The sequence below is a fragment of the Malus domestica genome, chromosome 07 (assembly GCF_042453785.1).
Source record: "Malus domestica chromosome 07, GDT2T_hap1".
Taxonomy (NCBI): domain Eukaryota; kingdom Viridiplantae; phylum Streptophyta; class Magnoliopsida; order Rosales; family Rosaceae; genus Malus; species Malus domestica.
The window spans coordinates 5,301,538-5,439,368 of NC_091667.1; the positions used below are offsets into that span (position 1 = coordinate 5,301,538).

The 137,831-nt window shown below is 38.3% G+C and overlaps 10 protein-coding genes, 3 long non-coding RNA genes and 2 pseudogenes across 15 annotated transcripts; 7 read left to right on the forward strand and 8 right to left on the reverse strand.

The window, feature by feature from the left end:
• Window positions 1–2,101: 2,101 nt before the first annotated feature.
• On the reverse strand, window positions 2,102–2,626 carry LOC139197642 (uncharacterized). Its single transcript, XM_070825577.1, has one exon. It carries the CDS (start codon window positions 2,624–2,626, stop codon window positions 2,102–2,104), a length of 525 nt encoding a protein of 174 aa, XP_070681678.1.
• Window positions 2,627–2,827: 201 nt separating this feature from the next.
• LOC139197569 (uncharacterized) lies at window positions 2,828–4,132 on the reverse strand. Its single transcript, XR_011583053.1, has 2 exons — window positions 3,816–4,132; window positions 2,828–3,438 (listed from the first exon to the last, which is right to left on the reverse strand). It is a non-coding gene; the product is annotated as an uncharacterized lncRNA (long non-coding RNA).
• An 887-nt stretch (window positions 4,133–5,019) lies between these two features.
• LOC114825763 (uncharacterized) lies at window positions 5,020–5,924 on the reverse strand. The gene is made up of 3 exons (XR_003774562.2): window positions 5,726–5,924; window positions 5,431–5,518; window positions 5,020–5,342 (listed from the first exon to the last, which is right to left on the reverse strand). It is a non-coding gene; the product is annotated as an uncharacterized lncRNA (long non-coding RNA).
• A 6,095-nt stretch (window positions 5,925–12,019) lies between these two features.
• Window positions 12,020–14,735, forward strand: LOC114825965 (cyclic dof factor 1-like). 2 transcript variants are annotated; one of them, XM_029105318.2, is made up of 2 exons: window positions 12,020–12,225; window positions 13,015–14,735. In XM_029105318.2, the coding sequence occupies exons 1-2, from the start codon at window positions 12,115–12,117 to the stop codon at window positions 14,329–14,331; spliced, it is 1,428 nt and encodes a 475-aa protein (XP_028961151.1). In that variant the 5' UTR covers window positions 12,020–12,114; the 3' UTR covers window positions 14,332–14,735. The 2 variants fall into 2 exon arrangements, with proteins under 2 accessions (XP_028961151.1, XP_070680627.1); XM_070824526.1 differs by lacking the exon at window positions 12,020–12,225 and adding an exon at window positions 12,676–12,783 and having other exon boundaries at window positions 12,939–14,735.
• A 424-nt stretch (window positions 14,736–15,159) lies between these two features.
• Window positions 15,160–19,709, reverse strand: LOC103439679 (probable inactive leucine-rich repeat receptor-like protein kinase At3g03770). The gene is made up of 7 exons (XM_008378256.4): window positions 17,741–19,709; window positions 17,546–17,676; window positions 17,068–17,314; window positions 16,423–16,628; window positions 16,285–16,334; window positions 15,805–15,916; window positions 15,160–15,645 (listed from the first exon to the last, which is right to left on the reverse strand). The coding sequence occupies exons 1-7, from the start codon at window positions 19,110–19,112 to the stop codon at window positions 15,394–15,396; spliced, it is 2,370 nt and encodes a 789-aa protein (XP_008376478.3). The 5' UTR covers window positions 19,113–19,709; the 3' UTR covers window positions 15,160–15,393.
• A 12,425-nt stretch (window positions 19,710–32,134) lies between these two features.
• On the reverse strand, window positions 32,135–34,297 carry LOC103426313 (pentatricopeptide repeat-containing protein At1g11710, mitochondrial-like; annotated as a pseudogene).
• A 2,556-nt stretch (window positions 34,298–36,853) lies between these two features.
• LOC139197643 (4-coumarate--CoA ligase-like 5) lies at window positions 36,854–37,297 on the reverse strand. The gene has a single exon (XM_070825578.1). It carries the CDS (start codon window positions 37,295–37,297, stop codon window positions 36,854–36,856), a length of 444 nt encoding a protein of 147 aa, XP_070681679.1.
• A 4,395-nt stretch (window positions 37,298–41,692) lies between these two features.
• On the forward strand, window positions 41,693–48,239 carry LOC103439676 (histone-lysine N-methyltransferase, H3 lysine-9 specific SUVH5-like). 2 transcript variants are annotated; one of them, XM_029105319.2, is made up of 4 exons: window positions 41,693–41,831; window positions 44,243–44,334; window positions 45,795–45,993; window positions 46,508–48,239. In XM_029105319.2, the coding sequence occupies exons 3-4, from the start codon at window positions 45,991–45,993 to the stop codon at window positions 48,113–48,115; spliced, it is 1,611 nt and encodes a 536-aa protein (XP_028961152.1). In that variant the 5' UTR covers window positions 41,693–41,831; window positions 44,243–44,334; window positions 45,795–45,990; the 3' UTR covers window positions 48,116–48,239. The 2 variants fall into 2 exon arrangements, with proteins under 2 accessions (XP_028961152.1, XP_028961153.1); XM_029105320.2 differs by lacking the exon at window positions 44,243–44,334 and having other exon boundaries at window positions 41,698–41,831.
• Window positions 48,240–54,842: 6,603 nt separating this feature from the next.
• LOC103439677 (histone-lysine N-methyltransferase, H3 lysine-9 specific SUVH5-like) lies at window positions 54,843–57,739 on the reverse strand. The gene is made up of 2 exons (XM_008378254.4): window positions 57,590–57,739; window positions 54,843–56,890 (listed from the first exon to the last, which is right to left on the reverse strand). Exon 2 carries the CDS (start codon window positions 56,847–56,849, stop codon window positions 55,011–55,013), a length of 1,839 nt encoding a protein of 612 aa, XP_008376476.2. The 5' UTR covers window positions 56,850–56,890; window positions 57,590–57,739; the 3' UTR covers window positions 54,843–55,010.
• Window positions 57,740–62,362: 4,623 nt separating this feature from the next.
• Window positions 62,363–63,349, forward strand: LOC114825812 (transcription factor bHLH128-like; annotated as a pseudogene).
• Window positions 63,350–75,870: 12,521 nt separating this feature from the next.
• Window positions 75,871–83,785, forward strand: LOC103426924 (serine/threonine-protein kinase VPS15-like). Its single transcript, XM_029105322.2, has 11 exons — window positions 75,871–76,421; window positions 76,694–76,816; window positions 76,917–76,962; window positions 77,052–77,212; window positions 77,728–77,807; window positions 78,031–78,136; window positions 78,340–78,516; window positions 78,613–81,789; window positions 82,546–82,790; window positions 82,871–82,970; window positions 83,345–83,785. Exons 1-11 carry the CDS (start codon window positions 76,149–76,151, stop codon window positions 83,519–83,521), a joined length of 4,665 nt encoding a protein of 1,554 aa, XP_028961155.1. The 5' UTR covers window positions 75,871–76,148; the 3' UTR covers window positions 83,522–83,785.
• A 1,318-nt stretch (window positions 83,786–85,103) lies between these two features.
• On the forward strand, window positions 85,104–91,109 carry LOC103428567 (uncharacterized protein At2g38710-like). Its single transcript, XM_029105323.2, has 5 exons — window positions 85,104–85,579; window positions 87,022–87,141; window positions 88,309–88,423; window positions 89,365–89,458; window positions 90,674–91,109. The coding sequence occupies exons 1-5, from the start codon at window positions 85,476–85,478 to the stop codon at window positions 90,877–90,879; spliced, it is 639 nt and encodes a 212-aa protein (XP_028961156.1). The 5' UTR covers window positions 85,104–85,475; the 3' UTR covers window positions 90,880–91,109.
• A 460-nt stretch (window positions 91,110–91,569) lies between these two features.
• Window positions 91,570–94,919, forward strand: LOC103410273 (vesicle-associated membrane protein 727). The gene is made up of 6 exons (XM_029105324.2): window positions 91,570–91,820; window positions 92,225–92,470; window positions 92,569–92,767; window positions 92,852–92,972; window positions 94,398–94,460; window positions 94,572–94,919. Exons 2-6 carry the CDS (start codon window positions 92,281–92,283, stop codon window positions 94,713–94,715), a joined length of 717 nt encoding a protein of 238 aa, XP_028961157.1. The 5' UTR covers window positions 91,570–91,820; window positions 92,225–92,280; the 3' UTR covers window positions 94,716–94,919.
• A 3,463-nt stretch (window positions 94,920–98,382) lies between these two features.
• On the forward strand, window positions 98,383–98,980 carry LOC103410040 (uncharacterized). The gene is made up of 2 exons (XR_525274.3): window positions 98,383–98,521; window positions 98,633–98,980. It is a non-coding gene; the product is annotated as an uncharacterized lncRNA (long non-coding RNA).
• Window positions 98,981–119,694: 20,714 nt separating this feature from the next.
• LOC108173676 (uncharacterized mitochondrial protein AtMg00300-like) lies at window positions 119,695–120,123 on the reverse strand. The gene has a single exon (XM_017333200.2). It carries the CDS (start codon window positions 120,121–120,123, stop codon window positions 119,695–119,697), a length of 429 nt encoding a protein of 142 aa, XP_017188689.2.
• Between the last annotated feature and the right edge of the window lie 17,708 nt (window positions 120,124–137,831).

The following is a 137,831-nucleotide window of genomic DNA, read 5'->3' on the forward strand; positions in this document are numbered from 1 at the left end:
CCATCTGCCATGACTTGTCATTTTCAGCCTCTTCAAAGGTCTCTGGTTCAATAACACAGAAATTGCATGCTGCATAGATTTCTTCTAGGCTTCTCATTCTAATTAGTGTTGATCCTGAGCTTGAGTTTGAACTCGAGCTTTGTTGCCCTCTCTGTTGAGATGTTGAACTTGCACTTGAGTTTTGTGTACTCCGAGGGGTTTGAACTGGTGAGATATAAGGAATCTGCAAGCTTTCTTCTTCAGATTCATAAATTTCACCAATTTCAGTTTGTGCAGTTCTTTGCTCAGGGACATCAACTTGCAGTGATACTTTGTCTTGTTCTTTTGCATTTGTCTCCCAATTCCACAATGATTCCTCATCAAAAATTACATCTCTTGAGAGATTGATCTTCTTGGTTCTCAAATTATACAGCCTATAACCTTTTTCATTTGTGCCATACCCAACAAAAATGCACTTATTGCTGGATTCTTGTAACTTGTGTCTGAGTTGTGATGGCACCAGTGCATAACACACATAGCCAAAAACCTTTAAGTGCTTGACTCCAGGCTTTCTTCCACTGAACACTTCGAATGGAGTTTGTTTCTCCAAAGCTTTGGTAGGACATCTGTTCAAGAGATACACAGCAGTATTCACAGCTTCTCCCCAAAATGAATAAGGTATTTTCTTCTCATGTAGCATGGATTTTGCCATCTCCAATATAGTCCTGTTCTTTCTCTCTGCAGTGCCATTTTGTTGAGGAGTGTAAGCTACTGTGAGTTGCCTTTCTAAACCCAAATCTTCACAGAAAGCTTTGAATTCCAGTGAGGTATACTCACCTCCCTTATCACTCCTTATCTTCTTGATTTGATGCCCACTTTGTAACTCCACCATTGCTTTAAACTTCCTGAATATATTGAAGACTTCTGATTTGAACCTCATAAAATATACCCAACACGTTCTTGAGTAGTCATCTATGAAAGTCAAGAAGTACTTATTCCCACTGATGGATGCATTTTTCATTGGACCACACACATCAGTGTGAATTAGTTCTAGTGGTTTCTCAGCCCTCCAAGCCTTTCCAGTTTCAAACTTGTCCCTGTGTTGTTTCCCAAATGCACAGCCTTCACAAACCTCCTTCATTTCATCCATTTGAGGCAAACCTTGCACCATATCATGTTTTTGCAGATTTTTTAGACTTTGCACATTCAAGTGCCCAAACCTTTTGTGCCATAGTCTCTCTGACTCAATTTTGCCTGCCTTCCTTGCCACTTCTTCCAAGCATTTAAGCAACAATGGAAAGCTTCTATTTTTCATTTGAACTTTCACAACCAGATTCAATAGAGTTCTATCATCATATACTTCAGCAATGGTATCTCCAAACAACAAGAAATAGCCATGTTCCATCATCTGTCCAACACTTAAAAGGTTTTCCTCCAGACCAGGTACCAACATGACTTTTTCAATGTGTCTTCTTCCCTTCTTGGTTTCTATTATGAGAGTACCTCTGCCAGTTGCTTTCACAATATCGCCATTTCCCATCTTAACCTTTCCAGTGAATGTAGTATCAATATTAGTCAATAGAGACTCATGAGCAGTCATATGATTACTGCACCCACTGTCTATATACCACACTTCACTGTCTTTTACAACATTGGCACTAAAAGCACAAAAGACATTGTTTTCTTCTTGTTCTTGTTTTGCAATGTTCACTTGCTGAGTGGTGTTTAATCTACAATCCTTCTGCAAATGGCCAAATCTATTGCATTTGTGACATTTTGGCTTTCCTTTAAACCAACATTCACCAAAATGGGCTTTATCACAGTATCTGCACAATGGTTTGGTTTTTCCACCCCCATTGTTGCTTCCACTGTTGTATTTGTTCTCTCCACTTGGTCTTCCTTCCCACTTCTTATTTTTCCCTTTCCAATCTCTCATTGGTCTGTTTTGATGCTGATTAGAGTGATTTGATGACCCTATGTTTAGTGACTGGAAGGCTTTCTCAGTTGCACCATCAGAATGCCTTTCGAGCCTTTGATCAAAAGCTCTCAAGGAAGCCATTACATCTTGAACACTGAGTGTATCAGTATCCTTAGTTTCTTCTATCACACTCACAATAGAGTCTTAAGGCTTAGTCAAACTAATTAGAAGCTTTTGCACTATTCTTTCATTAGGCAGTTCTTCTCCATAAGTTTTCATTTGAGTCACAACATCAAACAGCCTAGAAAAATAGTCTTTAAGTGGCTCATCTTCTTTCATGCATGTATATTCAAAATCACGTCTAAGAGACTGGAGTTTTACTTTCCGTACCTTCACATCTCCTATGTATTCTTGTTGCAGAGTATCCCAGGCAGCTTTGGCAGTTTCTTCATTTGCTATCCTTGGGAATATGACATCGGAGATAGCACCTTGAATGATTCCTAACGCTTTAGCATCATTCATCCTGTTCTCCTTCAATGTAGATATCTGCTTCTCTGTGAGATCCTCTTCTAGAGCATCTACCTCCATTTCTGGTAACTCATATCCATTTTGAACCATTTCCCAGAGATCATACGACTTGAAGATGGTTGTCATCCGGATCCTCCAATAGTCGTAGTTTTCTCCATCAAAGACTGGAGCTTTAAGTTCTCCTCCACCAGCTCCTTTCATCTTTAACTTATATTGACAGTTAGGGTTTCAGCTTTTACCTGAACAACCCTCGAAATAGGTTCCACAATGCCCAGATTTCAGTGATCAAGAACAAAGCTCTGATACCATGTTAGTGTTTTGGAAGGTTTATATTTTGTAGAAATGTTCTTGACAGGGTTTTTGGTTATGGAAAAACACAGAAATGTAAGAAGGGATTTCGGCTATTGCAGTCTGCCCACTTAGCAGCTCATAGCAAATATATATATATGTTGTCAGTAGGGTTGTGGTATACAAGGTCAAATCTTATCTCCATTAGAGCTAGTTGACAAAAACCACAACCACCAGATAGTACTAAGCTAATCTAAGCCCTTCACTGGAGCTTTTAATCTAAGCCTTACACTTGTAAAAAAACATTACTTAAAAAACAACTAGCCGTTACAAAAACTAGCCGTTAGCATGTAGCTGCTTCATTTCTTCGATCAAACTGGAAGTGTTTAGCATCCAACACATTTGATGATGGCTATCTTCTCACTGTTAGGGCTGGAGACACTAATGTTGAGAAGGTTCATTAGAACCTGTACGTCACATCCGCCTCTTGATCTAGCCCGTAAATCCTTGGAGAAGGCTACCGAAGACAAGGCTTAACCTGCACCCAAAATCCCAGCGAGATTTGGGCGAGAGATTTCCATCCGAGTCGAAGCTTGCAGCTATTCGAAAGGAAGCACAAATACGAGGCTTCCATTTCATTTCTCGGCCTTAAATCGAGGATGCCGATAAGACAATGCCTCGATTTATAAGTTCTATGCTCCCTCCGGTCCAGAATCGGCATGAACCTGGTTAATCAAAAGAAACAAAAAAGCATCAGCACTGGATTATCTCAAATGACTGACCTGAACAAAGAAAACTAAATCCATAAATTAACAACAGCCCTAATCATAACCAACTGATTAGCCTCTCTCGATCTCTCATATAATAATATTAATCTCTAAAACCCACCACCTAATATATAAAAACTTAAAAAAAGATGGAATCTCAAATAACCCACCAACAAAAAATACATACGCACCGATTCGATCCAGAATAAAAACCAATCTTCAGTTATATATTTGTAAAGATTCTAACCATGATCCAATGATTCAGATTCAGATACCAGAACACTAACTAAACCAACGGAAATGCATGAATCAAACCCTAAATTTAGGAAAATTACCTCTGGCGAATAACTCTGGTAAATCATAGATTCGATCGATTGTTGACATGACAGCCATCACCGGGCTCTCGTCATCATCAGGATCATCATCGTCGAAGTCGCCATCTCCCCTTTGGGCTTCGGCAGCCATGTCAGACAACTCTCCACCAAACACGCCGTAACTGCAGCTATCTATGTCGTGTTTGTTTGTTTTTCCACACATGACAAAGACAGCAGCGTCTTCTGAATTTATAGGGATAGTAGATGATTCCAGAAGGACGTTAGGGTTATAGGTGGTAGGGATTTTGATCTTATCAAGTCTCACTAGTGTGTGCGTTTCTCTCTTCTCTCTTCTTTTTATTTTTTTATTTTTTGTAATTAGTTACGTTTTTTTTTTGTTATTTTAATTCAATAGCGCTCCGATACATAAAAATACTAAGTTGCTGTTTTTTTTCCCTTCTCTATGGTACAAAAATCAATGACTTTACTAGGGATGATTTGGGTAATTCAGTAATTTACACTTGTTTCTGCTATTCTCTCTCATAAAGAGAATTCCGAAAAGTTCAATGAAACTAACTTCAAGAGAGAGAACGATAGAGATAAGGTAACTTTTGCTCACTTGCTAGCCAACTCCATTTTGAGATTATTGCTAGAGAACCACTCGGTTGCCTTCTTATTGGCTTAGCTTGTAGGTTATTTGGATATTGATTAGAGGATTGATGGATTAGTTGTTTTTCATAAACAAAACCGTAACTTACCATGCACGTACTTCCTTTATTAACTTGTTAAAATATGTGTTACGTATGCACGTACATTCTTTATTAACTTGTTAAAAAGACGCACTGATCTTCTTTGTTAACTTATGAAAAGAACGTATATATCAATTCAAGCAATCTCACCATTAATTTTCTTTTATGAACTTAGTTCAAGAATGTGCGTATTCATGCAAGTAGTCGCACCTTTTTTTTTCTTCATTTGTATCATTTAAATTGTGTATAATGTAAGTAGTGGATTCACTTTGGTCGATATGACATTTGTGATGATAGTGCTTATAGATGCATAAAATTGTTGGAGTGAATGCACCAGTCATATTAAAACATTTTAACAACAGCAAAAAACCAATTTAAAAATAAATATGACATTTATACTAAGGGGAGGATGACTTTCTGAACTAAGAACTAGTGGTTGAAGAAGAATGTCCCAATCACCAGGTTGAATGAGGGAATTGAAGACCATAAATAAACATACACTAGTCATGAATTCTTATAGTTTAGACTTCCTTTTACAAAATGTATGGAGAATCAACAAACGCTACAAATCTAAATTAGCTATGACTGATCCCTTTACAAAATGTGAGGTACGATCATATTAGTATCATATATTTTCTACATCTTGCTTTACAAAAAATATAATAACATCTAATCTACATATGTATTTCAAATCCACATGACGATCTTCCTTCGTATTCAATCATCAATCTCACTGGTGCAGAAACGCCACCACACCAGGTTGGGTATGCATGCTACCGAAGGTGATCAGTTTATGCTCCTGTATATATATAGCAAAAGAAATTCCAAGTCATGCAACAAAAATTTGAAAACGAAAAAAAGTTAAGACATTAACAATCACATAGTACATTTCTTGGTCTCAGGATGACATATCCGACTGAGATGATGATGCCTCGGTTTATATCTTCTGCGTACCCCTTCAGAATCGGCATAAACCTGGTTCAACAAAAGAGGATAAATATACATTAATTTGATCCATAACAAAATATCAGTTTTCAGTTATATTTTTGTAAAAATGTTAATTAGTTACAGATATGATCCGATGATTCAGATCCAGCGACCAAAACATCAGAAGCAACAATAAATTAATGGAAATGAATGAAACCCTAAAACGATTAAGGGATGTTAGGTTAGGAAAATCACCTCTGGCAAATAGCCCTGGTAAATCATGGATGCGATCGATTTGAGAACCATCATCAGGCTCTCTAAACCATCAGGATCATCATCTTCATTGTCACCTTGGGCTTTGGCAGCCATGGCTGATCTCCAACCCATCAGAGATATTCTCTACCCAAAGATGCCGTGTGTTGTAAGAGCTATATGGTATAACTCGTGTTTGTTTGTCCACACACTGCTTCTTCACTCAATTTATAGGGGCTGTAGATGATTCCAGAAGGACACTAGGGTTGGTAGGAATTTTGATCTTATCTTACTCCAGATATTGCTCCACTCTTTATCCGACGAGTGTGAGCGTCTTCTTTCTATTTTTCTTTTTATTTATTGTTGATTACATTATTTTTTTATGATTTCAAAACCTAAAAATACGAAGGTACAACAAAAGGAAAACTAATGAAAATGGTTTGAAAACTTTGAGTTTTAACGATAAGGACAAAATAAAGGGTAAAGTGAATAGTATCAGGATTGACTTTTTAGTGTAAAAATGTAGTTTTTCGTTAGAGTGAACAGTACCTGGAGCTTTTCGTTAAAGTTCCCTAAAACAAAACAATGTGTTTTAAAAGAAAAAAATGTGTATTTGGGTTGTTGTGTTAAATTGAAAAGAAAAAAACGACAACAAAGGGAAAAAAAAACAGGATATCCAGATCATTAATGTAAATGAAAATCTACGCATTCTTAGACATATTTACGAATCTACGTTCTTTTAGTAAATTAAAAGAAAAAGAAAAAGTTAACGGTGAGATTACGTGCATAGATATATAGATTCTTTTAGTAACCGAAAAAAAGAAACAGTTAACGGTAGTATTACGTTGACATAAATGTGTGTTCTAGCAAATTAATGAATGAACTACGTGCATGGTTAGTTATGTTTTTCTTTATTAAAACCCCATTAAAAGTCAAAACTTTTTTTTCAAATAAAAATATCAGAGATGTACATAATAACAATCATTTGGATATTGATCGATTAGAGGATTGATGGATTAGTTGTTTTTCATAAACAATTGAAAAAAAAAGGGCAACAAAGAGAAAAGAGAGTATACATATCTAGCTAGATCATTTTGCTAAATGTAAATGAAAATCTACACATTCTTGTGGAGATATTTACAGTCATCATATTATTTACTCGTCAAAATTCAAATTAGCTTGGATTGTGAAGTGTGCTTTGTTCCTATGTGCATATCTATGATGGCTAAATCTTCGTAAAAAACGATTTTTCAGGTAACTTGTGATTGGATTATTGATGAGAATAAATATGACATTTCGGATAGTCCTTATTTTTTTCTTTACGACATAAAAAAAAGAGGTTAAGCATGCGACTACGTGCATGGATATCTACATACTTGTAATAAAGAAAGAAAGAAACAAAATGTCAATGATGAAATTATGTGCATGAATATCTATGTTCTTTTAGTAACCGAAAAAAGAAACATTAACGGTGGTATTACGTGCACGAATACGTGTGTCCTTTTAGCAAGTTAATGAATGGATCATGTGCATGGTTAGTTATTGTGAAATCCCGTTTCTGGATTTCACTATTATAATCTACGTATTCGTATTATTGAGAATTTATATCATTTTTCGAGAATTTATACTAATTTATTTGAATTTAGATTTTTATTAAACTAGTTACGAAGTTTGAAGTTTGGAAATTAATTATTTAAAAATCGTAGACCCTTCAGGGTCACAATTTATATTTTTGGATAGAACTCGACTCTACAAGCGCGTATGCGAAAACCGTTTGTGAATCGGAGTTAATAAAGAAAGAAAGAAAAAGTTAATGATGAAATTATGTGCATGCATATGTATGTTATTTTAGTAACCGAAAAAGGAAACATTAACGGTGGTATTATGTGCACGAATACGTGTGTTCTTTAAGCAAGTTAATGAATGGATCACGTGCATGGTTAGTTATTGTGAAATCCCGTTTCTATATTTCACTAGTATAATCTACGTATTTGTATTATTGAGAATTTATATCATTTTTAAGAATTTATACTAATTTATTTGAATTTATATTTTTATTAAACTAATTACGAAGTTTGAAGTTTGGAAATTAATTATTTAAAAATTGTAGACATTTCGGGGTCACAATTTATATTTTTGGATAGAACTCGACTCTACAAGCGCGTATGCGAAAACCGTTTGCGAATCAGAGTTGAAACGAAGAAATTAGAAACATTTTTAGTTGTTAAAAAAAAAAAACAAAAAACAAAAAGAAAGACTGGAAGCTACCAAATGGCAGCGAGAGAGATGAAGGAAAGGAGAGGCAGGAGAGAAATGAAAACGAGGGAAAGGGAGCTACCCAATCAGAAATTAGAATAGGGAGAGAAAGGAGAGAGAGGAAGGGAAACACACAATCGAACCCCCCATTTTTGGTGTCCTATTCACCCATGACCTGACCAGCTCTCTGTGACTTTTTTGACGGGTTTTCCACCTATTTTCCAGCTTTCCTCAACCTCTCATCACCACTAAACCTCATCACAATATCACATCATCCCATTCTAGCCAAAATCGACAAGAATTGGTTACTATTTCACGAAGTTTGAACTGTGGGTGCCGCAAAAACCCTTGCCCAAGATCCACCAATTCTGAAATGATATCCTTCAATTATTAGCACCAAAACACTCTTCTAGAGTCCAGGAACAAAGCCCAAACATTTTTAGGGCGGTGGTGTTGTGGATTGGTCGAATTGAAGAACACCCAAAATCTAGGGGTTTGGCGGTTTGTGGGCAAATTCAGGAGTTTCCCAGACAAATTGGACTTGTCCACATGTATGAAAATTCATCCCCTCACTGATATCTACTTTCCTATAAAATTTAGTAATTTTTTAAAAATAGTTGAATTTTTTTAATAAGTCAGGGTGGCCAACCGCCACCCGCGACGGCGCGTGGCCAATGGGCTGACAATATCTTTCTAAATTCAATTAGATGCCCTAATTTCATATGTGATGTCTGTATGATGTGATTTGATTATTTGAAACTCGTTTCATCATGGTACATCACTTGATCATTATATGAATCGACGATCCAACCATTGGATCATAACCAAACATTATTGCGTTATAGAACGTAATATTTGAGGATATTAGGAATTGACAGATCAGGAATCTGACGTATGGATCTTCCCGAATTGGATTTGAAAGTTTATAAAACAAATTGTTGACTGCCACCTCATCCAAGTAATTGGTGGAGATTCGACTGTCGGATCGTGATGAAATTTTAGTATGTTGTTCTAGAAGCATAATTGGACCTTAGAAAGTTACGGATCTGAAATCCAATGTGCGGATCTTCCAGATTGAATTATATAGAATTATGGACATTACCATTGACTGAGAGTTGGCTTTTGGTCAACATGTCTCGAAACGTTCTAAATACTATATTTAGTTCTACGGGATACTAAATGAAGTCTAGTGGGCCTACATTGGTTAGTGAGTTATCCCAGATATTATATACATCGGTTTCTGTGTATGGAACGTCATATTGTGATATATATGTGTTTATTTATCTTCTTAATAATAATGTGAATGATAAGTATGGTAAATGTTATGACAAGGTGATCCTAGAATCCTATTAGATGTATTACGTAGAACTTTTATGCTTGTATGACAAGATAGATAGTGGTCATGAGAAGTTGATAGTGCAAGTGCTTACGTTGTAAATCATAGGGATTGAGGTAGGGGTAGATTGTGTGTTGAACTGATTGCACCAGGTAGCAGTGGTACTTGGATAATCCTGCTTGGTATATCTGCGATAAGGGACCACACATTAGACTATGCATATGGTTCTACTTGGTATATCCGCAGGGGTGTGATATCCACACACCCCATTTTACTTCTCTCACACCCTTTTAATTTTCGGTCGTCGGATCAGATGAATTAAAGAACATCAAATGACAAAAATTAACAAGGGGTATGGGAGAAGTAAAAAGAGGTGTGTGGATAGCACACCCCTATCCGCAATGAGGGACCATACACATTTTAGGGGTGATCATGCTTGATATATCCTCAATAGGTGATCACTACCTAAAGCTATAGGATACAATCCTGCTTGGTATACCCGCAATGGGGGATTGTTAGGAGTGATCATGCTTGGTATATCCGTGATGGGTGATCACTGCAAGCACGGTTATATCATGCGGTATATCTGCAATGGGGGACCCTATACATACTAGGGGTGATGATGATTAGTTGTACTTGGTACATTTCGATATGCAACTTTGATTTCTTATATTAATATTATTGTGAATATGACTTGGTGTTATAAATGTGATTTTTATAGATTTAGCCATTGACCTATGTTTATTAAACATGATTTGGCTTGTGTACTAATGATGATTGTGATATGTGATTTGACGTGCATATTTGAAATGTGGTTGATTTGCATAATTGGTATGATGTGATGAAATGTGAAGGCTAGTAGTGGACCGTTAACCCAATGCCATGGGGTTTGTTGCTTCAAGACTTGTTTCACATATCGTATCATTCCATTTATCGTTTCGTTGAGTTGTTCTAATTGTGTACCTTGTGCTTTGTTCCATTCCTTGTTTCATGTCTTGTTCTTCGAGCATTGTTATATTCCTTGGATTTCAGTTTGGTTTCGTTGAGTGATTTGGAACTAGGCTTCCGCTGGGGTTCCGTTAAGTGGTTTGGTTCCTTGCTCCATCTGGATTTCGTTGAGAGGTCCAGAATCCCCATGATCCGCGATTTCGTTGAGTGGTTCAGAATCGTATCTAGCTTGGATTTCATTGAGTAGGTTTGGTTTGATATGCATCGTACTACGTGATTTCGTTGAGAGGTTCGGAATTGTATCCACTCGGATTCCGTTGAGAGATCCAGAATCCTTTCTACTCTATGATTCCGTTGAGTGGTCTGGAACCTGATGTTGATGGATTTTGTTGAGTGGTCTGAAATCGCATCATTTGACTTGTTGGTTCCTTGGATTTGACTTCAGCTTCGAAGATGTAGGCTTTGGCTGAACTGTGTCGCTTTAGCCCTACATTTCGGTGTATTATTTGTGCTATCGATTGATGTGATTATTGGATGATGTTGGTTATAGTTGTTATTATTCTAATTAGACTCGTTGACCAAGATGACTAGAGGATATTATTATGCTTCATCGAATATTTCTCGAGATGTTGCATGCATGTTGGGTGGTATTATGTTGAGACATAGTGATTTATGTGATAATTGTTCGAGTGTAGTGAATGGTGAACTACGAACGGCTTGATCCCTATTAAAGGTACGTAGGCAGTCTAACGAAGAGGTTAGATGCAGCCATAAAGTATACGAATACATTATTATGTAGTGGGATCTTGAGTTGTGCTTTGCCCCATATCCCGGAGGCGGGGTATGTTAGCAATACATTTTTTTTGTGACGTCATGTGTCGATCCTGAACGTATGTCGGGATTAGGACGTGACAGTTATGATGAGTAAAATGTCTAAAGTAAAAGGAATATGTGTGTCCTTAAAAGAATGTTGCCTCCAATTGGATAGTCCTTGTAATAGAATCCATAAATTTGAAGTTTTTATGATTTTATGAGATAATTTGATTAGGTGCACATTTTTTGTTTAATTAAAATCATTAAAATTTAAAACATTAAAAGTTTAAAATCTTCAATCGAGATTGTGGCCTCGTTTTTTCATTCAAGATACATATTTTTTGTTTATGTTAGCCTTTTTTTAATTAATTAAAAACATTAAAATTAAAAGCATTAAAAGCTTCAATCAAAATTTTGGGTCTTGTTCAACTCAAGGTTGTTCCTATATAGTTCCTATATGTGAGGACATACATTATGTATCTGGTAAACCTCTATAGTTTAGGGACTAACTTTCCAATCTATTGGAGATTCATTTTGTCTCTATATTTGTTAATTTTATACTTATTTTATACAATAATTGTCCATATGTAGGAACTCTACTGAAAATACCATGAGGCATGAAGAGCACGTTGGCCCGGTAGAGGTGTCTACTCTACCGGGTGTGATTAAGAGTGTGACGTCCTCTCTTGCATTTAATGCTTACCTACTAGAGTGTTAAGGACTGGCAAAACTTTAGGGTAATTCAACTAAAGCTACTTTATATTTTAGATAACAGTAAACTAACTAACGAAAAAATCAAAAAAAAATTTAGTTTTAATGAAAAAGATGTAATAAAGATGTAATAATTAGTACGTGAAAGGTAAAAAGGTAAAAGTATGATTTTTTTTTCTTTAAAAATAAACAGTAAGTATTTCATTAAAATTAAAAAAAAATAATAATACTAAGAAAATGGTTGTGGCAGTGGGTTTGGTTCAGTGGTGTTTAATATGGAGAGTTTTTGTGCGAGTCTAAGACTAAGACTGTAAGGTGAAGCAAGGCAATGTCCGAAGTGGGAGATCCAGCCATTAAGCTCTTCGGGAGGATTATTCCGCTCCCACAACTTCAGATTCACGATTTGTCCGCCGATAAAGAGTGTTTGGTGGCAGATACGGTACCAATCCAATCCACTCTCTAAGTCTCTCTGCTCTTTTCCTTTCTAATTTCTTCCTTTTTGCTGCTCCATGGAACTCTTTCAATTTTGTAGAAATTCACATTGAACTACTTGCTTCGTTTATCTTTTGAATTTGAGTAAGCTGTGTTCTTCCACTTGATATTTGTAATTGAAGTGTTAAATCAATGTTTCGAAATCTTACTGGATTTAGTTTACAACCAGATGGGGCAGTTTAATCTTATGCAGCTTCTCACTTATATGTATAATGTATAACAACTGAAAGGAGATTGGATGAGTTCCGAAGTTCGAATCCCCATCCCCGCTGAGAAAAATGAATTATAAAGCTCAACAGAAGAGCTTGAAGCCACATTTTGTTATTGTTTGTCATTCTTCGTTGGCTATTTTGAAAATCGTAATTTGACAATGTGTGAATTATAGTTGTGGCTTCACCTTCATTTTCTTCCTAATGGCAGTTCATTTGTTTTTAGCTTTTATTTCGAGTGATAAAAATTGAACTTATGGCTCACCTTTGATGCCAAATTCCCTGTTCTACATGCTGTGATAAGGAAAACTAATGAAAAGGGCTTGAAAACTTTGAGTTTTAATGATAAGGACAAAATAAAGGGTAAAGTGAATAGTACCAGGATTGACTTTTTAGTGTAAAAATGTGGTTTTTCGTTAAAGTGAACAGTACCGAGTGCTTTTCGTTAAAGTTCCCTTAATTATAAGCTACTGCTGCTGCAACTTGAGTGTCGTAACTCGTAAGCAATCAAAACTTTGAATTTTCAGGGTGAGTGTAGAGAAATGGAGGACCCTTCTGTAGAAAAATCCTGCACGCAAGATACATCTTCGGAACTAGATAATAGCAGAGAAAACAATCGCCAAGGCCTAATCCATGAGAATGAGGGTGAAGTTAATTGTGATCAAGGAGAAGACCAATGCGTGGATAGTGATACGAAAGGCATAGAAAAGTCTCTCAGAAAGCCAGACAAGGTTCTTCCTTGCCCTCGCTGCAAAAGCTTAGAAACAAAGTTTTGCTATTTCAATAATTACAGTGTTTACCAACCGAGACACTTTTGCAAGAGCTGCCAAAGATATTGGACTGCTGGGGGAACCATAAGAAATGTTCCTCTAGGTACTAGGCGGCGCAAGAATAAGCATTCATCTTCGCAGTATCATCAGGTAGTGGGACAACCGAATGCAGTACCAGTCACCCAGGGAGGCACCCTTAACGTTGTTGGCCAACAGCATCTTTCACCTTGTGGACTTCCAGCCTCTCCAAAGCCTGTCAATGAGATGAAGGAAGGCTTAAGTTCTGTCTCAGATGCGCTTTTAGTTGAATCTACAGAGACTGCCTCGAACCAGAAACACCAGATGAGAAATTCTGAGACTGGCTCTGCAGCTGACGGCGATGGTGGTTCCTTATCAGCCACTGCTTCACAGCACATTGCGTGTCTGACAAAAGAAATGAAGCAGGGTGGTCTGCCAGGATATGACAATGATTCTAGTCATATGTATACTATGCAATATTGCCCTGTTCCTCAATGGGCCAAGACTCCAAGTTGGGGCATAATGATGTTTGGATCTGATAGCAGTAATCCTAATCCTTCTCATGTAGGTCCTCTGCCTATGGTTACAGTTCCTAGTTTTTGTACTCCCACTTTCGCTTTCCCATTTGTGCCTTCCTTGTACTGGGGTTACATGCCAAGCTGGGACTCCAGAAAATGGAATTCTCAGCTGGTTGGATCTGCTGGCAGCTTGTCACTTTTGTCTTCCTCTGGCAACAGCGGATGTTCGGGCAATAGCTCGGCAACCTTGGGAAAATATGCAAGAGATGCAAATGTACATGAAGATGTAATAACAAAACAGTGCCTTTGGGTACCCAAGACTTTGAGAATTGATGACCCAGAAGAGGCTGCAAAGAGTTCTATATGGTCTACCTTGCGTATCAAACAGGATAAGAATGAACTTGTAGTTAGAGGTGGTATTTTTAAAGCTTTCCGAAAGAAATCAGATACTAAAACCCAAACATTAGATGCTGATCGAGTTTTACAGGCAAATCCAGCAGCCCTCTCTCGCTCTCAATCCTTCCAGGAGACCACGTAAAGTATCTCTTCAGTTCAACATGCAGAGCTTATGCATGAGGTTTGTCTACTAAAATCCTAATCTTTGTTGTTCGGTAAATTAGATTATGGAGGGAATGCGTATTCATCCAAGTTTATTTTGTTTTGACAAGACCGTGTAAAGGCTCTCATTCAGCTCGACATACACAGTTTAGAATGATATTCCAGTCTTTGTTATTCAGTGTAGTAGGGAGGGAGGGAATGTGTATCATGAGTAGATTATATAAGCTTAGTTTGTTTGAGGAGGAATAAGGCAGAAGCTAGTGGAGAGAATTTCCGGCATTTTTGTATAACATTTGATGCTGAGATAGGTGCCAAATTAGTTTGAGTTACACAAACCTTAAATTCTTAACATTTGATTCATAAAACTTTGTATTTGCATCTCAATTTGATCCGTGACCTCGCTGACAAATGAAACAAAATGATTCCACGGTGGGAGGACTCAGGAGTGAGCCTTGGTCCTCACTCCTCACCTGGTAGAAACAGTTGAGATCAGCATACCAACTCTTAATTTGTTTATTTTTCTTTGTTAAGAAATTTTGTATGTTGATTTCTCTCACACTTTAGGTATTTTTCCGAGCACCATTAGCATGTATTCATATTGCAACTCGACATCAATGCTTCCCCTTGGTGCTGCTCCATCACACCAGTAACGGTAAGATTATGCAGAAAATTCAGGACATGACAATACAACCTTCCTACTACCGGAGTTGGAGTCTTGAAAAAGGGATATATGTATATATATAAACGTTTGATTTATTCAATCCGTTAGCCAATAGATAAAGAATGGTGTGTGAGAAGCTAAAGGGGATGTATGAAAATCACTTTCCTAAAAAAAATCTCGACGGTATGAGGGGGAGTTTTATAAAATGTTACACCAAAACTGAAGGGCATAATAACATAATACTAGAAATAAAATAAAAAAATTAAGGCCTTATAGAGCTTATACATTTTCCATTTGGTATGGTACGTTACATAATACACAGAGTGTTCCCTAACTGATGGAAATATAGGAGGAGGAAGATGAAAGTCAGACTAGTTGGAGTCAGGGTGATGAAACGGGCGAGCCTTGACTACTACTCGGACAGTCTTCTCTTGCTGATTCCTGAACCTGCGCTGCAAACTGCAGATTCCAAAGAATGTCTTCAACTGAAGGCCTATCAGCTGCATCATTCGTAAGACATCTCACGCATATCTCCATCATTATCTTCAGCGATTCGTCCGAGCATTCCTTGTGCACTGCTGCATCCACAATGCTCCTCCGAGCTGTGTCATCAATCGTCAAACTTACTCGTACCTGTGTAAGAAACAACCAAAAACAAATTGCCGGTTTAGCTGGAGAAAGCAATTTTTGTTGGTTCAAGAACGATGTTTCACTTGTGTCGGAGATGAAATTAACTGGAAAAAGTTTGAGAGTGAAAGGAAAGAACAATTTGATTTAAAAGAAAACACTCACAAGGTCTTTCAAAACACCAACTTCATTTCGGAACATGATAGGTCTCCCCAGAATCATTTCTAGCAAGATTACTCCAATGTCATAAACGTCGTTCTTACACTCATGGTTAACCCTGCAAATGACAGTAATTAACAAAATCATCCGTGTGTGTGATTGTGCGAAAGGGTAACCGGGTCAGGCAATGCTGATGAAATACCCAAAATAAAAAAGCTTCTAACTGAAACAATTCATTAGAAAAGGCGGCCATATTAATGCATTTCAGTGAAGCTAGAGGGAGATTCAACGGCGAGGAACTTCGTTTAGAATGGTGTCATCGTTAATAATGATGATCAGCAACCGAACCAGACAGGCACTTATATGATGATTAACAGGAAGGCCAAGCTCGTATGCGTTTAAAGTTGAAAGGACATTCATTTGGAACAGAGAGAGTGCAGCTAATATCGATTTCTGTACAACTTTGGTATGTAGACATGCTATTACCTAGTATGAATGCTTCCTTTTGGTGCAGGAGAAGAAACTGCAGTCCCCACCTGACGGATTAAAAAGCAAAAGTTAACTCGGAGGACAATGTCGAGGGGGATTTTAACTCACCAAAGCTGTAATTTTTGTAGGCCTTACCGTTCCCCTGTTGTTTTCGGCTAAAAGAGGTAGGTTGTAATTGCTTATTTTCACGTGAAGATCGTGATCCAATAAGACATTTGTTATCTTGAGATTATTTGATTTTACACCAGGAACAATCCCTGTATGCAGAAACTGAACGCCCTTTGCAACTCCGATTGCAGCTACTATTCTCTGCGCCCAAGTAAATTTTCGTGCTGGAGGTCCTGCCAAACAAGTGTTACATGTGAGTATCCAATTTCTCCAAATGCAAAGATGTTACGAAGAGAAGTAATCAAAGAAGACGAGGAAATAAGTGAAGCATAATGGAAGACTCTCCATTGCCACATATATGCGTGCAATGCTGAGCAACTTAATAGGTTTCACCTAGAAACCTTCTGCTAAAAGATATGAAAGATAATGATAACATGTTGTTCGGCATTTCATGCATTTGATATTACAGTGTACTTTAATCTTTCTTTTTCTTGGTTTCACAAGAATTATGTAGCGTACGGGATATCATCTGATTCTGAAAGCACTTTCTACGAATAGAAGAACGATTCAGAGTAAGCGCATGTTCTTTATACCTTCATTGAAAGTGCTATTAACTGAAAATGCAACCATTAATCCTGGTTAGCAGGATAAGTACATGAAAAGTAACTTTACCAGAGATGAAGCCTCTTAGCGTTCCATTTGGAAAAAACTCGAATACAAGAAATATTCTACTGACGCCCGAATCATCAGGATTGTACTCCAAGCAATGTCCAAGAGCGCTAACCAAATGGCTATGTCTCAGTTTCGAAACCAGCTCAAGGAGGTGTGTATAGACCTGTGTAGCCTGCCTCTTTCTAATTTTCAAGCCTCTGATAGCAACAAGTGTTCCGTCGGGGAGCTTCCCTCTATACATCTGGCGCTATTGTTACGGAAAAACACAAATTTTAGGCTGAGAAATTTGCATTTAACTAGATCATACAGACTAAGAAATATTCATATCATTATCGCCAGGACAATTAACTACAAGAAAGAGATTGTACAATTCGAAGGCTTTTGTATTAGTGCAGTTCAATCGTAGACTTCCAATGAACTATTGCAAATTGCAAATTGAGAGAACATCGTATCGATGTCACGAAATCATGTTGAATACCTGTCCATGTGCACCTTCGCCAAGTAACGTTGAATCATCGAAGTCGTTGGTAGCTTCCTTGAGCTCCTCCAAAGCAAACGTTCGATAAGCAGGAAGGCTAGCTCCCAGCTTCATTGTTTCTGATATATATTCTGCAAATAATGGATTCTCAATTTCTCATACCGACAACTAAAAGGACAGAAATTTCGAACTTACTTGCATCCGAGAGTAGCTTGGCTGTGTTGACTGGTGAAGCTGAATCTCTAATCAACCTTGTTGGGGGACTTTTGACCGGCTGTTTGCTGTACAATAACCTCTTAACAGCCATGAAAGCCAGAACAACAACTGCAGCAGCACCCACAATTCCTCCCACGGCACTTGATGCAACGACTTGTTTGTTATCATGACGCCTCTTGATTTTTCCGTCACCAGAAGGTGGTAAGTCCACAGCCAGAGCTTCATTGTGGCACAAGTTAGAAGGCTGCTGCTGATCTACATTCGTCAAACAATTCCCGGAATACAGAACAACAGCCCTGTTGTTCTTCGAACCCCGGTTTTTGAGGCAAGTGGGCAAGTCCCCTGCCAAAAGATTTGATGACAAATTCACAAAAGCAAGCTCAACATTGCAAGACATGTTCTTGGAGAGCACGCCGGTGAATTTATTTCCGGCGACGTCAAGATAATTGATGGATGGCAGCGACAGCCACGACGGCGAAAAAGGCCCCACGAATTCATTGAGTGAAATGTCAAGCTTCTGGAGCTGAAAACCGCCTTGGAATCCGGTTTGGATTCCGACGCGAAACGTGTTGTTTCGGAGCACGAGGGTTACCAGCTTGTTCTTGGAAGGCAAGCTTGGAAAATGAGGCCCAAAATAGTTGGCTTCCAAATCAAGAAGTTGCATGTTTGTGAGGGCTGTGAGGTCGGGAACTTCGCCGGACAGGAAGTTGTGGGAGAGAGAGAGGACTCTGAGGGATTGCAGAGAGGCCAGAGAACTCGGGAGAGGGCCGTTGAGGAGATTGTGGTTCAAACTGAGAACGGCCAACGACGGAAGCGAACCCAGCGACGGCGGGAGTTGGCCTGTGAAGTTGTTGCGGTCGAGGATGAGAGTCTGGAGGTTGACGAGAGACGAAATATGGGAAGGTATGGCGCCGCTGAGGTAGTTGGAGTTGAGGTTGAGAATCTCGAGGGAAGATAAACGGGCGATGGAGGGAGGGAGTGGCCCCCAGAGTCGGAGTGAAACGAGAGAGAGGACTTTGAGGGTTGGGAAGGCGGCGGCGAGAGCGGAGAACAGAGAGTGGGTTGAGAAGTCCAGCGGCAGCGGAGGGAAGGCGGCTCCATCTCCGCCGCCAGAAATGTGGAGCTGGGTGACGTTGCCTTGGTGGCAAGAAATAGTGAGGGAAGGAGTTGGTTCAATGCTGCACAGAGAGTGTCTGTCAGTGGAATTGATTCGGGTTAGAGGTGGTGGGTGGTTGAGCAGCTGCTGGATTTTCAGAAGGCTCTCGGACTCTGACTGAGTAGCAGCTGAGTGGTGGACGGAGAGGAGGGAAAATGTCAACAGAAGAAGAAGAAGAAGATGTGAGTTCGCCATTGTTACAGTTTACAACAACTGAGCAGTTGAGTGAGATCTTCCTTCTTCAACTCAGGCTCTGACCGGATTTGCTAGCAAATAAGATCACATGTTAAGTTGCATCGAACTAACTTGGTCTTTTCTTACTATTCAGATTATAATATAATCTTAACTACTTTGTGAGCCAGCTATTCAAACTTGAGTACAGAAACGAGAACGTTTGCATGTACTTGAAACCTCCACTTGAACCAATTTAGCTAAATCTTGTTTGCTAAGCAATTAATCAAAGCCCTGCATGGAATCTTCATCATATTGGCCAGGGGTAGATCAATAATGATAATTCGTCATTTAGTATTACGGTCTAATGATATTTTTCTTTATTTATAAGTGAGAGATTTTAAATTTGATTCTCGTCAAAAGTGAATCTGAACCACATAATATCGTTTGTTTAAAAATAATAAATAATAATTTTGAAAAACTTGTTCACAGTATCAATTCTTTTCAATAATATTGTATTGAGTGATATGAAAATAATTAGTTAAAATTTGAACATTTGTAAAATTTAAATCTAACAACTAAAAACCTATTAAAATTACAAAAAGTAATCGTAAAATTTGTAATGGTGCAAGGAAGTTGTGAAACTCTTTTTAAACATCACCAATTTCATTAAAAGAAACTAAAAGTAGTGGACTAGGACTTCAATAATATTTAGCACTCAATGTTTTAATCATTAAATTTAATTTTTATAAATTTTTAATCTTAATTATTTATTTTTCGTATTCTCGATACCAATAATAAAAGTTGTGACCCACGAGGCAAGGGTCAAAGCAAAGGACAAGGATTGTCTGCCCCCACTTTCGGTGTTCTTTCTGTGCCCTCTTGTTTGTATGGTAATTGTTAAGTCATGTTAACATTTTATATTACTATTCATTTTTATCTTATTATATATATATATAAATAATATAAAATGTTGACGTGGCTTAAGCGTGATCACACAAAACAGAAGGACACTGAAAGTAGAGGGTAGACAACCCTTGTCCCAAAGCAAAAGAGATTATACTATAAATCCTCTGTGTAAGCGTGTACCGAAGACAAGTGCAAATAATAAATTAGATCAGATAAGTATCAGATCTGCATTTGTTTTTTTCACATCACAAGCTGACACATCATTCCATTACCAAAAGGACACTTTGGACTGTTGTGGTTGAGTTTTTTGTCTTCTAATCATTACAAGTTTACTACAAGTCGTATGTAAAATTGAGTATATGCAAAAAAAATGAATCCGAATTATCCAGATTCTCTTTATAAAGATTCTAAAAATTCGTGAATTGTATTTATTTATTGTGCAGTTATAAATTATTTTAAATATTTTTATTTAAAATTAAATACAAACAATACCTGATAAAAACTGACCGCACAATATATAATGAATGAATATGATTTACGGATTTTCAGTATCTTCACCAAAGGAATCCGAAGAGGATCTTGTTTGTGAAAAAATTGCTAAAATTAAACAACTTGAGATGTAGCATTACAGCAAGACCCTTTTTCCTTCATCATTAATTTTCAATTTTCTTACATATTAAACAAAACAAAAGCTAGAGAGAAAAATTAGGTTTCGCTTAATTGTCCAATTTTTATCTTTAATAGTTTAGGAGTACTGAGTAGTTCAAAAAACCATTGACGAAAATTGTATTTACAAAATCAAATGATGAAAATTGAACCTAACGATGAAAATTGTTTAAAATTCGGATTACTTGGTGGACTGAACTACCAAGGACATCCACATATTTGTCATCTCTAATAGTTCCTCAAATTTAAAAAAAATAAATAAATAACAGACCAAGTATTTTCGAAGTAACTTGTTAAGCAATGAATGAGAGAGAGATGTTCACTTTTTTTTATATTATTAATTTCACATAGGATGCACTTTTTGAAGTATTATTTGTTGCGACTCGGCTTCTCTGTCTTTCCAGTTCTCATACATTTTTATCCTTTCTTATTTTGTACTGTCATGATTAAACCATGTTAATATTTTATATTTATTTTTTTTATAAGGATAATAAGATAAAAAGTAATAGTAATATAAAATATTGACATGACTTAAGCATGACTGTACAAATAGAAGGAGATGAGAATGTATGAGAGCTGGGAGGGCAAAGAAGCCAGGTCCTATTTGTTGTGGGGTGAACACCGTTTGAGGATCGGGCAGAAAGTGACACATGTGCATTGCAGTGGGCTCTCAACTTCTGACTTCTATGTCTCTGTCGTTCACGGAATTCTCATTCTGCTCTCCTAAATACACCATTTATCAACTCTAAAACAGCACAAATGAAAGAAAAAAGATAGATGGAGAAAAAGATAAGCAAAATGAGAAAAGATGTTATAATTTTATCTCGGAGAATAAACCTTTTATTTTTATATACTACATAAAAACCACACATGTCATTTAGTACTACAATTTAGTAATATTTTTTTTTACTTGTAAGTAAGAAATCTTAGGTTCGATTATCGCCAAAGGTAAATTTGAACTACATTATTACTAGCATAATGTGAGGCTTAACCCCCCCTCCACTCTTCCACCCCCTTAGTCTTAGTGTAGATATCTGTAAATTTAAAATTGGCATAGCAATTTTTGTTTGAACTTAAGCCTCACAATGGGCTAGCGATAATGTAATTCAAATTCATTTTTGATGAGAATTGAACTTATGACATCTTACTTACAAGTGAAAAGAAATCTCATATTTGAATGTTAGAAGTAACTAATTTAGTCTCCCTAACATTACTCTTAACTATAATTAAACAGAAAAAGCAATACATAGTCCAAGACCTCCAACCTAAGAGTGATATGATGCCAAATGGCATCATGTTGATTGGACACATGTCAGTTGATTGCACCAGATTAGTTGAGTTGTTGGGTTTGTTTGCTTAATTAGTTGTATTAGTTACCATAAATAAGGGTTGAAAGATGAATGGGTTGCGTTGTAATGGTTGTTAATCAGTCATAGACTATTTACTGTACACTGAGTGAAAGTTGAAGCGTGAGTTCCTATCAAATAAGCTCATACCTAAAACCGTCTAGTTACAAGCAAAGAAAAATATTACTGAATTATTACTAAGTGGCTTTTTAAAAAATAAATTTTACAAGAAAAATCATTGTCAATAACGAGTTTGGAGTCTCCTATGTCAAAAACCCGTCTTTACAAACTTTAGGGGATCACATGGAGCAAGTGCTTTAAGGGAAATCATATTCTCACCAATATTAGGAGTCTCAACAACAATGGGGAGCCAGAGAATTTTGAATCATAACAACAGATCCACCAAAATTAATCTTCGAGTAAATTTTCAGCAAGAGGTTTCATGCTATAATAATAATAATAATAATAACAACGCAAGGGTTATAAGAAAAGGAATAAGTGATTTTCACGCTCACAGTTTCTCCGTTTATGCAATTTTTTCCAATTAGTTTGTTGATTGAATGAAATAATGAGAGATTCAACAGACCAAAACAAACAAAATGAGAGCACGTAAGGAAAATGGAAATGCGAAAACTACTGAAAAAATTTAGTACCTAATGTCGATATATAGTTCAAATCAGTCATTTTCTAGATAGCAAATCGACGTTAAAAGTGGTTATTCTCGTGGCCAAATGCAAACAAACAAACTTTTTTGTTTGTTATCCAGACAACCTCACATCTTACAGTCACGGGTGATCCTACCAATATTCAGTGCACGATTTATTTATAATTACAGTGGGTGTAGCTAAATCTAAAGAATGATTGATGCCAAAAATTATGAAGCTTATTCTGTCCCTAGTGATTGAATCAATACATACACCCACTTACACTTTTAACACATGCTTTGTCTTCAAAGGCAAAAAAGAAATTTGGAAATAGGCTAAATTGGATTAATAGTCTCGTGGTAATAGGATAATCGGAAAATAGCTCCCGTGATGAAAAAAATTCGGATTTAAACCCTTGTGAAGAAGTCTGTTAGGATTCAAGCCCAAAAAATATGAATTTTTTCATCACGGACTTCACCACAAGGGCTATCTTTTGATTACCCCTATCACTACGGGAACCATTAATCCACTTTAGCCGTGGAAATATTCCAAGACAAAACCCCAAAAGAATGTTTTATTTCTGTAACACAAGAAAAGAATAAAAGCAGAGGTGTTTGAACATATAGTACAGAGCAGCCATCTCTTTCCAGACAAGTTTTGTAGGTTTCCCTTGCTTAACTCAACCACCTGCATAAACAAAATCTCATTCACTAGAGGTTTAAACCAAGACTCACAACAATCAGTGTAAAACGTCCAAGTTTATGTACTGTATCTTTTGCCTCCAGTAATCTGTATATCTAGCACTCCATCACCTTCAGCCCTCTAAATACATGCCTACAGTAAGTCCATTAAAAAGCCAAATGTGACGTGTTCGTGAAAGTACATAAATGAATACCAAATGTTTATTTTATTATACCATATGTAACGTCCTCTAATTTATTAAACCAAATGTTTATTTTACTTTTGTAAAATTCAAAATAAATAGAATGAAAAAGCTCAAATTTAATCTTGTGACTCGAACCTCTTCAAGAGAAAACGAGACGTTAAAAACACATTATGGCAGGAGAAAAGGGGGGTGAGGGGAACAAGGGACCCCAGATGCAAGACTACGTGCTCTTGACTGCTTGAGCTACAACGTTCATCATTAATATTCGTTAGTAATGATTGATCATTGTATTGAAACTAGAATAATACTTGAAGCAGCAAGAGATTTCCAATGTCGCAATCATTTTAATGAATAAAGGAGGAGGGGGAGGGCGTCAGGTAGTCGACAGCCGGCACTCCATGATCACGTCGAATCCTTATGAAAATGAATCCAGAACAAAATCGCGCTAAAGCTAGGGCGTCACCCGTAAGTGGCGCGCTGTGTGGCCCGAGCACAGTGATAAGTGAGCAAGGGTCGCTGTATCTCCATCGGCACCCGGATGCAGTGTTAAATGAGCAAGGGGGCCATAGAAACTTCTTTTCGAACGACTCCACTCAAAGTTGTTTGGGAGCATATGCTCCTATCAACTTTACCCGGGACACACAAAAGAAGTACTTTGATCCTATTAGACGGGGGAGGGTGAAGAAGCTAGGACAGAAGGGTAGAGTTCAAGAGAGCAAAATGCGTTTAGGAACGTGGAATATAGGAACCTTAACGGGAAAATCTATGGAAGTAGTGGAAGTTATGGTGAGGAGAAGGATAAATATTATGTGCCTACAAGAAACTAAGTGGGTTGGTAGTAAGGCAAAGGATCTAGAAAACTCAGGGTTTAAACTTTGGTATTCGGGCACAAATAGAACGAGAAACGGTGTTGGCATCATCGTGGACAAGACCTTGGTACAAGATGTTGTAGATGTCAAGAGGGTAGGAGATAGAATCATGGCAATCAAGATTGTAATAGGACAAGAACTTATCAATGTGATTAGTGCGTACGCACCTCAAGTAGGGTTGGATACGAGTCCGAAGGAGAAATTTTGGGAAGATCTTGGAGACTTGGTGCAAGGAATTGCTCAGACGGAGAAGTTATTTATAGGAGGAGATTTAAATGGACACGTGGGCAGGGAGACAGGCAACTATGGAGGTTTTCATGGTGGCCATGGTTTTGGGGAGAGAAACGAGGATGGGGAAGCTATCTTGGATTTTGCAATGGCATATGATCTCTTCTTAGCCAACACTTTCTTTAAGAAGAGAGAAGAACATGTGATCACCTACAAGAGCGGGTCGTCAAAAACACAAATAGATTTTCTTCTAATGAGGAAAGGGGATCGTATAACTTGTAAGGATTGCAAAGTTATACCAGGAGAGAGCGTGGCTAATCAACATCGCTTGTTGGTGATGGATGTACATATCAAAAGAGTAAGACAAAAGAACAAGACTTGGAAGTGCCCAAGGACTAGATGGTGGAATCTAAAAGAAGAAAAACAAGCCATTTTCAAAGAGAAGGTAATCACCCAATGTGTGTGGGATAGAGAGGGGGAAGCTAGCCAAATGTGGGATTCCATGGCTAGTTGTATCCGAAAAGTAGCAAAACAGGTATTAGGAGAGTCCAAGGGCTTTGCCCCACACCAAAAGGAATCTTGGTGGTGGAATGAGGAGGTACAAACAAAGGTGAAGGCTAAGAAGGAATGTTGTAAAGCCTTATACAAGGAGAGGACCGATGAAAATGGTGAAAGGTATAGAAAAGCGAAGCAAGAGGCGAAGAAAGCTGTCAGAGAAGCTAAGTTAGCGGCTTACGACGATATGTATAAACGACTAGATACCAAAGAAGGAGAGTTTGATATCTATAAACTATCTAGAGCAAGGGAAAAGAAGACAAGGGACCTAAACCAAGTGAGGTGCATCAAGGATGAGGATGGAAAGGTTCTTGCTACAGAGAACGCGGTTAAAGACAGATGGAGAGGTTATTTTTATAATCTTTTCAATGAAGGACATGAAATGAGTGCTTCTTTAGGGGAGTTGAGTAACTCAGAAGAGTGTAGAAACTACTCTTTTTATCGTCGAATCCGGAAGGAATAAGTGATTGTAGCTTTGAAGAAGATGAAGCATAAAAAAGCAATAGGCCCAGACGATATACCAATCGAAGTGTGGAAACTTTTGGGAGAGACAGGTATAACATGGCTCACTGACCTTTTCAATAGGATTTTGAAAACGAAGAAGATGCCAAATGAGTGGCGAACGAGCACTTTGGTGCCTATCTACAAGAATAAGGGCGACGTACAAAATTGCATGAACTATAGGGGTATTAAGCTAATGAGTCATACAATGAAGCTCTGGGAGAGAGTCATTGAGCATAGATTGAGGCAAGAGACACGGGTTTCGGACAACCAATTCGGGTTCATGCCAGGGCGCTCAACCATGGAGGCAATCTATCTCTTACGAAGATTGATGGAAAGATATAGAGATGGGAAAAAGGATTTACACATGGTCTTTATAGATTTGGAAAAAGCGTATGATAGGGTCCCAAGAGACATTCTTAGGAGGATTTTAGAGAAGAAAGGAGTACGAGTAGCATATATCCAAGCTATAAAGGATATGTATGAAGGAGCAAAGACTGCCGTAAGAACTCATGAAGGACAAACCGAAAGCTTTCCCATAACTGTAGGATTACATCAAGGCTCATCCTTAAGTCCTTACCTTTTTGCGTTGGTAATGGATGAGTTAACAGGACATATTCAAGATGATATTCCTTGGTGTATACTTTTCGCAGACGATATAGTGTTGATAGATGAAACTCAGGAAGGGGTAAATGCAAAGCTTAACCTTTGGAGAGAAGTGTTGGAATCTAAAGGTCTTCGCCTAAGCCGATCAAAGACAGAATATATGGAGTGTAAGTTCAGTGCAAATGGAGGCCAAAACGAGTTAGGGGTGAGGATTGGAGATCAAGAAATACCAAAGAGCGACCGTTTTCGTTACCTAGGATCTATCTTGCAAAAGAACGGAGAATTAGATGGAGATCTCAACCATAGAATACAAGCTGGATGGATGAAGTGGAAGAGTGCATCCGGCGTGTTGTGTGACCGTCGTATGCCACTGAAGCTCAAGGGAAAATTTTATAGGACGGCAATAAGGCCAGCGATGCTGTATGGCACAGAATGTTGGGCGGTGAAACATCAACACGTACACAAAATGGGTGTAGCGGAGATGAGGATGCTTCGTTGGATGTGTGGGCACACGAGAAAGGATAAGATTAGGAATGAGGATATCCGGGGTAAAGTAGGAGTAGCCGAAATTGAAGGAAAGATGAGAGAAAATCGGTTACGGTGGTTTGGACATGTGCAAAGAAGGCCTACTGACGCTCCGATTAGAAGATGCGACTATGGGACAGAGGTTCAGGGCCGAAGGGGTAGAGGAAGACCTAGGAAAACTTTGGAAGAGACTCTAAGAAAAGACTTAGAGTACTTGGATCTAACGAAGGACATGACACATGATCGAGCACAATGGCGTTCTAAGATTCATATAGCCGATCCCACTCAGTGACTTGGACTTTCCAAGTCTCCAACCGAGAAGTTTTCCTCACTCGGGAAATTAAGGGAACACTACCCCAACCTACATGCTCCACTCAGAAAGCTTCAACATACAAGCTTCAACAAAAGAAAATTCAAAGAACTTAGCGAAGAAGGCTTTGGTGTATTTAACACAATACGTTGAAATGAAGGAAAGCTTATTTATTGATATCCCCGATAAGCTACAAATATGTACATATACATGAGTCAAAATAAACATACAAGAGGGAGCCTTCACAAAGGTTGCTTAGGAGAAGTCTCAGCAGTCGGTAGAGCCCCAGAAAGAGAAGGCACCGGAGGGGGATCATTTGGAGCCTCAGTACTGGACAGAACCCTAGAAGGAGGAGGCATCAGAGGTTGATCATTTGGAGCTTCATTACGTGGTACAGCCCCAGAAGACGAAGGCAATAAATGCCTTTGGAACAAACCCACAAATCTCTGATGATCAAGTAAAACCTGACCATCAGTTTCCTTCATCTGGTCAAGCTTCATCTTCATGTTTGTAGCATAGTCATGTGCGAGCCGGTGCAACTGTTTATTCTCATGCTTGAGCCCTCTAATCTCCTGTTTGAGACTCATCACTTCAGCCGCCAATGATTCAACTTGGCGGGTTCGAGCAAATAGGCGTTGGGCCATATTAGACACAGAACCTGCACACTGAACACTGAGAGCCAGCGAATCCTTAACAGCTAACTCATCAGACCGTTTGGAAAGTAGTCTGTTATCTTTGGGAGTGAGAAGGTTCCTGGCCACCACAGCAGCGGTCATATCATTCTTCATCACGGAATCTCCAACGGTAAGAGGACCAGTAGGGGAGACGAAGGATGGGCGCCATATGTTGTCTGGAGAAGGTGGGGCTGCCTCTTCAACAAGGTTCAAGTCAAAACGACGGTCGGAGGGGCCAAACATTTTCAAAGGTGTTGAAGAGAGAAGAGGTCGGACAAATCAAGATCTTAGAAGTGCAAGAATGAAGCTTCTACTGGTGGAGATTCAAGTGTGCTTTGGAACTTAATGCCAGCCCCTATAAAAATCTGCACTCGACGGAGCTTCAGAAATCGAAGAGGCGCCTGCTCAGAAATCGAAGAGGCGTTTGCTTTCTCAAAAGCTGGGCTGCTTAGAGATCACGAGGGTTGATCTCAGAAATCGAAGAGGCGTTTGCTTTCTCAAAAGTTGGGCTGCTCAAAGACCACGAAGGCCGATCTCAGAAATCGAAGAGGCGCTCGCTTTCTCAAAAGCTGGGCTCCCCAGAGACCACGAGGGCCGATCTCAGAAATCGAAGAGGCACCTACTTTTCCAGCCTTGTCAGCACCTGTCACACGCACACTCAGCTTTGCGGAAATTATGGGCATTCTGTCAAAGACTTCTAGGGAGGTAGAAAACACATGAATCTTACTGTTCAATCACCCACTTCCCACACGCAACAATAGCTCATGGGTACCACAGATAACTTTGCCAAAGTTCTCTGCCAAAGTTGAGCACGTGAAGCTTGCAGCTCCCACTACATCGCTCTGACCAAGAAGGGTAAAAGAATAGCAAAGAAACAGCACTAACAAAGTTTAGACCCATAAATTTTGAAGGTCTAGCTACCATATTATTACCCACAAGGGTAAAGGAACAGTACCACTGCTGGATAATTGGAAAGTCCCTAAGTGTCAACCTCTATGCTTCGTGGCAAGGTAGACTAGCAAACATGCCCAACCTTTACTCACATTCGAGAAAACACTCCCAATAAGATTGCTTGCTCCAAAATCGAAGAGGCACCGTCCTCCGAATCTCGAGAGCCAGACTCCCAACATGACTACTTTCTTAAAAATCGATGAGAGGGTAAAGGAACAGTACCATTGCTGGATAATTGGAAAGTCCCTGTGTGTCAACCTCTGTGCTTCGTGGCAAGGTAGACTAGCAAACATGCCCAACCTTTACTCACATTCGAGAAAACACTCCCAACAAGATTGCTTGCTCCAAAATCGAAGAGGCACCGCCCTCCGAATCTCGAGAGCTAGACTCCTAACATGATTACTTTCTCAAAAATCGAAGAGAGACTGCTCCCCGAATCTCGAGAGCCAGACCCCCAGCATGATTGCTTTCTCAAAAACCGATGAGGCATCGTTCTCCGAATCAATCGAAGAGGCGCTCGCTTTCTCAAAAGCTGGGCTGCTCAGAGACCACGAGGGCCGATCCCAGAAACCGAAGAGGCACCTACTTTTCTAGCCTTGTCAGCACCTGTCACACGCACACTCAGCTTTGCAGAAATTATGGGCATTCTGTCGAAGACTTCTGGGGAAGTAGAAAACACATGAATCTTACTGTTCAATCACCCACTTCCCACACGCAACAATAGCTCATGGGTACCACAGATAACTTTGCCAAAGTTCTCTGCCAAAGTTGAGCACGTGAAGCTTGCAGCTCCCACTACATCGCTCTGACCAAGAAAGGTAAAAGAATAGCAAAGAAACAGCACTAACAAAGGTTAGACACATAAATTTTGAAGGTCTAGCTACCATATTATTACCCACAAGGGTAAAGGAACAGTACCACTGCTGGATAATTGGAAAGTCCCTGTGTGTCAACCTCTGTGCTTCGTGGCAAGGTAGACTAGCAAACATGCCCAACCTTTACTCACATTCGAGAAAACACTCCCAACAAGATTGCTTGCTCCAAAATCGAAGAGGCACCGTCTTCCGAATCTCGAGAGCCAGACTCCCAACATGACTACTTTCTTAAAAATCGAAGAGAGGGTAAAGGAACAGTACCATTGCTGGATAATTGGAAAGTCCCTGTGTGTCAACCTTTGTGCTTCGTGGCAAGGTAGACTAGCAAACATGCCCAACCTTTACTCACATTCGAGACAACACTCCCAACAAGATTGCTTGCTCCAAAATCGAAGAGGCACCGCCCTCCGAATCTCGAGAGCCAGACTCCCAACATGATTACTTCCTCAAAAATCGAAGAGACACTGCTCTCCGAATCTCGAGAGTCAGACCCTCAGCATGATTGCTTTCTCAAAAATCGAAGAGGCATCGTTCTCCGAATCTCGAGAGCCAGATACCACAGACCACTTTTTCAAAGTGCTCTGACAGAGTTAAAACATGTGAAACTGGCAGCTCCCACTACCGTGCTATGACCAAGCAGGGTAAAGGAATAGCATTACTACTTGTTGTTAGGGAGGCTCCTATATATGCCGACCTCCATCCCCAATGGACAGGCAGACCTGCAAAAATGCTCAACCCTTCATCATATCTGAGAGGGCACTCCCAACGAAGCCTTTCGAAATATTCAGCTTTCTTTCCTCCCGATAATACCTCTGCAAACAAGCTATACTAGAGCAAGAATATCTCATATCATCAGGGTTAAAAGCAAGAGTATCCCATATCATGCTTTTTCCCTGTCTTTTCTTTTGGCCTTGTTTTTACCTGCAAGACAAGGAGAAAGAGAGCAATCAGTCAGCACTTGGAATCAAGCTCCCAGCCAGGAACTGACTGCCTGGAACCCCTTACCTGATTACTTACCTGGCATTGCTCTCGAGTACTCATCTTCAACATCTTATGTTTCCAGGGAAGATTCCGCATCTGCTTGAGGAACAGATAGGGCAAGTGCGAAGGATACAAGGAAGCATGTGGAGACAAGCGTAACAGCACACGTGCCGATACATCCATTACTCTGTCAAAAGCAAAAGTATCCCATATCAGCAGGGTAGAACGTACTCTAGATTTGATGGACTTGTTTTGACCCTCAAATTCTTCAGTCGGCCTTATACTCTGGAGGAAACCAGAAAACCCTCCAGCTCAGTTCAAGAATAAGCCTGTGGAAAGTTACTTCTTCAAAAGCAAAAGTATCTCATATCATCTCTTCTCAGTTTTCTTCTCTTTATCCTTCATGCTGCTGCAAGATGGGGAGAAGGTGAACAATCAGTCGGAGCTCTGATTGCTTACCTTGTCTGTCACCTCTTTCAGCAGACTCCCTAGCTCGGCGACTTGGGGGACTCCTACTACATGGTTTGTATCGCGCTTGACCAAGCCTGAAACTACAAGTAAGGTTCAAGTGAAATTGATACATTACCTTGTGCATCTCCACCAGTTAAAGATACCACCCCTGGATGGAGGAAGAGTACTTCCAGAGAAGATGCCACATCTACCTATGAGACAGATAAGGCAAGTCAAGACGACACCACACTCCGATACTTAGAAGTTTCGTGATTACGAGATCATTCTTCCACAATATTTCCTAATGTCATTTGTACTAAATCATTCACTTGTACTCACTAAAGGAGAGCTTGAACCTATGTACTTGTGTAAACCCTTCACAATTAATGAGAACTCTTCTATTCCGTGGACGTAGCCAATCTGGGTGAACCACGTACATCTTGTGTTTGCTTTCCTATCTCTATCCATTTATATACTTATCCACACTAATGACCGGAGCAATCTAGCGAAGATCACAAAAAGCGACCGTTTTCGCTACCTAGGATCTATCTTGCAAGAGAACGGAGAATTAGATGGAGATTTCAACCATAAAATACGAGCTGGATGGAAAGAGTGCATCCGGGGTGTTGTGTGACCGTCGTAGGCCACTGAAGCTCAAGGGAAAATTTTATAGGACGGCAATAAGGCCAGCGATGTTGTATGGCACAGAATGTTGGGTGGTGAAACATCAACACGTACACAAAATGGGTGTAGCGGAGATGAGGAGGCTTCGTGGGATGTGTGGGCACACGAGAAAGGATAAGATTGGGAATGAGGATATCCGAGGTAAAGTAGGAGTAGCCGAAATTGTAGGAAAGATGAGAGAAAATCGGCTCCGGTGATTTGGACATGTGCAAAGAAGGCCGACTGACGCTCCGGTTCGAAGATTGTGACTATGGGACAGAGGTTCAGGGCCGAAGGGGTAGAGGAAGACCTAGGAAAACTTTGGAAGAGACTCTAAGAAAAGACTTAGAGTACTTGGATCTAACGGAGGACATGACACAAAATCGAGCGAAATGGGGTTCTAGGATTCATATAGCCGACCCCACTTAGTGGGAAAAGGCTTTGTTGTTGTTGTTGTTGTTGTATACATTGAAACTAGCATAATATACACCTTGATGTACTGTTGAAACTCAACCCAACGTGCTAATCTATGAATTTTCTTCTAGAAGATATGGAAAGACAATATCTTTGTACGTTTGCCTATCAGGAATTACTCCCTTAGTCACCATGTAGTCATGCAATGCAACGACTTCTTCCGGGCTGCAATTCTTGTTCAAATTGGTAATGAGAGTGGTGTATGTTACAAAATCCGGAACCATGCCCCTTGAAATCATTACCTTCATTAGTCCTTGTGCTTGTTGAATACACCCAAACTTGCACAAAAAGTTGATCAATATATTGTAGGTGACGATATTGAATGAAATTCCACTCTCTTCCATTTCTCGAACCAAAACAAACGCCTGATCAATCATCCCGCTGATGAAATACCCGTTTATCATTGTGTTATAGGTTACAATGTCAAGAACATCCATCCTCTGTAACGAATCCATCAAAAGTTTTGCAATATCCACGATGCCTTTTTGCATAACCCATTTATAACAGAATTGTATATCACCAAATTAGGTTTTTTCTTCCCCTCTATCAGTTTTTCATAAATCTGAACAGCACTTCCTATGCTCCCTTCTTTGCAGTGCCCATCAATCAAAGTGCCATAGGTGACAGTGTCAGGAAGTAAACCACGAACAAACATGCTGCCCATCAATTGCTTGGCCGCTCTCAAATTGTTGCTTTTGCACATATAATCGATCAGGATATTGTGGGAGAAAACATCCTCGACAAGGTTCTTCTCAAGGATGTGGTTATGAAATCTAACCGCTTCCGTCACAAGCCCACTTCTAGAGAGCCCCTTGATGAGGATTGAGTAGGTGAACTGATCAGGACATATATGCCTATCAATCATGTCAGACAATAAGGAAAGAGCTTCCTCAGTATCTCCTTCTATGTAAAGCCGATGGATAATAGAATTGTAAACAACAGGATCAGGGGTCAAACCCCTTTCCACCATTTCATCGCACCATAAGTCCTCAAATTGGCCTCAACACCTGCCTCGGTCATTTCACCACGAATTTCTTCTGCAACCGATAAACCACCGATTTTGCAAAACCCGTTAATGATACAGTTGTAAGTAACTGAATTGGGCGTAACACAGTCCTCCGACATTGCTTCTGTTAACTTGCACTCCTTACAAAGAGCATACATAACCAAATTGAAAGTATTAACATTTTCAACATAACCATATGAAAGCATTTCCATATACATCTTCCAAAACCTATCAATCTCATTCAACTTAATCACATGGTTAAGAAAGTTATTCCAAGCGTGAATCGAAACCCAACAACCATCCAATCTCAGCTTCTTGATCACCTCATAAGCACCATCCGTGGCCCCGAACTGAGTACAAGCCCTAACAAGTGCATCAAACACCGCAGGGCTTGAACAACCACAACCTTCATCATAGCTAGTAACCAACCCTTCCAAAACAACCAATGGGTGCAAACCCTCTTCCCCCATTAGACTCTCCATAAGAGACAGGGCATCATCGTACCTCCTAGAATCGATCAAAACATGAATTAAAGTCCAAGAAGATTCCAAAAATTGAGGACAACAACTCTGGTTCCTCCGAGCCCAGTTGTAAAACTCTAAAGCCAACTGCGGCGAGTTCCGAAACTCGCGAACAACACGGCCGACTAATGAACTGGTTAGAGTGGGGGATATCTGGTCTAAGAACTTCCATCTCCTCTGTCGAAGATTAACACAAATTGCTTTGAAGACAATGTTGTCGGAGTTTGGGGGTGAGAATTGCTTACTCGCGTGAAGACCGCGGCAAATAAGACGGGTTGTTTTGTGGGGAGAGAAGAAGCTTGGAACCCAGTTCATCAAATAGCACCGCAGTTTGTGGAACAAATCTTCGAACCCCAAATCCAATGCATCGTTACGCTTCACTGAGATACTGCGACGAATAGCGAGGGGCCGCAAAGCTTCTACTACTACGGGGAAAAACACCTTAGATGTTACTCACTCTTGGGCTTTCCGCAGTAGTCCAAATAAGAGTGCAACTTGGGTCGGTTCAAGACGAACCAAAGGAGTTTGGTGCGGTACGAACGGGTTGAACTGACCCGCTATCCAAATCTCAATGTTCAAAGTGAGAGTATAGAGGGGAATGCATATTGGGATGCAAATTTTGTAGGCAGTTAAATTGGCGGAACTCCCACCTACAAAATAAAAAACACCACCCATGAAAAAAAGAAGGGTGTCCGTCAAAAGATCTCTACAATCTAAGTAAGAATAATTTATAAGAAATACTCAAAAGTCATAGTCTCAACCTTCTTCGTCAATTGAAGTTAGCCGAAGAACATGGTCGTGAAAAGGGATAGGGGGCAACTGTTACAGTTTTCCGAGTGAAAACTCATCAACTTTAAATTTGGAATTTGAAGCTCCAATTTTTTCAAGGGAGTTTTAATGAAAGGAGCTTGGATTAAGTTTAATTTAACCAAAAACCACCATATACTATTATTTAACCAAAAGGGCTTTATATTTTATGATAAGGACAAAACTATTATATATCAGGCCCTACAAACCTTGAATACACATGGGCTGAATTAAATGCCCAAACGAAATAGTTTTTTTTTCCAGCAACCCCTAACGGAACCACACTCCTTCAGCCACTTCCGTTAGAAATATACTTTCATTTTTTCACAAGTATGCCACTTCCTCATTAAAAAAAATGAAAACTAATGAAAAGAGTTTCAAAACTTTGAGTTTTAACCAAAAGTCACCTAATAACTTTTATTTAATGATAAGGACAAGAGATAAAAAACAAAAAATACAAAAACTTGTTCAACCCAAAGCGCGTGTGCACGTGAGCAGTGCGAAAGCAAGCATCTTCCAATTCAACAGAAAACCAACAGTGCAAAAGCGGCACACAAATTACTTTTTAAATATTTCATCGGGAAGGAAAAGGTTGAGAGAGAGATTGTGAAGGTAGAGAGAAGAGAATACCAACCAAATCTATTCAAACTGACATCAGCAAACCCCAAAAAAATTTAGAGAGAGAAATTTGAGATAAAAAAATATATTGCTAACATCAATACATGACTACCACTTAGCCTTACACGTGGGGTAGCATGTCATCATCATCCTATGTTCAAATTAATTCTTTATTAATTTTAACCCTAATCAGCTAAAACCTAAAAATAAAAAATATTAGATTATGATCCTCAATGAAAGCACATTAGCTTTTATGATCTTTCATTTATGTTTTTGTTGTTAATTTTGTATTGAATAAATTAAAGGAAAGTCAAATAAATTGTTCGAAGAAATGTTAAAGAACAAATAGGAATGTGAAAATCATTGTTCTAACTCTGTAAGAATATAAATATTATTGTCATTGATTCATATGATAATGAGAAGAGAGCTTCAAATTTTGAACCTTTTAGTGTTCAGTTTATAAAATAGTTGGTGTTCAGTTTAAAAACAGTGATAGTGCTAGTGTTCGATTTTAAGAAATAGTTAGTATTTAGTTTACGAAATAGTTAGTTTTTGGTTTAAGAAATAGTCAGTGTTTAGTTTACGAAATAGTGACAGTACTAGTATTTGGTTTAAAAAATAATCAGTGCTTAGTTTACAAAATAATGATAGTACTATTACTTGGTTTAATAAATAGTCTATTTAGTTTACGAAATAGTGATAGTACTAGTGTTAAGTTTAAGAAATAATCACTGTTTAGTTTACAAGATGTTCGGTTTAAGAAATAGTCAGTGTTTAGTTTACGAAATAGTAATAGGACTAGTGTTCAGTTTAAGAAATAATTAGTGTTCAGTTTACGAAATAGTCAGTGTTCATTTTAAGAAGTAGTGATAGTATTAGTGTTACATTTAAGAAATAGTTAGTGTTTAGTTTAAGAAATATTATTTAGTTTAAGAAATAGTCAATGGTCAGTTTAAGAAATAGTGTTCGGTTTAAGAAGTAGTCAATGTTCGGTTTAAAAAATAGTGTTCAAATTTAAGAAGTAGTCAATGTCCTGTTTAAGAAATAGTGACAGTATAAGTGTTCATAAAACTGAATAATAAATTTTTTCTTTATTTTTGATCTTGTAATATTATTACTTAGTTTATTCTTAAAAACTTGAAAGAATAGTCAAATAAACAAGTAATAAAATAAAAATAAAAATAAAAATAAAAAATAAATTATTTATGGAGTGAGGTGAAAGGAGAGAGAAGAGTGGGGAGAGGTGAAAAAAAAGTTGATGTGGATGGGTGAGATGAAACAAGAGAGAAAATTTGATGGGAATATGGGAAAGAGGGAGAGAGAGAAAGAGGTTGAACGGTTGAGTGAGAAAATGTGTGTATGTGTGTAATGTGACGCATGGTCCCGTGCGTCACTATTTGTTGGGTTTTTTTTTTGTTATTATGTAAAAATTTTGTCATTTTTATTAAAATTTGAATCATTTTTATTAAATTTTAAGCTATTTTTATTAAATAAAATTAGTAAATGATTTTTGGTTAATTAAAAGTTTTGAGAAGTCATTTTCATTAAAGCTTCTTAAAAAAAACCCAATAATTTTATAAGACCACAAATCCCATCTTGAATTTTGTTCGTTCTTGCTTCGTTAATTTTAAATCGGAGGGAAAAATGTTAGGACCTATTTGGTTGCTCAGAAATTTTCACTGAGATTCTGTTATTTTGACCTACAATATTGTGACGTATGCGACGGTGGGTCTGCATATGCTGATTTGGTGGGAAATTTCGGGATTGGAGCTGGCAGGTTGGAAGGGGAGACGATAACACCGACGGAGAGGAGAGAGAGGTGGAGGATGGGGAGGTGGAGGGAATTGGGGGAGAGAACGAAGGCGCACTGTCCGTGGAAGAGGCCAAGCTGGGATTGAAGCGAGGCGGCAAGGAAAAATGAACTTGGGGTAGAGAATATGGTGGCCGGTGGATGCGTTGAGGAGGGCAGGAGTGGAAGGCAGGGGAGGGGAGTGGTGGAGGCGGGAGAGGAGGTAGTCGGTGAGGGAAAGAGGCGTGGTTTGGGGAGGGGGTTGGGATCTGGGTCTCAGGCTGTGGAAAGTCTTGGTCTTTGAACAAAACCCATTCTTTGGATCAATGTTGCAGCCCTTTTGTTGAGTCACCATTATTGTTTCAGTTAAAGGTTGAGGTTTCAAGATTTGAATTGGGTATGGAGGTATTAAAATAGATATTTTGGAAAATAACTGTTATAGATAATATGTGGATGAACCACTTGAATAATTCGTTATTATATATCCTAAGAAAAATCACATGAATTATATTCATATGAAGAAAAATGGATAGGTTACTATTCTTGTCTCATATTTCACTATTTATTTGAGGAAAGTTTGTAAAGTGAATAGTGTTGAATAAATAGCGGTTTTTGTTCCCTTCCAGAAATAGTATGGGTTATTTTGGTTTAGTTTTCAAAAATAGTGTGTAATTTTATTATAGTTCTATAAATAGTATGAGTTATTTTGATTCAGTTTCAGAAATAGTGTGGGTTATTTTAGTTTAATTTTGAGAAATAGTGTGTAATTTTGTTATAGTTCCAGAAATAGTGTGAATTATATTTGTTCAGTTTTAGAAGTATGAGTTATTTTGCTATAATTCCAAAATAGTGTGAGTTATTTTGGTTCAGTTTCATAAATAGTTTTGCGATAGTACTAGAAATAATGTGCGTTATTTTGGTTCAATTTCAGAAACAGTGTTGGTTATTTTGCTGTATTTTCAGAAATATTGTTTATTTTGTTTCATTACAGAAATAGTGTGTGTTATTTTGGTTTAGTTTCAGAAATAGTATGAGTTATTTTGTTGTAGTTCCATGAATAGTGTGAGTTATTTTACTGTAGTTTCAGAAATAGTGTGGGTTATTTTGGTTCTGCTTCAAATATAGTGTGGGTTCTTTTGCTGTAGTTTTACACATAGTCAGTCAGTTTAATAAATAGTGTAGTACCCGTGTCAATTTCATAAATAGTCAGTTAGTTTAATAAATATAGTGTAGTGCCTATGTCAATTTCATAAATAATGTAGTACATGTGATAGTTTCATAAATAGTCGGTCTGCTTAATAAATAGTGTATAGTACATGTGTCAGTTTTATGAATAGTTAGTCAGTTTAATAAATAGTGTAGTACCCTTGTCAATTTCATAAATGGCCAGTCAATTTAATAAATAATGCAGTATCCGTGTTAGTTTCATAAATAGTGAGTTTAATAAATAGTGTAGTACATGTGTTAGTTTCATAAATAGTCAGTCAGATTTATATATAGTGTATACATGTGTCAGTTTCATAAATAGTCAATCAATTTAATAAATTGTTTAGTACCCATGTCAGTTTCATAAATAGTGAGTTTAATAAGTAGTGTAGTACCCGTGTTAGTTTTATAAATAGTTAGTTTAAGAAACAGTCATTGTTCAATTTAACAAATAGTGATAGTTTTAATAAATAAAAACTTGTGATGGAAATAAAAATCACCAAATCCCTAGCAATTGCAGAGATTTGTACACAAAAAAATGCAGATACAGGTTATTAATCACAAATGCTGAGAAATGAATATATACGCAAATCGTCTCTAAACACTTTACGGGTACATGTATCATTAGATTCACTCATTCATACAATCTATTACCACATTCAACTCTCATACTTACAATAATTAAACTTTTAGATTCACAATTTTTTTAAAGTTGTATGGAAATAGAACAACGGAATTCCACCTACAAATCTCAAAGTTCAACGTGATAGTAAAGATGAAATGGGAATGCACATTGTGGATGCAAATTTTGTAGGCAGTTAAATTGACGAAATTCCACTTACAAAATAAAAAACACCGTTAACTTATTAATGGACACTCATAAAAGAAGAAGGGTGTTCGTCAAAGGATTTCTGCAATCTAAGTAAGAATAGTTTATAAAAGATACTCAAAAGTCATCGTCTCAACCTCCGTCGTTAATTGAAGTTAGCCGAAGAACATAGTCGTGAAAAAGGATAGGTGGGTAACTGTTATAGTTTTCCGAGTGAAAACTCGTCAACTTTAAATTTGGAATTTGAAGCTCCAATTTTTTCAAAGCCTCCTTAACTGAAATCTTGTAGAAGATTTTCCTTTTTATTTCCCTACTTAATTTTCTTATTAAACCCCTTAAATACCGTTGCTTTAAAAAAATAATGAAAGAAAACAATCAAGTATCAAAGAGTAAAATACAACTAGCAGAAAATAAAATTTACAAAGAAAAATATAAAATAGTCAAGTGACCCTTTACTACAGTGGTGGAAAGGTGTTGAGCCCTTGCATGACGCCGTTGGTTCAAACCCATTCGGTGATTAATCTAACAATTAATATAACAAAATCTGTCGTTTGACCAAATATATATATATAATAGTCGGTAAAGTTTTTTGATGACAATCTTCAAATGATTTTCAGTGTAGGTTGTTCATATCTTTATCATTCGACGATTGGTGCTGGATAACCATTTGCTATGAGGCTTTGAAAAAATAGTAAAACTATTTCGTGTTTCATTTAGTATGTTGTCCATAACTTTTTACATAGTTAATTTGGTCTTATGCAATATCTTTTAATTGATAAAAAGAGTTTTATTAATAGATAGTTTTTGAAAAATATTATCTACATTAATGGGGGTAGGCTTAGTAATGTAGATTTTACTACCTGTAAAACAAGGGTTAAACCATAGAAAATTCTTGCAAGAAAACAAGTTTTTGTAGTATAGAATAACTCAAGCAAGGTCGATCTCCTTAAGGACTGGTATAAGCAATTTACGAGTTTTTGTGTATTTAACTTAGTTAACTCTGAGAACTAGACTAATTGGACAAAAGTAAATACTACTGTATGTAACTAAAAAAAAATATCTAAAATGGGAACTTGCTTATAGAAATAGTGATCCAACTAAACAAAACAAGTAAACGTAGAAACTCAAGATAAAATAAATGATTGAAGAAAAGTAGATTGACAAGGCACTAGAATTCAACATTTACCAGCAACACTCCTACATAGGTCTTCTAATTGCTTAAGTAATCGAAAACACACATGCATTGAAGGTTGGGTTTTTACTTGTGTATGTTTTACTTGTGACATTCAAGCTAAAACGCATACCACTACATGCAATTTATCCATGACATTTGGATCAAATATAAACATGAGTGATTCATTAATCTTGGTGAAAATCCTTTTGTTAAACCATGTAATCCCTGAGAGTATGATATTTACCTTAGGAGAAATTACAATCCTCAATCACAAGAAGCATAGCCAATTTGAACGTGACATTCGTTCAAAATTGCATCCGATGATTTTTCTAAGCATCCTAATGGTGATCAAGCATCAAGGCATATAGATAGTTTAATTCAGTGATTGAAAATATCAAAACAAGCATGTAACAACACTTAAGCAATTGAAGAGAAATCTACGTAATCATATTGCGGCTCATGGCTTCACTCTAGAAAAAAAATAGTTATACATAATTATTTGAATACATAAGAAATTATCCATGAAGAATCAAATAAAGAGACAACCCTTTATTACAAGGAAGTTATCTCCTGAGCTCTCCAATCCCCTTGAAGCTGCGGCATCCATTCTGTTTTCTGCTATGTTGCTCTTTGCAATTCCCTGCTTTTCTGCTGCTCCATTCACTCTTTGCTCCCCCTGTCTCTCCGTTTCTCTTCTCCCCTCTCTGTTCCGTGTGTTGCCTTAAAAAAAGGCAATGATTTTTTTTCAAAGCACCAAGGCCACCAGTGGAAACCCCATCATTGTTGTCCCCCTTCTTTACCTTATTTTATTAGCCAATGGAGTGGGCAACCGTGCTCTCCACTTGCTCCTCTGTTTTCTTTGCTATTTTCTGCAAATTAAGTGGAATCCCTTCCTGGCAAAGCCACATGGACCGCATCTTTTATTTTCATTTAGTTTCTAGCAGCCCCACATAGCAGAAAAATAAGTCCTTTTGGCACCACAAAGTTGAGAAACTAATTTAAGATGAGACACGATGTATGCATTCAATGATTTCCATCTAGCAAGTTGGCCATTAATCAACAATGAGATGTCCTTAGAAGGGAATCACTGAAAAATTCCATCATTGCATACTTATTCACTATATTCGATCATGTTACTCCTACAAACACAATAGGTCAAAAGTATCATAAATACTTAAAGCTTCCAACTAAATTAGACAAGAAAAGAAATATAAAAGGGTGAAATATATAGTTTAAATATTGGTTTATCACTTAGCGTCACAATGTGTTAGCAATACTGTAATTTATATTTGCTTTTGACGAGAATTAAGCCTAAAACTTCTTAGGTACAAGTGAAAAAAATATCAGTACACCGTAATACTAAATGACTATTAATAAATAGTTTAGATAATACGACAATTTAAAAGAAAAAAACTGAAGGCACGTCCCTTCCCACGAACCGCACTTTTGGTTTCCCACTAAGTCCAATCGGTTGGCCCCTCTCAAAACTGTCAACAGGATTGATACAAAAGCAATTTTGTCTCCCCAAAGTTTGAAATTTTGGGTTCCATGCAGTAAATCGCAGTCACTCACAAGCATTACATATACACTCATTCACTGACAAATTGAAGAAATCTGAAGACGACGAACCAGTCAGTGGTCGCTTAAACTTCATCACTTCTGGGTTCCTACAAAAATTAGGTTGGTTTCTTCATTCCCAATATTGTTTAAACAAATTTGACTAATGGTTGTGTTTCTTTGTGGTATATACTTTAAGAGTGTGATATATATGCTTTAGTTTCCCTACACCACCAAATGACAAATATCGTTTCGGTCACAAGACTTTAAAGTTCGCACGTAAATGAAATCTCCCTCTTCTTCGTGTAAATTATTTAGTATAGTCTATCACTTGTACTAGGCAAAAAAAGTGAAGGGTGCCCAACAACTCATACACTGATTCCACAATAGGGTATATTTCAATGTGGGATTTTGGGTCCAAAATAGTCATAAAATAGGTAAGCTTTTCGTAGTGCAGTTGGGAATGTATGACAAAAAGGTAGGTTGCTTGGTGTTTATATAAATTTCCAGCCTTAGGAATAAGTAAGAAAGTTGTATGAACTACGATGGTATTGCTAAGAAGTTTTTGCTTCTAATCAAAAGCCAATATGCATCAAGCGGGGTAATTAGTTTGATTTGGTTCTTTTTTATGCGTTAGTTGATTAAAAACTTAAATTTCTCTTGATTATTAAAGGCCCATTTGAAAATGCTTCTTTAAAAAGCACTTCTACTCATAAGTATTTTTAATTTTGGTTTCGTTTTTAGTTTCAGTTCAAATTTTTAGCTTCCGATAGGTATTCGGCTTCTTTTTTTTCTGTTTTTGGTTTTCTGAGCCCATCCCTAGGTGTTTGTGTTAAAATTTTAAGGTATTTGATTGAATTTGTTTTAGGTTAGAATGTTTTTATTTAAAATGGCTCTTTTGGTAATAAAGGATTATTAATTAATAAAAGAGAACTTTAACGAAAAGCACCCGGTGCTGTTCACTTTAACGAAAAACCACATTTTTACACTAAAAAGTCAATCATGATACTATTCACTTTACCCTTTATTTTGTCCTTATCATTAAAACTCAAAGTTTTCAAGCCCTTTTCATTAGTTTTCCATTAATAAAATGAATCTTGTTGTGCTTTATTTGGGCATTTAAAAATTAGATTGGGCCTAGACCTTATTTCAATTGAATTAAAAAGCCCATGTTTCATCTTAGAATAAGAAAACCCTAGTCGGTGTATTAGGGCATGTTTATCACGTTGATAATTCTAAAATGTTTTATCATCTTTATCTCATCATAAATCATCTTAATCTTTAGAAATTTTAAAATTTTGAATTTTGAGTAAAAGTTTGAGTGTGCGTTAAAGTCCTCTAGTCGTGCTCGTGTGTATATAAATACACTTGTGCGGAAAGCAAAACTGGAGAGGGCTGCCGCAATGCCCTACTCGTTTAGGTGTGCGATATGAATATCATATTTGTTTGTGCCGCAAGTCACACCAACACATAGACTATGTCTCGAGCTTTAAACTGTAATCAGTTAATTGAGGTGATAGTGTGGTGCAAAGTTCATGTCTAGGAAATTGATGGTTGCGTCTGGTGTTGTGCCACATGTACACAACAGAGAATAAAAGATCGAGTAGCAAAATGTGAGGAAACAAAATTGCCTTCTTGCTGTGTGTCTAGTAAGATTGGGTTTTGTAAGTCTCCTTTCTATTATTTCCTCTTGGTTAGTGTTTGTCATGGCTTGGAATTCAAGGATTTATTTTTTTCTTTTTCCAGGTGTGAGTTTTGTCTCGTTTAAATCCTACATCTAGTGTGCATATTTATCATTTATGTTTTTCATTTTAATTGCATATGTGTAGATGATGTTTTGGTATGTGATGTGTATGTAGGAACTTACTTGAGACTTGAAATTGGCATAAAACCTTTAACTCTCCCCTTAATATAGTAAGATTCTAGAACTTCTGAAACATTACCAAAAGCGTCTTCTAAAAGTACTTTCAAATATTTCCTAAATCCCATGAGAAAAGCAAAGAAATTACTTTGAAATTAAGAAAACCAATATAGAAAAGAAGACTAAATATTGCACGCATTCAATATTCTGAAATCTATGAAATCTGTTATATTTGAATTCTTCATTTGTTGGTCCATGAGTTATGCAATTCTGTTTCTTCTTTTTATGTAGGATGTGTGGTAGATTACTTGGAGCACAAGTCGAGCGACCTTCTTATTTGATTAGATAAATATCCTCATTAAATTAAATCAAACTGGAAAGAAATTCATTAAATATCCACAATAAAACTGGCTTTAGCCAATTCAGTCCCAAAAAAAAGAAGAGAAAAAGTTGAAATTTTAGTACAAACAGTTGACCAAAATTCAGAACTAAAGGGTAACCTAGGTTGAAAAGGAAAGTCGTGAGTCATAAATTAATGGTGTGCTGCAAAGTTTCCTGCTAAGATTTTGGGCAATGATATTCGAGTTTCAAGCATGTATATATATATAAGCGGCCATACATATCTTGCGAGAATACATATATTTATATATGTACACTGGCTTTGTTTTTGCAGTGAGAAGAAAAACCTAACAACATTGAAGAGAATTAATACACAGTTATTGGTGAACTGCTAGCCTTCTACTGTGTATATAGATATACCACCTGGTATTTCTTCGATCATATATATCCTTTTTATTGTACTTTACATATTTCTCTTTGTGAATATACTAGTTATTGGGAGTAGTTGTTTTGTAAAAATTCTATAGGGCTAAATTTTGACAATTTCAATCTAATCGGTCACACAGTGGAGTAATGGGCTTTTAAATCCAGGTCAAAAAACATAGGTTGTTTTTTAGAGTCGTCAATTTATTTAATTACATGTTTTAAAACCAATTTTGTCCTTTTAGATAAAAATATTATAAAAATAAAAAACATGTAATACGATAGACGATGAACAAAAACATATTGTGTAAGTAAATAAACAATTAGACATGTGGTACAACGGATAAATTGTAATTAATCTGTAATACAGGTAAAAAATATATAAAAAAACATAGAATTAAATTAATAAAAAAATATATAATATATGTAAATAAGCAATTAATTTGAGATAAATTATCAACAAACGTTTAATATAGATAGATAAAATATAATTAATCTGTATTATAGGTAAATATACAAAAATAAACCCTAATCCTACAACTAAGAAGACTGAAAAGTTGTCAATTAAGGAACAAAAGAGGTGCAACCTCAACTAGCTTACCTTTCATGAAAGGAAGGAAAAGTTCGTTGAGATGTTGACTGCCTTCAACGACGCTGCTACCGGGAAGATGATGATGATTAGTGAAAGTAAAGAAGTCCTAAGAACATCTCCAAAGAAAATATCAAAACTACAATGTAGACATACAACAGTAAAAAATTGTAGCAAGCTCTCTTCAACCGAGCCTTCAATTTCTTACGTGGTGCTGAGTCATTTGAAGGCAAAGCCTTTTGCTGTCAAATTTGATAGTAGATGTCAAATTTATTAAATGACATTATTATTAACATATCGGGTGGAGCCAAATGTTGTACAAAATGTCAAATTCCCACACAAGCCACCAAAAATCATTTTGATGCTTAAAATTTGACGTCTTCTTTGGAAATGCTCTAATGGATCACAAATTTCATTAAATAAATAAGCCAATATTTAAGGGAATACATTGGTTATCTTATTAGTTAATTTAGGGATAGATTTGGCATAAATGTATTAATAAGCTGACATAGAATCCTAATCACCAAATTTATTTTAACAAGTGGACTAGTCTTAATAGTCGTTCACAAAATTGGACTTATATTAAGTTTTCCCATGGTTGAAATCCCCATTGTCCCGTGGTCAACACTAGTTTTTTGCCAAAGAGTTTATGCGTGTGTGTGTGTATATATATTCTTATTTATATAAAAAGTGAACTTGAGTATGATTGCCATTAATTTAGTTTAAAGTTCGAACCATACTAAGGGGATATAGACTTGATTACAAATGAAACACATTGCTCAAGCCATCTGGACTATACGCGTATGTCTACATATATGATTGAAAGAAACTTGAGTTGTTTATCTCCTTATAATATTATTGTTGTTGACACAAGGCATTGTGCACTGGGTTCACGATCTACCTGGTGATAGACCAATCCCCTCCTCATGTAGCTCTGGCACCATATAAGACGATAGCGAACTTTTGGCTTTTGGGTCAAACAGTGCGTCAAAGCAGAGCCAGTGACCTTAAGAAATGCATTCATTGGAGCTTGAACTCAAGTTGCCTAGCCTTCTCTTTTCTGCAAAAGAATGGTGAGAAAAAGAGTTTAGGTTTTTTTCATCACAAAAGTTAACCCTTCCTCACTTGGTGCCTCAATTCTAACATCAATCAATGCCATCTCTGAACTTGACTATTGCACATCAATTTGGTCCTTCATTTTGGATTCGGTTAATTATTATGTTAGTGTGTTGATGTAGTGAACATATGGAACTCACAAGTACAAACAGAATTACCAAATTGATGTGCTATACTAAAGTTCAGAGATGACATTGATCAATGTTGGAATTGTGGGACCAAATAAATATTACTCAATGATCATTCTTGTATTTTGTTTTAATAACCATTGGTTGAGTGATAGTGTAGTTGTTTATATTAATATCTCATTGCTAATTTTGTTTTGTTTTTTTTTTTTTTTTTTAAATTGAACTTTACACCATCATTTATCGAAGTAATATTTCTGGATCAGTCATTAGTTGTCGTAGTAGTTGGCTAATATGTATATGGCCTGTTCTAACTACTTTGTATTAATTTCAAAATTGCATGCAGGTGTTCCTGCAATTCCCTATCATTTGGTGCAAGAATAAAAACTCAACTATGGCTATAGTGAAAATACTTGAGAAGAAAGCAGCCAACCGTTTTCCCCCCAAGAAGCCGAGAGCTGATGCCGATAGAGATGGAACAAGTCGTACCAACGTGGAGGAGGCCTTGCAGGCATATCGAGACACACTGACTCAGATCTTGAAAGAACGCGATGTTAAATGGGAGAAGAAAACTTGCTGGAACAGGCCTGACATTGAAGCAGCGATGCGTCTTCGAAGGCAAGGGAAAAGATTTTTTATGATGAAGAAACGAATCGGACGAATTCCAGGGATTAGAGTTGGTGACGAGTTTCAGAACAGGGCTGCACTAACTGTCGTTGGCCTTCATTGCCAGTTCCGCAAGGGTATTGATTATATCAAGAACAGCAATGGGAAAATCTATGCCACAAGCATCGTTAACTCTGCCCGATATGACAACGACAGTGTAGAATCTCCGGATACCTTGATCTACTCAGGCGAAGGTGGAAATCCTGGCGTTACAGATTCAGAAAAACGACTCGAGGATCAAAAACTTGAACGTGGAAATCTTGCGCTAAGGAATAGTATGGAAGCAAAAAGTCATGTTAGGGTAGTTCGTTGCTTTAAATGCTTATCGGCCAGCAGCACTGCTTATTTTTACGATGGTCTCTACAATGTAACAGGTTGTTGGCAAAAAAGAGCGAAATTTGGCAAACTTGTTTATGTGTTTTTGCTGAGAAGAGAGCCGGGCCAACCAAAATTTGCCATCCCGCGTAGGAAAGTCTCGAGCAAGTCGATGAAGAGGCCTGCTACTCCTATCCTCTGTAAAAACGACATCTCTCAAGGGAAAGAGAAGACGCCTATTCGCGCAGTCAATAAAGTAGACAGTGATGAGAGTCCTCCATCTTTCAATTACATATCCGATACCATTTATCCAGATTTCGTCAAGAGCACCGAGACCAGACAGACAGGGTGCGATTGCAAAGATGGATGCTCTGAATCTAAGCCGTGTCCTTGCATAATGAAGAACAAAGGGGTTTTGCCATATAACGACAAGGGACGTAGGACGAATAGGAGCTCCTCCATTGTCTATGAGTGTGGTGCAGGGTGTAAGTGCTCTTCTTCATGCAAAAATAGAGTCAGCCAACGGGGAGTATGTTCCACGTTTAAACTTGAAGTGTTCAAGACTAGATCAAAAGCATGGGGTGTTAGGTCGCTCGCGTGGATTCCAAGAGATAGTTTTGTTTGTGAGTACGTCGGAGAAGTAGTAGTACTTGAGTATAACAACAATGGTTTTCAAGACGCTTCTGAGCAGCGGCAGGAGCAGAAGCAGCAGCCTTTCTGTTTTCCTCTTATGTTGTTATCATCATCGGGAGGGGAAAAGAGTAGCAGGTTGGCCGTTGATGCCGCGAAACGTGGAAATGTGGGGAGATTTGTGAATCACAGTCCGTCGCCTAATCTGTATGTCCAACGCGTCCTCTTTGATCATGGAGACCCGAGAATGCCACACATGATGTTGTTTGCTAAGAAGGACATACGACCTTGTCAAGAGCTAACCCTTGATTTTAACTGCAATGTTGTAGCGAACCAAGCTTGAAATGTAAGATGATGAAATGTCATCGTGGTCAGATCATTTATTTTTTTATTTTTTTTATTTATTTTTTTGTCAATAACGTTGAGATACTATTGAGACCCTTATTTTCAAAAGAATAGGTTAATTATTTGTATTGTTTATTTAATTATATTGTGTTGATGCACAAAACCGAAGATCTTGGAACAACGTAAATCCAACCGTGAATCTGCAAAAAATGTAAAGAACACAAGATGTATTGTGGTTCACCCCAATGTTTAGGCTACGTCCACACTGATTATTGTATTTCTCTGAGAAGATTGTGAGGGAGAGAGTTTTGCTCTGAATATGAGAGGGGATCTCAGGCCTAAGAAATTGGTCTCTCCTAATGAGGAGAGTGAGGAGTCCTTTTATAGAATAAGGGCTCCTCACTTATTACATATTTGCCCCTTCATTTATTACATAATTACATTTGAGTCATCCGAGTATTTATACGAGATCTAAATACAAAGACCCTAAGTATGGTACAAACATATTGTTTCACATTATATTATATCACTAAAAAAAACATTTCCAGACGAAAATATTTCGTCGGGTAAAATTGGTTGGCAAAAATTGTTGCTTAAATGTTTGCTCGACAAATTTTAAGTTTTTGTGGGGGACAAAATTACCAATGACAGTCTCATTGAGCCAAGTATGTTGACCAACTTGGCCGGATGCACTGGTGGAGGCATATGAGGACTAGAGTAGTCCTAGGCCTACCCTGACTTGAAAAAACAAGATTAGTATTACACCTATTTCTATTGCTTTGCAACTCTTCTCAACACTTATCTAATTATTTATCTATCTTTTCATCCAAATCCCATCCTAGAATTAAGAATAATATTTCAAATGGTCATTTATTACAAATCAATAAAACTTTTAAATTAAAACCCATCATTCACTTTTAACTAATAAAATTGTCTTTCACTCATGCACTAACAGAGCTATTCCCCATATTCTTCTTGAATTTCATATATTTAGTCATTCCAAATCCCAAATTTATTGAATAAAGAACAAATAAGGTTTGTAAAACTCTATTATTCTCTATAAAATATTTGTTTCTATTCTATCCTTCCTTACTTGAGTTTTAGGGTTTGCAAAATTTTTAGTAATTTTCTCCATTGATTTTACTAATTCTTTCAGTAGTATAGATGACATCATGCAATGGTTTTAAATATGAAATTCGTCAAGAATAATTATGATTACTATAATGCATATGTTAATTTTGACTACTTAATTATTTGGATATTTTTATGATGTTTTTGCATTCGTAATTTTATAACCACTATTTGTTTTTTTTTCTTTTTTTTTATACTTGTGTGAGGTCCCTCCTCACAAGAAATCTTGGCTCCGCCACTGGCCGGATGAATATAACGTGCAACAAGCTGGCCTCGTTTTGCATGTGCTATCGTGTTGTTCCGCGCCCACCAAGCAGGGCGTTAGGCTTTTGGGTGAATTGCATGTGAACGCGTAGAAGTATACTATTGAGTGAATATCAGTTGTTCGCGTCAGGAATTTCCGTCGGGGATGTCTCCTGGCCGACGAGCACACAGCTCCCCTGGAGGTTGGCGCCGGTTTGAGGACTGCTATCGGGCTTCTGCTTCGCTGTCGGGCGTTGTCGGGCAAGTCTCGTCGGGCAAGACTCTTCGGACAAGGCTGAAAGAGAAGGACAGCGTTAACTTTGAGATGTGCCTTTGTGGGGCCTTAGGTGTAGGCCTTGAGGCTTCCTATCAAGGTTATCATTTAGGTGCTCAGGCGTGCCACTGCCATCTTTAGCATGGCAGATGTAAAATGGATATTGCTTTAGTTGCATGTATGTATGTATCCAAGAAACCGTGTTAGTTATAACAGGTGCCTTTGTGGGGCCTTAGGTGTAGGCCATGAGGCTTCCCATCAGTAACTAAACCGGTGCTTGAACACATCATATTTGTTCTCGTGATTGCCGGAGTTTTCTAACTATTATACTTCTGATTACCCGAGTCCAAGGAGTAGAATGAACCCAAATAGGTGCCTTTGTGGGGCCTTAGATGTAGGCCTTGAGGCTTCCTATCAGAGTTCATTCCTATACTTAGACTCTTTAGATCGCTGAACGGAATGAATCCAAATGGATGCCTTTGTGGGGCCTTAGGTGTAGGCCTTGAGGCTTTCCATTAGAATCCATTCCATGCTCAAGCTTTCTATAGTAATCATGATATAATAGAAGGAAAACTAGAGGGTAGGTTGATTACTTGCGCCCCAAGTAACTTCGGACTTCTCGTTTATCAAGGACTGTCGTGGATAGGTTAAGTCCACATAAGATTCTTTTTTATGCCTTGAGGCCAAGGACTTTTAACTGATCAGATTTACATGCCCGAGGGCTTAGAACTTGGATCTGGTTTGAACACTGACGATATATTTAAATCGGATTCAAGTACTGAGAAAACCTTTTAATAGTCATATTGCTAGAAATAACTTGCATATAACTGGAAGTATACAACATATTGAAAAGACAAAAACAAAGCAAAGAAGGTCGGGCAAGGTTAAACCTTATCGAGTAAGGTTGCTCGTCTTGCAGGTTCCTATCTTTGTAGTTTTGTCAAAGGTCTGAAAGCTTAGAGGGAGAGAGAGAGATTACAAAAAGATGAATCGATACTACTGCAAGGTTGAACAAGGTAGCAGAGCTATTATAAAGGGTTGAAGAAAGAGTTATCCCGCGGGGGATGAAGGCTTGTCCCGAAAGGGATGAAGGCTGACTACAGCTTTGTTTTGAAGGCAAATCTGGTTTTGAGCAGAGTTTTTGCTTTTGTTGGTTTGTTTGAGTGTCTCTATTCCTGGTTTCTCCTTCTTCTTATATAGACAACTTGGCTTGGCTTCCTGTAGCAGCGGCCTTGCCCGAATGCGGTTTGAGGGTGATGACTCATCGGCTTTTTTACATGGACTGCCATCATAAAGTACTTTATGGGCTGTGTAGCTGATCAGTCTATACCACTTGGCCTTTGGGTAGGTAAGCAAGTGGTCTTCATGAGCTGCACCAAGTCAGAAAAGGCCCTTTCTGCCTTCTGGGCTTCGATTGGGCTTCGACTATCTTCCCTTTGGGCCTCCTTTCGGGCCAGCTCATTTCTTGAGCCCAAAGTTAACTTTTAATCCAAACAGCAATGTCAGTTATACTTTGCCCATAGCGGTGAATAGTAACATTTGGCACGGTTCGTGCCTTGCCTTTCTCATGCCTTTTCCAAGCTTTGGCATGACATGTTTAATTGAGCCTTGCCTTTGTCATGTCGTGCTTGTTCTCGTCTAACCTTCATAAAAATGTACAACTGCATGTAAAGGCACATTGAAGGGAAGGCACGAACAAGTGTTTGATTCCATGTATGCCCAAAGCATAACATTCCTTACAAAAGCACAATATTTTTTTGAACCACAAACAAGCATGTGACACCATGATATGCCTGGGTTTAGCGGAAAAAAGCAAAAAAATAGATAAATAAATTGAAGTGTAACTCTCACTTTACTGATGATGTGGTTCATTGACTGGATGATGGTTGTGCACCCGTATGGTCCCAACCTTTCTCTATTCCAATTTATTTTTTTTATTTTTTGTTTTTTTTTCCTTTGAGTTTTTTCTTCTTACTTTTTTTGAATTTAAGTAACCACTATTACATTTAAATTATCTTTAAATGTAGCTTTTAAATCGTTAATTTTAAGTGTTTAAATATGAATTATAATAATTTTGCATAGAAAATATATTTTGAAGAACATGAATATGATAGTTTGTTGTTATGATAAGAGAAATAAAAGCAAAACAAACAAAAAAACAAAAAAATTGAAATGGTAGGATCGGTATGAAGCTAGCGACTTGTAGAGGATTTTCGCTACTTTGCTAGCGACGTTACCTGCGTACAGTCGCTAGCAAACTTCGATGTAACTTTTTTATTTATTTATTTATTTTTTGATACAAAGGGTAACTTTTTTATTTATTTTCTGCTTTATTCTTGTTTCATTGAATTTTTTTTTCTGTCTACGTTACTTTGTTTAGATTCATACACCTCTAGATTTAAAATTTTACTTTATTTAGATTCATATACCTCTAGAGGGGTGTCATTCTGTATGTTGTGGCTTCCTTCGCTCCCCATGTTGGAAAGGGATGTCTTTTCAAAAGAGAGTGTACGAATGGTGGAAACCAGCTTAACAAAGCTGAAGAGAGTGGGAATAAGTGTCGTTCCCACAGACGGTGCCAAATGTTGATGCACAAAATCAGTGAAGACTTTGATACAACAGAAAGTGTCAAGTTTGTGACCTTCGCTAGATTGCTCCGGTCACTAGTGTGAATAAGAATGTAAATGGATAGAGACAGGGAAGCAAACACAAGATGTACGTGGTTCACCCAGATTGGCTACGTCCACGAAGTAGACGAGTTCTCATTAATTGTGAAGGGTTTACACAAGTACATAGGTTCAAGCTCTCCTTTTGTGAGTACTAGTGAATGATTTAGTACAAATGACATTAGGAAATATTCTAGTGAATGATTTAGTACAAATGACATTAGGAAATATTGTGGGATAATGATCTTCTTTTATAGAAGAGAGTTTTTAGCTTTGTTCTGACATTGACATGTGTCGTGTTGTGATTGGCTTCCAATGTTGACTCGTGTCGCGTTATGATTGGCTTCTGATGTCCACACGTGTCGCGCTGTGATTGGCCTCCTGGTTGGAGGGAAACTCTTCTGGATCCTTGACGGTATAACGTTGACCGGTTCTCGGTAGTTTCGGGATTGGTCAAGTATGGTACAAACAAACTTTAATGAAAAGCACCCGGTACTGTTCACTTTAACGAAAAACCACATTTATGCACTAAAAAGTCAATCCTGATACTATTCACTTTACCCTTTATTTTGTCCTTATCTTTAAAACTCAAAATTTTCATACCATTTTCATTAGTTTTTCTATTAGTCATAAAACAGAAGTATCATAGAGGACTTCGGTTTATAGATTGTTGAATTATGGGAGACAGACGCCTACCGAACTACAAGCACAAAAGTAGAGACGAAATTCTATCTTTAGGATATTGCATTTATGCAAGTCTCAACCTTCAAATTTGTTAGTATTTCTTATTTTGTTTGTTGTTTACATTGATTTTATACACACTTACTGCTATAGGATATTTAGTTTGTGGTTTTTATGATTATTATTATTAGAATTCTTATTAGAATTTATATTGTTATTTTTATATTTTCTAATATTGCTCTAACAAATTCCACGATTGAAAGATTTATATACAAGATTATGCAAACTAAGCATGATGATATGACTTAGGACTAGGATCATCTCTGGATTCTTCTCTGTGGATCTCGAAATCAATTCATCATAACCGTTCACCACAAATCCTGCAATCAGACCCTGCGTAAAGCGGGAGCATTGTGCACTGGGTACGACCTTTTTATTAGTTTGCACGCACAAGTTACAATCCCGTTTCTCTCTCTTTCATCCCTCTGGTGGCCTTCCCCGTTCACCACACACCTGAAATACCTCTAATATCGCCTCCAGCATGAACTTCGCCGGATCGACATATGGGATTCCTTAATAGGAGAGAAAACTTAGGACATTTTTTCCTAAAATATTAAAAAGGAATGGAAAGAGTGTTCGAGAGATGTTGAAAGAAATGGGTGGAAGAAACAGAAGAGAGTTTTTCCCTTCTTTGTACGGCTATCATTTGACAATGTTGGCTGTAAAAACCTCATTCCTCATCCTCTCAAATCATTCATTCAGAGAAGGTGAATCATTCAAAGAGAATCCAAACAAAGCCCCACTTAGAGATAAAAGTGAGAGAGTTTGAGAGAAAACAAAGCCTCACTTGTACTTGAGGGAGAAATTCTCTCGAGAGAAAACCAAGAGTGTATCCACATTTTTGTGAGACTGTTTTATATTCTTATTATTTTAAGAGAACTTTAAAGAAACACTCGCGACTGTTTACTTTAATGAAAAACTACATTTTTACTCTAAAAAGTCAATCATGATACTATTCACTTACAACACCTTTTTATTATTTTTGTTAAAACTCAAAGTTTTTAAGTCATTTGCATTAGTTTTCCTTTATTTTAATAGTGGAAGATATTGTACTTTTTGTTAGCCCATTTTAGTGGAAGATATTGTACCTAACGAAAACTGGCCGCACGAGAACAGATAGGATGTGAGGATTCCTAGATCATCACAAAGATGATCCGGAGAAGATCCTCATCCCATTTTAATAACGCGAGTGGGAAAAGTTAAATCCTGGGACCACCAAGATTTTATCTTGGGAATCCGGATCCTTGCCGGATTCTCTTTGTGAGAATCCTGGAAATCATTGTAATCATATCTGTTCATCATAAATCGTGCAGTTAGAAATTATTTTAAATATTTTTATTTAAAATTAAATACAAATAGTATCTGACAAAAATACAATATACGATGAACGGACACAATTTACGAATCTTCAAGATCCTTACCAAAAGGATTCGGAGAGGATGCTGTTGGTTATCTTGGCTCCTATTAATTGTCATCTTTCCCGACACAAAAACAACTCAATCCAAATTTGACATGAAAGCCAATAGAAACTTTAAAAATGCACCACTTAAAAAAAAAGCATATAAATTTCAAGAATCTACCATATGAGTGAACACAACGCCCTTCCTACCTAGTAAAATAATCAATAAGAACAGTAAGCAAGCATTCAATTCAACCAAGACAAAAGGTAATTTCATCGAAGTCTTGTAATAATATTTACTTTCACTAATCACCAAGACATCCCACACTAACCATTAGGACATCCCACCACAACAACAAAATCTCATCTTGAAAACCCATCTTCCATTACATACTTTCCCCACTAGAACTACAATCACAAGCTAGCTCTTGTACCCATCTTAGATTACAAACTTTCGCCCACTAGAATTATAATCACAAGTTAACTCTTGTTTTGGTGCTATGTTCTTCTTGGAGAATAACACCATGTGTGGCATTCTCAAGTCGTCGTGATCATAGAGGATAGCTTGGCAAAATAGATTAGGACAGCTACTATGATTGACAAATCTTCCAACGTTCCCATGTTCCGCGGAACGAATAGCTAAGTCGTCATTATCTTGAACTATTTCTCCTGCATACTCGCATATAAAACTTCCCTCTTGAATAAATGAGTGTGATCTAACACCCCATCCTTTTGATTTAGTCCTGAAGACTTCAAGTCTAAAACGAATGCCATGTTGACTCACTCTGTTTTTGCAAGAAGAAGGGCACTTACACAAAGGACCACATTCATACACAAGGGCATTCTTGTTCGTTCGATGTCCATTGTTATCATACGGCAAAACTCCTCCGTTCTTCATTACACAAGAACATGGTTCAGATGCGGAGCATCCATCAAGGCAATGACAACCCCTTAGTGTGACCGCCTTGAAGAAATTTGGATAAATGATATTGCATGTGTAATTGAAAAATGGAGTACTCTCATCATCTATTTCATTGACCATACGAACAGGCATCCTCTCTTTCCCTTCAGAGATATCATTTTTATAAACACCACCCTTTGAAACTATTGGCCTCTTCGACTTGTCCAAAATTTTTCCCAATGTGAGTCGTGGTTGCCCCGAATACCTTCTCAATGAGAACTTAAAGACCATTTTACCAAATTTTTCTCTATCTTGCCAAAATTCAACCACTTTGTAGAGACCATCATAAACATACGTCGTGGAAGATCTGCTATTAGTACCCACCTCTAAACGTTTATGAATTACCCTTACAGGAGTTCCTTCTTCAATGCTATTCTTTAGTGCAAGGTTTCCACGCTCAAGTTTTTGATCCTTTGGTTCTTCACCCTTGATCATCGAATTTCCACCTTCACCTGAATATATCAAGATATCAGAAGACTCTACATGGTTACCATAACGCCCTGAATCCACAATGCTTGTGGCCACACTTTTCCCATCCTTCGTCATGTAATCAATACCATTTTGATAAGGATGATGAAGGCCAACAATAACTAGTTGAGCCCTGTATTGAAACTCATCACCAACTTCAACTCCTGGAATGGGTCCTAATTGTTTCCTTGTGTTAACACACTTTCCTTGCTCTTTATGACGCATTACGACTTCCATATGAATCTTACAACCAACATTTTTGTCGGACTTTTTAGCATATTCTTGCGAAAGCTCAGTAAATAGCTCTTGATATGCACCCAAAGCCTCCTTCACCTTGCAACGCCAGGCTACATGTACGTCATCCACGCCATGATTAATAACATCCTTCTTGAGCTTAGCATCCTTGGCCAATAAAGACGAGCACCTATCATTTGCATGTTTATTGCAATCACCACCTATTGCTGATTTGCACTCAGGAATAACATTAGCATCTGGACAATTGATTCTCAAAGAAGAAGACACCACCCTTCCACAACCTTGGGGAAAATCCCGCTCAACAGGAATACTTCTCAACATATTCCGAGGTGAGAGGCAATTGTCCATTGGTATGTTCATAACACTAGAGGACTTAGAAAATAGCCCATACACCTTATCATTCTTCTCCGTATGGCCAACAATATTTGATGATTGGTCTATGATGCCACGATCTTCAGACTTGCTTGGTAGCACCCGAGCATCAAATAACCCACATCCTATCGGGAATTCTCGAACAGCATCAACTCTTGGCCTCTTTATGGTGTAAGGAAAGCGATCGACTTTCCTTTCCCCGGTTGTTTCCAGTGTAGACATACTGAGTACCAACCTCTGTACCAAAAGATTTCCAAGAAAACCTATACACAACGTATAAAGTAGGAGCCGACCATATATTAACCAGATACAACAGCCATGGTAATTTATCTCATGTGCAAGAGATAGAGAATAATACTTAATCAACACAATATGCATAATGTTTACTTCATATTCTAAATTAGATAAAAATAATAAATATAGACAAAGAATGCTGATTAATCTAAACACAACAATACTAAATTGGTACTGGCACAAGCGTTATTTAGTTAAAAAAAAAAATTACAGAAAATATGAAAAATATTTGATAATATCAAGAACCAAAAGAAAAAAAAGAAAAAAAAAATCTCAAGAACCAAAATACCCCTGTAAAAAAAAGACCCAAATTAACCATCGGTTGGATTTCTTAAAATTCAAACCGAATTAAAGAAAAAAATAACACTGATTTTGGTTGAAAAAAATCAAACAGATTTGTATAAAATGGGGAATAAAGTAAGTGTTTGAATGCGAGTAAACGGTTTATTATACAAATTAAAAAAAAAAATCTGAGATAAACTTTGAAGAATGCAATTAATCACAAACGTTTCTTTTATTAGCAATCATCACAAACGCCGGCAGAAAAATGAAAACTAAAGGACACATTTCTCACCGCAACATATAAATTGAGAGAAAAAAAGAAGAAATTAATGGAACAAATATAAGTTGGAAAGAGCACAAAGCAAGAAATTATGAAGAGAAAATACCTGGAAGGCAGTGGAAGAGCAGAAGAAGTAGGATTGCAGTGGCACCACCCACCCTCTCTCGCTCGCCGATTCCTATTCGGTTTAGTGTGCTCTGATAAGCCCAGAAATCTCAACACTCAGACAGAGGGAGATAGAAAGGCATCCTACTGTACCGTACCGTATCGAATCATCATTTATTAATTTTACTTGCCCTCCCACACCAGTCGCCGGGTTCGTGACTTAAGATTGGTTTGGTATTGCAGTTCTTTGAAAAAAAACTGCTAGGAGAATAAGCGGTTGTGTTGTGAGAATAAACGGTTGTGAAATAAATCAGCAGAGTGTTTAGTAAACTTTTTTGTAAAAGTGCTTTTGGAAAATAAAAGCAGTCTGATAGTGGATCTTTTCATTAAAGGAGCACTGTAGCTCCATGTGCTTTGAAAAAAAAACCAGTTTTCCAAAGCTGCAAATAGCAGCTTCAGCTTTTTCCTTTGATTTCAGCTTATTCTCACAACAGCTTCCAAAATAAGCCATTTTTTTCAGTTTACCAAACATCTAAAACCCTCACAGTCTTTTTTCATGGGTGCTTTTTTTTAAGCACCTCACTCCCAAACCACCCCTTAGACTTCTCAGATTTTATATGATGCTTCGGCACTCTCGGCTATAAACATGTTTCCATTTTTATTTTTTTTTGCACAAACAATATTACCTACACTAATCGGGTCAAGAAATGAACTAAGTTTTATAATGGACTAGTAATAATATGGTCCAAATTCGTTTTTTGGCGAGAATCGAATCTAAGACGTTTCACTCACAAGTGGAGATGAATATCGCTAAACCGTAGTACTAAGTGGCATGTTTTGAAATTTTTAACAGTTAGATACTTGTTTAAATTTTCTAAATTAAAACTTAACTATTAAAATGATTTTCATACTACGTATCATTTAATATTACATGTGTTTTAACTGGTATATTTGATTTTCACAAATGTTTAGATTTTCTATTTTAATATCAGCTATCATTTTTCGTATCATTCAATACTAAGAAGTTTTTTTTTTTTTAAAAATCAATAAAACTTTTGGAGTATCTCATATTTAGGGCTGGTTACAAAAAAACTGAACCGATAATTTCCATGAAGGCAAAAAATAATCTAAACCGAACCCATTTTATCGGTTTACTGAAAATCGAGAAAACTTAAAAAAATTCATTATTTGATCGAGTCATGTTAACCAATTTTTGCATGTTCCTTGATCGTCACAGTAAATCCAGTGCCCCAAGACGATAGCCATTTCTCTAGATCCGGTGTCGAATCTCATCTGAGGCAGGTGGTGTCGCCAGCCTTTCAATCAAAAGCCGAATTCGATGTACAAATTCCTAAAATTAAAATTAAAATATCAAATCTCTAATCTTAATAATATGCAATATCCTACCTTGAACGTCAAAGAGAGATTACACATGTGTGGTCGACGACGAGATGATAGAGAGGTTGGTGGTGGGTAATGACGCCGTAGAGGAAAAACAGAGAGGGTCGAAAGGATATATAGAGAGAGAGAGGGGGAGAGGGTTGATGGTGTGGTGTGGCCAGAGAAGTTGCAAACTGAGTCGATAGAAGGTGTAGGAGTCAATAGAGAGGAAAGTGAAACTGAGTTAACACCTAAGAGAAAGAATTGATTTTAAACTGAGAATTGAGATTCAATTTCACTCAAATCATACATATAACATTAATCATTTAATAAAAACAATAAAAGATATTTTATGTTTGGTTCTATTTTACCAAACAAACACTTCATGGAAACTAAATACCATACTGACATTTTCGGTAAGTTTTGAGTTTAGTTATCGAACGATTTAGGATTATCAGGTTCAATTTTCCAAGCTCGAGTTTGGTATGGTTAGGTCCGGGTTATTTTTTGGATGGTGTTATCTATACACCGATTTTAAGACCATGTATAGGGTTGATGCCTGCCTAGTGTCGGAATGTCGAGGAAGTTGGTGACCTGATGACAGGCGACCCAGCGACCGAAGAATATCAACTCGCATGAAAGGCGTAACGATTTGGGCAGTGTCTCAAAGAGAGGCTAGGTGAAACTACTTTGGCTCTCTAATATTTCTCTAAATTTTCAGTCATCAAATCGAATGCATTGAAGAATATCAAAAGACAAAAATTAACAAACGTATGTGAAAAAGAAAAAGAAAAATGTGACTAGTACTACCTATTTTTTTCAGCCATCCAAATCACCATAAAAATTTTGTTTTATTGATTGCTGCGTGACTCTTCTTCGAGGAAAAGTATGTCTTTTTCATTGAATTTGAACTCAAATGTCACCCTCTTCAATGCCACCAGCTAGAGAAAACAGTCCTCTTTTGTTATGGAAAAGACAACAGTCCTTGATTAGGAAAGAAAATCCTAGAATCTAGGGGACCACAAAATCACAATATTATTTATTAGACGTCAACCAAAGCCAAGAATAAAGTGGACCCGCAACATCCCATTAACCTATTTTGGATACAAGTCTTATATTGATGCACAACTTTTTTCCCAAAATTGGCACTACATATTCTTTACGTTTCTCACTTCCATTCTTAGTTTGAAAGCAATTTACATATAAAGAGAACACCACTACCGTGACGTTGCAATTTAATAATTCAATATTATGAAAAGGAAAATTACTTATTTGAATAGGTTTACAGCTGTTAATGTGTTCATTTTCAATAAATAATGACATGTGTAAGTTTTTAACACATGACATTGCATTATTAGATCAATATGTCACGTGGTGCATAATGTATTTTATTTAAGTTCTCATGATAAGAGAAAACCTCATACCAAAATCGAAACGATAATTTCGGTAACAGAAAAAAAATAACTAAAATCGAACCCTTATTTTTGATTTACTGAAAGTCAAGAAAATCGAAAACAAATTTAGTATTCGGTTGGCTCAGGTAAACTGATTTTTACATGTTCCCTACCCAGCAACACAATCCACTACTCCAAGATGTTAGCCATTTCTCTAAATTCGACATTGAATCTCGTCTGAGGAAGGTGGTGCCCCAACCCTTCAATCGAAAAGCCCTAATTCAATTTGTAAATTCCTATCTTAATAATATGCAATATCGTACCTTGAACGCTGGAGAGAGCACACATGTGTGTATGTGTGGTTGATGGCGAAATGGTAGAAGAGTTGGTGGTGGGGAACGACGCCGGAGAGGAGGAAGATAGGGTCGAAGGTATATAGAAATAGAGTTGAGGGTGGTGTGGCATGGTATGGTGTTGCCAGAGAAGTTACAAACTGAGTTGAGAGACGGAGAGGAAGCGTCGAAGTTGAGAGGACGGAGAGTGAAACTGAGTAAAGACCAAAGAGAGAGAGTTGATTTTAAACCGACGGTTGAGTATCAATTTCAACCAGGTCCAACAGTTAATATTAATTCATTTAATAATAATAATAAAAGATATTTTCAGTTCGGTTCTGTCTTATCGAGCAACCCTTCATGGAAATCAATCAAATACTACAATGACATTTTCATTAATTCGATTTCAGTTACCGAACGATTTGGACTATCAGGTTCAACTTTTTAGGTCGAGTTCAATATGGTTAGGTTCGAGTTCATATTTATTTTTTTTTGGGGCTCTTTTTTCAGCCATCCAAATCACCCCCTTCAATTCCACCACCAACTGTAGAAAATAGTCCTTGACTAGGAAAGAAAAAGAAAAACCTAACCTAGGGGACCACACAATCACAATACCATTATTATTAGACGTCAACCAAAGTCAAGAATAAAGTTGACCCATAGCTTTTTTCCAGTTGGATAACAGTAACTTGACACCAGTTATCCTTTTCTAAAAAAAAAAAAAACAACTCTATAGACTTTTTGTTACTCACAGTTTAACATTAATTTCCGTGCTAACATTATAAAATATTATGTCAAAAACTTGAGGAGACAAAGCCACTTAATACTACGGTCTAGTAATATTCATCTTCACTTGTAAGCGAGAGGTCTTAAATTCGATTCTTGCCAAATGAGAATTTAAACCACATTATTGCTAGCTCATTATGAGGCTTAGCCCAATCCACTACCATTTAGTGTAAATAATATCGTTTGTTAAAAAAATATATATACCTGAGAAGACAGAGAATCTGAGTCCCACTTTTAAGAATAGCACTTCTCTTCAATATTTGGACTTGGCCCCCATGAAATTTGTTTGTACCATACTTAGGGCCTCCGTATTTATATCTCGTATTAATACTCGGGGGACTCAAATGTAATTATGTAATAAAGGAATGGGCAAATATGTAATAAGTAAGGAGCCTTTATTCTATAAAAGAGACTCCTCACCCTCACAATAGGAGGAGGTCTCTCATCCCCTAAACAGAGGCCAATTCTTAGGCCTAACGCCCACCTTAAGAAGCTTCACTCTCCTATTCAGAGGCTCTCTCTCCCTCACAAAGAAATACAATAATCAATGTGGACGTAGCCCAAACATTGGGGTGAACCACGATACATCTTGTGTTATTTATTTTCTTGCAGATTCACAGTCAGATTTACCTTGTTCCAAGACCCCTCCGGTTTTGTGCATCAACATTTGGCGCCGTCTGTGGGAATCGACACGAAAAACTATGTCGGTTCTCTTTCGTTTTTTCACCTCCATCGTGAATCTGCAAAAACCCAAGAACCCCAAGCTTTCCTAAAAAACCCAGAACAGAAAAAGACCAATTTCCCTTCTCTCTCTCTCTTTCTCTCTCTAAAATTTCAAAACACCAGAAGTGAGCTGCTGCTACCGTCGTTGTATACATATAAATGTATCCCATAAACTCATCCTCCTCGCCTCAAAAGCCCATGGCCTCGAGACCAAGCACAACGGGCCTGACCCACTACGGCTCCGCCCCAGGATCCCTCCTAAACTCAGTCGTGAACTCCGTCATGGAAGCCGCCGCCGACCGTGAATTCTCATCCCTCCAACCGCAGCATTTACGAGGCCACTACTTCTCCAGAGAAGGTGGCGGCGACTCTCCCTCCCTCACTAGCTCCGAGTCCAGCTTCAAAGTCAACTCATCCAACTGCAGCCACATGGGCACCAGCATCACCAAGCCATTGCTCCAATCGCACGCTTTGAACGAGATTGGATCTTTCAACTCTTTTTCTAGTTATTTGACGTCGTCGGCGGCTCTGGTTCACCAGCGAATCTCTCCAGCTGGCTTCTTCAACCATCTCATCGCCCCTGAGAATAATGGAGGATTCTCAGTTACAAGAGAAACTGGAAGCTATAGATCACAAAAGGGCAATAATGGTGGTCACAGAGTAACAAGATTAAAGTCGCAGTTGAGCTTCACTGGGTAGGATTCTCTTTCTCAAATCTCTGACGTAAGTGAAAATGTTGGTGAAGGTGTTAGCACTGACAACGGCCACCATAGTGCCATGCATTCTTATTCCGCCACTAGCTTTGGGATGGAATCCTGGGATAATACCAATTCGATTGTCTTTTCAGCTCCACCAAGTAAGCAAGCTAAAAATATGGATGGGGACATATTTAACTGCCTTAATGCTTTGGAATCTCAGTTTAGCCTTCCCCAGACATCTTTAGCAATGACAACAGTAGATAAGCTACTGCACATCCCTGAAGATTCTGTTCCTTGAAAAATCCGTGCTAAGCGTGGCTGTGCAACTCATCCCAGAAGCATTGCAGAGAGGGCAAGTGATCTGGGTCGTTTCGACGCATCTGATCTGCTCAACGGCTTGTGGGTCGTGGTGGTCGGAGACTCTCAGGCAAGGCTGGTGGCGCGTTAGCTACTGAGTCTGGTTCTGGATTCTGAGTCTCTGGAGACGGTTAACAAGGATCTATTCAAGAGGCACAGTGGTTGTCAGATTGTGGTGGGTGAGATTGGGATGCGATTGGATTTCATCTGGGCAGAGAGATCAAGAAAAGCAAGTGTTGTCACTTTAGAGAAAAGGAATACAGAAAGCAAAAGCAAGGAGCGGAGAGACAGAAAGGAAAGCAAAAATGAAAGCAAAAGCAAAAGCAAAAAAAGGAAATGTCATTATTCCCTTGTCTGTCATCTGCCAAAAGAAAGAAAAATAAAGAGAAAGCAAAAAGGAGGCACATGGGGACACTGCAAAAGCAAGGAATAAACACCCCACCAGAATGATGTAATTTATTTTTCTTATCTTTCGGAGACATCTGTATAACCCCATCAGAGGGTAATAAAAAAAAAACGGCAAAGCCCAAAATAAATGGGCTGGAATGTTGTGTGGAGGGCGAAAGCCCATAAGCCCAAAATAGCACCAACCAGGTGACCAAAAGTACGTCCAGTACTACAAAAAATTATTCGGCACCCTGCCGCTATTATCACCAACCAGATGACCAAAAGTACGCCCAGTACTACAAAAAAATATTCGGCACCCCGCCGCTATTATCACTAACCAAGTGACCAAAAGTATGCCTAGTACTACAAAAAATTATTCAGCACCCCTCTGCTATTATCGCCAACCAAGTGATCAAAAGTACGCCCAATAGTCTAAAAATTATTCAGCAGCCTGCCGCCATTATCACCAACCAGGTGATCAAAAGTACGTCCAGTACTCCAAAATTATACATAAGCATTACTCATGTCAATCATACATAAACATTCATGAGCATTACTCATGTCAATCATACATAAATACTCATGAACATCACTCATGTCAATCATACATGAACATTCATGAACATCATTCATGTCAACATTCATGAGCATCACTCATATAAACATTCATGAGCATCACTCATGTCAATCAGCTTCAAAAGCTTCATTTATAGAGCTCTAGCTTCGAAAGCTTCATTTACAAAAGCTCCAGCTTCGAAAGCTTCATTTATAGAGTTCTAGCTTTAAAAGCTTCATTTACAGAGCTTTAGCTTCAAAAGATTCATTTACAGAGCTCTAGCTTCAAAGCTTCACTTGCAAAGCTTCACCTACAAAGCTTTAGTGTAGGGTATACAAATATCGCCTCTGAGCAACCGCCATTTCGGCCCATACATGGATTCAATTTGAAGTCTCCAATCAACAGACTGTATTAACTGAAGACTTGGGCGACTACATGATGTACCATATATTGGGCCTCATAAAAAAAATACTTGGGGGACTTAGCCCATTATTTATGTATTGAGGAGCGAACCCTTATTTTATAAAAGGGACTCATTCACTTTCATTAGAGAGCACCCATTATTCATGTACTGAGGAGCGAGCCCTTATTTTATAAAAGGGACTCCCTCACTTTCATTAGAGAGCACCTATTATTCATGTACTGAGGAGCGAGCCCTTATTTTATAAAAGGGACTCCCTCACCTTCATTAGAGAGCATCGCCGCCAGCTAAGCAACCGCCTCGCCGCGAGCATCACTCCTAACCCATTATTCATGTATTGAGAAGCGAGCCTTTATTCTATAAAAGGGACACCCTCACCCTCATTAGAGAGTATCGCCGCCAGCTGAGCAACCGCCTCGCCGCGAGCATACTCCTAACCCATCACTTATGTATTAAGGAGCGAGCCCTTATTCTATAAAAAAAACTCCCTCACCATCATTAGAGAGCATCGCCGCCTACTGAGCAACCGCCTCGCCGCGAGCATCAACTCTAGCCCATCATTTATGTATTGAGGAGCGAGCCCTTATTCTATAAAAGGGACTCTCTCACCTTCAACACCGCAAGCTGAGCCAACCAAGGCAACATAAGCCACAAACAGAGCAGCCTCACAACATGTGCTACTTCTAGTTGAACATCATTTCAGATTGGGCACCGCCTCATATCGAGTACCGGTTCTAGACGACATCTAGTTACTTCGGCCCACACATGGACTGAATTTCAAGTCTCAAACCAAAAGACTTTCTTGATTGAAGACTTGGGGGACTACTGTTTGTACTATACTTAGGGCATCCGTATTTAGATCTCGTATAAATACTCGAGGGACTCAAATGTAATTATGTAATAAAGGAATGGGCAAATATGTAATAAGTGAGGAGCCCTTATTCTATAAAAGGGACTCATCACCCTCACAATGGGATGAGGTCTCTCATCCCCTAAACAGAGGCCAATTCTTAGGCCTAACGCCCACCCTTAGAAGCCTCACTCTCCTATTCAGAGAGACTCTCTCCCTCACAAAGAAATACAATAATCAGTGTGGACGTAGCCCAAACATTGGGGTGAACCACGATACATCTTGTGTTATTTACTTTCTTGCAGATTCACGGTCGGATTTACTTTGTTCCAAGACCCCTCCAGTTTTGTGCATCAACAAAATCCATTTACATATTTTGAGTACGTCTTATTATACACAACTCATTGTTAGCACTACATATTCTTTACATTTCAGACTTCTCATTGGTTTAAGTATTCCATTCTTGTTGGAAAGTAATTTCATGGAAAGAGAATCTTGCTGCCGTATCATTGCGATCAAATAGTTCAAATGTTATGTGAAGGAAAATGACTTATTTGGATGGGTTCACGTCTATTATTATGTCTTTTTTTAACAAACAATAACATGTATAAATTTTTGACACATGATATTGTATTATTAAAACAAAATATCATGTGTAAGTTGTTTTCCATGATAAAAAAAAATTTACAAGTGACATTGAATTGGTAGACCGAGATGCACAGTAAGGTGAACATAGTTAGGATAAAAAAATTAGTAAGTTGTTCTCCGTGTAAATCATTCTCGTTTCATTGGGTTGGAAATTAGTGGGCATAATAAATGTGTAGAAGGTGAGAGCTTGACGTGAAAGGTCCCCTCATAAAATTTTACTTCCTTAAAACTTGCATTCAACCTTTCCTTAGAATCGAAGAAAAAAAAAACAGTTAAATAGTTTCTCAACACGGAAATCCCTAATAATTCTTTTTTCTTCATCAACATGGAATGTGTCCTTCGTTGTTAGAGAAAATTTACTTAAAAGGATGAAGTAGGGGTGGGCAAACGAGTCGAGGACCCACAGGTCGGGGCGAGTATGGTTTGAAGCGGGTACAGAGCGGGGCTGATTTTTTTTAGAAAAGAAACAGGGTGGAGTTGGGCGGTTGATGGCATTTACTGGGCGGGCAAATGAGATGTTTCTGTAAACACGGAAATTCTTGTGATGAATGAGACAAGAACACGTGTACAAAATAATATTTTGTATTAATGATTTCGGGGTTACAATCTCGCTCAAATTTGATCATCCGATTCGATCTCCATAAGGTGTTGATTTATGGATGTGCGATTGATCCAAAGGTCGTCGAGGCTTGATCTTGGATGAACAGTTGGAAGTTTCTTCAAGGGTCGTTGGGGCTTGATCTTGAAGGTTGAGGGAAGTTTCTTCAAGGGCCATTAGGCTTGATCTTGAAGGTTGATGGATGAACGAATCTTCAAGGCTTTTGGGCTTAATCTTGAAGAACTGTTGATGAATGGATCTTCAAGGGCCTTTGGGGCTTGATCTTGATGAACAGTTGATGAATGGATCTTCAAGGGCTTTTGGGCTTGATCTTGAAGAACAGTTGAATGTGTGGATTTGTTGATGTTGTTGATCCAAATGGCCGTTAGGGCTTGATCTTAGGATGGTGTGATGTGAATTGATCTTAGGGCTTGATCAAGGTTTTGGTGTGATGTGAATTGGTTATGAATTGCTCCCCCCAAATGAATGAAATGGCCTTGTATTTATAGAAATTTTCAAGGCCTAATTTTGAATATAATATTCAGATGAAATAAATCATTTTTGCCAGGTGTTGACATGTGTCCTTATTTGATGATTTTTCCAATTTATTTTGATTTTTCGTTTAGCCACACGCTACGTGTAAAATTTATGTGACACATGAGCATTGAAATTGTAATTATTGGTCAACATTTATTTCACCGAAATTTTGATGTCTATAGTTTCATTCACCCACTCACGGTCACGAGTAACCTCCCACAACCGTTTTCTCAATTCCTTTTTTCCGCTTACTCCAAACGTGAAAAAACAAAACTAAATCCAAACTCCCAGGACACATCTGAGGCGTAACTCCAATTTTTGGTTTCTGACGAAGTAAGGAAAAGAAAGAGATATGTTCCATGAAAGTTTCATATCGAACTCGCACAAAGGTGCATAGACATGATTGTTTTCCACTGTTGTTATAAAATGCTTTAAGTTTTTTATGTGGGATGTATGTTACATTCTTCATATAGCCGATCCCACTCAGTGACTTGGATTTTCCAAGTCTCCAACCAAGAAGTTTTCCTCACTCGGGAACTTAAGGGAACACTACCCCAACCTACATGCTCCACTCAGAAAGCTTCAACATACAAGCTTCAACAAAAGAAAATTCAAAGAACTTAGCGAAGAAGGCTTTGGTGTATTTAACACAATACGTTGAAATGAAGGAAAGCTTATTTATTGATATCCCCGATAAGCTACAAATATGTACATATACATGAGTCAAAATAAACACACAAGAGGGAGCCTTCACAAAGGTTGCTTAGGAGAAGTCTCAGCAGTCGGTAGAGCCCCAGAAAGAGAAGGCACCGGAGGGGGATCATTTGGAGCCTCAGTACTGGACAGAACCCTAGAAGGAGGAGGCATCAGAGGTTGATCATTTGGAGCTTCATTACGCGGTACAGCCCCAGAAGACGAAGGCAATAAATGCCTTTGGAACAAACCCACAAATCTCTGATGATCAAGTAAAACCTGACCATCAGTTTCCTTCATCTGGTCAAGCTTCCTCTTCATGTTTGTAGCATAGTCATGTGCGAGCCGGTGCAACTGTTTATTCTCATGCTTGAGCCCTCTAATCTCCTGTTTGAGACTCATCACTTCAGCCGCCAATGATTCAACTTGGCGGGTTCGAGCAAATAGGCGTTGGGCCATATTAGACACAGAACCTGCACACTGAACACTGAGAGCCAGCGAATCCTTAACAGCTAACTCATCAGACCGTTTGGAAAGTAGTCTGTTATCTTTGGGAGTGAGAAGGTTCCTGGCCACCACCGCAGCGGTCATATCATTCTTCATCACGGAATCCCCAACGGTAAGAGGACCAGTTGAGGAGACGAAGGATGGGCGCCATATGTTGTCTGGAGAAGGCGGGGCTGCCTCTTCAACAAGGTTCAAGTCAAAACGACGGTTGGAGGGGCCAGACATTTTCAAAGGTGTTGAAGAGAGAAGAGGTCGGACAAATCAAGATCTTAGAAGTGCAAGAATGAAGCTTCTACTGGTGGAGATTCAAGTGTGCTTTGGAACTTAATGCCAGCCTCTATAAAAATCTGCACTCGACGGAGCTTCAGAAATCAAAGAGGCGCCTGCTCAGAAATCGAAGAGGCGTTTGCTTTCTCAAAAGTTGGGCTGCTTAGAGATCACGAGGGTTGATCTCAGAAATCGAAGAGCCGTTTGCTTTCTCAAAAGTTGGGCTGCTCAAAGACCACGAAGGCCGATCTCAGAAATCGAAGAGGCGCTCGCTTTCTCAAAAGCTGGGCTCCCTAGAGACCACGAGGGCCGATCTCAGAAATCGAAGAGGCACCTACTTTTCCAGCCTTGTCAGCACCTGTCACATGCACACTCAGCTTTGCGGAAATTATGGGCATTCTGTCAAAGACTTCTGGGGAAGTAGAAAACACATGAATCTTACTGTTCAATCACCCACTTCCCACACGCAACAATAGCTCATGGGTACCACAGATAACTTTGCCAAAGTTCTCTGCCAAAGTTGAGCACGTGAAGCTTGCAGCTCCCACTACATCGCTCTGACCAAGAAGGGTAAAAGAATAGCAAAGAAACAGCACTAACAAAGTTTAGACCCATAAATTTTGAAGGTCTAGCTACCATATTATTACCCACAAGGGTAAAGGAACAGTACCACTGCTGGATAATTGGAAAGTCCATGTATGTCAACCTCTGTGCTTCGTGGCAAGGTAGACTAGCAAACATGCCCAACGTTTACTCACATTTGAGAAAACACTCCCAATAAGATTGCTTGCTCCAAAATCGAAGAGGCACCGTCCTCCGAATCTAAAGAGCCAGACTCCCAACATGACTACTTTCTTAAAAATCGAAGAGAGGGTAAAGGAACAGTACCATTGCTGGATAATTGGAAAGTCCCTGTGTGTCAACCTCTGTGATTCGTGGCAAGGTAGACTAGCAAACATGCCCAACCTTTACTCACATTCGAGAAAACACTCCCAACAAGATTGCTTGCTCCAAAATCGAAGAGGCACCGCCCTCCGAATCTCGAGAGCCACTCTCCCAACATGATTACTTTCTCAAAAATCGAAGAGACACTGCTCCCCGAATCTCGAGAGCCAGACCCCCAGCATGATTGCTTTCTCAAAAATCGGTGAGGCACCGTTCTCCGAATCAATCGAAGAGGCGCTCGCTTTCTCAAAAGCTGGGCTGCTCAGATACCACGAGGGCCGATCTCAGAAATCGAAGAGGCATCTACTTTTCTAGCCTTGTCAGCACCTGTCACACGCACACTCAGCTTTGCAGAAATTATGGGCATTCTGTCGAAGACTTCTGGTGAAGTAGAAAGCACATGAATCTTACTGTTCAATCACCCACTTCCCACACGCAACAATAACTCATGGGTACCACAGATCACTTTGCCAAAGTTCTCTGCCAAAGTTGAGCACGTGAAGCTTGCAGCTCCCACTACATCGCTCTGACCAAGAAAGGTAAAAGAATAGCAAAGAAACAGCACTAACAAAGTTTAGATACATAAATTTTGAAGGTCTAGCTACCATATTATTACCCACAAGGGTAAAGGAACAGTACCACTGCTGGATAATTGGAAAGTCCCTGTGTGTCAACCTCTGTGCTTCGTGGCAAGGTAGACTAGCAAACATGCCCAACCTTTACTCACATTCGAGAAAACAGTCCCAACAAGATTGCTTGCTCCAAAATCGAAGAGGCACCGTCCTCCGAATCTCGAGAGCCAGACTCCCAACATGACTACTTTCTCAAAATCGAAGAGAGGGTAAAGGAACAGTACCATTGCTGGATAATTGGAAAGTCCCTGTGTGTCAACCTTTGTGCTTCGTGGCAAGGTAGACTAGCAAACATGTCCAACCTTTACTCACATTCGAGACAACACTCCCAACAAGATTGCTTGCTCCAAAATCGAAGAGGCACCGCCTTCCGAATCTCGAGAGCCAGACTCCCAACATGATTACTTCCTCAAAAATCGAAGAGACACTGCTCTCCGAATCTCGAGAGTCAGACCCCCAGCATGATTGCTTTCTCAAAAATCGAAGAGGCATCGTTCTCCGAATCTCGAGAGCCAGATACCACAGACCACTTTTTCAAAGTGCTCTGACAGAGTTAAAACATGTGAAACTGGCAGCTCCCACTATCGTGCTATGACCAAGCAGGGTAAAGGAATAGCATTACTACTTGTTGTTAGGGAGACTCCTATATATGTCGACCTCCATCCCAACGGACAGGCAGACCTGCAAAAATGCTCAACCCTTCATCATATCTGAGAGGGCACTCCCAACAAAGCCTTTCGAAATATTCAGCTTTCTTTCCCCCCGATAATACCTCTGCAAACAAGCTATACTAGAGCAAGAATATCTCATATCATCAGGGTTAAAAGCAAGAGTATCCCATATCATGCTTTTTCCCTGTTTTTTCTTTTGGCCTTGTTTTTACCTGCAAGACAAGGAGAAAGAGCAATATGTCAGCACTTGGAATCAAGCTTCTAGCCAGGAACTGACTGCCTGGAACCCCTTACCTGATTACTTACCTGGCATTGCTCTCGAGTACTCATCTTCATCATCTTATGTTTCCAGGGAAGATTCCGCATCTGCTTGAGGAACAGATAGGGCAAGTGCGAAGGATACAAGGAAGCATGTGGAGACAAGCGTAACAGCACACGTGCCGATACATCCATTACTCTGTCAAAAGCAAAAGTATCCCATATCAGCAGGGTGGAACGTACTCTAGATTTGATGGACTTGTTTTGACCCTCAAATTCTTCAGTCGGCCTTATACTCTGGAGGAAACCAGAAAACCCTCCAGCTCAGTTCAAGAATAAGCCTGTGGAAAGTTACTTCTTCAAAAGCAAAAGTATCTCATATCATCTCTTCTCATTTTTCTTCTCTTTATCCTTCATGCTGCTGCAAGATGGGGAGAAGGTGAACAATCAGTCGGAGCTCTGATTGCTTACCTTGTCTGTCACCTCTTTCAGCAGACCCCCTAGCTCGGCGACTTGGGGGACTCCTACTACATGGTTTGTATCGCGCTTGACCAAGCCTGAAACTACAAGTAAGCTTCAAGTGAAATTGATACATTACCTTGTGCATCTCCACCAGTTAAAGATACCACCCCTGGATGGAGGAAGAGTACTTCCAGAGAAGATGCCACATCTACCTATGAGACAGATAAGGCAAGTCAAGACGACACCACACTCCGATACTTAGAAGTTTCGTGATTACGAGATCATTCTCCCACAATATTTCCTAATGTCATTTGTACTAAATCATTCACTCGTACTCACTAAAGGAGAGCTTGAACCTATGTACTTGTGTAAACCCTTCACAATTAATGAGAACTCTTCTATTCCGTGGACGTAGCCAATCTGGGTGAACCACGTACATCTTGTGTTTGCTTTCCTATCTCTATCCATTTATATACTTATCCACACTAATGACCGGAGCAATCTAGCGAAGATCACAAAAAGCGACCGTTTTCGTTACCTAGGATCTATCTTGCAAGAGAACGGAGAATTAGATGGAGATCTCAACCATAGAATACGAGCTGGATGGAAAGAGTGCATCCGGCGTGTTGTGTGACCGTCGTAGGCCACTGAAGCTCAAGGAAAAATTTTATAGGACGGCAATAAGGCCAGCGATGTTGTATGGCAGAGAATGTTGGGTGGTGAAGCATCAACACGTACACAAAATGGGTGTAGCGGAGATGAGGATGCTTCGTGGGATGTGTGGGCACACGAGAAAGGATAAGATTGGGAATGAGGATATCCGAGGTAAAGTAGGAGTAGCCGAAATTGTAGGAAAGATGAGAGAAAATCGGCTCTGGTGATTTGGACATGTGCAAAGAAGGCCGACTGACGCTCCGGTTCGAAGATGTGACTACGGGACAGAGGTTCAGGGCCGAAGGGGTAGAGGAAGACCTAGGAAAACTTTGGAAGAGACTCTAAGAAAAGACTTAGAGTACTTGGATCTAACGGAGGGCATGACACAAAACCGAGCGCAATGGCGTTCTAGGATTCATATAGCCGACCCCACTTAGTGGGAAAAGGCTTTGTTGTTATTGTTGTTGTTGTTGTATGTTACATTCTAGACAGAGATGTTAATGCAACAAAAGTCAGGATTTACATCGCCGAGTCTTTCTCCCACACTCTTTCCTCAATTTGGGTTTATTTGTATGTGGTTTCCATTTTTATTTTCAAATTTGAGTTTCGTCTTAATGTGGCTCCTTTCTTGCTAATCTCTAAGCCAACAAGATTCAAAATTAGTACCAAGATGTTGGATGCTGAATGTGAAGGTGCTAAAAGGAAGAAGACTTCTACAGTTGTAATTACAACAAGGGGGACTTTGTTTGTTGCTTACAATGTTTGTTGTGTGCGGTTTGTTGCAAAATCTTTAGGGACGCATAGCGTTCGTGATAATAAAAATATCAAATGCTGATTTAAATTTATTAAAAACATCAAACAAACTCAAGACACACATCTGAATAAATTAAAAAACTTGAGGCAATGAATGAAGTGACATGCACCTTTAATTCAACAGGTCGTAAGTCTCCTGATCCTTTAACACATATGATATTAGATTATGATTAATGGGACAAATATCACCGTATAAATATGAAAAAATTTGGATATAACATACAAGAAGATATATTTTCAAGATGGAGAGAATGGTCAAGTGACCCGTGTGGGCGTTAATTGGCTTCGCTTACCTATACCGCTTTTATTGAGCATAACTAATGAATAATATTTTGGGTTTTTATCACAAATGGTTCCTTAAATTGACCATCACTATCAAGATGGTCCATGAAATTAAAAATCAATCAATGTAGTCCATGAAAAAAAGTGTTGCAGATCAATCTGGTCATTCCGTCACAATTCTGTTAAAAATTTCGTTAAGTGCTAATGTGACACATAAATGGGCCCCACAAGACTTATGGATTTTTATCACAAATGGTCCCTGAAATTGACTCACACCATCAATATGGTCCCTAAAAATTGAAAATCAATCAATATAGTCCTTGAAAATAGATGTCGTATATCAATATGACCACTATTCTGTAAAAAAATTTGTTATGTGCTGAAGTGGGTAATAATTAATTAAAAAAGTTGTCTAAATACCTTTTTGCACCATGGAATTTTTTTTTTCTTATAATAGGGCCTACTCCTAAGAGAGATCCCTTCCATAAATTCTCAAAGACAGAAGGCTTAACCAAGGCCTAAGAGGGGGTGTGGAAATATTTTTCAACCAACGATAGACACATCTCGGTTATAAGCTCATTATCTTAAGGTAGACCTTGCTGTTCTTTGCACCACCAGACCACCAGGGAAGCACCGAACAAGCTTTCCAAGATTAAGGTTGTGAGGATGTTGATCGCCTAAATGTTAACAGTAATGTCTTAGAAGTCGTTGCCAATGGGCCAAGCCATCACCAAAGGTGATATCGATCCAAGTTCAATCAGTGAAGGGTGTCTAAGTGTGTAAAGATGTGTGTATTGGTATTTTTTTTAGAGAATAGAGAGCGAATGAGGTAGAGAAATGTGGACTAGAATTGAAGGTGATTGCAGGACTGGGTTTTTGGGTTGATAATTTTTTTTATTAACTATTAAATTATTAATCCTATTTGAATTTTTTTTAATTTAATTAGATTTGTGTGATCCATTTATGTGTCACATCAGCACATAATAGAATTTTTTTTATAGAATTGTGATGGAATTACTACATTGATTTGAGACACTTACATATGGGACTACATTGATCAATTTTTAATTTTAGAGACTATTTTGATGTCGTGGGTCAATTTTAAAGACCATTTGTGAGAAAAAATGACTTATGAGACCCATTTATGTGTCACATCAGCACTTAACAAAATTGTAACGGAAATACCACATTGATTTGCGACACCTATTTTCAATGACTGCATTGATTGATTTTTAATTTCAAAGACCATCTTGATTGTGAGAGTTAATTGTGATAAAAACCCTAATATTTTTTTTAACTACATCTCTATTCAGTAATAATCTCCCTAAAAATATAAAATTAGTTTAATTCCAACATTATGACTATATAAAGATTTTAGGCCTCGTTTGGTAGCTCGGACTGTACTGACTATTTCAATCGGATATGATAATTTGTCATCGGATAGTACTGACTAATTAGTCGAGCGTTTGGTGCAGTATCAGACTAATAGTCGTATTATTTATATTGTGTTTGTACGGTACCGGATAAGAAAACTTATAACTATTATTTTTTAAAAATCATTAATGAAAAAGAAAAAGAATAAAAAAAACAAAAAACAAAGTTGTCAAATGCAAAAATAACCCAGTTTGATGATTAATGGAAAAGAAAAAGAATAGAAAAAATAAAAAACAAAGTTGTCAAATGCAGAAAGAACCTAGTTAGTGGCACCGCCACAGTTGGCTTCGTCATATCCCGCAGCTGGCTTCCTCGTATCCATTGAGATCTTAATCCACGTCAGAAATACATTCTTTGGAAACCCAGCAGCCATTACACCATTACCCACATGAAATCTCTCCCAATTTTGAATTTAATCCCCACACACCAACAAAATCAATTAGCAATTAAGCCACAAACCCAGATATTCGAATTGTGATGCCTATAAATAGAGGTCGCACGCCCAAGAATGGAGGTCACGATGCCCAGAAAACAGAGGTCGCAATGCCCATGAACGGAGGTCATGGTGCCCACTTGGGTTCGATCTGCTACCTCCAGTTCTCTATTCGTATCTGCTTGGTGTGAATCGTTCGATTTGCTACCTCTCTTCGTATATGCTTGGTGTTAATCGGAGGTTGTGACCCCCAAGAGCTGATGGCAGGATAGGTTTGAGAAAGGCGACCGTGATTTTTCTTTGGCAAGAGTCTGACTAATAATACCAAGGTTGTGGAGGGCATAATGAAGCGGGTGGGACGGGTATTAAAATGGTGAGGCTAGATTAAATAATCCGGTGCTTATTTAATACCAAACTTACCAAACACCTGTTTCGTATTATTAGTACTATCCGATGACCTAATAAAACATGTCAAACGAGGCCTTACTGTACTTCTTTGGTCTTCATCAGGAAGAGGCCTTATTGGACAATGAATATCGTTTCATAATTAAAAAGAAAAATCTCGGCAAAGGACGATATTTTGAAGGCGAATCTTGCCGCGTAATAAGCCGGACTGGGCTGGGTTGGGGCCTGGGTCATAGTCCGGCCCTCCTCCAGATTTTAGTCACCCGACCCCCTCGTGTTCTTCCTCTTCCCACTTCCTCCGACATGCAGAAATCCTAAGCTCTAAATTCCCCATTTTTTTTTCTCATTCAATTGGTTTAGGAGGTTGCGTGCCCCCAAAGTTTAATGTTAAGCCCTAATTGATTGCGGATTGGGAGGCAAAGGCAAAGGGACAATCGATGGGGAACAAGATCGCTCGAACGACGCAAGTGTCGGCGTCCGAGTACTACCTCCACGACCTGCCGTCGTCCTACAACCTGGTCCTGAAGGAGGTTCTAGGGCGGAGCCGCTTCTTCAAGTCGATTGAGTGCAAGCACGACGAGGGTTTGGTCCTCGTCAAGGTCTATTTCAAGCGCGGCGACTCCATTGATCTCCGTGAATACGAGCGCCGTCTTTACCACATCAAGGACACCTTCCGTGCTCTCGATCACCCTCACGTTTGGCCCTTCCAGGTCCTTTTTCCCATTTCTTTTGTATTTGATTAGCATAAACAGGATTAGTCAACTTTCAATTAGTTTAATTTAGTATAATTTATGTATTACTATGGCATACGAGTTTAATTAATGCTAAAACTCCTGGGTTTTGCTTGGAAGCTGATGTTTCCTAGTGGGTCTGAGTTGTTTTGATGTTTCTGAATAGTATCATTTCAAACTTTGATGTTTCCAAGTTTATAAAGAAGCAAACTTTTGAGTATATGGTGCCCCCCGATGTCCTGTTCTTGCAGTTTTGGCAAGAGACAGATAAAGCAGCTTATCTTGTGAGGCAGTTCTTCTTCAACAATCTGCATGACCGATTAAGCACACGCCCTTTTCTCAGTCTAATCGAGAAGAAATGGTTGGCTTTTCAGGTCTCTCTTTCTCACCCTCTCTCTGTCTGTCTTCCCTGATTTTTAAGTTTGTAATGTTTGTAGTTCTGCTGAGCTTTTTGTTTTGTGGTGGTTGGTGCAGTTACTTCTTGCTCTGAAGCAGTGCCACGACAAAGGAATATGTCACGGTCAGTTCAGTTTAGTTCTGGAATTTCACCAGTGTTATCTTCTCAATGTCATGGTAATGTTATTGGTTTTCTATTTTTTGTCGTATTAGGTGATATTAAGTGCGAGAATGTATTGGTGACTTCTTGGAATTGGCTTTACCTTGCTGACTTCGCATCTTTCAAACCCACCTACATACCATATGACGATCCTTCTGATTTCTCTTTTTTCTTTGACACTGGAGGAAGAAGGCTTTGTTATCTTGCTCCCGAGGTTCGCTTTTCTATCTCTCTTCTGCGTTTGCTTTCTTTCCATTTCTCTACCAAGGAGGTGCCCACTTTTATACATTTTCTCTCTTTTTTTCTGATGTTGTAAGCGGTTATGTAATTATATGCATACATCACGAACATATATACTCATAAAAGGGATACGGCTTGCAGTCATAAGATCCAGCTTGATCGGAGTGGGTTTGTGAATTTGATAATGTGGCTGCTATCCTGGAACAATATTTGAGCAATTATACAAATTCCAATGCAGTACGAATCATCGTAAAATGTATTTCTTAGCACCGGGCTATAGTTTATGTCACTCACTTGGCCATTTATAACATCTTGTTATGCATCTAAATATACTAAATTTATTGAATAGCTTTTTTTCTGCGTCTTTTAGGAGTCAGCTTAGAAGTTTGACCACTAATTTTAAGAAAGATCTTACTAACCAGTCATGATGTGTGCTTTCGTTAATAACGCGGTTACAGTATTAAGTTTCTTCAAATGCCTTCATTTCAGAGATTTTATGAGCATGGAGGTGAGATGCAGGTTGCACAAGATGCACCATTAAGGCCATCTATGGACATATTTGCTGTAGGGTGAGCTTTTGTGATGTTAGGATCTCTCTTTTCAGAGCATGACTGTTTCATTTTTATGTCACATTTGAAGTTGAAATCTCAGATATAGAATGATAATGATATATGTCAAGTTAACCCTTGCATTGTCAAAAGCCCGAATGAAAATGTGCTCATGCTTAATCATCACCACAATCATTATGATTTTCTCTTGGGATGCATCATCATATTCACGACGTTGTTTTAGGTGTGTAATTGCTGAGCTTTTCCTTGAGGGCCAGCCACTATTCGAACTCTCTCAACTTCTTGCTTATCGTAGAGGGCAGTATGATCCTAGCCAACTTCTTGAAAAGGTACTCTCTCAGTACTAAGTATACAATTCTGTTTGAGTTTTCATCACATCTCTTGCCGTAGTGTTTTATATTACTCCTTATCTAGTTGCTTCTCTAGTCTTGAACCTTATATTTTGGACAACCCTTGGATATTATATTTCATCTTACTTGTTCTAGTGTTGCCTAACTGATGTCATGGTTATTATATGCACTTCTGAATGCAGATACCTGATTCTGGGATTCGCAAGATGATACTTCATATGATTCAGTTGGAACCAGAGCTGCGACTTTCTGCTGATAGCTACCTACAGGAGTATACAACTGTTGTGTTTCCAAGTTACTTCTCTCCGTTTCTGCATAATTTTCATTGTTTCTGGAATCCCCTTCATTCAGATATGAGGGTAAGAAATGTTGGTGCATAATATTTAAGACTGGCATTTCATAATTTTTGGAACTCACGTTAAAGTAATATTTTACTCTGTAATTATTGTATGTAGGTTGCACTTTGCCAGAGTGTTTTTCATGAGATACTTAAACAAATGATGAGCAGTAGGTCAACTGAGGACAGTGGAAACGGACTGGGAGCTCCTTCAAGTGCCAATGCCATTAGTGGTAGAACTTCTCAGGAGGCGGTTGGAATGCAGGACAAGAGTTTGACAAAGGGCTTGTTTCCAAAGAGAGAAGAGATGGGTAAAGGCTTAAAATGTGATCAATTAGAACTTCTTGGTGATATCAATACTCTTCTTCGGGATGTTAAACAAAGTAATAATTACTCTGCTACCAAGGCAATGCTGAATGATATTCCTGATTCTGCGTTTTCCCCGAATCTTGGAAACTATGGCATGCAATCTCCTGGTGATTTACTTCAATCTATCTCCAATGCATTTAGGAGAAACGATCATCCTTTTCTGAAAAAGATTACATTGAATGATTTGAATTCATTGATGTCCAAGTATGACAGCCAGTCAGATACCTTTGGCATGCCGTTTCTGCCTTTACCTGAAGACAGTATCAGATGTGAAGGCATGGTTCTGATTACCTCACTGCTCTGTTCCTGCATACGTAATGTAAAATTGCCTCATTTAAGGAGGAGGGCCATACTCTTGCTGAAATCGTCTGCCTTGTACATTGATGATGAAGATCGTTTGCAACGTGTAATTCCATATGTTGTTGCAATGCTTTCAGATTCAGCTGCAATTGTGCGTTGTGCTGCCTTGGAGACGTTGTGTGACATTCTCCCTCTAGTCCAGGATTTTCCTCCCAGTGATGCAAAAATTTTTCCGGAGTATATATTGCCAATGCTTTCCATGCTTCCTGATGACCCAGAGGAAAGCGTGAGAATATGTTATGCCAGTAATATAGCTAAGCTGGCATTAACTGCTTATGGTTTCTTGGTTCACTCAATACGCTTGAGTGAGGCTGGGGTACTTGATGAATTAACTTCTGCAAAAAAGCCGCTGGTATCATCTAGTGAGACATCTGGTCAACTGCAGAGGGTGAATAGCGATGCACAGCTTGCAGTGTTGAGGAAATCTATAGCTGAGGTCATTCAAGAACTTGTTATGGGTCCAAAGCAAACTCCAAATATCAGGAGAGCACTCCTTCAGGACATTAGCAACCTATGCTGCTTCTTTGGCCAGAGACAGAGTAATGATTTTTTGTTACCCATTCTACCTGCTTTTCTGAATGATCGAGATGAGCAGCTGAGAGCAGTATTCTATGGGCAAATTGTATATGTGTGTTTCTTTGTGGGTCAAAGAAGTGTGGAAGAATATCTTTTACCTTATATTGAGCAGGCTGTAAGTGATGTAACAGAGGCTGTCATTGTCAATGCATTGGACTGTCTGGCCATTTTGTGCAAAAGTGGTTTCTTGACGAAGAGGATACTTCTAGAAATGATTGAGCGTGCATTTCCATTGTTATGCTATCCCAGTCAGTGGGTAAGAAGGTCAGCTGTCACTTTTATTGCAGCCAGTAGTGAAAGCTTAGGTGCTGTAGATTCCTATGTCTTTCTAGCCCCTGTTATTCGGCCCTTACTCCGCAGACAGCCAGCATCTCTTGCTTCTGAAAAGGCTCTCCTTTCGTCTTTAAAACCTCCAGTCTCAAGACAGGTTTTTTACCAAGTTCTAGAAAATGCAAGGAGTTCAGACATGTTGGAAAGACAGAGAAAGATATGGTACAACTCTTGGCCTCAGTCTAAACAATGGGAAAGTGTTGACTTGCTTCAGCAAGGGGTTGAGGAACTGAGTTCAACAAAAAGCTGGCCAGCCGAGCACCAGAGTCCTGAAAATCATAAACTTACCGGAAAGGCCTTGCAACAAGGAGAGTTAACTGAATGTGATGACGGTGAGGCTAAGTTGAGAAGTATGGGAAGCTTTACGCCCGCTTCTAGCACAGTTGACATTCATGATCCTTTGTCCTCTGAAAAAATGCAATTTTCAGGTTTTATGTGGCCACAGGGAAGTTATGTGAATAGCTTCATGTGTGATAAATCATCAGTTGGCATACCTTTATACTCCTTTAGCATGGACAAGCGAGCAGTGGGAGTTCCTTCTCCAGCATCTGATTCTCCTTCACAAGTGAATCCCGTAGGAATTGGTGCATCAGCCATGCCTTGGATGGAGCCAGTAAATAAATCATTTAGTTTGGCTAGTTCTGTTCCAGCACCTAAGCTTGTGTCAGGATCATTCAATTTTGGCAATGGTTCCAAACAGTTCTATAGAGTTGTACATGAGCCAGATGGTAGGGATAATGATCAAACCACCTTTGCTAATAGCAAGCTTCAAAATATGGGATTATCTGGCACTACAAAAGGAAGTGCCATACCCTTGGAAGATGCATCCACTTCAAGTGATCTAACAGGAATGCCGTCTTCTGCACGAAATTCATCAATTCCAGACTCTGGTTGGAGGCCTCGTGGGGTGTTGGTTGCTCACCTGCAAGAACATCGGTCTGCTGTCAATGACATAGCCATTTCAACTGATCATAGCTTTTTTGTGAGCGCATCTGATGATTCCACTGTTAAGGTGTGGGATTCAAGAAAGTTGGAAAAGGACATATCATTTCGGTCAAGGTTGACTTATCATCTAGAGGGAAGCCGTGCACTTTGCAGTGCAATGCTCCGGGGGTCTGCTCGAGTCGTTGTAGGAGCATGTGATGGCATGATACATATGTTTTCTGTTGATTACATCTCCAGGGGACTTGGTAATGTGGTTGAAAAGTATTCAGGTGTTGCTGATATCAAGAAGAAGGATATAAAGGAAGGTGCCATATTGAGCTTGTTGAATTTCTCAGCGGATAACTGCACAAATCAGATGGTTATGTACAGCACCCAAAATTGTGGTATCCATCTTTGGGATACAAGGTTGAACACCAATTCTTGGACATTGAGAGCAACTCCTGAGGAGGGCTACGTGTCTTCGCTGGTAACAGGCTCCTGTGAAAATTGGTTTGTGTCAGGATCTTCGAGGGGTGTGCTTACTCTTTGGGATATGAGGTTCCTTATTCCTGTAAACTCATGGCAGTATTCTTCTGTTTGCCCTATAGAGAAAATGTGCCTTTTTCTTCCTCCACCTAATGCCTCTGTGTCTGCTGCTGCAAGGCCCCTTATTTATGTTGCTGCAGGTTGCAACGAAGTTTCTCTTTGGAATGCTGAAAATGGAAGCTGCCACCAGGTACATAAAAATTATCTTTTATCGGTTTGCACACTTTAACACAGAAATCATCGTATATAAGTTTTGTTAGATGTTAGATATTAGATATGGATTGTACTGGAAAAGTTAGATGATAAAATCGTATGCATAGATTACACTCCCCTGGTTGCCCTTTTTTTTCAAAGCGTAAAAACAAAGAAAACTGAAAGCAAAGATCAGATCTTATTTTATACAAGCAGGATGGGGTTTGAGCAGAAATCATGAATTGGAGAGTTAAGAGGCATTTCATCCATGCACCTCTTTTAGGTTAAAATTGAAGGATTGCTGGTTTTACTCTGTGGTTTACCAAAATTTCCAACTTCTTTTCTTCAGACTAGCTGAACGGTAGTATATTAGTTTCTTGTAGTCCAAATTTTTATTTTACTGATTCTTGATGACTCCTAGAATCAGCCCCCTGCTTCTCCCTCGCCCTCATGAACCCCATAACCAATAGGAATGCAAAACTTGAGGGTGCTTAAGATTGGATTATGCAAATTTTTACTTTGGAGATGGTAATTTGTTGATTAAGAAAAAGGTTAAATTTGTATATACAAAACTATCAAGTGCCTCTTGGCCCTTGGATGGTCTGTTCAGCCTTTGAGTTTTACCAAACCTTTTAAATGCTTATTATTTCTCTCTTTTTTATTTTTTATTTTCATTACCTACACATGGCCCCTTTTTTGTTAGGTTTACCTTCATTTGTTCAAATGTTGAGATATTATTATTATTTTCCTGCAGGTGCTGAGAGTGGCAAGTTACGAAAGTGATGCTGAAATGTCTGAAGTGCCTTGGGCCTTGGCTAAGTCATCAAGTAAAAGTTCCAAACCAGATATGAGACGGAATGGCAATCCCCACTACAGAGTTGATGAACTAAATGAACCCACTCCTCGTCTTCCTGGCATCCGTTCATTGCTACCCTTACCTGGGGGTGATTTGATAACTGGAGGAACCGATTTGAAGATACGTCGATGGGATCATTACAGGTTTGTACACAAGTTCAATAGTACTTTCTTGGTTTACTAAAGGGTCTTGTTATCTAATTGGCTTTATCCATATATTGCAGCCCCGATCGAAGTTACTCAATATGTGGGCCAAACTTGAAGGGAGTCGGTAATGATGATTTCTATGCAACAAGATCTAGCTTTGGTGTGCAAGTTGTGCAGGTATGATTAATCAGTTGTAGTCATATATCTATGAAATTAGGTGGCATAGTAAACTATCCTCGGTGGAAGGGTATGATGAGGTCGATCTTTAGATTATTTAACTTTATCCTCCTAAAACCACGGTTAAAATAAAATGACTTGGTAGTTTCGAAGAACCTTCATGGAACTGGCAATAGGATGTGCTTGCTGTTATTATATTTCTTTTATAAGCTGCTTAAACTTTATGTCACAGGTCGTTGTTCTATTGTGTTCCTGGTCTCGGTGTTTGCGTTGTAACAAATATGATACTAGATCAGTTGCTAAGTTGAAGAAAGTTACTATTATTATTTTAATTTGGTACGTAATTCTTGAATTGGTTTTTGGTTTAAATATAGGAGACAAAAAGACGACCTCTAACATCAAAGCTGACAGCCAAGGCAGTCCTTGCGGCTGCTGCCACTGATTCTGCTGGCTGCCACCGCGATTCAATCCTATCCTTGGCCTCGGTTAAGTTAAATCAGAGACACTTAATATCAAGTGGTAGAGATGGGGCAATTAAGGTTTGGAAGTGATTGACAACGTGATAGATATTATGTTGTACATACATAGCACAATGCTAGTGAAGTTGTACATTATTATTTAACGGTTGCCTAACCCCTCGTCATATATGTGTTCGTGTCACACCCTGCTTGATGTGTATAGTTTGTACAAATGTAGAAATATAGATGATCTCGGTCAAATTATTGATGGCTTGCCTCCCTTTGTTGATATTTACTGTGGAAATGCTTGATACAGGATTATGTAAATTTGGGCATACTTGCGATTCCAGGTTCAAATTTTCTTTCATATTTACTGTTGGATCGCATCTTGAAAGAATACGGTTTCGATGTTATTGGTTCTTGCCTTTTTCTGCATGCAAAGTTTGAATTTTGAGATTCATATGGTAAGAATGTCCTATTACCAGTCTTGTTCTCTTAGACTCCATGGTAGAAGGAAATTGTGGTCACTTACTGTTCGGTCTTAATTGACCGACACATGGACATTTTAACTTTGTTGTTGTACTTTTTCTCCACCTTGGATTAAGATCGAACCGTCGGTGATCATAATATTCTTGGACCATTGGGTCTAGGAGAACTGGCCTCGTCCTTCTATGGAGCACACTTTTTCATGGTTCGGGAGTTACTCCACGTATTGCATGATGTAAAACAGAGAGTGGATTTGTTTGTCTTTTGTTGAATCTTTTTCATGACTCAATAGATAATTTGATAAGCCAATAATTTTTCAAAACGGGAACACATGCAACCTCTTGAAATGTATACTTTTCAAATCTTCGTAGGAAGGAAAATTACCAAACCAGATTAACACTATGTTTGGATGAGGGAAATAAACTTGGAATTTGGATAAAAGTCAGAATTTATGAATTGACATGCACAAATTCCCTTGTTTGGATTGATAACATAGAAATTTAGAATTTCCGAGTGAAAAAAAAACTTGGAATTTGGGGCCTCCAATTCCTAAGTTTAAATTCCATGTAAATAGGTGTCATTTCTCAATTCCTATGATTGAGAGTTTAAAATTAACAAATTCCGTTTTCAATTCTATTGTTTTTTTAGGTTAATCAAACAACAAAATTCACAAATTCTAGAAAATAAAATCCTGTCATTTCAATTTCCGTCATTTTAAAATTCCATAGTAATTTTAAATTTCTTCATCCAAACATAAAGTAAAAGTATTTGATTCATGGTTTCCTAGTGAAGCCAATTCATGTTCCGCAATTGTATTTGCTTCTCGAAAAATACATTGAAAGTGTGCAAAGATTCGTAAGGAAATTCTTAGCATCCGGCATGATAGAAGCAATCCTTCAAGGGCATCTTAAATGGGGATGTAAAAGTTACGTTTACATTTTATTTACGTTTTTGGGAAGCTGTAAATATGAGTTCTACTTTAATGGAAATATGTAAATTTGTGATTTCATTCTAACCAGGTCCATCTCCTAATGTAAGAAAAGATGTAAATTGACATTTTTGTTTACATTCTCCAACCAAGTTGGATATTTTGTATTCCGTCCATTAGATTTCTAGCCAACAAAAAGTAAAATGCTAACTTTTAAGATATTTTTTAAACTCGGCTGAATAAATCAGACAAGAGTACGTGAGAGGCTTCAAACAAGATGTGAAAATTAGCTTCAACTTTAAACTCTATTCGTTAAAATATAATTAAAAAAAGAAATTAACCGTAGATGAAGTTTAACCCCACGTTGTAGTACAAGGGAAATAATTTTTAATTTTTTCTTTTCGGTTACTCGAGGATGGTGGATGGTCGAGCAAAGAAAAGAAATATTTCTACTTTTTCTTTTTCCTGCTTTCTTCTCTCCTTCAATTATTTCTGGCTTCTTGCTGGTTCTTCTGGGACCAAACAAGTTTGGTTTTTATACTTCCATTCTTCCTTTCCCAGAAACCCTAATTTCAAGGATCAAATTAAATACGAACTAACCGATCATTCATACCGATTACATAATTAACAAAAATGGTGTCGGCGGACAAGGACATGGTGGCTTACTGCTTCGATACTCTCCTCGCTCACTACAGCATCGAACAACCTGCTCCTCCAGCCTTCGACGACGGCCAGCAGTACTCTCTCTCTCTCTCTCTCTCTCCCTCTACACACACACACACACACACATATACATAATACAATCTCACTCAAACGCACGCAGGTACACAATTTCTTTTCAATTTTATTATATTTAATTTTTCTAGAATAATCTGTTGCCATGGTTTTACTTGTGCTGCAGATTCTTGATATTGCATTTAGTGGGGTGGCTTCATTTATTTATTTATTGCATATATAGTTTTCTAGAATAATCTGTTGCCATGATAATTCTGTTTTATTTTTCTTCTACTATGAACTACAAATATATATATATATATATATATATATATATATATATAAATTAATTTATGTGTACTGATTGAACCAGTCTCAGTGGCTTTGCTTAGATCAAGATGATTTTCTCATGCCATTGCTGAATTTTCCCAAAGTACATTAGCTCGGCCATGTACAGTACAGCTTATCTGTATTGGCATTCAAAACAACATTCATTTTCATCGGTCAGTAAATTATGAGTGGTGTTGGAAGGCCGCGTGGATTGGTCCCATGTTTTCCTAAGAGGGGATAGGATGGATGATTAGTTCGATACTTGATTGAAGCCCATTTGGATTAGGTAATTCGCTTCAATATGCAGGAGGAGGTAGAGCTGTGGAGGCCCTTTATTGGAGCCTGCTCGGTGTGCTGGCTTAGCTTTTAGCATTGGCTTTTTGATTGTCTATGAGAATGAACTTGTTGAGTGAATTGTTCCTATTTTTGCAGTGTTGTTATTTTTATAGTAAAGTGCAGTCATTTGCAAAAGCAAGAGCACAGTTTCAGTTTGTGACTCTTAGTCTCCTAGACCCCATGGTTCAAGGAAATTGCAGTCGCTTACTGTTCGATCTTAATCCAACGGTGGAGGAAAAAGTATAGCAACAAATGTTAAATGACCCACAATTTTCTTGGACCATGCAAGGACTCCTATAACTATTTTTTCCCTTGTTCTTTTATGTATTTTCTTGGGCCAGACAACCGATAGATAGATCTAATAATTTTCTTATACCAGTTATGACATTTACGGACTGGAAGTTTTGAACTTGACACCTTCTCTTTAGAAGAGTGGTGTATGTACCAACTAGGCTATATATCTTGCAGTTTCTTTTACCAATACTTGGTTTGAGATTTATTTGCTTTTAGTTTAAATACTGCATTGACTCCAATTATGTGGCATGTGCTTTTCATATTACCCTTTGTCGTTGGGGTTATGAGTTATAAATAGCCAGTAATATTAGTTTCATGTTTCCTTCTGCTAATAGAATCTATATGTGTGTGTGTGTGTGTGGTTGGGAATGTGTGGGTGAGGTTGGGAACTTAACATGTAGACTTGCATATCAATCGTAATAGTATGGATTGCTTTATGTCTTATAAAGCAGGACATTGATTCTTTCGATGTTCTCATCTGACATTAACAATGCTTGGGTCTCAGTCCATTGTTCGTTACTTGGAAGAAAGTGGTGAATGGTGGTGAGCCTCGTTTGCGTGGATGCATAGGAACACTAGAACCTCGGGGCTTGATTAATGGATTCAGGGATTACGCTCTAACCAGGTATTATGACAGCTCTTGTACTTTTCATCTTCACTGTATCATACGTGGTCCTACATGTACATAGAGTACTATCTCTGCATGTTTTCTTTCCTGTGTTATTTGAGATGTGTTTGGCAGCCTATACATATGTGATCTACGTACATGTGCATGTGTATTTTTTGGGCATGCTTGTTTGGGTTTTCCTTTTATGTTTTAGGGAAACTTTCATTTGTTTTTTTAAATCATGAACCATGTTTCTGAACTCTGAAATCATAATTTGTTCGTGGAAGAGCATATTGTTCAGTATTATGATGATCCTATGAGTGGTTGTGTGTGTGAAAGCACATGTATGCGTCTAGTGATTGAAGAACTGCAAAGGAGATGGGCTAGAAATTGAGTTGAAATTAGCGAAGCCCACATCAAAAGGGTGCTCAAGGTTGCTACCTCAGCCTTTAGAGGATTTAGTTACCAATTACCTCCCTTATAATTATGCTTCTAAATTCCCTTTAGTTAGCTATCATCTAAATTCCTTCTAATTTGTGTGTGTTATGATGATTTTAGCCTTGCTCAAATAGTGCGTGGTTTTTTTTTTTTTTTTTTTTTGTTGTTGCTGGAATTAAATTAAGATTAGGATTTATATGTTGCACTAAATAATACACTTGGTTGTTAAAAGAGATTAGGTAATGTATGCAATCTTGTTGGGTGATGTCACAAGGTTGAATCTTGTACTGCATTTCTTGGTAGGATCCACATTCTTGATCTTCCTGGTATTGGTCACATCATGTTTTTGATGTTTCACAAGCATTCTCCGTTGTATGAACCTTTGGAACCTTAATTTTCTTTAACTCTACCCAGTCCCTACTCCAGTGATAACGAATCAATATGCTTTGATCTTCAATGAAATACTTGATTCTTGACTTAGAAAATAGCACTTTGGCTGTCACATTTTATCACCATGGAACTATGCTACAGTGTTGCTTTCCTGGATCTGCCATATACTTTGGAACAACGCTTATTGCTTGAGCTAGGACAGGGCTTGTGCAAAAACCACCGAATACATGAGACATCCAACTGCATTTGCATAATGCACTTTATTTTCCTCTGCTGATGTGGGGTTTTCTATTCTTTATGATCTTTTTTTTTTGGTGCAACATATAATGATTTCTTCCTGTTTGTAATTTTCTGCAGTGCTTTGAAGGACCGGAGGTTTTCCCCAATACAAGCTAAGGAAATACCTCAGTTGGAATGCACAGTTTCCATTCTGACGGATTATGAAACTGCTAGTCACTACCTTGATTGGGAGGTATGTTTCAAGTTCTTCCGCTGCTGGGATATTTGTAAGGATCTTTAATGTTTTGGCTTAATCAGCTATTTTGCATGCTACATAGTTGGTTTCGTTACTTAGATTATGTTTGTAATATACTCTTGTTTTTAGATTAATGAATAGAGATACCAATGTTTAAAAAAAACGCGCCTTAAGATGTGCCTCGGCAGCTTCGGATGAAACCATGAAAATGCCTCTGCCCAGTTGGAGTAGGCTTAAACTTGCCTAGACATGGTTGAGGGGGCATGTCTGAGGCGTTCGACTGGGCGTCTTTTTTTTTTCTTTTTTTTTTTAAGTTGCTGAAATCTGAAAAATTTTTAGTTGAAATCTAAAAATTTTTTAGTTGCAGAGCCAGCTGTACTCTGAAGAAGATGAAGAAGACGGCGTCGTTGCGAGTGGTTTATGTTTGCTGATTTTTCGTGTTTTTTATAGTTTCTTTTTTCTTTTTTCTTTTTAAACTGAACTACTTTTAATGAGATTTGTTACCCCACCATATTCCTTTCGGTTGGACTTTTTGTTTCTAATAATATTTTATTGATCTCAAAATATTGAAAATAAGACATTTCTATGAAAGCATCTTGTAATGTTATATATTCTTTCCTTAAAAAATGTGATTGGTCAGCAGGAAAAAAAAAACATTCTTTTTTTTGGTAACATTATATTATTCTTTACTTAAATAAACGTTATGTTATCCTTGTTTTTCTCTTTTAAGACTCTGTATCCCACCAAAATATTATATATACATATCTATATAATTATATATATTGTATATATTAAAAAATGTAGGTTTTGTGAGGCCTCAAGGCTTTCGCGTAGGCAGGGCTATCCGTGAAACATCTTACCTATGCCTTCGCCTTTTAAAACATTGATAGATACTAAAGTTTTGTTTTCTCTCTTATCATGATTAATAAATATTGCAGATTGGGAAACATGGTATAATTATTGAATTTACTGATCCTGACTATAATACAAGGCGCAGTGCCACATACTTGCCTGAGGTTGCTGCTCATGAAGGTAATTCTCCCCACTCATTATTTACTTGAAATTTATGAGCAAAAATAAGTTATAGTAGTATCTTTGAACATTCTGGAGTTACAACTTCAACGCTGACCTTTGAAATGGAAATAGAATTACAATTGTGATCTTTTATTAACTCATTTCTTTGCTCGGTTCTTCTATTTTATTAATAAAATTACAATTATATCTCATGATTATTTTTTTTTCCACATCCTTTTATTTATTTTAAATTAGACAAAAGAATACTGCTGCCCTGGCCCTAAGACAGTTGCCTGTGATGGGCCCCTCAAAGGGGCATAAGAGTCCATTTTGGGGCCCCTGATACAGACACCGACTACTTTCCATGGCATACCATGGCAAGCTAAAGGTGGGGAGGGGAAGAGTTGGGAAATGACGAAGAAGGTGAGTGGTATGGCTTTCACAGTTACCGTTCAAATGGGTTCATATAGATGGTTCCTTCATCTAGAATTGTGTTGTCTGCAGCCACACATTCGTGTCACTGCTTGAGTCTCGTTGAAGTTTAAGATATACAAGGATTTAGGGCATAGGATTTGGGTTTGAGTTCTTTGAGCTTTAAAGTCTAGAAACTAAGTTAAAAAACTAAGCCCTGGTTCGATGAAAAACAACTGAGGTAAGCTGTTACTACGACTCAGTCACAGTTTTATGGATTTCATGCAGTCATAATTAGGTTTGTGAATAGTATAGTTTTGTGACCGTTACTGTTCGAAGGTTTGAACAACATTGTAGCCCAAAATAACCTTAAACAATTCTTCTACGTCTGCTATGTCTAAAAAGAAAAACGACATAATTTTAACTCAACTAAAATGACAGTGTTTTATAAACAAAGTTTTTTTACCGAAACTAAAACGACCCTATCTTTTATGGACAAGGATTTGACTCAATAGATTGAGTTGTAAATTTAGTTGACACATGGTTACCTATTCCCAGGTTTTAATTTATGCTTTATGATTTCTGCTGTTGCTCATCTACTGAACAGAAGTCAGGTGATATTATATTTGAAAATATGCTTTGCAAACAGTTCCTTACTTTAGTTTGGAATAAGGATCCAATTGCAGCTAGGTTTCTAATGAAAATTAAGGCACGCAATGCGATCTGTGGGCTGTAAATCACCATTAAGCCGGGATTTCTGCGCAAATTTGTGTTTGGTTAATGTTTTGGTTCTTAGTCTGGTCTAATTTGGTTTGGTTTCAGGTTGGACAAAAACAGAAGCAATTGACTCATTGATGCGGAAATCTGGATATAATGGCAGCATCACTGAGCCGCTTCGGAAGAGCATACGATTGACCCGCTACCAGAGCTCATTATGCACCATGGACCACAACGACTATGTTTCCTACATCAAGGAAACCAGAGGCAGAGCTCCGTCTCTTGTTGGCGCTATATCTGGCAGTCGCTAACCAAATATGAACATTCTGAAAGAAAGCATTTGGGGTTGGAGGGTTGTACTTGTTTGTTGTTCCATTGCAGACTCCAATAATTGTGACCTTCGTTATCATTCTTCAGATTCGTTCGATTTTTGAAGAAAGAAATCAAACACTTTTGAGCTCAGCTTCTCCTGAATGCTATGTTGTACTTGTAAAAACTTGTAACTCAATTTCCTTGAAACTAGTACGTATTGCATGTGTAATTTTATGTCCTTTAGACTCTACGCCTTGAGAAAAACTTACATGGCACAGGTACATCGTTTTCAATGCTAATAAAATAAGGACACGTGGACTAAAACATACACGTCTTCATTTCATTGGCATGGCGATCTACTGTTTACCCGTGCCATATAAGTCCTCGTTCATGCTCCTAACCCCACACTTCATTTTAACAAATCTAGTTCTCTTTAATTTCAAGTTTCAACATTTATTTCTTGAGATGGAAGAGTGTGACTAGCAAAACATAAAAAAAAAAAAATAGTAAATATAAAAGTTTGGGAGTTAATCGGTTTAAAATTAAAGTTTAAGAGAAAATTGGTTATTATAAAAGTTCAAGAGATTAATAGACTAAAATTAAAGTTCGGGGAGGGGTAAAATCGATAAATGTCTATCTTGTTTGTAGGTTGAGTTCTTAATAAGAGGATCAATTTGAAACAGACAGATAATTTAAGGGGTGAAAATGGAATGACAGTTTATTCTTTTGCGGGAAAAGACGTCATGATCTAGTTGAGTAATCCAATGCAAGGCAGACCTGGAAATGTCAGTCACAATTATATCATTTATTTACCAAAAAACCAATAAAACCAATCTAAACAAGCAAGCAACGACCTGGACCACGTCGCCTTACTGACTTCGGATTTCCCCAACTTCCCGACGGAGTCATCTCTCTTCTCTCTCTCGGATTGATCTGACAAGTATGTTCCTCCTCCTTCCCTATCTCTCGGTGTTATTTGCAGATCAAGATGTAATTTCATTTTGTTTTTTAGGATTTGCAAATAAGATTTTGCAATCCCCGACCTTTAATTTGTCTAATTCTTATACCCTTTTCGTTTTCTCTGTTTGGTTGCCGAGAAAATTGAGAGGTTATGGTTGGTTAAGTGACGGTGGTGGGGTTTCAAGCACATCGAAAACCCGTCTAATTGAAGTTAGCATTATTATTGACTCAAATATGTGAATACTCGCACTCGAATTTTAGAAATTTACTTGGCGGTGGCGGGTTTCCTGAATATGATAAGCTAATTGTAATCCTGTATTTTGGATTTTGGGTTTGGGGATTTGATACTGTGTGTAATTTCTCTACGTTTACTGCTGCATTTAGGTACTGGTGATATTTCTTTCGCGGGGTGTTTGCGCGTTTGAATTGATAATTCAGATATGAGTCACAGAGGATTAATATATAGCTTTGTTGCAAAAGGAAGTGTTGTTTTAGCAGAACACACGACCTTCACCGGAAACTTTAGTACCATTGCTGTTCAATGCTTGCAGAAGCTACCTTCCAGCAGCAGCAAGTACACCTACTCGTGCGATGGCTACACTTTTAACTTCCTACTTGACAGTGGATTCGGTACGCATTCTTTTTTAAGTTCCGAGAATCGCAATTATATGCTTGTTTTAGATACTAGTTGTAGAATGTATAATTTAAACTGCTAAGTGGGTTTGCAGTGTTTCTTGTTGTTGCTGATGAATCGGCCGGAAGGAGTGTGCCTTTTGTGTTCCTTGAACGAGTGAAAGAGGATTTCAAGCAGCGGTATGCTGCAGATATTAAGAATGCAGGGCCGCATCCTCTTGATGATGATGATGAAGAGGATGACTTATTTGAAGATCGATTTAGCATCGCTTACAATCTTGACAGAGAATTTGGGTGTGTATTTGCCTTTTGGTGTTTAAATATTAATCTTCTATGCAATTTAGTATGGACAGTAAATATTGGGTTTTTCTTTGACAGGCCAATGCTTAAGGAGCACATGCAATATTGCATGGAGCATCCAGAAGAAATAAGTAAGCTTTCCAAATTGAAGGCCCAAATCACGGAGGTGAAAGGTGTGATGATGGACAATATAGAGAAGGTAAAAGATTATATAACTATTGGCTATGGAACTTTTTTAGCATATGGTTATTTTATGCATATGTATGCTGGCTTCTTCACTTGAGACTATGAGCTTTTTACATCCTGGATTTTCAAAAGAATGATATTGTGGCTTAATGTTATTATTTTTTTGGTTACGGTATTTGGGGATGGTACTGGAGGGAGCTGAACTGCTATAGACACTACGTATCTCTACAAGTTGTGGCAACTTTGGCAACTCATATTTGAAAGCTTATATTATGTTGCTATGTGTTGTTTCTTCATTCCTGTGCACAAGGACAAATATATACATGTCATGTGCAAGAATTCTGTTCCTCATAGGGGCAACTTCTCATGGAAAAGAGTGCTGATCTGTAGATCTTAACGCTGTCTGCATTCTCAATGGGTTTGCTTATTTGGTTTATTATTTATTGCTTTAACTCTTATTTCAGTCCGGCCCTTTTTGTAGGTCATGGCTCAAATCTTCTATTTATACTTTTGCAGTTTATCTCCCCATGTTCATCTGGGTCTTTTGCCAGATCAAAGTTGTGCTATAGGCCTAATGTCTTAGTAGAGATTAGAAGTGTGTCCCACATTATCTTTGACATTAGTCATATTTTGATTTTTATATTCTCCCTAAAGAGTTCTAACAAAAGTTCAAAACTATGTCGCCTTTGCATTTTCTCTAATGAAAGATAAACCGAGGCATCTTGAAACCTATACTATGGTGACTCGTTGGTTTGGTAGTAATGAATATGGCCCCTTCTATACTGCAGTGTCATTAAATTGTTGCAGAATGATCTTATAAGTGATGACCATTGTTCTTCTAGAGGAATGGTGCATGGTTAGCATAAGTTACAGCCCCTTGTCATAGAATTAGTTAGACCTGATAGGCGCCCTAGTACTTGACTTAATTTATTGGATCATTTTTCTGAGTGTAATTAATGTGCGACAATATTTCGCCATATAGACCAACTCCAGTGGTTGGGGTTAAAACCTAAATTTTAGCTCAGAAAATTTAGGTTTTAACCCAAAAATAGTTTTTATCTTCCAATGATTTTTATCTTCCAATGGTTTTGATCATAAGGAAGACTAGGAATTATTTGGAACATATTGTGCGTAAAACTAATTCTCCTCATTCCCGTTAAATGAGGATGTAAAAGAGAATGTAGACATTGGTGGGGTGGGGAAAAATAATCAGCTTGGGTAGAATTTCCTTATGTGATTTTCTGTTTTAAATATCACTACTTTTCAGTACATCAATGTTATAAACCAAATTTAATGGGAGGGTTTCTTTCCATTGGTGATTCTATAGAAAGAAAATAATTAGCTGTATTTTTATCACGTGTTCATATATTTGCGAGTCATCCAACCCATGAGTGGTTCGTTGTGAGTTGATTGAATCAATCCCATCTCTTGGTGGCAGGTTTTGGATCGCGGTGAGAGAATTGAGCTTTTGGTTGATAAAACAGAAAATCTGCAGTTCCAGGTACATGCCATCACTTCACTTAACTGGTCTGGTCTTATAATTTAAAACCGGTTTGAGCTCACTAGGCATTTGTAGTTGACGTGGTACTTGGGATGTTTGTATTGAATACAGGCTGACAGCTTCCAGAGGCAAGGCAGGCAATTGCGACGTAAGATGTGGCTGCAGAGTCTCCAAATGAAGCTAATGATTGGAGGTGGAGTCCTTATCCTGATCATCATAATATGGCTTATCGCCTGCGGAGGTTTCAAATGCTAAGGTGCTAAGCAAACACGGAATCGGCAATTATTAGGCATCTGTTCTTCACTTGGTGTACAAAATGTTAATTGTTCCTGTATACGTAAACTTTTGCAGAATTTAATACTCAACACTCGACAATTCGTCTGCTATGTAATTAACCTCTATTACCCGCTGGTTTTGTTTAATCAGTTAATTTTGAGGACATAGTAGTTCTCTTCTTAACCTTTTCTTTTAACATTTCAACGAAAGCGTCGTCGGGGAAAGAAACCCGAAGCAGTGGAAATAAAACATGTTCAGTAAGAAGATCTTTAGCTTCACGTGCGTCAAGGCATGACGAGAGACCAGTAGTTGAGTAACCAAGCTAAAGTGACATTGGAGAACAAAGACAACCAGAAGCAACGGAATTGGGGATGCAGTGATCACATTGGTCGTGAATGTGTGTACAAAGCATTATTTGTCCTCTTATTGACTAAGTGGCATGCGGCTTGAATAAAAGAATCACGTTGAACGGGGGAATAGACCTACCTCTAGGCTCTTACTCAAATCCCACATCGAACAATACTATTACTGACACGGCAGTTTATAAGATGTTACAACACACAATTATATTGCCGAGCCTAGTAGCGTGGGCTTGAAACTAAGCAGGGTATTAAGGTGGTTGATGGAAGTGGAGCCCGACCCAGGTGGGTAAAAGTGTTTGAAATCTGTTCACAAACCATCATATGGGGTGTGAGGTTGCATTAAGCACGCCCTATGCTACTCGGGTTAGTAGGGCACCCCACCCTCTAAAGGTGGGTAGCAAACCAACAACGAGCTTTAGGCCGGGGCGTGAAGGGGTACAACAGCTGTCCGGCTGCCCAGATCCCGCAGATGATGATGCCTTTACCTAGCGTGCTGCCCGGCTCGACTCCCCATCCTACAACCACTTTTGCCTATCGTCCTAACTTTTTATTTTTGCCACATTGCCTTGTTCATCTTCCTTCCCTTGCTTCTGGGTTACCTTAGGTCATTGGGTCATCTCAGCCCTTGAGGTTGCCAACCTAAATATCTAGCAAATAACTCAAACAAAGAAGCACACAACTCAACTCTCCGGAGAATATTTGGAGTATGTATTGCCAAACATAACATATCAAATTTAATGGCTAAACAAAGCGAAAAACTACACGACAACATCTCTCGGCTTAGAAATTTGTATCAAATCGTGATCTCTAAGAACAAGGAGGAGTCTCAGAAACAGTAACTCCCTAATCTAGAGACAGACCCAATCCCTGTGTAATAGAGTCTTGCAAGCCAAAAATAAAGCTTCCATTGGGGTACAACAGCAATTCTCTACAAGAACAAGCTGAACAACAGCAAAATCATGTCCACAAGAACATGACGGAACCCCTTATCCCAAGCTATAGAGAGACCGTAAAAAGGCCCCAAGCAACTCGACAGCCATCAGCGCTAAACAGATATGCAAAATATTAGGAGAGAAAGGGGAGCCAAAAGTTGTAAATAATTCAAGATCAAACAATCCATCATTAGTATGAAATTTGAATTTTTTTACTGAGATGATCTCTGTTTAACCTTTACACAAATTCAAGACAATCGATCAACATTTGAAATTTATCGATATTCCCTTAATCCTTCTGGGATTTTTGTGTACTACGGAGGTTATAAAATACAAATTACAGGGCTATAATTCCTACACAAGAACACCAACGAGTAAGAGTTGTAATGTTATGCTTTGAAAACACGTATGCAAACTAACAAACTATGTACTGTTACCACCAAATTCACCCTTGTCGCGCCAATTAACGACTTTCCTCCATAATTCTGACCATCTTATGTTTCTTCAACAGCCAGAACCAGGAACCTTTTCACCTGCAGCTCCATCCCAACAATTACAGGATCTCCATCAACAAGACATAGGCTTCCCCCCCCTTCCCCCACAACAAATAGTTGTATCAGAACAACGGGGCAGACCACAAATTTCATCAACTCGTTTTAAATCTTTTTCTCTATATCATACCAGAAAAACCTAAGACAGTCCTCCCTCAAAAAGAGACAAACATAGCTTCTGAGTTCTGAGTTAGACTGGACGAGACGGTTAAATTATTTTATCTATTTCGTCTTTCTATATTATGTGATTAATTTCCATTCTGAACCTTGTTAGTTATCCAATCCAATCTAAGTACACATCAGAACTACCCTTGACTCACTTTCTTTGAGTAGGGTAAATAATGAAATTTACGACTCTTCAACCCCAATTGCAATAAGTGCACTTGCTGAATTGTCAATAAATCCCAGCATTGATAAAGATGCTTGTGGAATAAAAGGGACAAACATGGCTTGAAAACAGATCCAACAGAGAGAGATGAATTGATGTCTCAACTGTTGTACGGATAAGCTCAAATGTTAAAATTCCCCAAGAGGCAGGAAGAGGAATCCTCCAAATCTTAAAGATGAGATTACAAAACTTCCCATCAAAAGTTGGAATCAAACCAAGAAAGGAGATAATTGGAATTGAATCCCATAATAAGACGAAATAGGTGAAGTCGTCCCACTGTCATGCCATAGCTAATTTAGATGACTCATACGACATCTCATATTAAATTGAAGAATAATCCACATGATTTAGAATGAAATAGAAAACGAATTTGACAAAATAATCTAATTGTCGTGCCTGATTTAACTCATAACTCAGAAGGCTTGCCTGATTAGTATAGAAAGACTTATAAACGAAATAATCGAACCGCCGCACACGGTCTAACTAAGAACTTAATAGACCCGTCTGGTTGATAAGAAGGACGAAATAATTCAACTGTCATGTCTGGTCTAACTCAGAACTCAGAAAGCTCATTTGGTGCCTCAAATTAGACTGAATTAGACAATTGTATTTCTTTCATATCATACATGCATACACAAGGAAAATAGCACTTGCAACAAACCCCTGCAAGCTTCGAAAGAGCATACGATTTGAAAGCTTATATTATGTTGCTAAGAAAAGTTAAAAACTATGTCGCCTTTGCTTTTTCTCTAATGAAAGATAAACCGAGGCATCTTGAAACCTATACTATGGTGACTCGTTGGTTTGGTAGTAATGAATATGGCCCCTTCTATACTGCAGTGTCATTAAATTGTTGCAGAATGATCTTATAAATGATGACCATTGTTCTTCTAGAGGAATGGTGCATGGTTAGCATAAGTTACAGCCCCTTGTCATAGAATTAGTTAGACCTGATAGGCACCCTAGTACTTGACTTAATTTATTGGATCATTTTTCTGAGGGTAATAATGTGCGACAATATTTCGCCATATAGACCAACTCCAGTGGTTGAGATTAAAACCTAAATTTTAGCTCAGAAAATTTAGGTTTTAACCCAAAAATAGTTTTTATCTTCCAATGATTTTTATCTTCCAATGGTTTTGATCATAAGGAAGGCTAGGAATTATTTGGAACATATTGTGCGTAAAACTAATTCTCCTCTTTCCCGTTACATGAGGATGTAAAAGAGAATGTAGACATTGGTGGGGTGGGGAAAAATAATCAGCTTGGGTGGAATTTCCTTTTGTGATTTTCTGTTTTAAATATCACTACTTTTCAGTACATTAATGTTATAAACCAAATTTAATGGGAGGCTTTCTTTCCATTGGTGCTTCTGTAGAAAGAAAATAAGTAGCTGTATTTTTACCGCGTGTTCGCATATTTGCGAGTCATCCAACCCATGAGTGGTTCGTTGTGAGTTGATTGAATCAATCCCATCTCTTGGTGGCAGGTTTTGGATCGCGGTGAGAGAATTGAGCTTTTGGTTGATAAAACAGAAAATCTGCAGTTCCAGGTACATGCCATCACTTCACTTAACTGGTCTGGTCTTATAATTTAATACCGGTTTGAGTTCACTAGGCATTTGTAGTTGACGTGCTACTTGGGATGTTTGTATTGAATACAGGCTGACAGCTTCCAGAGGCAAGGCAGGCAATTGCGACGTAAGATGTGGCTGCAGAGTCTCCAAATGAAGCTAATGATTGGAGGTGGAGTCCTTATTCTGATCATCATAATATGGCTTATCGCCTGCGGAGGTTTCAAATGCTAAGGTGCTAAGCAAACACGAAATCGGCAATTATTAGGCATCTGTTCTTCACTTGGTGTACAAAATGTTAATTGTTCCTGTATACGTAAACTTTTGCAGAATTTAATACTCGACACTTGACAATTCATCTGCGATGTAATTAACCTCTATTACCCGCTGGTTTTATTTAATCAGTTAATTTTGAGGACATAGTAGTTCTCTTATTAACCTTTTCTTTTAACATTTCAACGAAAGCGTCGTCGGGGAAAGAAACCCGAAGCAGTGGAAATAAAACATGTTCAGTAAGAAGATCTTTAGCTTCACGTGCGTCAAGGCATGACGAGAGACCAGTAGTTGAGTAACCAAGCTAAAGTGACATTGGAGAACAAAGACAACCAGAAGCAACGGAATTGGGGATGCAGTGATCACATTGGTCGTGAATGTGTGTACAAAGCATTATTTGATCTCTTATTGACTAAGAGGCATGCCGCTTGAATAAAAGAAACACGTTGAACGGGGGAAATACACCTACCTCTTTGCTCTTGCTCAAATCCCACATCGAACAATACTATTACTGACACAGCAGTTTATAAGATGTTACAACACACAGTTATATTGCCGAGCCTAGTAGCGTGGGCTTGAAACTAAGCAGGGCATTAAGGTGGGTGATGAAAGTGGAGCTTGACCCGGGTGGGTAATAGTGTTTGAAATCTGTTCACAAACCATCGTATGGGGTGTGAGGTTGCATTAAGCACGCCCTATGCTACTCGGGTTAGTAGGGCACCCCACCCTCTAAAGGTGGGTAGCAAACCAACAACGAGCTTTAGGCCGGGGAGTGAAGGGGTACAACAGCTGTCCGGCTGCCCAGATCCCGCAGATGATGATGCCTTTACCTAGCGTGCTGCCCGGCTCGACTCCCCATCCTACAACCACTTTTGCCTATCGTCCTAACTTTTTATTTTTGCCACATTGCCTTGTTCATCTTCCTTCCCTTGCTTCTGGGTTACCTTAGGTCATTGGGTCATCTCAGCCCTTGAGGTTGCCAACCTAAATATCTAGCAAATAACTCAAACAAAGAAGCACACAACTCAACTCTCCGGAGAATATTTGGAGTATGTATTGCCAAACATAACATATCAAATTTAATGGCTAAACAAAGCGAAAAACTACACGACAACATCTCTCGGCTTAGAAATTTGTATCAAATCGTGATCTCTAAGAACAAGGAGGAGTCTCAGAAACAGTAACTCCCTAATCAAGAGACAGACCCAATCCCTGTGTAATAGAGTTTTGCAAGCCAAAAATAAAGCTTCCATTGGGGTACAACAGCAATTCTCTATAAGAACAAGATGAACAACAGCAAAATCATGTCCACAAGAACATGACGGAACCCCTTATCCCAAGCTATAGAGAGACCGTAAAAAGGCCCCAAGCAACTCGACAGCCATCAGCGCTAAACAGATATGCAAAATATTAGGAGAGAAAGGGGAGCCAAAAGTTGTAAATAATTCAAGATCAAACAATCCATCATTAGTATGAAAATTGAACTTTTTTTACTGAGATGATCTCTGTTTAACCTTTACACAAATTCAAGACAATCGATCAACATTTGAAATTTATCGATATTCCCTTAATCCTTCTGGGATTTTTGTGTACTACGGAGGTTATAAAATACAAATTACAGGGCTATAATTCCTACACAAGAACACCAACGAGTAAGAGTTGTAATGTTATGCTTTGAAAACACGTATGCAAACTAACAAACTATGTACTGTTACCACCAAATTCACCCTTGTCGCGCCAATTAACGACTTTCCTCCATAATTCTGACCATCTTATGTTTCTTCAACAGCCAGAACCAGGAACCTTTTCACCTGCAGCTCCATCCCAACAATTACAGGATCTCCATCAACAAGACATAGGCTTCCCCCCCCTCCCCCACAACAAATAGTTGTATCAGAACAACGGGGCAGACCACAAATTTCATCAACTCGTTTTAAATCTTTTTCTCTAAATCATACCAGAAAAACCTAAGACAGTCCTCCCTCAAAAAGAGACAAACATAGCTTCTGAGTTCTGAGTTAGACTGGACGAGACGGTTAAATTATTTTATCTATTTCGTCTTTCTATATTATGTGATTAATTTCCATTCTGAACCTTGTTAGTTATCCAATCCAATCTAAGTACACATCAGAACTACCCTTGACTCACTTTCTTTGAGTAGGGTAAATAATGAAATTTACGACTCTTCAACCCCAATTGCAATAAGTGCACTTGCTGAATTGTCAATAAATCCCAGCATTGATAAAGATGCTTGTGGAATAAAAGGGACAAACATGGCTTGAAAACAGATCCAACAGAGAGAGATGAATTGATGTCTCAACTGTTGTACGGATAAGCTCAAATGTTAAAATTCCCCAAGAGGCAGGAAGAGGAATCCTCCAAATCTTAAAGATGAGATTACAAAACTTCCCATCAAAAGTTGGAATCAAACCAAGAAAGGAGATAATTGGAATTGAATCCCATAATAAGACGAAATAGGTGAAGTCGTCCCACTGTCATGCCATAGCTAATTCAGATGACTCATACGACATCTCATATTAAATTGAAGAATAATCCACATGATTTAGAATGAAATAGAAAACGAAATAGACAAAATAATCCAATTGTCGTGCCTGATTTAACTCATAACTCAGAAGGCTTGCCTGATTAGTATAGAAAGACTTATAAACGAAATAATCGAACCGCCGCACACGGTCTAACTAAGAACTTAGCAGACCCGTCTGGTTGATAAGAAGGACGAAATAATTCAACTGTCATGTCTGGTCTAACTCAGAACTCAGAAAGCTCATTTGGTGCCTCAAATTAGACTGAATTAGACAATTGTATTTCTTTCATATCATACATGCATACGCAAGGAAAATAGCACTTGCAACAAACCCCTGCAAGCTTCGAAAGAGCATACGATTTGAAAGCTTATATTATGTTGCTAAGAAAAGTTAAAAACTATGTCGCCTTTGCTTTTTCTCTAATGAAAGATAAACCGAGGCATCTTGAAACCTATACTATGGTGACTCGTTGGTTTGGTAGTAATGAATATGGCCCCTTCTATACTGCAGTGTCATTAAATTGTTGCAGAATGATCTTATAAATGATGACCATTGTTCTTCTAGAGGAATGGTGCATGGTTAGCATAAGTTACAGCCCCTTGTCATAGAATTAGTTAGACCTGATAGGCGCCGTAGTACTTGACTTAATTTATTGGATCATTTTTCTGAGGGTAATTAATGTGCGACAATATTTCGCCATAGACCAACTCCAGTGGTTGAGATTAAAACCTAAATTTTAGCTCAGAAAATTTAGGTTTTAACCCAAAAATAGTTTTTATCTTCCAATGATTTTTATCTTCCAATCGTTTTGATCATAAGGAAGGCTAGGAATTATTTGGAACATATTGTGCATAAAACTAATTCTCCTCTTTCCCGTTACATGAGGATGTAAAAGAGAATGTAGACATTGGTGGGGTGAGGAAAAATAATCAGCTTGGGTGGAATTTCCTTTTGTGATTTTCTGTTTTAAATATCACTACTTTTCAGTACATTAATGTTATAAACCAAATTTAATGGGAGGCTTTCTTTCCATTGGTGCTTCTGTAGAAAGAAAATAAGTAGCTGTATTTTTACCGCGTGTTCGCATATTTGATGTAGAACAAATGGCGGAATGGATCGAGGAGGAGATGGAACGTCGGAAGACAAAAGGGCGCAATCATAAAAGGGGTATTAATTTCCCATAAAAGTGGCTTGAGCCACTTTTCGCAGAAACGTGTTAAAATAATTCTCCCACAAAAGTGGCTTGAGCCACTTTTCGCAGAAACGTGTTAAAATAATTCTCCCACAAAAGTGGCTTGAGCCATCTTTTGCAGAAAGTCATCAAGACAGCAGCCTACTAATAAATGGAGTCTTTTGGGGTTTCAAGGGCTTTATTATATGTCAGTTATTTTCATTTTAATTTCCTAAGTCTTTTGAGTTTTCCAAGAGGTTGTAAAAGGCTTATTTAAGCCATGGCTTTGTAATCATTTGGACATCTTTTTATCAATTAATCAAATTATCCTTTGGGATTTCTATCAACTGGTGGACTCCAGTAAACTTTGTTCTACAAGGGATTACGCTGGTAACCCTTTCATTGCTTCGTGCTGCGTCAATTGGTACCAGAGCGAGTTTCTCTCGTCTTGGCATCGTTGATTATCCTATCTATCCATGGGTGATCGTGATCGTGAACCTGCCCCTATCACTCGAGCAGACTTGGATGCTCTAGCTGAACAGATTACAAACTTGACTACTCAAATTGGAGAACTTCGTGAGATGTTGGTCCAAGCCATTGGTCCAAATAATCATAGAGCTGTTGGAGTCAATAATCTACGAGTTCCTAGGCTCCGTGTTCAAGACAGCGAATCGGAGTCCGAAGAAGAAGATGTGGAACCACATGCAGCTAACAATCCAAACCATCAAAACCGCAACAACTTTGATGACTTTCGGATTAAGGCCGACATTCCAACTTTTGCAGGAAACCTTAAAATCGAAGATTTCCTGGATTGGCTAGTTGAAGTAGAAAGATTCTTTGATGTCATGGAGGTTCCCGAGACAAAGATGGTGAAGATGGTGGCCTTCCGTCTCAAAGCAACTGCCGCTGTTTGGTGGGATCAATTACAAAATACTCGGCAGAGGCAAGGAAAGAATCGAATCCGCACTTGGAGAAAAATGAAGCAACTCTTGATGGATCGTTTCTTACCTGCGGATTATGAACAACTTTTGTATCGTATATACATCAGCTGCGTCCAAGGCAACAGAAACGTGACTGATTATACGGATGATTTCATGAGACTTGCGAAGCGAAACAATTTGATGGAGACAGAAAATCAAAGGGTTGCAAGGTTCGTGAATGGATTGAAACCCTCAATTCAAGAAAAGATTGGGCTGCAAAATCTGTGGAGTTTGCAAGAGGCCATTAACATGGCCTTGAAGGCGGAGATAATAGAGAAAGAAAGGCGACAAACCTCTTTCCGGAGGAACGTGACGGAGCATTTTGAAAACCCTGTCGTCTCGTCCACCGACAAAGGAAAACCTGTGCCACAAAGTTCGGGAGAATTGAAACCTTCAAGTTGTTCTTCTCAAGCAGCAAATGAAGGGAGTAGCAGAACTTTTAACAAGGGGCAGAATAGAAACCAACCTCCAAGGGAGAATCCGTACGCCAAGCCTATGGGAGACATTTGTTATCGTTGCACAAAATCGGGCATCGATCTAACGTTTGTCCTGAACGGAGACAAGCCAATTTGTTGGAGGCTGAAGGGGACCAAGAAGAAGTGGGTGATGATGACTATGAAGGCGTTGAATTCGCAACTGAAGAAGGAATGGATCGTCTCGCTTTGGTGTTGCAGCGAGTTCTTTTAACACCAAAAGAGGATGGGGAACGACATTGCATTTTTCGTTCTCTTTGCTCCATCAACAGCAAAGTTTGCGAAATGATTGTAGACAATGGAAGTTGTGAAAATTTTGTGGCCAAGAAAGTGGTGGAGCGTTTACAGCTACCAACGGAGCCTCATGTCACCCCATACTCACTTGGATGGGTGAAGAAAGGACCTTCCGTCTATGTCACAGAAACTTGTCGTGTCCCACTTTCCATTGGTAAGCATTACTGTGATGAAGTATTTTGCGATGTTATTGATATGGATGCTTGTCATATACTATTAGGGAGACCGTGGCAGTTTGATGTGGATTCGACATTGAAGGGTCGAGATAATGTGGTGTTATTTACTTAGAATAATCGGAAGATTGCGATGGCTCCTGTTTCGCCCTCTGAAGTACCAAAAGCAAAGAATACTAGTTTCCTCACTCTAATTAGTGATAAGAATGAGATTGAAGGGGCCATAAAAGAAGCATATTTTTTCTTTCCGATCGTGATGAAGGGACTATTGACAGAAAACAAAGAAGAGGAACAAATCTCTTCAGAAGTGCAGCAATTATTGGAGGAATTTCATGAACTCATTTCTGACGAGTTGCCTAACGAGCTTCCTCCCATGAGGAACATCCAACATCAAATTAATTTGGTACCTGGAGCTAGCCTACCAAATCTTCCCCATTATCAAATGAGCCCTGCAGAAAATGAGATTTTGAGGGAACAAATTAAAGATTTGCTGCGAAATGGGTTTATCCGAGAAAGTATGAGCCCTTGTGCAGTACCTGCCCTATTGGTTCCAAAGAAAGACAAGGAAAAGAAAAAGGCATGGCGTATGTGTGTAGACAGCCGAGCTATTAACCGAATCACCATCAAATACAGATTTCCAATACCTCGATTAGATGACATGCTAGATGTGCTTGAAGGTTCGAAATTATTTTCAAAAATTGACCTTCGCAGTGGCTACCATCAAATTCGAATCAGGCCTGGAGATGAGTGGAAAACGACGTTCAAGAGCAAGGATGGACTGTTCGAGTGGCTAGTGATGCCATTTGGATTGTCTAATGCACCGAGTACCTTCATGAGGCTTATGAATCAGGTTCTTCGTCCCTTCATTGGTCTCTTTGTTGTGGTTTACTTTGATGACATCTTAATCTATAGCAAGACCAGAGAAGAACACATGATGTATTTGAGACACGTTTTGGGTGTTTTGAAAGAAAATAAATTGTATATGAATCTCAAGAAATGCATATTTTGTACAAGTAAATTGCTATTTCTAGGATTTGTGGTTGGTGAAAATGGTATTCAAGTGGATGATGAGAAGACCAAGGCCATCCGAGAATGGCCAACTCCGAAGTCCGTCTCCGACGTGAGGAGTTTCCATGGCTTGGCTACTTTTTATCGGAGATTTGTGCGGCATTTCAGCACCATCACCGCACCCATTACAGAATGTTTGAAGAAAGGCAAGTTCCGTTGGGGAGATGAACAAGAACAAAGCTTTGTTTTGATCAAAGAGAAGCTTTGTACTGCTCCGGTGTTAGCTCTTCCAAATTTTGAGAAAGTATTCGAAGTCGAATGTGATGCAAGTGGAGTGGGAGTGGGTGCTGTCCTTTCCCAAGAGAAGAGACCTATAGCTTTTTTCTCTGAAAAGCTAAGTGAAGCCCGTAAAAAATGGAGCACTTATGATCAGGAGTTTTATGCGGTGATTCGAGCTTTAAAACAATGGGAACACTATCTCATTCAGAAAGAATTTGTGTTATTCACGGATCATCAAGCCTTGAAGTTTATTAACAATCAGAAGCATGTTAATAAAATGCATATCAGATGGGTAACGTTCTTGCAAAAATTTCCATTTGTTATCAAGCACAAATTTGGAGCTCAAAACCGTGTTGCCGATGCCTTGAGTAGACGAGCATCATTGCTAATCACTCTTTCCCAAGAAGTTGTGGGTTTCGAGTGCTTAAAGGAGTTGTATACAACCGATGATGATTTTCAGGAAATATGGAGGAAATGCATCAATCATGAACCTATGGCAGATTACTCTATCAACGAAGGTTTTCTGTTCAAGGGTAACCAATTATGTGTTCCTATCTCTTCCTTGCGGGAAAAGCTTATTCGAAATTTGCATGGAGGAGGATTAAGCGGTCATCTTGGTCGTGACAAGACGATAGCAAGTTTGGAAGAAAGGTACTTTTGGCCACAATTGAAACGGGATGTTGGAGCCATTGTGAGGAAGTGTTACACTTGTCAGGTTTCAAAGGGGCAAGTCCAAAATACGGGTCTTTACATGCCTTTACCTGTTCCTAACGATATTTGGGAGGACATTGCTATGGATTTTGTGCTTGGACTACCCCGAACACCAAGGGGAATGGATTTAGTTTTTGTGGTGGTTGACAGGTTCTCCAAGATGGCTCATTTCATTGCTTGCAGAAAAACCGCTGATGCATCAAACATAGCCAAACTGTTTTTTAGGAAGGTTGTTCGATTGCATGGGGTACCTAAGTCCATCACTTCTGATCGAGACACCAAGTTCTTGAGTCATTTCTGGATTACATTATGGAGAATGTTTGGGACTACTTTGAATCGAAGTACTACTGCACATCCCCAAACTGATGCACATCCCCGAAACAGCCACCAAAATTCCCTTGATCTGCCATCAACGGAAGATCAAGCGATGCCTCTGTCCATATCGAGTTATCAAACACCGGAAAACTCTCGCTCATGTTCCCCCCAGAATATCCCATCCATTCCTTCATTGTTCACATCACTAGTCATATTCTCCTCCACTTTCATGCCACCCTGCTTCAGCTGGGTCTCAGCCCGGCGAGAATTATAATTTCCGGAGGGCTGATCCACCTTCACGTTCACACAATTATTACAAATAACAGGTACTGCATTATCTTTCTCGGGAGCAACATAACATGCAGGATAAGAGGTGGCACGCCGGGATTGGCGGACGAGGGACATGAAGAGCAAGTTACTGTTGTAAAAGAATCTAGTAAAAGTTAGCTTTAGTAAAAGTTGGTTAGTTGTTAGAATAGTTACCACTGTAACTATTTTCTTTACCTGTGTAAATCTAGGTATATATATATATATATATATACATCAGTATAACTAATTTTAAAATTAATAAAAGGAAATCATTTGTCAATATGGTATCTCTCGCCTAAGTCCACCGACTTCGATCCTCTTTGGCTATTTTCTTGCTTATTTTCCTACCTACCAAACACAGTTGCTTTCGTCTGCCAACCTTCAGTCTTGTTCATCAATGGCAGCAAATTCTTCTAATTCTTCCTCTCCAGTGGCCGCCCCTGTTGCTTCTTCTTCGGCGATTGCGAATCCTTCTTCTTCGCAGCCTGCTCATCTCCATTCTTCTCCGACGAACATAAACCCTAACTCCTTCTTTCAACCTTCGATCAACTCTATCACGATTCAAAACATCGGGAGTATGATTCAAACAAAACTCAAGCGTCACAATTATCTTGTTTGGCGTTCTCTTTTCGAGCCGATCTTCTGCCGCTACAAGCTCACCTGTATTGTTGATGGATCTGAACCGCCACCGCCTCAATTTCTTGCTGATATTTCTGGAAATCTGTCCTCAATTCCGAATCCAGCCTTTGAGATTTGGTACGAAAAAGATCAAAACATCATCATTTGGATCAATTCCACTCTCTCTGAGGATTTGATTCCCTTTACTGTTGGTGTTCAATCAGCCCGTGAACTTTGGCAAAATCTTGAAAAGCGATTTTGTGGAGTCTCTCGTTCTCATATTCATCAGTTGAGATCGAATTTGTAATCGATGTCAAAGGGAACTTCCACCATTTTTGAATATTTACAACGCATCAAAGAAATTACGGATGCTTTCACTGCAGCCGGTGCACCAGTTGACGATTCAGATCTCCTTCACCTAATTCTTAATGGATTGCCTGATGAATATGATTCCTTCATGGATTCAATTCACTTTCGTCTTGCTGACACTACTATTGATGATTTACATGGATTTCTTCTCAGCAAAGAAATGGCTCTTGCTCGCCGAAAGCAAACTCAAGGTTCATTTGAACTGTATCAGGCATTTGCTTCTATTCCGACAGCTTCAAATGCTCAACTCTCAGATGAACTACAACAACCGTAATCGATACAATCGGTTCAATAATTCCTCAACCAATCGTGGTGGCAATCAAGGTGGAAATCGTGGCTTCAAATCTTTCAATTCTTCTGTCACTCCATGTCAAATTTGTGAGGACACTGGACATCTGGCTATTGATTGTTCCAACCGCATGAATCCAAATTTTCAAGGGCGTGTTCCACCAGCTAAGCTTGCGATGTATGCATCTTCCAACACCTCTTCTTCTCCACCATGGCTCTTTGATTCCGAAGCAAGCTCTCATATGACCAACAATATTCACAATCTTCAGAATCCGCGGCCCTACACTGGTCCAGATAAAGTCTATATTGGAGATGGCCAAGGTTTGCCAATTCTCCATACTGGTTCTACTTTACTTAAAACACCCTCTGCCAATTTTCAATTAAAGAATGTGTTACATGTTCCTCAATTGAAGCATGATCTTCTTTCTGCCAATATGTTTTTGCGTGATAATTGGTGTTTATTAACCGTTAATCCTTTTGACTTTAATGTCAAGGATCTTACTACGGGGATGATGCTTTTTAGAGCTCCTGTCAGTTGTGGTCTCTATCCATTTTCTGCTTCTTCTACTGCAACAAAGATTCATGCTCATTCTGCAATAAGGACCTCCTCTCATGTTTGGCATCAACGTTTGGGGCATCCAACGTTCAAGACTTTTCGGTCATTGCTATCCAAGTCTTCACTGCCTATTTCTAATATTGTTCAGCAATTGTTTTGCTCAAATTGTGTTTTAGGCAAATGTGCCAAGTTACCATTTCAAGATTCTCTCTGTACTACTTCTAGGTCTCTAGAATTGGTTCATGCGGATGTTTGGGTGCCAGCTCCAGTATGCTCTATTAGTGGTTATCGCTTTTATGTCATATTTGTAGATGATTTTACCAAATACACTTGGTTGTATCATCTCAAACATAAATCAGAAGTGTTTCCTATTTTTGTGCAATTTCAAGCTCTTGTTAAGAATCTTTCTAGACACAAGATTGGCACTTTAAGATCAGACTCAGGGTGTGAATTTATTAGTTCTAACTTCAAGCATCACCTTTCTTTACATGGAATTCAGCAGCAACTCAGTTGCCCCTACACTCCTCAGCAAAATGGTTGTGCTGAAAGAAAGCACAAACATATTGTTGAGACTGCTCGCACTCTTCTCATTGCATCACAAGTTCCTCATCAATTCTGGGTTGAAGCTTTTCTTACTGCCATGTATCTTATTAATCGACTTCCTCCAGTCAACAAGTCCTCTCCTTGGGAACAATTTTTCAGGAAATTTCCAGATTACAATTCTCTTCGGGTCTTTGGATGTCAATGCTTTCCTTGGTTGAAACCATATACCAACTCCAAGTTAGAACCCAAGAGCAAGATGTGTGTTTTCATTGGCTATAGTTTAGCTCACAAGGGTTATCGATGTCTAGATCCCTTCACTAATCGGGTTTATCTATCTAGACATGTTCATTTTGATGAACAAACTTTTCCCTTTCATGATCCATATCTTTTTAAATCTTCCCCTTTAAATACCACCAAAGTTTACTCACCCTTTTCCCTCACATTTCCCAACGTTTATTCATTTACTCCTCCCCATTCCCCTATTCCACCACCCATACCTTCCTCCCATACTCAACCTGCGCCATTGTCTTCTCATGCATCTTTTACTGCACCCTCCTCACCTTCCTCATCTCACTCTTCTCATCTCCAAGTCCCTGAACCACATCCTGTACCTCTTGTTTCATCTGTTCATCTGATGCAAACACGATCCAAGTCTGGGATATACAAACCTAAGGCCTTTACTGTCGCCAAACATCATGTGCCCTATCATTTGGACAATGATTTTATTCCCACTACATATATCCAAGCTTCTAAACATCCTCAGTGGAGAGCTGCAATGCAGGATGAATTTAATGCTTTGCAAAATACAGGAACTTGGCAGCTTGTTTCCTCTACCTCTACTCATAATTTGGTTGGATGTAAATGGGTTTTTCAGATTAAGAGGAAACCAGATGGCTATGTGGATCGTTACAAGGCTCGGCTAGTTGCTAAAGGTTACAATCAACAAAAGGGCATTGATTATAGTGATACTTTCAGCCCAGTTGCTAAACCTGTGACTATAAGACTCATTCTTACTCTTGCAGTCCAATCAAATTGGTTTCTCCATCAGTTGGATATCAGTAATGCATTTCTGCATGGTCATTTGAAAGAGAATGTCTATATGGCTCAGCCAACAGGGTTCATTGATCAAGATAATCCTACTCATGTCTGTCACTTGAAGAAATCCTTATATGGCTTAAAGCAAGCACCTCGTGCTTGGTATGAAAAACTTCAATCTGCTCTTTTCTCCATGGGATTTAAAGCTTCACACTCTGATCATAGTTTTTTTGTGTTGCACAACCCCATTTTGGTTTTGGTTCTTGTTTATGTGGATGATATCATAGTGATTGGACCTTCTTCTATTGTTTGCCACAACATTATTTCTCAGTTGAGCTCTCAATTTCCCATTAAGGATCTCGGTGATCTTCATTATTTTCTTGGTTTGGAAGTTCAGAAATCAACCACAGGAGCTTTCATTCATCAATCCAAATACATATTAGACCTTCTCAAGAGAACCAAAATGGATGGGGCAAAGCCATGTGCCACTCCCCTTAGCTCAGCCAAGCTTGATCACACCGGTTCTTTATTGTCCAATCCAAAGGAATATCGATCCATTGTTGGAGCCCTCCAATACCTTACTTGGACTCGGCCGGATTTGTCTTTTGCAGTTAACTTGGTGTGCCAGTTCATGCACTATCCTAGAGAACCTCATCTTCAAGCCGTAAAACTCATACTCTGGTATCTAAAAGGAACACTTGGTTATGGCTTATGGTTTCCCAAAACTACATTTCCCCTACTTCTCAAAGTCTTTTCAGATGCTGATGGGGCAGGATGCTCTTGGGATAGAAGATCCACTGGTGGTTTTTGCATCTTTCTTGGTTCTTGCCTTGTTAGTTTGAGTGCAAAGAAACAACACACGGTTGCACGATCCTCCACTGAAGCTGAGTACCGATCCCTTGCACATACCCTTGCTGAAATTACTTGGATTTGTCAACTTTTAACTGATATTGGGTTCCAGTTGCCATCTTTGCCACAAATATGGTGTGATAATGTTTCTGCTATTGCCTTAGCCTCCAATCCGGTTTTTCATGCTCGCACAAAGCATGTTGAAATCGATTATCATTACATCCGAGAGCTTGTTTTGGCTAAGCTTCTTACTGTTCAGATTGTCTGTAGTGCGGATTAACTAGCAGTTATTCACACTAAATCCCTGCCAAGACCCAGATTTCTCCAGCTTCGGTCCAAGCTTTCACTTCAACCTTCTCCATTTAGCTTGATGGGGTGTGAAGAGCAAGTTACTGTTGTAAAAGAATCTAGTAAAAGTTAGCTTTAGTAAAAGTTGGTTAGTTGTTAGAATAGTTACCACTGTAACTATTTTCTTTACCTGTGTAAATCTAGGTATATATATATATATATATACCTCAGTGTAACTAATTTTAAAATTAATAAAAGGAAATCATTTCTCAATAGGAAATACTTGATGTTGCAGGTGCGGGTTCAATTGATGACGGTGATATTTAGGGGCTTGTTGATCTGGCAAATTGAGCTTCGCCTAGGAACCGTAGAGCTTCCGGTTGGTGGCATCATAAGCCAGAGCAGCCTCATGGGAGGTGTCGAAAGTCCCGAGCCAGAGCCAGGCCCCGCAAATTTCCACAACCCATTTCCCCCAGCTCATTTGCCTGACGCCCTTGCAAGTGCACATAGCGTTCTCCGGCCCTCCTTTTCCCCTCATGCAACCTTTCCTCGAGCTTCCCTGCTCTGGCCACTTCCCTGGCTTCTTCTCCGCAACTCCAACACTGCTACTACCAGCAACCATCTCCGAGTTCGAGATTCTGAGAATTTTTTGAGAAGAATCGAGGATTTTTTTCGTGATTATTATTATTATTTTTTAATTCGGATGGTGAGTTTGAGAAACCATAACCCGAGACGGTGGTGGTACTTATATGACGGAGGAAGGCAGACATGACTGAAACGTGGCTTGTGGAAGATTAGGGCTTGAATACTTGGCATGGTGAACGGGAGATATCGTGTCCATGGCTAGCTTGAGTAGCCTTACTATTTAAATCTCTAATACACACTTGGCTTACACCTTTGTTTGCTTTCTTGCTCAGGTGGCAATCGGAGAGGAGAAAAATTCCAGTTTTTCTTTCTCATTTTTCATATTTGTATTAACTCATAGATGAATTGTAATGGATGAATAACACTAGGAGAGAAAAGTTTTAAACTGTACGTATGTCTTTCTGAAGTTGATTGGAGTTGAGATAAGGGAAAATGAATGAATAACATTAGGAGAAAACAAATCTTAAACTGTACAGAAAACCTTTTTGAAGTCAAGTTGAGATAAGTGATAAATGGATGAATAACTGTAAGAGAGAATTCTTCAATTCTAGAGAAAACTGAGCATGTCTTTCTGATTGAGAGAAAACTTAAACGGTATAGAAAACTGACTGAGCATATGTATGAATAAGCAGGAGAAAAGATTCTTAAACTATATAGAAAACTTACTGTCTTTCTAAGTTATAAGTGAGAAATAGATGAATAAGTGTAGGAGAGAAAATTCTTAAACTATACAGAAAGCTTATTGTCTTTCTGAGTTATAAGTGAGAAATAGATGAATAAGAGTATAGGAGAAAAAATTCTTAAACTGTACATAAAACTGATTGAGTTTGTCTTTGTGTGAAGCTTACTGAAAGTTGAGATAAGTGAGAAACTTGTTGACAGTTGAAACAGAGTGTTTGTTTATAATTATTTTTTTCATCTTTTATTTAAATAACAAGATAAACATGTTCATTTTATCATTTTTTTCAAAATATTCGGAAAAGAAAGTGTGTGACATATATAAAGGTATTTTGTTTTCTTTCTCTATGGAGGTATTTGGATGATGGTATCCGTTTTTAAGGGTTAAGTTTATGTTAACAATACAAGAAATCAACGTCGGATATTAAGTTATAAATTGTTTGACTCATATTGAATCTCTCAAATGAGTGATTTTTTTGTGTTACTGGAACACATGGTAATAGTAAGATATGTGTGTTAAAAAGTTGATAACTTAAGAAATACGGACTTTCATTTTTATTTTCTCTTTTTCTTTATTTATAAACAGATAAGAACACTACTCTTATTCTCTCCTTTTTCTTCTTTTTTTCTTGTTTTCAATATATTTCCAAAATTAAAATGTCCACAAGAACATGACGAAACCCACTGTCCCAAGCCATAGAGAGACCACAAAAAGGCCCCAAGCAACTCGACTGCTATCAACGCACAACAGATATGCAAAATATTAATTAGAGAGAAAGGAGAGCGAGAATAGTGAATAATTCAAGATCAAACAATCCATCAAGAGTTTGAAAATTATATTTTTATACTTAGATAATCTATGTTTAAACTTTACACAAATTCAAGACAAACGACCTGCAGTTGAATTTAGAATGGATATCAACATTCGTTTGATCGAAAGGTTGCTCATTTGTGGCCGAAAGGCCAAGAGTTCGAGTAGTGGAAACGGTCTTTTTGCAAAACAAAGATAAGGCTGCACACGATAGAAGTCTCCCCACACGCCCCAATCCTCGCAAAACGAGGAGCCTTGTTGGCTTGGAGTCGCTCTTTATCAATATTCACTTGATCCTTTAGTGCCTTTAGCGCACTATGAAGGTCATAAAATACAAATTACAGGGCAATAATTCCTACACCGGAACACCAACGAGGAAGACTTATAATGTCATGCTTTGGAAGCACGTATGCAAACTAACAAAGCAAGTACTGTTACCAAAAAATGAAAAAGATTCATGCAGAGAGATTAACATCAGTCCAAAGTGTTCGCTCCCTAAATCGGCCATGGGGCCTTGCGGGCAAGTCGGGGATTTACTGCACATACGAGATTGGTGAAAGATTCATGCAGAGAGATTAACATCAGTCCAAAGTGTTCGCTCCCTAAATCCGCCATGGGGCCTTGCGGGCAAGTCGGGGATTTACTGCACATACGAGATTGGTGGGTGCGGGCGTGCCACTACTAGATGCCGCTAGTAGACGGGATTTGAATGATTGAGGTTGCGCCTTTTGACTTCAAATCAAGAGATTGTGCCATTTGAGTGAGAGTTGCTCAAATCAAGGTTCTTTCTTTGCCTTAAAAATAAGGACTTTACTTATATGGAGAGATAGAACAATATGTAAATGACAAGGTTGCTTGGAAATATAAATGACAAGGGAAAGTGGCTAATATTGCAGATTGCTTGTAATTTATATGACTGGAAATGAGTACATAAAAACTACAAATGAGATCGATACTACAAGTGAGTAGCAGAGCTAATAAACTTAGATAAAAGAAGGCTTTTGGCAAATCTGGTTTGAGCAGAGTTTGTGCTTTTGTTTGTTTGTTTGAGTGTCCATAATCCTTGTGCTTCTGCTCCTTTTTATAGAGGTCTGGAGGAAACCCTCCTGCTGAGGTTTTGTACTTGCCCGAAAGAAGCTTGGGCAGCTTGTATTGTGAAATGTTTAGAATAAGCAAGTTTGAATCTCCACCACATATCTCCACCACTTGTAATAAATTAATAATAAAAAGAAGCAAGCTGTCTTCTTCACATGCCTCCTGCAAGAATGTCTGAATGCTTTTCCAATCTACTTGAAGGCATACACATCTCCACCACCCAAACGAATTGGAGAAACAATATTATAATGTCCAACCCTTCCACTTGCATCTAAATATCCTTCCAAGTTAGCTTTCTTGCATATTAATCCTCCAAATGCCATATTTTACCCAAATTGCCCAAATAAGTAAAAATGGGTATATTTTGAGTGCAAACACAAAGCAAGAAGCATAAGTATTCACCAAAAAAAACAAGAAAAAAGCATAAGTTTCCATATTTACAACTGCACCACCAAATTCACCCTTGTCGCGCCAATTAACGACTTTCCTCACACTAGCATCATCCCACCTCACGATCATAATTGCCAAAATTTCATATACACAGGAACAATTGCAATTACTGAAGAACCAGATTACAATCAACATCTTCCGCACAGTTTCCTCAGCACAAGAACACATTATATAAATTGTTGCATGCTAAAGATCAAACCAACTTCCTAAAAAATATTACACATGGACCAGTAAAATCGTATTACAAAGGATGATATGGCATGTGATGTGGCGAGTGCTTAATAGCATCCTAACATTACCCCTCCCATGAAAATAACCTTGTCCTCCAGGTTGGAAGTTCACTCTAGCAACAATCCATGTTACTCCCTTAATGCTCAAACAACCAAAACGTGAGCAGCAGCTTTCAACTATGCTTTCCATATTCCTCTGCTCCCAATATTCACCGCTGATATAATATGCATGGAACTTGACAATTGGCTCCAATTCTATATCCTTCATTTCTATCAGTATAAACAAAATAGCAATTGATTAAGATCCCTTTTACTTAAATGACAAGGGCAATACTGATCAGCTCTCTCTGCAAACTAGCAACTAATATACCATCTCATTTTGATTTTCCTTCTCTGTCATAGAATCAGAGACCACCATTGCAGACTCCACTCCACCATATTATACATGTTATGTTTTGTAATCATACTTTGCAAAGTATTCCCGAGACAGCAGAACGAGGGAAGGATCAAGGTTCCTGCCAATATTCTGATTTTTAAAATGCTATGGAAATCGTTAGAGGAGTTAAGAGAGACCCGCTTCCTGAAATTGTCACCTTCGCCTGAATTTGCAACTTCTGGTCTATATTATTTAGAGTGCCAATAATATCTACGGTGTTTTATTATTCTAGTTTCTGTTTTTATCTTTTTTGTATCTGAATTTACAAGGCATTATTTGTCCTCTTATGAACTAGAGGCACGCGGCTTGAATAAAAAAAACACGTTGAACGGGGGAAATAGACCTACCTCTAGGCTCTTACTCTAATCCCACATCGAACAATACTATTACTGACACAGCTGCTTATAAGTTGTTACAACACACAGTTACATTGCAGAGTCTAGTAGCGTGGACTTGCAACTAAGCAGGGCATTAAGGTGATTGATGGAAGTGGAGCCCGACCCAGGTGGGTAAAAGTGTTTGAAATCTGTTCACAAACCATCATATGGGTGTGAGGTCGCCTTAAGCACGCCCTATGCTACTCGGGTTAGTAGGGCACCCCACTCTCTAAAGGTGGGTAGCAAACCAACAATGAGCTTTAGGCCAGGGCGTGATGGGGTACAACAGCTGTCCGGCTGCCCAGATCCCGCAGATGAGGATGCCCTTACCTAGCGTGCTGCCCGGCTCGACTCCACATCCTACAACCACTTTTTGCCAATCGTTCTAACTTTTTATTTTTGCCATATTGCCTTGTTCATCTTCCTTCCCTTGCTTCTGGGTTACCTCAGTTCATTGAGTCATCTCAGCCTGAGGTTGCCAACTTAAGTATCTAGCAAATAACTCAAACAAAGATGCACACAATGTTGAGAAAAATTTAGAATAAACAACTCTAAATTTTATATGTCAAAGAAGAAATTCACTCGAAAATTTGAGACACAACAAAAGACTTTATTAAACTGAAAATATTACAAAGAAAGCTCTAAACTCTCACAAACACTCAACACACTATAAGACTTGTAGTCTTATTTTCTTCTTCACTTCTCGATGATTTACAAGGCTAGAGTACTTGGGTATTTATAGCAAGCTATATGAGATACACACAACACATTTATTTAAACTAATTAATTCCCTACCACACAAAGTGCTTTGCAGCAAACTTGCCACAAAATATCATCTATTCCACACATGTTGAGAAGTTTCTACAAGCTTCAACAAATTGCTTGAGATAGGACTTGGGCTTTATCATTTGGGCTTTGTATGATAACTTGCGTTGGACTTTTGGGCTGACATTGATTCTTAACACTCCCCCTCAATGTCAGCTCTCATTCACTGTACTATGTTGAGCTGTCGACGAAACATTTCGAGCTTGCATGTACCTAGACTTTTTGTGAACAAATCCGCAACTTGATCATCCGTCTTGATCTGTCTCATCTCAATTTCTTCTTGCAGAACTTTTTCTTTGATAAAATGATAGTGCACTTCAACATGTTTAGTTCTTGCATGAAAGACCGGATTCTCCGCCAAAAGAATTGCCAACTGATTGTCACAATACAACGGAACTACATAATCCACTGGTTGATGTAAATTATTCATTAGCTGTATCAACCATGTACTCTCTTGAGCTGCCATTGTCGCTGCTCGATACTCAGCTTCAGTGGTTGGTAATGAAATCGTCGACTGTCTCTTGCTACACCAAGAAATTGTTCCAGAACCAAGCTTAAACACATACCTATTTGTTGATCTCCTGGTGTTATGATCTTCTGCATAGTCAGCATCATAGTAACCAACTAACTTGCAGTCTTCACCTTTCTTGTACAAAAGACCATAGTCAATTGTACTCTTCACATATCTCAGTATTCGTCGAACTGCTTCCAAGTGAGGCTTCTTTGGATTTTTCATGTACCAACTCATCACACCAACTACATAAGAAATGTCAGGTCGAGTCAAGGTTAAGTAGATCAGACTACCTACCAATTGTCGATACATCATCGCATCTTCCAAATCTTTTCCTTCATGTGCACACATTTTGGCATTTGGCTCCATCAGCGTTGAAATCAACTTGCATTCGAGCATTCCGAACCTCTTCAACAAATCTTTGGCATACTTCTGTTGACGGAGAAATATTCCTTCTTGTGTGCGATCAACCTCTAGAAAAAGGAAATGCTTGAGTTAACCAAGTTCCTTCATCTGGAAACGGACTGATAAATTCTCCTTCGTCCAAAGAATTTTTGCCTCATCATCACCGATTATGTTTAAGTCATCCACATACACTAGCACGATAGCTAGCTTTCCTTCATTGGCTTTGACAAACAAGCTGGAATCTGCAGGTGTTACTGAATAACCACTTTGTGTTAGAAATTCAGAAATCTTACCATACCACACCATGGGTGCTTGTTTCAATCCGTAGAGTGCTTTTCGCAGCTTACACACATATTCAGGATGATCTTGGCTATGAAATCTCATTGGTTGGATCATGTAGATCTCCCGATCCAGCTCTCCATGAAGAAAAGTATTTTTCACATCCATCTGCCATAGATTCCAGTCTTTGTTGGCTGCAACTGCAAGTAGGACTCCTACTGTTGTAAGTTTTTTCACTAGACTAAACGTTTCATCATAGTCTAGTCCGTACTGTTGAGAGAAACCACGAGCTACCAATCGTACCTTGTACCTCTCGATTGACCCATCTGGACGGCGCTTTATCTTGTAAACCCACTTGCAGAATATGTATTTCACATCTCTTGGCTTTGGCACGATATCCCAAGTCTGATTTTGCTGAAGTGCATTGATCTCTTCTTTCATAGCTGTCATCCACTCAGAACTCTACGATGCTTCTTCGAACGTCTCAGGCTCTGTTGCTTCTTCAATTATGGCTGCATTGGCATATTTAGGATTTGACCTTCGTGTTCTTGTTGACCTTCGGAGTTGAGATTGTGGAGTTGATTCTTCTGTTTCACTAGGCCCACCATTTTCATTTGGTTGTTGATACACGTCAGTTGGAGTTGGATAGTATGCTCCCTCATCTTCTGTTGCAGCTTTTCTCCAAATTCTCTGGAGTCTAGTAGCACCTCCTTCTCTGAGGACCACCAAGAAGACGCTTCATCAAACACCACATCTCGTGAAGTGTAACATCTTCCACTTGTTGGATCGCAACATTTCCACCCCTTTATTTGGCTGTCGTATCCCACAAAGATACATCTAACAGCTTTCTTGTCAAACTTGCTCCGTAAATGATCAGGAACAAATACATAACATACACAGCCAAATACTCGAAAGTAACTAACTGTAGGTTTCATATCCCACAGTTTTTCAAAGGGTGAGACAAATTCTAACTTTGGTTGAGGAAGCCTGTTGATTACTTGAGCTGCAGTTTTCATATCTTCTGCCCAAAACCTTCCTGGTACATTCTTGTCATGGAGCATACTTCGACATATTTCTACAAGATGCCGGTTCTTTCTTTCCGCTACGCCATTCTGTTGTGGCGTGTTGGCACATGTGAACTGGTGACGCATTCTACAATCTCTTAGATACTAGGAAAATGCATTCGAGGTATATTCTCCTCCATTATCCGTGCGTATGCAACGGATTTTCTTTCCCACTTCTCCTTCAACTGTCTCCTTAAACTCTTTAAATTTTGAATATGTTTCAGATTTTTCTTTCATAAAGAAAACCCACACATAACTGGAGAAGTCATCAATGAACGTCACCATGTATCGATGGTTGCTTGATGGGCCCGAACACATCGGAATGAACCAACTCCAATGGCTCTTTCGCTTTAAACTTCGACTCTTCGTATGGTAATTGATGTGCTTTACCATACTGACATCCTGCACAAACCGTGCCCGTTCTCACGTCAAGTTGAGGTAGCCCCTTAAACATTGACTTCTTCATCATCACATTTAGCTTGTGATAGCTAACGTGACCTAACTGCATGTGCCATAGATCTGATGTTTCATTTTTCCTTGTCCTATCTACATATGCAGATTCTGCTGACATTACGTAGACTGACTCCAATCGTCGCCCCTCCATTGTTGGTATTTCTGAGATTTTGAGGTCACGATACACCTTCACATCTCGTGGACCGAACAAGACATAGTGGCTTGACGATGTCAATTGGACCATAGACTCACAATATATAGCTTAGAAATATTATTTGAGAAATTTCTTGAAACATGTATTAGATTTTCAATTTTCATGTTAGTAACTGTATTAGTGCCACAAAACCATTTGGATTGGTGTTTGACTCATATTGAATCTATCAAATGAGTGATTTTTCGGTGTGACTGGAACACATGGTGATAACAGTAAGATATGTGTGTAAAAAAGTTAATAACTTCAAAAATTACGGAATTCCATTTTTATTTCCTCTTTTTCTTTATTTATAAACATATAAGAACACTATTCTTCTTCTCTCTCTTTTTAATTTCTTCTCTTTTTCTTGTTTTCAATGTATTTCCAAAATTAAAATGTCCACAAGCACATGACGGAACCCGCTGTCCCTAGCCATAGAGAGATCGTAAAAAGGCCCCAAGCAACTCAACTGCTATCAGCGCACAACAGATATGCAAAATATTAATTAGAGAAAAAGGAGAGTGAGAATAGTGAATAATTCAAGATCAAACAATCTATCAAGAGATTGAAAATTATATTTTTTTACTTAGATAATCTATGTTTAAACTTTACACAAATTCAAGACAAACGACCAGCAGTTGAATTTAGAATGGATATCAACATTCGCTTGATCGAAAGGTTGCTCATTTGTGGCCGAAAGGCAAGAGTTCGAGTCGTGGAAACAATATTTTTGTAAAGCAAAGATAAGTTTGCACACAATAGACGTCTCCCCACGCGCCCCGACCCTCGCAAAGCAAGGAGTTTTGTTGGCTTGAAGTTGCCCCTTATCAATATTCGCTTGATCCTACAGTGATTTTTGCGCACTATGAGGTCATAAAATACAAATTACAGGGCAATAATTCCTACACCGGAACACCAACGAGGAAGACTTATAATGTCATGCTTTGGAAACACGTATGCAAACTAACAAAGTAAGTACTGTTACCAAAAAATGAAAAAGATTCATGCAGAGAGATGAATAAGATCAGTCCAAAGCAAGAAGCGTAAGTGTTCACCAAAAAAAAGGAAAAAGCATAAGTTTCCATACTTACAACTGCACCACCAAATTCACCCTTGTCGCGCCAACGACTTTCCTCACACTAGCATCATCCCTCCTCACGATCATAATTGCCAAAATTTCATAATTTAGACCCTGTTCGAACCTTGATTCATATACACAAGAACAATTGCAATTACTGAAGAACCAGATTACAATCAACTTCTTCAGCACAGTTTTCTCTGCACAAGAACACATTATATAAATTGTTGCAGGCTAAAGATCAAACCAACTTCCTAACAAATATTACACATGGACTAGTAAAATCGTATTACAAAGGACGATATGGCATGTGACGTGGCGAGTGCTTAATAGCATCCTAACATTACCCCTCCCATGAAAACAACCTTGTCCTCAAGGTTGGAATTTCACTCTAGCAACAATCCATTGTACTCCCTTAATGCTCAAACAACCAAAACGTTAGCAGCAGCTTTCAACTATGCTTTCCATATTCCTCTGCTCCCAATTTTCACCGCCGATAAGAGATGCATGGAACTTGACAATTGGCTCCAATTCTTTATCCTTCATTTCTACCAGCATAAACAAAATAGCAATTGGTTAAGATCCCTTTTACTTGAATGACAAGGGCATTACTGATCAGCTCTCTCTGCAAACTAGCAACTAATATACCATCTCATTTTGATTTTCCTTCTCCTTCGTAGAATCAGAGACCACCATTGCAGAGTCCACTCCACCATATTATACATGTTATATTTTGTAATCATACTTTGCAAAGTATTCCCGAGACAGCAGAACGAGGGAAGGATCGAGGTTCCCACCAATTTTCTGATTTTTAAAATGCTATGGAAATCGTTAGAGGAGTTAAGAGAGACCCGCTTCCTGAAATTGTCACCTTCGCCTTAATTTGCAACTTCTGGTCTATATTATTTAGAGTGCCAATAATATACCTTCGCCTGAATTTGCAACTTCTGGTCTATATTATTTAGAGTGCCAATAATATCTACGGTGTTTTATTATTCTAGTTTCTGTTTTTATCTTTTTTGTTTCTGAATGTCCAAGGCATTGTTTGTCCTCTTATTCACTAGAGGCATGCGGCTTGAATAAAAGAAACACGTTGAACGGGGGATATAGATCTACCTCTAGGCTCTTACTCTAATCCCACATCGAACAATACTATTACTGACGCAGCTGCTTATAAGTTGTTACAACACACAGTTATATTGCCGAGCCTAGTAGCGTGTGCTTGTAACTAGGCAGGGCATTAAGGTGATTGATGGAAGTGGAGCCCGACCCAGGTGGGTAAAAGTGTTTGAAATCTGTTCACAAACCCCCGTATGGGGTGTGAGGTCGCACTAAGCACGCCCTATGCTACTCGGGTTAGTAGGGCACCCCACTCTCTAAGGGTGGGTAGCAAACCAACAACGAGCTTTAGGCCGGGGCATGATGGGGTCTCCAAACCAGATATCAAATTTAATGCCTAAAATAAGCGAAAAACTACATGACAACATCTCTCGGCTTAGAAATTCGTATCAAATCGTTATCTCTAAGAACAAGGAGGAGTCTCAGAAACAGTAATTCATTTATCCAGAGACAGACCCAATCTCTGTGTAATAGAGTCTTGCAAGGCAAATATAAAGCTTCCATTGGGGTACAACAGCAATTCTCTACAAGAACAAGCTGAACAACAGCAAAATCACGTCCACAAGAACATGACGGAACCCTTTACCCCAAGGTATAGAGAGACCGTACATAAAAAGGCCCCAAGCAACTCGACTGCCATCAGCGCAAAACAGATATGCAAAACATTAAAAGGAGAGAAAAGGGAGCGAAAAGTTGTGAATAATTCAAGATCAAACAATCCATCATGAGTCTGAAAATTCCACGTTTTTTAACTGTGATGATGATCTTTGTTTAAACTTTACACAAATTCAAGACAATCGATCAATCGATATAAAATACAATTTACAGGGCTATAATTCCTACACCAGAACACCAACGAGTAAGAGTTGTAATGTTATGCTTTGAAAACACGTACGCAAACTAACAAACCAAGTACTGTTACCACCAAATTCACCCTTGTCGCACCAATTAACGACTTTCCTCCATAGTTCTGATCATCTTATGTTTCTTCAACAGCCAGAACCAGGAACCTTTCACCTGCAGCTCCATCCCAACAATTACAGGATCTCCATGAACAAGACATAGGCTCCCACCCCCCCCCCCCCACCCCCCCACCCCAAACAAAAACAAATAGTCGTATCAAAACAACGGGGCAGACCACAAATTTCATGAACTCGTTTTAAGTCTTTCTCTCTAAATCATACCAGAAAAACCTACGACAGTCCTCCCTCAAAAAGAGACAAACAAAAAAACGTCATACATTCATGTTTCGCTGCATGTTCAAGGCCTTAAGGTTGCACGAAAAATGCGTGCTCCCCTTCAAAAGGGAATCTGAAGCATGTCATTAATTTTATCTATAATTGGTTGTCCTCCGACTAGGCTTATGAGTTCTGAGTTAAACAAAGTGTGATGGTTCGATTATTTTTTCTATCTCGTCTTTCTATTTTAACTAGGCAAGCCTTTTTTAATTCTAAGTTAAATTAGGCGTAACGGTTGCCTTATTTCGTCTGTTTCATCTTTCAATATTAACCGAGCGAATTTTCTGAGTTTTGAGTTAGATTAGACGCGACGGTTGAATTATTTTATCTATTTCATCTTTCTATATTATGTGATTGATTTCCATTCTAAATCTTGTGAGTTATTCAATTCAATCTAAGTACATATGAGAACTTTATACCCTTGACTCACTTTCTTTGAATAGGGTAAATACTGAAATTACGACTCATCAACTCCAATTGCAATAAGTGCACTTGCCGAATAGTCAATAAATCCCAGCATTGATAAAGATATACTTGTAGAACAAAAGGGAATGAGGACGTTTTGTGAGGATCCTCTTCGAATTCTTATTGTGAGGATCGTGGGGATCCTCAAATCGTGTCTGTTCATCGTATATCGTACTGTTAGAAATCATTTTAAATATTTTTCTTTAAAAATTAAACATGAATAGTACCTGACGAAAATTGACCGCACGATGTACAATAAACGAGTACGATTTAATAATCTGAAGAGGATCTTCATACAATAAAAGGGACAAACATGGCTTGAAAACTGATCCAACAGAGATAGATATGAATTAATGTCTCAACTGTTGTACGGATAAGCTCAAATGTTAAAATTCCCCAAGAGGCAGGAAGAGGAATTCTCCAAATCAGACTATAAAACTTCCCATCAAAAGTTGGAATCAAACCAGGAAAGGAGATAAATGGAATTAAATCCCATAATAAGACGAAATAGGCAAAGTAATCCATCATGCCATAACTAATTCAGATGACTCATATGGTATCACACATTGAATTGAAGAATAACCCACAAACGAAATAATCCAACCGTTGCACATGGTCTAACTAAGAACTTAGAACACTCGTCTGGTTGATAAGAAGGACAAAATAATTCAGAACTCAGAACTCATAAAGCTCATTTGGTGCCTCAGATTAGACTAAATTCGATAGTTGTATTTCTTTCACATCACACATGCATGTAATACAGTTAATAGCGGAAATAAGCAAATCACAAATACAATTAACCACTAACCTTGTGAAGCCATTGTAGCAGAAAAAACTAGAGCTCTTCTACACTCAACACTACTGTATGCAATTAACAAACAATGGGGCTTGTTCTCTCTGTTTTGCGTAATCAGAGTGAATGCAGGGACCTCTATTATATATCCTTAGTGGTGGTATTTGATTAGGTTACTTCCCATCATGTAATCCTAATCAAATTGTATAAACAAATAACCTTATCACCAGGGCCAGCTCTGAGGGTAGCCCAAGTAGGCCCCAGCCTAGGGCCCCCTCTTCGGAAGGGCCCCAAAAAAATTTTATATCTTGTAATTAACATATAAATACAAAAAAAAATTAAGAAATATCATAATTCATTTGTTAGTGCAGTGTAAATGTTGGCTTCATTTTTCTTTGGGGTGTTGAGTTCGAATTTGTCTTGTTTTTCAAATTTACTATCAATCCATCTGTCCAAATGCATATAAAGTTATAAAACTCAAGTTTCTTTGCAATATTTTTTCTTTCAACTTCTCATTCTCTCCATTTCTATCGAATGTTTAAACCAGCTTCTCATTCTCTTTATTTCTATTGAATGTTTAAACCAACTATCATATGGTCTTAAAGATTGTACTTTAAGGTAATCAAAACTTTGAATTATATATTTTTCTTTTCAATAACTTTTTATTCAATGGATTATTTTAATATTCAATTCGTTAGTGTGATGTTGATTTTAGAAGAAAAAAAATACACAAGAGAAACAATTGGCGTTGAATTTATTATACTCATCAATCAAGTTTTATTGTTATTTACTCTCTTGATCATCAAGTTTTGGTGTTCTTCACTCTCAATCTTAAACTCTCGACTGCAAACATTTAGTACATTTATGTTTAAAAACGTGAATTGTGTAATGTTTAAATAATGTTTGTATATTTATCTTCTTTTGATATTAATTTTTAGGGAAAAAAATTGTTTACTACTCTCATATTTTATGGTTTTCAACATTTAATACATCAAGTTTTTTTCGTCCCAGAGTCATACCTAAAGTGTAAATTTTGGGACAATCTCATACATCCATTAGTCAAACTGTTAAATCTGCCGTTAATTGTGACGTGGAGCCCATGTGGACAATGACTAGGCGTCACGTGTCATCCACGTTTTGCTTGTTCTTCTTCTTCTTCTTCTTCTTCCATGACTAGGCATCACGTGTCATCCACGTTTTGTTTCTTCTTCTTCTTCTTCTTCTTCCTCCTCCGAATCTGGGTTGCGGTTTTTTTTTCTTTCTTCTTCCTGCTTCTTCTTCTTTCTTCTTCCTGCTTCTTCTTCTTCCTTCTTCCTTCCCCTTCTTCTCCTTCTTCTTCTTCTTCTTCCTCCGAATCTGGGTTGCAGATTCCGTTTTTTTTTTCTTTCTTCTTCCTCCTTCTTCCTTCTTCTTCTTCTTCTTCCTCCGAATCTGCAGTTTTTTTTTTCTTCTTCTTCTTCCTCCTCCTTCTTCCTTCTTCCTTCTCCTTCTCCTTCTTCTTCTTCTTCCTCCAAATCTGCAGTTTTTTTTTCTTCTTCCTCTTCCTCCTTCTTCCTTCTCCTTCTTCTTCTTCTTCTTCTTCCTCCGAATCTGCAATTTTTTTTTTCTTCTTCTTCCTCCTTCTTTCTCCTTCCTTCTCTTTCTTCTCCTTCTTCTTCTTATTCTTCCTCTGAATCTGCAGTTTTTTTTTTCTTCTTCCTCCTTCTTCCTTCTTCTTCCTTATCCTTCTTCTTCTTCTTCTTCCTCAGAATCTAGGGAAGATGAAGGATTTTTTTTTATTTTTAATATATATATATATAATTATTTATTTATTTTATAAATAATTTATTTTTAATTTCCACGTGGGTGACACGTGACGCTCAGTCATTGTCCACATGGGTGACACGTCACAGTTAACGGGAGACTTAACAATTTGACTAACGGACTTATGAGATTGTCCCAAAATTTACACTTTAGGTATGACTCTAGGACGAAAAAAACTTGATGTACTAAATGTTGAAAACCACGAAACATTAGAGTAGTAAACAGTCTTTTGCCCTAATTTTTAATGATATTTGATGTGAAAATAGAACTTTTTATGTATTTAGCGAATTGTTTTTATACAAATCAATATACAAAGAACCGGAGATTAGAGAATTTTAGGGCCTCGCTTCGAAGGCTCACTTAGGGCCCCCAAATTCTCAAGGCCGGCCTTTCTTATCACCACAAACCAAAGTTATCATATCATAATAGTTAAAACCTATTCATACCGGGATTACTTCCAGCTTTATATCCGATCAAATAGATTCCTTGATAGCTTTACAAGTCTAGTCTATCCCAATCTCTTATGACTTCAATCCCTTAAGCACGTTGTTACAACCACCCCCAAAATAATTGAAAATTTTATTATTTTCACCCCAAGCCGCCACGTGTCAATCATCCAACTCCATTTCTTTTCCTTTTCTCTGTCCCCCACCCCCGTGACTCTCTTCTTCTCTGTCTCTCTTTCCCGTAACTTTCTCCTTCTCAACTCTCCCGAAGCTCTCTCACTCTCCCGTGTATCTCTCTCTCTCAAACTCTCGTATCTTTCTCTCCCCCTGGACTCGCGAAGACCCTAGCATTTCCAGGAGAGACTTGTAGCGAACCAGGGATCCCTGCCCAGCGAGATAGACGGCTCGGAGCAAAGCTCCGACGAGTTTTCTTCCTGTTTCAGTAGGGGTAAGTCTCGATCCCTCATTCTCTTACCCAGGTTGAACTTTGGTTGTGATTTGGAAGTTTAAACCTTCCATTTTTGCGTAGGTTTTACCTTGGAAACGGTTTGGGTGAGCACACCCATTTTTCCGGCGAACCCGTGCATTCTGAGGGCTTTCCCGGTCACCTCCGACCGAGTTACGATATTTGGAAGGTATAAATCTCTTCCTCTCTCTTTGTTCTTCATGATCCTACCTAGATCGGAGCTTGAAGCTCCAGTTTTCAGGTGACCGAAGCTGTAGCAGCTCCGGCCTTTTCTCTCGGCAAGCCAAGGCCAACCGGCCTTTCCCATTTCCTTTCCCGCGGGCCTCCAGCCCGTTTTGCCTTAGCCCAGTACCCTAACCCATTCAGTTTTTATTTTTAGTTGTTTAGTTTTAAAACCCAAAAGGCTCGGGCCCTAATTTGAGTGGCCCTGGGCCGGATTTAAATCAAGGGCTTAAAGCCCTGTTTTCTGTCAGTGAGGCCTTAAGGCCTTGTGCCTGTGGGTGTGTGTTAGGCCTGCACATGCATGTCGTGCATGTGTGTGTGTGTGTTATTAAATATATGTTTGGGCTTAAGCTCAAACCCCTTTTCCAAACCCTAAACCCATCCAAACCCAATTCCCTTATTTTATTAGTTTAAACCAATCTTTTAGAAATCCTTTTATTTAATTATTACATTCTTGTTCTTAGGTAAAATTGCTAGTGGAGAAATTCTGTATCCTTATTCGCACGACTCTTCTGCTAAGGAATATTTGTGAGTGGACCTCTTCTAAAATTACATGATTTAATAGTAATTGCATAAATGATTAGCATGCCTACGAATTTTGTGAATTGATTTATATCAATCATGTTTACTGAATTTATTGATTTCGTCTCGTGTTTTGGTGAGGAAATAATTGTTAGCTTATATTGAGCTATATTTTAATATATATCATATTTTCTATAAAAACCATGAACTGGTAGACTATCTGATAGATGACGATAGGATGCTAGAACATGTTTTTGAACCCCTCTTTATAGTATAGACGATTATCGGTAACCTATACGATAAAGTGGTTATTTAAGAAAGGCGTAACTATTTTGTGCGTACCTAGTAGACACTATGCCGCCTGGGGCGAGGAACTGGTGTTGGCATTTAGGCCGGGAGAAATAATCCCTAGCTACGGGCTGAGGGACATGGAGCAGGTATTGGGCCGGGAGTTGGTAATCTCTGGCTACGGGCGCAGAGACCACGGATCAGGCATTGGGCCGGGAGATATATATATATTCAGTGATCTTTCTAGCAGCACACCGCGTTTACGAGACGATTTATGATACGTTTATTGTTTTAATTTCTGCGATGATATTCCGCTATACATATGAGTTTTGAGACATTTGGCATGCTAGGATTTTTATTAAATCCATCACTTATTATGCTAGTAGTTTTCATTTATATAAACTTTGGGGGTTAGTATCTTGATAACTGTTTCATTATTATCGTACATATGAACTTGGTCCACTCACCTTTGTTTTGCACCCCCATTCAGGTCATAGAAACGAGGACTACGACTGGACGTACGAGGCATTCCCCTACCAGTAGCACTCCATCACCCACTTGTGTGATATCTTGTAATGTTCTTTCTTTTTGTAAATCTGGTTTAAACTGTGTCTGGTTCATTCTAGACGTTTCCGTGAATGTTGTTAACTACTCTTAAATTCTGACGTTATTCATGAATGTTTTCTTCTAATCATTACTCTTATAATCAATTAATGGCTTTCGTCACCTTGAGTGTCGGCCAGCACGTGTCTATCCTGATATTCGAAGAATATCAGGGTCGGGGCATGTCACACGTGATAAACTTAGTGTGCAGCTCTAATTAGATTACAATGCATACACAAGGACAATAGCACTTGCAACAAACCCCTTGCAAGCTTCGACTCATTTACAATACCCTGCACATATTCATACACACCGCAGAAAACCCCACGCAGCTCCGCAGCCCTATACATATTCATACACACCTTTCTCCAAACCCCATCCAGCGCCGTAGCCCTATACATATTCATACACACCTCTCTCCACACACATATATATATTTTTATATTTTGTACTATAAAACCCCCCCTACATTTCCGTACGTATATAATATATAGTATGCTCGTATGAAGCAATGAAGAGTTCAACTTTACTTTACACCTTCAGTTTTGATTTACGTGCACCATTGAGACGAATGCAATGTTACTAGCAATTTCCATCCACGAACCGGCTGGCGCCGAAAATGCCACGGTCTTCCACCACCGGAAGATCAAGCAACATCATTCAAGAACAGAAATTGAAACAGTTTGGAAGAGTCACCATCGTTAGCTTTCCATCGTTAGCTGCACTTTGACAAGTTTTGACTGCCCTCAAACCATGTAGAGTTGCTGCACAAGTTTTCACTCACCTGACATACCTAGTGTTTGCATAAGTTGTTTTATATCTAAATTCAAATGTAAAAGAGATTTTGGGAGGGTGATTACATAGCCTCGCCTCCTTGGCATGTCTACCAACAAATGGTGTTGCAATGCAAGGAATGATGCGGCAAGACAAGGCGAGGGCGGTTTCTCCAATGATCACAAGAAACCAATTGCTTGTGAATAGTTGGGTTACTTTCTTTTCTGCCTTTTTTGAAGAGGAGTTCATTATAAATGAAGTACATAAGTGAATTCAACACACCATTTTTCTGCTGCTTCACACCCTTGTTTATTTATAGCCTATAGATTAAACGAATTAAAAAAAAAATTAAGGGATAAAAACAAAATAAGAGTGCAAAAAGAGAAAAATGTGTGTCTGGCATACATACAAAACGAATTAAAAGAAAAATAAGGGATAAAAAAAGCATGACTGTACAAATGGAGAGAAAAAAGTGTCTCATTTATTATGAAGTAAATAACTAGTACATGCTTAAGACAAAAAAAGAAACAAAGTTCTGTAGCATAAGAAACCACGCATCAAGGCTTAGTCTGGCATAAGGAATGAAAGATGGATGAACAAAACTATATATCAGAACTCAATCGTCGAACTACTATACCTTTTGACACACTTCAAATATGATAAAGAATAATATTATGACTCGTCAACTCCAGTTGCAATAATTAAATAATTTTTTTTTGTTAAATCAATAATTAAATAATTAAGTGCACTTGCAGAATTGGCAATAAATACCAACATTGACAAAAATACATGATGCTTGGTGAATGAGAGGACAAATTAACATATTGAAAACAGAGAGAGATGAAATAATGTCTCAAATGTTGTACGGATAATTAAGCTCAAACCTTAAACTTCCCAAGAGGTATAGGAAGAGAAATCCTCCACATCCTGATGATGATACTAGAAAACATCCATCAAAATTTGGAATCAAACCAGGAAAAGAAACGAATTAAATCCCATAATAAGACGAAATAGGCGAAGTAGTCCAACTGTTGTGCAACAGCTAATTCAGATGACTCATATGGTCCCTTGGATTAGATTGAATTAGATAACTCACAAACATTAGAACAAAAATCATTCACATAATTAACCATTGTGCTTATGCTAACTCAAACTCAAAAAGCTCTTCTGGTTAACTTAGAATTCAAAAGGCTCGCTTGATTAATATAGACAAACGAAAAAGATCGATGCCTCAAATTAGATTAAATTAGTTAACACATCACATAACATTGTTATGTATACAAGAAACCTTGCAAGCTCCGACTCTTTTACAATATCCTGCACATTACGTTTTCTTAGTACACTCCTGAAATTAAAACTAAAAATAAAAAAGATTAAGGCAGCAAACCTTCAGCCCTTTAGATATTTATACACACTTCCATTTATTTGTACTGTATACATATATACACACCCTACTATATATATATATATGCTATGACATATGAAGCACTGTACCTTGTGCAACTTTATTTACCAAGTCACCACTTTTGATCTCTATACCTTCCCTTCAAGTTTGATTTACATCATGCACCACTGAGACGAAGGCAATGTTTCCCAGCAATTTCCATCCGTGAAACCGCCGCCGAAAATCCCTTGATCTGCCACCACCGGAAGATCAATCGACATGGCTGCCTACGTCCATATCGAGTCATCAAACACCGGAAAGCTCTCGCTCATTTTCCCCCAGAATATCCCATCCATGCCTTCATTGTTCACACCACTACTCATATTCTCCTCCACTTTCATGCCCCCCTGCTCCGGCTGATCCACCTTCACATTCGCATAATTATTGCAAATAACAGGTACTGCAATATATTTCACAGGAGCAGCATAACATGCAGGATTAGTCCAAGTACCTGACAGATTGTTCTGCACAAGGGTTTGGTTCGAATTTTTTTCCTGTTTTTTTTTTTTTTTTTTTTAATTCGACGGTGGTGGTACTTTTATGACGGAGGAAGGTAGACATGACTGAAACGTGGCTTGTGGAGGATTAGGACTTGAATACTTGGCATGGTGAACGGGAGATATAGTGTACATGGATGGCTAGCCTCACTGTTTAAATCTCTAATACACACTTGGCTTGCAACTTTGTTTGCTTTCTAGCTCAGGTTGCAATCGAAGAGGAGCAAAATTCCAGTTCTGCTTCCTCATTTTTCATTTTTTTTTATTAAATCCGAAATACAATGACATAGTAGATTCACGTCGGATATTTAACTCAGGGATGAATCGTAATGGACGAATAACACCAAGAAAGTAAAGTTTTAAACTGTACAGAAAACTGACTAAGTATGTCTTTTTGAAGTTGACTAGAAGTTGAGATAAAGAGAGAATGGATGAATAATAGTAGGAGAAAAAAAATTCTTAAACGGTACATAAAACCTTTTTGAAGTTCACTAAAAGTTGAGATAAGTGATAAATGGATGAATAGTAGTAGGAGAGAAAATCCTTAAACTGTAGAAAATTGAGCATGTCTATCTGAAAATTGGAAGTTGAGAGAAAACTTAAACGGTACAGAAAACTGCCTGAGCATATGTATGAATAACAGTAGGAGGAAGATTCTTAAACTGTACAAAAAAACATATTGTCTTTATGAGTTATAAATGACAAATGGATGAATAACAGTATGAGAGAAAATTCTTAAACTGTACATAAAATTCACTGAGAATTAAGATAAGTGAGAAACTTGTTGACAGTTAAAACAGGTTTTTGTTTATAATTATTTTTTCACCTTTTATTTGAATAACAAGATAAACATGATCATTTTATTTTTATTTTTTCAAAATATTCGGAAAAGAAAGTGTTTGGGATTTATGAAGGTATTTTTTTTCTTTCTCTATGGAGGTATTTGGGTGATGGTATCCGTTTTTAAGGGTTCAATTTATATTAACATTATAATGAAATCAACGTCGGATATTAAGTTATAAAATTATTTCGAATATTAATTAAAGTTATAAAACTTTAACCTAAGATTAATAGAAAGGAACAAATGGTGTAGACACAAGAAGATAGATTAATAAGTCTTAGTACTTCAAAACCATTTGTTGTGATAGTAGGGACTCACAATATATATCTTAGAAATATTTGAGAAATTTGCTGAAACATGTATTAGATTTTCAATTTTCAAAACCATTTGTATTAGAGATACTTGAAGAAGTATTGACACCCACAAGTACGGACTTTCATTTTTATTTTCTCTTTTTCTTTATTTATAAACATATAAGAAAGCTATTCTTTCGTATCTCTCTTTTCTCTTCTCTTTTTCTTGTTTTCAATATATCTCCATAGATATTTTGACCAAAAATAGGATCTCTCTCCTATACACACTCATATATATAGTATGGACATATGAAGCACTGAAGAGTTCAATTTTATTTACCAAGCCATTGAGATGAATACAATGTTTCTCAGCAATTTCCATCCAGAAACCCGCCAGCCCCGAAAATCCCATGGTCTACCACTACCTAAAGATCAAGCGAGTCAGCGACATGGTTGAACAGATACTGGAACAGTTTGGAAGAGTCACCATCTTTAGCTGCATTTTAACAAGTTTTGACTGCCCTCAAACCATCTCGAGTTGCTGCACAAGTTTTCACTCACTTTCCATAGATAGTGTTCGAACGTAAAACAGATTTTGGGGAAGGGTGACTACATAGCCTCTCCTCCTTTGCATGTCTACCAATAAATGGTGTTGCAATGCAAGGAATGACGCGGCAAGGCGACGCGAGGTGAGGCGAGGGCGGTTTCGTGTGATCATAGCATTCTATTACGAAGAAATTGAGGTTCCACCATAAAATCAATCGGCAATAGAGGGTATAGCCCAACTACTTATAAGCACATGCAAATCTCTCTTTTTCTTGATGTGGAATTAATTCTTAACATATTAACCACTATAAAGGCTCTGTTTTTGTATTGTCAATCACCACTTTCTTTTCTTCCTTTTTGAAGAGAATGATTTCATTATAAACTTTATTTTCTTCCTATTTTGAATTTGAAGAGAAGGATTTCATTATAAATGAGTGAATTATGTAACTGAATTCAACACAATGTTTTTCTGTTGCACATGCTTGTTATTTATGGCCTACGGATTAAACGAATTAATAGAAAATTGAGGGACAAAAGAAAATAAGAGTGTGCAAAATGAGTGAAAATGTGTCTACTACCAATTAAGAGCAACTTCATTCCTAAAAAATGAGTTGGCCCAAAGCCTATTTAATCCACCCAAATGAATAGTAATTGACTGCAATGAAAGTGCATCTCCACTCTTAAAAAATGAGCTGGGCAAGAGTCTAGTCAATTCATATTAAATTTTATAAAATAAAAAAAAAATTTAATTTCGAATAGAAATTTTAACCAATCTTGTCATGCCACGTGTCATTTCTGAAAGTACAATTTTTGTGAAAGATGGTTAAGTGTGTGTGTGTGTGTATAAATCTTTTATTTTAAAATGAAATCCAAAAGGCCAAAAGTGGACACGTGGCCTTTAAGATTCTGACTTTTTTTTTAACGCTGGAATGCGCACCCTGAATCCCACATGCCAACGGCAAAAAAAAAAGAAATTCACATGGCTGACGTCAGTCTGGCGTCAAATAGGCCGGTTTCTTGCTAAGTCCATTATGTGCTGGCCTTAAAGCTGGCTTCCACTTTGGACCAACCTATTGGGTGGGGTGGAGTGGGTTGTTAGAGGTGGAAGTGCTGTAAACGAATTAAACGAAAAACCTACGACATTCCTCCCTCAAAAAGAGACAAACAAGAAAACATCATACATTCATGTTCCGTTGCATGTTCAAGCCCTTGCAGCAAGGTTGCACGAAACATGTGTGTTCCTTTTTCAAAAGGGAATCTGAAGAATGTCATTAATTTGATCCGTAAATGGTTAATTGTCCTTCGAATATTAATATGCTTACAAAGCTCCCAACAGAAACTGGACAAACATCAAGAGAAAAGACCATGGAACACGGTCAATCGGATGCCAGGAAAATGGAGCACATCATCAGTTATTCAGACACAAGAAGAAAACCAACCAACCAAACATACGAGAAAGGTGACGATTGATTTGAAAACAATTCTGACAACTAGCAAACTATCTAGCTAATACTGTTACAATAAAGAAAAAACCACTTAGCCAAAAGATGAGAGATCAATAAGCCTAGTACATAGCAAGGCACATAAGTTCACGTACTTGTATTTCAACCTATCAAGCCAATTACCCACCTTCCACCTAAGGTCATCTTTTGTTGCTTTGAGTACATCTACAAACCCTTATGAGAGATTTTTTAATGTAACCGGCACACGAGGTGGTACACCACGTGTCACTATACAAATGATGGGATATGTGCGTTAAAAAGTTAATAATTTAAAAAATAAAATTTCTCACCACTTACATAAAAACACGTCTCGTGTTTCAATCACGATAAAAAAATTTCTCCCTTCAATGGTCGAAATTAGAGGTAGAAGAGAACTACTGCCTCCCACCAATCACGGGATCACCATCAATAAGACAAAGGCTGCCCTCGCAAATCTTTGCATCAAAGCGAAGTGGCAGACCGCAAATATTATCTTGGTATCCGATTTTTCCCTTTAAATCAAACCAAACAAATGCTTCCTCGTCCTTCTTCAAAAGAACTATTTCACCGTTCTTTGCGAAGACCAAAGGTGGGCAATAGTTAAGCAACCAAGTCATAGTTTCCTTTTTAATAGAATACAGAAGGGTCCAAGGTCCTCCAAAATCCTTCATAATCCAAACATCATTTCCGGTGTCCCAATCATGAACAGAAACACATAGAGAGCCCCCTAAAACCTCCAACTCCATGACGGTACTGTAATCCTCATCCACCGGGGTGTCAAATTCCTGATACTTTTCAGTAGCAAGATCAAGGGTCAGAATTATGAATCGATACATATCTAATCTGTTAGGCATTAGCCAACACAGCACCATTTGAAAACACCAGCGCCGTGTCATACACATTCAGTGTACTAAAATCATTGCGAGGCAAGTTCTTGATCCTTTTCCATGAGTTCAATTTGAGGCTGTAAATACTAACTTCAGAACTCACAAAGACTCCTTTACTATTAACAAGCTCCGCAATTCGCAAAAGTTTAAAGTCATCACTAACTGAATCATACCCGAACCCTAGGGATATATGTAAAGCTGATGATGGCTGCTGCTGCTCAATGGCTGGGAGGGGAATCGTCTTAAACTTTTGAATTGACGGGTTCCACAAAGCGACATTCGTACGGAGTCTATTGCAAATGCAAACCACTCCATGAATCGAGCACCCCAGTATCTGATACCTCTCAGGGGATTTCAACGGCCGCTCAATTTTAACGGGTGTCCAGAACGTTTCGCTGCCGTCGAAAGCCGATGAAAAAAAATCTGATGAGGGGGAGCCAATTGACCTGACTAAAATGGTGCGAAAGGAATTGGTTTGGATGGAGCGTTGAAGATGAGCCTTGATGAAGTGGTGGTGGTGGATGATGGCATTCCAAGCTTTGGAAACACAGAGGAATCGAATCAAATCCTTGGGCGGAAGCCTTGATAAGATGTCGAACAGTAGCTCCGGTGGGAAGTCTGACATTGACGTGGGTTTCTTCTCGGAGGAGCAACAATAATCTGGAGAAATCAGATCTGGAATTAGGGATTAGGGTTTAGGGTTTAGGGTTTAGGTTTGGTTTCTCTGGTAAAGATTATAGGAGAGTATATGGTATGAGGAAGGTCAAACGTTTCTCGCTCACTTCAATGGGTAGCCCAACTCTTGGAATTGAGTTCTTGATAGGATAAGGGTTCATCCAAAATTAGCGCCAAAAATTGAAAGAAAAGTAAGACACGTAATCTTAAATACCGATGACATGTAAATCAAATATTAATAGAGAAATGATGATCATTAAAAAAAGGATGATGTTAGGTAAATTTGTAGTTAAAATTTTGTAAATTAAATTACATAGAAGTTGATGATTAGATTATCATTTAAGTGTTGATTCACGTGTTTATTTTTTATTAATGACACATCATCTAATTTACAAACTTAATCTCCAAATTTAATTTTTCTAACATTACTCCACAGTAAAAGATAAAAGAAACATAAAGGTTATTACCTTAGTTGTAAGCTTGAAGGGGTTATTACCTTTGATCCAGTCCGGTTTGGAATCAATTGCATATTTGAGGATTTGGTGGATAAACAGTTGCAATGTCAAACCAGACGTTATGAATTAGGTTTATTTTTTATTTTTTATGTTAGAGTACTTTTAGTATTTTACTAAAAATCAAAGCCTACGCGTTGCTGCGGGATTAGAAATTGTATAAAAGATTATGTTTGGAAGACATAAAATATTGTTAAGTTAATACTATTTACATTTGTAAAGATTTGGAAAATTTGTACACACAAAAAACATTTATCAATACAGACCACATTCTAAAAATCATAGATTTGATTTTATATACATGAAAAAAAGATTAGATCAACGCATACCATTTAGGTAGTTTCTGTAACTTTAAGATGGTATTACCTACTTACAAAAAATTACGAAACACTGGGCTATTTACATGCAAAATATATTACGGTATTGTTTCATTTACATCGATAAAGATGACAAAAGTTGTTCAATATCACTTTATGATTCAAATCAGAACCACCAATCCATGATCTTAACTAAAATCTAGCACCCCACACCCACATTATCAAATTTGATTTATTACATGGTACAAAATGGGAAACATATGAAAATTAAGATAATAGGTATCTAAAAAACTAATCTTTATATTCAATTCCAAGAATCAAACAAAGAAAAGAAAGAAAAACCTTGATCGTGAAGCGGGTTTTTGGTACATCTGTACACTCGGTGGATAACAAAAACACACAAAAGCACTTTCCCCATACCAACAAAAATAGCCCTCAACCAGAATTCA

Excerpts from the sequence above, each read along its gene's own strand:
- LOC103410273 (XM_029105324.2), top strand. The coding sequence starts at position 92,281 with ATGAGTCACAGAGGATTAATATATAGCTTTGTTGCAAAAGGAAGTGTT. Across the intron at positions 92,973-94,397 it reads TGATGGACAATATAGAGAAG|GTTTTGGATCGCGGTGAGAG; the intron begins GTAAAAGATTAT and ends TCTTGGTGGCAG. Across the intron at positions 94,461-94,571 it reads CAGAAAATCTGCAGTTCCAG|GCTGACAGCTTCCAGAGGCA; the intron begins GTACATGCCATC and ends TATTGAATACAG.
- LOC139197643 (XM_070825578.1), bottom strand. The coding sequence starts at position 37,297 with ATGGTGACTCAACAAAAGGGCTGCAACATTGATCCAAAGAATGGGTTT.
- LOC103439677 (XM_008378254.4), bottom strand. The coding sequence starts at position 56,849 with ATGTCTACACTGGAAACAACCGGGGAAAGGAAAGTCGATCGCTTTCCT.
- LOC103439679 (XM_008378256.4), bottom strand. The coding sequence starts at position 19,112 with ATGGCGAACTCACATCTTCTTCTTCTTCTTCTGTTGACATTTTCCCTC. Across the intron at positions 15,917-16,284 it reads AAAGGAAGCATTCATACTAG|GGTTAACCATGAGTGTAAGA; the intron begins GTAATAGCATGT and ends TGTCATTTGCAG. Across the intron at positions 15,646-15,804 it reads TTGGTGTTTTGAAAGACCTT|GTACGAGTAAGTTTGACGAT; the intron begins GTGAGTGTTTTC and ends TTTCTTACACAG.
- LOC108173676 (XM_017333200.2), bottom strand. The coding sequence starts at position 120,123 with ATGGTCCAATTGACATCGTCAAGCCACTATGTCTTGTTCGGTCCACGA.
- LOC103428567 (XM_029105323.2), top strand. The coding sequence starts at position 85,476 with ATGGTGTCGGCGGACAAGGACATGGTGGCTTACTGCTTCGATACTCTC. Across the intron at positions 87,142-88,308 it reads AGGGATTACGCTCTAACCAG|TGCTTTGAAGGACCGGAGGT; the intron begins GTATTATGACAG and ends AATTTTCTGCAG. Across the intron at positions 88,424-89,364 it reads GTCACTACCTTGATTGGGAG|ATTGGGAAACATGGTATAAT; the intron begins GTATGTTTCAAG and ends TAAATATTGCAG.
- LOC139197642 (XM_070825577.1), bottom strand. The coding sequence starts at position 2,626 with ATGAAAGGAGCTGGTGGAGGAGAACTTAAAGCTCCAGTCTTTGATGGA.
- LOC114825965 (XM_029105318.2), top strand. The coding sequence starts at position 12,115 with ATGTCCGAAGTGGGAGATCCAGCCATTAAGCTCTTCGGGAGGATTATT. Across the intron at positions 12,226-13,014 it reads AGTGTTTGGTGGCAGATACG|GGTGAGTGTAGAGAAATGGA; the intron begins GTACCAATCCAA and ends TTGAATTTTCAG.
- LOC103426924 (XM_029105322.2), top strand. The coding sequence starts at position 76,149 with ATGGGGAACAAGATCGCTCGAACGACGCAAGTGTCGGCGTCCGAGTAC. Across the intron at positions 77,808-78,030 it reads ATGGACATATTTGCTGTAGG|GTGTGTAATTGCTGAGCTTT; the intron begins GTGAGCTTTTGT and ends ACGTTGTTTTAG. Across the intron at positions 81,790-82,545 it reads AAAATGGAAGCTGCCACCAG|GTGCTGAGAGTGGCAAGTTA; the intron begins GTACATAAAAAT and ends ATTTTCCTGCAG.